General features: G+C 47.8%; 3 protein-coding genes across 3 annotated transcripts in view; 1 reads left to right on the forward strand and 2 right to left on the reverse strand.

Moving 5' to 3' along the window:
* The first annotated feature begins 4805 nt into the window (after positions 1–4805).
* On the forward strand, positions 4806–51553 carry LOC109444538 (serotransferrin). The gene is given in 24 exon segments (XM_074312859.1): positions 4806–4990; positions 6858–7030; positions 12432–12540; positions 13311–13487; positions 14208–14355; positions 15163–15218; positions 15761–15939; positions 16726–16903; positions 18186–18340; positions 19712–19802; positions 20392–20430; positions 21799–21954; positions 24105–24249; positions 25606–25670; positions 26770–26954; positions 28111–28316; positions 33591–33680; positions 33682–33836; positions 34433–34527; positions 35365–35442; positions 37987–38069; positions 43655–43791; positions 44966–45020; positions 50345–51553. Coding segments are annotated over 24 exon segments (3012 nt in total). The 5' UTR covers positions 4806–4947; the 3' UTR covers positions 50559–51553.
* A 3850-nt stretch (positions 51554–55403) lies between these two features.
* RAB6B (RAB6B, member RAS oncogene family) lies at positions 55404–111917 on the reverse strand. Its single transcript, XM_074312860.1, has 8 exons — positions 111461–111917; positions 87145–87203; positions 66743–66796; positions 66434–66539; positions 65630–65741; positions 64429–64522; positions 60499–60565; positions 55404–59962 (listed from the first exon to the last, which is right to left on the reverse strand). The coding sequence occupies exons 1-8, from the start codon at positions 111528–111530 to the stop codon at positions 59898–59900; spliced, it is 627 nt and encodes a 208-aa protein (XP_074168961.1). The 5' UTR covers positions 111531–111917; the 3' UTR covers positions 55404–59897.
* Positions 111918–124511: 12594 nt separating this feature from the next.
* SLCO2A1 (solute carrier organic anion transporter family member 2A1) overlaps positions 124512–143233 on the reverse strand; it is an 81363-nt gene continuing 62641 nt past the window's right edge. The window contains exons 5-14 of the mRNA XM_074312861.1: positions 142490–142588; positions 140920–141056; positions 139018–139096; positions 138305–138469; positions 137198–137387; positions 135371–135536; positions 132843–133006; positions 130101–130165; positions 127418–127541; positions 124512–126534 (exon numbers count right to left, since the gene is read on the reverse strand). Coding sequence (XP_074168962.1) covers positions 126414–126534; positions 127418–127541; positions 130101–130165; positions 132843–133006; positions 135371–135536; positions 137198–137387; positions 138305–138469; positions 139018–139096; positions 140920–141056; positions 142490–142588 — 1310 coding nt within the window. The 3' untranslated portion in view covers positions 124512–126413. The remainder of the gene's footprint in view (positions 126535–127417; positions 127542–130100; positions 130166–132842; positions 133007–135370; positions 135537–137197; positions 137388–138304; positions 138470–139017; positions 139097–140919; positions 141057–142489; positions 142589–143233) is intronic.

Here is a 143233-nt window from a genome sequence, read left to right on the forward strand (position 1 = left end):
GTAAGGTATAAATGGATGTTTATTGCATTATTTTTTCTACTTTTGTGTATGTTTGAAATTTTTCATGTATGCGAAAGAAGGAGGAGGAAGATGAGAAGAATCTGAAAGACCTTACACCATAGCTAGTCAATAATTTAATTTACTTAACGTGGAAGAATTGGAATGAGCAGAACTAGATTATACAAGTTGTAGTGGACATATATCTACAAATCCTTAAATATTTAGTGGACTGCATATAATTTTCATTCCATACTACTAGTCCAGTATCAAGTTATAGAAAGCACTTAGGTAATATTATTGATAATGAATACCTGAATTGAATGGACTGATAGTTGTATTATAGATCTTGATGCTCAGAGTTGGACAGACAAGGTTAGAAAAATCAAATACATTCTGTTTTTACCTTGGTATGCTACAAGTTACATAAGCAACCAAATGTCTATTTTAGGATTTTTGCATTTCCAGATCAACTTTAGAATTATATTGTTAATTCCCACCAAAAACAATAAAGCACTTGTTGGGAGTTAGATGGGGACTGCACTGAATCTATGTATTAATTTGGGGAGAATTGACATCTATATAATATTGGGTCTCCACTCTATGTTCTAGGTATAACCCTTCATTAACTTAAAGTTTCTTTAATTTCTCTCAATAATATTTTATAGTTTGGTGTGTAAAAATTTTAGACATCATTTGATAAAGTTATTCCTAGGCATTTGTTATTAAATATTATATTACTTTAAATGGCATTTTCATGGTCTTTTTCATTTTGTATATAGAAATACCATTGACTTTTGTATATTTACCTTGTATCCAGAAATATTGCCTAACACCTTTTTAATACTTAATAGTTTCTTTAGAATTTTATATATGTTCAGTCATATCATCCATGAAAATGAATGTTTCATTTTTCCTTTTCAATCCTTTTATATACACACACACAAACACACACACACACATGTATCTCCAAAAAAATGTATACACATTTTAAGAAAGGAAAAAACTGTATTAAAATTATGCTGATAGTAACCACTTTGAGCAACTCTTGTAATTGCAGAAGTCAAACATGACGTGTATTCATCTTTTGTTATTGGTATATATTGAGTATTACAATTTTAATACAGTTTTTTCATTTCTTAAAGTGTATATGCATTTTTTTTTTTTTTGGTACCGTGTGTGTGTGTGTGTGTGTGTGTGTGTGTGTGAATTTTTTTGAACCTGCCTGGACTGGCAAGGACTGCAAGTAAAAATGTTGACTAGAAATGATAATTGTAGACATTCAGATTTTTTTCTTGCTCTCAAAGGGAAAAAGATTTTATTCGCCATTCCATCACTTAGTATGATTTATATATAAAACATTTATATATGTTTGTATATATGTACACACACATATATGTGCATACTCTTTATCAGATTAAGCAAGTTTCCTAGGACAGGTTTGCTAAGAGGTTTTAAAACAAATGGATGTTGAATTTTACCAAATGCTGTTCCTATATTGACTGATATAGTCATAATTTTTTCCTTTATTCTGTTAATGTGATTAATTACACTGGTTGATTTTTCAAATGATAACTTGCATTCCTGGAATAAATCCAACTTGGTAATTATTTGTGTACCCTTTAGATATTGCTGGATTCAATTTGCTAATATTTTGCTTAGGATTTTTGCATCTATGTTCATAAAAGGTATTGTTTTTTTCATCTTTTTCATGATATCTTGATGGTTTTTGCTTTCAAACTGTAGTTAGTGGCTTCAAACAATTGGTTAGGGAGTGCTCCTTCTTTTTCTGTTCCCTGGGTTAGTATGTGTAAGATTGTCTAATTCTTCTTAAATGTCTGGGAGAATTCATCAATGAAGCTATCTGGCTCTGGACTATTCTTCATGAAAAGGATAGTTTTATGGATCCCCTGGGAAAAGAATGGAAACTTTGAGAATCTTTCATTGTCCAGGGACTTCTGAAGGGTAAGACGGAGAGAGTAGTGGTTGTATGTGGCGTTTCAAATTACGTGACATTTTCCTAAAAGGACCTTGCCCTTGCTTCCCACTATCTCGCCCTGAACCAGCAGGTCTGTGAGATAACGGGTCTGTGAGCATATGAGTCTATGACCCAGACTCAGGTCTTTCAGAGAAGCCCTGTTGTTGGGCAGAGTACAGTGAGTGGGAGGTGGAGGAGGGATTGGTTTAAGCAGACAGAGGCTCTTTGTTTGCTCTGTTTCTTTGTAAATGAGGCAACATTTGGAAAAAACAAATATTGGTTCAGAGAACTAATACCTTTCTGCCCATCTTCTTTAGGTCAGCTACCCAACCCCCCTGCACGTACACACAAGTTCAGCTCTTTCTACAGGAGGGCCAATCTCATTGAAATTTAAGTTTCATTCAGTTCGTTATAGAAGATTTGAGTCATGAGTTGGATTGTTTTGTAACCAGAAAATCTCTCATATTCATTCTCTTTCTCTCTTTCCTTCTTCCTTTTCTCCCTTCCTTCCTACCTCTCTCCCCTCCTCTTCTGTATGAATAAAGAGAAGCTCAATACAAGAAGGAAGGCAGCTGTGGTCTAGAGAAGGCTGGGACACTTAGGAGATTTGAGTTCAGATTCCAGAGCTCTGTGAATGAGGAGCTGTCATTTTACTATAGTGTCCATATCTGAAAAATGGGGGTACTGATCTTACCTCCTAAGGCAGTTTGTCAAAATCACAAGACCTAAGCTTGGAGAATGGAAGGGCTGCAAACATGATAGTTTCTTTCCATCTGAGCATAAACCTGTGTGTGCCTGAGGTTCTGCAGTTGGTCTGTAGTCAGACCTCTCCCAGATGGACCAGCCCCTCTGCAGACCAAAACCTAGGGCTGTGTGTCTGTGGAGAAATGGTGGAGCTGCAAGTGCCCTGTCTGTCTCTCTCTCTCAGATGAGCCCCTGGGCCTGTGTTGTCCCTGTTTTCTAGAAGAGGGAGTGTCCCTGGTGAATGGGTATATACTCTGGAACCAGACTGCCTGATTTTGCATCTGATTCACCGGCTGACTTTGGACAAGTTATTAACCTCTCAGGTTCTCAGTTTCCTCATCTCATCTTTGAAATGGGGATTCTAATGCACCCATCACAGAGGGTTAGCGTCCAGTGAAACTCTCAGTGAGGGTTAGCCATTATTAAGTGTTAAAAGAGGGGCGATGAGTTTCCTGACTCCAGAGCGCCTCTGGTGTAGAGTTAAACACCATAAGGCACAAATGTCACAGGCCATCAAGGACACAAAACACTGTCATGTTAACCTTTACCTCCACACCCACCCCCCACACACTCATTACAGACGTGGGCATAGCCATACAGGGTCCTACACACTCGGACACCCCACAGCCAGCCTCACCCCTGCCTCTGAGCTTTGACAGACAGTGCTCTGTTCCTGTCCTTCTCCTGAGCAAGAATTAGGGCCCTGGGTTCCCGGCCATGTGAGTAGAGTATGTGGGACTCCTGTCGTCCGTATTTCATCTGGCCTTTCTTCAGATCCCATGGGCTCTGCACGTCCTCCCCTGCACCTGTCTTGGACTTGGGCTCAGAGGGTTCCACTGAGGCAGGGCATATGGTTGGCTGGTCTGGAGAGGGCTCAGCCTGGCCAGATAGTGTTCCCTGTGAGTGACTCAGGCTAGGCGGTGGGCCTGTCCCCGGAGGAGCTGCCTCAGGAAAGGCTCACTGTGTGAGTGCAGCAGGGGCCCAGGGAGGAGAGGCAGGGTCCTTGGCCTCCCACGGCCTCCAGGAAGCTCCCCTGAGTGTGGATTAGCTCAACATTTGGCAACTCTTCTTCCTACTTCCAGGCTGACCCTGCAAGCTCACTGCAGGGCGTACGGAGGGCATCGGCTGAATGTGGGCATGCCTGCTCTGCAGAGCCCTCTCCCGCCAGCCCTGCACCTTAGTTTCGCCCGCCATCTTCATCTCTGCGCCTGAAGGTTCCCATGTGAAGCCTGACCCCCTCTCCTCAATGCCTTTCAATCCTGAGAGGAATAGAAATTTATAAGTGAGTTTAAGAAGTTTATATTATAGTTTAAAATATATTAGTTAAGATATATTAGTTTAAAAAGTACATAGAATGTACAACCTCATAAGGTTGTGCTGAGAAGGATGTGCAATCAAACTGGTTTGGAGACGGCTTAGCTGGAAGGAGCCAGGGATGACCCAGGGCGTTGGGATCAGGCCACGTCCTCCCCTGCGCCCCTTTCTTTGTGATCATGTGTCACTTTGTTTTGAGTCTCACAGTGTCTTGACCACATTCGTGGGCAGCTTCTCGTGGGAGAGAATTTGTCTCCCCTGTAACTCTGTCCCTAGGCCAAGGTGTCCAGCAAGCCCCATGAAGGGAAGGAGGGTTTCCAGTCCAGGAGCCAGAGCTTAGCAGGGCACATGGGGAGAGAGCAGCTCCTCAGGGCCCCGGGCCTGTAAGGGCGCTGAGCCTGTCCTCTTTGACTTCAGGCCAGCTTTATAATTCCTTGATGCCCTGTTTCAGGAAGGTCATTCTCCAGTTCCAGTCTGGATTGGGGTGGGGGTTTTCTTCCCTCTTCCATCTGTGGAATGAGCACGTAGGACTGGTGTACGACCAGCTGTGCCATGCAGGGATTCAGGAGCACAGCCACCCCCACCCCTACCCTCTGCAGTTCCGTTCCTGGCACAGAGGGAGTGCACATTAACAAGGGATTGCTTTTTCTTTAATTTCCTTCCAATCAGCATTTTTGTGTGCTGGATTCCATCCACGGGTCTGTCGCAGAGCTCAGGAAATGAGGTGATCGGCGGGGGCGAGGAATGAAAGGGGAGGGATGAAGGGTGATTGAGCAAGCGGGCTGCGCAAACACAGGAGGTCAAAGATTGTGCTTGGCCCACTCGGCGGGAGATAAAAGGGGCACGGGACGCAGAGAGGCAGCGCAGAAGCCGGTGGGTCTGTGCTCGCTGCTCCACACCGCAGACCCGCGAAGATGAGGCTCGCCGTCCGCGCCCTGCTGGCCTGCGCGGTCCTGGGTGAGTGTGGCGAGCGGAAACCCGCCGAGTCGTCAGCCCGGGCGCCCCTTGCACCCCACACCCCGCCATAGCTCGTCCTGGGCTCCGCTTTGGTCTGGGAGCACCGGAGCCTTTCCTTAGCTCCTCCCTGCAGCCCTCCTGCACCGGCTTTAGCGCAAGCAGACACAGCTCTGTGCCAGCGTGAACCTGCTCGTCGGGCCTGTGCCTCTGCCACTTTTTCATGCTCTTCTCGCTTCTTCCTCCTCGTTGTCCAGTAAATCTTGCAGTGGAATACGATACATTAGAGCGCCCCCATCACGGTTTATCAAATCCCTTTGCCCAGACTGGTTAGCCTGGCACTGAAGGCCTCCCGGGACCTGATCTCCTGCCCTTGGCAGTGGGATGTCCCACGGGAGGCCGTGCTGCTGATGCTGTCCTTGCTAATGAGGCAGCGCTGCCGAGGCGTTTGGAGCGTGGGCTGTGAAGCCAGACTCCTTGGGTCCTCACCTGTGAGAAGGGGAGTAGAGCCCTGCCTGGGAGGGTCCTGTGAGGGTAACTGAGGCCATAGGTCCCTGCGTGGGGCCTGTCACTGGATGGCCTCTCCCACTCGCATCACCGCCTGAGATTGTTGAGCCTCCTTTGTCCTCTAACTGTTGCCTGCCACTCACGGTGCATTTGGTGCACCTTTCGAGACATCTACATTTAGTCATTTGTCTCTCTTGAAAAAGTTTACCCTTAAGAGACGGTCCCACATTGTTTGCCTTTGCCCCGTCCCCACCTTCCACCCCCCACACTTCGCAGGGCTGTGCAACCTAAATGCCTAGAGACAAATTCCTGCCTTTGGGACCCCGGGAGGGGCTGTGCCGGGAAGCTCTGCCGCTGACTCCTGAGGTCTCCTGTGATTTCCTGGGACAGAGGTGGGATAAGGGGTGGTTGGGGCGGTAAGCTCCCTGTGGCCCTCTTTATGCATCCTGGGGCACTGGTGCCCTCCCCCTCTTCTGCTCTGTGCTTTGTGGACATGCATCGTATTACCTGAGTCAGCCCTCTACTGTTGATCCACAGAGAGTGGACAGAAGAGGGCTTTGGAGACAGTGCCACAGCTCACATGATGGGGACAACACATCTGCAACCACATGGATTTTAGTAGCTACAGACACGGGGGGCTCCAGCTTCTTCTACTGGCAGCCCACAAGACTGGCGAGAATTGAGGGCCATTGGAAACAGAGAGATCCATTGAATATATGGAGTTTCTAGTTATTCCTGCAACAGAGGACGACAGATGAGTGTCACAGGCAAATTCATTATCTCATCATTCACTTACCCCTATCTACTGGCCAAGCAGATGTAAATCACTCAGAATGCCATCTTCTTTTGTTCCCTGGGCAGAGACCAAAGTTTGGAGACCAGTTTCTAGGCCCGTCTTGGCCACTAATAGTCTGGTGGACACTCGGTAAAGCACAGTTTCCTCCTCTTAAAAATGGGCATTCCTACTTTGCTGGTTTCCCCAAGTTGTGGTAGTGAGCCAATGCCTTCAAATGACTGAAAATGCCCTGTCACCTCGATGAGGCTTATGTTCCACTGCAACCCCATGATGGGGAGGGAAGGAGGCACGGAGAACACAGAGGAGCAGATTGTGGTCTCCAGTTGAGAGCCAAAGGTCAAGCTGGCATCCCTCAGGCCAGTACAGCGTGGCGAATGGGAAATTAGGTGGTCATTAGGTTTCCCTTCTCCTGTTCCCAGTCTCAGAATGCAGTGGAACGTGTACCCTTCGTTGTTCACAGACAGGAGTGGGAGGAGGACAGGACAGAGGGGGTAGAGCCTTCAAGTCCCTTCAGAGGTGCTGCTGCCACTTCCACTGGCACAGGAACCTCTGGCCTTTCTCCCCTAGGGCTGTGTCTGGCTGTCCCCGACAAAACGGTGAGATGGTGCACCATCTCAAATCAGGAGGCCAACAAGTGCTCCAGTTTCCGTGACAGTATGAAAAAAGTCCTTCCTGAGACGGGCCCTCTTGTTACCTGTGTGAAGAAAACCTCCTCCCTTGAGTGCATCAAGGCCATCATGGTAAGTCGCTGCTGCCTGAAGGAGAGTGGAAGGCGTCCATACTTTCTCATGGTCCTGGTGCTGGACCAATTCTGTACTCACATGTAGGAGGCTGGTGTGTGGGCAGTCAGCCCCACTGATAGTATCATCACTGTAGAAATGGAAGTAGCAGCGATCATCTTTAACAAGTCTTAAAGCAAAATCCAATGCATTCTGAAAGGTGACAGCTTTGAGGTATTATGTTCTCTGAATGCAAGAAACAAAAATGGCTGTTTGCATCAAAGTAGTCTTACCCCATTGTTTTGTAAGTTCCTCATACACCCTGGGAAGTAGCTGCATGACACTCACAGGGATGAGAACTAACAGTGTCATGATTGCAGATGACGGCTTGTCCTTTGTTCTTAGACTTTCCCAAATCCTCTTCACTCCTTCACCATTGTTCCTGCTCATTTGAACGTGTGTCAGACCCTGTGCTGGGCAGTGGGGCTGCAGTGGTGAATCTCAACACATGGTCTTTACTCTTGAGGAGCTTACAGTCTAGTTAGGAGAGAAGAAAAACGTGCCAACAAGTAGACATGTAATTCCAAATTGTGTGAAGTACAGTGAGGGGGAAAAGTAGAATGTTCTGACAGACTTTCAGAGGAAACTTGCTTTGACCTGGGTTTCAGGGACAATCTCCCTGAGAGAGAACAATGAAGCTGAGACCCCAGGGATGAGCATGGGTAAGGATGCCAAGAGCCTTGGGTAGAATATTCTAGGAAGTACACAACAGCGTGTGCAAAGGGCCCGAGACAGAGGAGAGCAAGCAGGAGACTGGAAGGAGCGATGAGGTGGGAGAGGTAGACTCGGCCAGAAGGAGCCTCAGGGAATCACTGATTTGGTATAAACAACTGGTCTGTTCTGTTTCTTTCTTTCAAATTGGACCTCAATTCTTATCGTGGCTTAATTGTAACCTTTGAATTATGACACATGTTCAGCTTTGATCTATGCATACCCCTTTATTTTTAAATATGTTAAAATACAAAATAATACTATCCATGACCCACCACAGGTTCTCTAAACTTCGTCACTGCCAATAGCTTACTTCTAGGACTACTGTGTGGCAGCATTGGATTCTATGGGAATGGCACCACTTGGGGGGCTGTTACCCACTGGCCCTACTTACAGTGACCTATGTGTTTCCCCAGAGAATCCTAAGAATTATTGCATTATTTCAGTTTTAAGACTTATGTAGGTATGTGTGAATGATTGCATAGTTTTGCTTCTTAAAAAATTTGTAAAGATAACATTACTCTGTGTTGCCTTCTCATATTGCTTTTTCCTCCTCAATATTATGCTAGGATTCACCCATGTTGTTGAATGTAGCTATTGTTCATTTATTTTCAGAGCTCTACAATAATCCATTATGTTAGTATACCACAATTTATTTGTTCTTTTCCCATCATTAACATTCGGGTTGTTTTCAGTTTTTGTTATTGTAATCAGGACTTGAGGAATACTTTTATACAAATCTCCAGGGATACAAATATTAAAAGTTTCTCTTGAATTTATATGTAGGGGCAGACTTGCTGAGCCATGGGATATGTCAGTATTTGATTTTTAAGACAATGCCAAATGTATTGATTTGTAAGCAAACCCAATGTGGTTATTTCAATTTCTACTTCCACTAGCAGGATATGGGAGAATAATCCATATCATTGTTAGTGAATTTAATATTTTATGATTATGATATAATCTCTACCGCTCGTAGTGCTTTTTGACTAAACTTTGCTTTTCTGGTATTAACATACTACATCAACTTTCTTTTGGTTAGTAATCTTCTCCTGTAATTTTTCCACTCCTTTATTTTCAACTTTCTATAAATCTATGTTTCAGGTGTGACTTTTAAAAACTATATTTCTGGATTTTGCTTATTAATGCAATCTGACAATCTCATTTGTTTTATATGGTAAATTAGACTATTAATAATTATTGTTGTTATGGATAAATTTGGACTTATTTCTACCATATTACCTTTTCATTTTCTCTTTGTTCTGTGTTCCCCAATTTCTGAATTTTTGAAATTTGAGAGTGTATATATGTGTTCATTTGCATTGTTTTCCCTTTATTCCACTGTCTCCCATTGGTTGCGAATTTAAACACTTTATTTATATTCTTTAATGATTTGTCTTAAATTTTTACTATATACTTTTAGCTTACCAAAGTGTTATAGTAAAATAATGCTGACCCCCACCCCCTTGCCAAATAATAAAAGTACTCTGGAATTACCTCTTCCCTGTTTAGATATTATTATTTAATATTTATGTCTATCTTTTTTTATGTGTCTATCTTTTTAACCCCATAATGTAGATACTTTATGTATCTGTAGACACTATATAATAACATAAATATATTTATATGTATATGTGTGTGTGTGTCTGTGTCTATGTATATGTGTGTATGTACATACTCAGAGAGAGAGAGAGAAAGAGACAGAGAGAGATGGGGAGAGAGAGAAATATTTGGATTTACCTACATTTTCCCCATTTAATCTGTTCACCATTTGTTCTCATATTTCAGACCATCTTTCTGGGATATGTTTACTTCTTAAAATATGTCCTTTTGATGATCCTTTAGAGTGAATCTCTTGGTGTTAAACTCTCCCAGTTCCTTGCTTGTTTGTTTTCGCTGCAAATGCTTTACTCTCTCCTTTATCCTTGAGTGGTAATTTTGCTGAATGTATCATTCTAGTTTGATGTTTTCACAGTGTTTAAAATATTATGCCACTGCCTCCTGACTTCCATTGTAGCCAGTGAGAAGTCTGGTGCTGTCCTGTCATTCTTTCAATCACCTTCTCTCTGGCTAATTTTGAGATTTCATTTCCTTGGTCTATGATGTTGCACAGATTCACTATGATATTTCCAGTTGTAGAAATCCTGGTACCTATTCTGCTTAGGGTATATTGGATCTGTGGAGTCATGTTTTTCTTCAGTTCTGGATAATTTGAAGCCATTATCTCTTAAATACTGCCTTTTCTTCAGTCTTTCCATTTTTTCTTTGAAATTCTAGGATTCCGGATGACTTTTAAAAATCTATCCTCCATATCATTTAATCCTTCTTTTATGATTTCTATCATCTGCGCTTCTCTTTGGCAGCATCCAGGATAAATTCTTCAGATACAGCTCCTAGTTCACTAATTCTCTCTTTAACCACGTCTAATCACTCGTTGGCCATGATTTACTTTTGGATTTCAAATTTATATTTTTGTTTCTAGAAGTACCAGTTAATTTTTTCCTTTTTATCCCGCTACTTTCTTTTTCTATGCTTATGCCTATGATTGTAGCCTTCACTTTGTACATAAAACAAAATACTTCATAGGTAGCTCTCCTCCATTGCATCTGACAGTTCCAACCTCCACATCTCTTGAGGGCCCACGTCTGTTGTTGCTGTTGATCCCCACCGTTGTGGCTTACCTTCCTCTGGGTTTGCTTATCTGCACCTGGGAGGTAATGCTTGATTGTAATCTTCCCCTTCCCTACTGGTTTAGGTTCCCTTCAGAATCCCTGCTTCTCCTGTGGACCCCATGAGTGAGGTCTTCACTTCTTGGTTCCTGAGCCCCTGTAGTTCCAGTGATTCCTGCCCAGAATCCTGGTGTCTTGGCTAAGAAAGCCCTAACCTCACTGCCCTGGGAAATATTCTTGTTTCTTTGCTTTTTCTTCCTACCCTACAGTGTGTGGGGTGGGTGTGGAGAGTCTCTGGAGGTTTCACATACCTCTTGTGATACGAAGAAAGCCTCAAAGATTGTACACTTCAAAATTGTTCAATGGTAAATTTTATGTTATTTATTTTATTATAATAAAACAACCCCAACATTAAAAATAAAAGTTTCAGGTAGACAAATATATAGTTTGGCTTACATTATTATTTTATTTCACTTAGAAATACTGTTGTCTTACTACTTACCTGTAACGTGACATAGGTCATGGAGTTTTAGCTTCTGCCTTATAATTTAATTAACAAGAACTATTCATACAGTACTGGTAAGAGCTTCTAGAAAAATGATTAATTAATTAATTAATTTTTAAATTGGGGAATATTGGGGAACAGTGTGTTTCTCCAGGGCCCATCAGCTCCAAGTTGTTGTCCTTCAATCTAGTTTTGGAGGGTGCAGCTCAGTTCCAAGTTCAGTTGCCATTTTCAATTTTTACTTGCAGGGGGCACAGCCCACCATCCCATGTGAGAATTGAAACGGCAACCTAGTTGTTAAGAGCGCGAGCTCTAACTAACTGAGCCAATTGGCCGCCCCACTGGAAAAATTATTTTGATCAAAGATAGTTGGGGAAAAAGGCAATAGAAATATATTAGTAAGTGTTTATATTAAAAAACAGTGCTTCTCACTTTAAGAAAATATAAATTCTAGACCCAGTGGGAATGCACCTACAATATATCAAGTGAACTATTATTTTAAAGATGAGATTTAGTCAAAGCAGAAACTAAAATAATAATAGCAACAACATGCAGTGGGTAACAGTGTAATGTAAGAAATACACCCATAGTGCCTGGATTTAAACCCCAGCTCCATGACTTACTAGCTATGTGGGCTGAGGAAGTGAGGTGAACTTTCTATGTCTCTATTTTTCAATGTGCAAATGCAGCTGATTAAGACAGTGGTGAGCTATGCCATATCTGAGTAGTTAAGATTAAATGAATAATGAGCCATAAAGGATGTAATAATCGTTCAACACTTAATTCAGAATAAAGCAAGAAGTTAAACCCAAAGAAACCCCAAACCCGTGAATGAAAGACTCCTGCAGCTATATAGACCCAGGGTAGGAGGAAAGGTACTGAGTAGTGAATCAGAGTGGAGAAGAGTGTTGTCAAAGCTCCACTCCCCCATAAGGATGGCTTCACAGTGGTGCCTGAGAAAGACCTCAGCTGAAGGCTCAAGGTAAAGAGGTCACCAAACAAAAGCTCTTGGGTTCTCAATGTAAACACGTGGAAGAGCACGTCCCGGCAGGCGGACCTGAGTGGTTGACGGCAACCCCCTTCCAGAGCCTGTAGTGCGTGGGCTGTGCACCCAGTCTGGGGTGGGGAGGGCAGCTTTGCCCCATGAGTCCTGCCAGGGGAAGCCTCCGTAACTCAGGTTGATCCTAGAAGACCACACATAGGTTTCTGGGTCAAGAACCAGACATTTCACTAGGGAGAAGAAAAAGAATCCATTCCTTCCTCTGTGCAGGAGGAACAGGAATCTATATTGTGACCAATCCCCTCACAGGGAGGTCAAGTCAACTGAAGCTCATGGTGTGGTGTGTGGTCTGGCCAAGTTGAGGGATTTTCTGGTCCCAGATCCAAGAAGCCCCCCCAGTCACCCCCCACTCATCCCGGCTTAGAGGTGCCTTCTTAAAGTGAGGGCTTCATTAGCGTCTGGTCTGTTCCCTTTCAGGCAAACGAAGCCGATGCTGTGACGTTGGACGCAGGTTTGGTGTTTGAGGCTGGCCTGGCTCCCTACAACCTGAAGCCTGTAGTGGCAGAGAACTATGGGACAAAAGAAAGTAAGTTCTCACGGGCCCAGAAGAGGGTTTGCGGCCCTTGTTCTCTCCTGGGGGATGCAGAGTCTTGTCTTGTTTAGGCAGGTAATGGAGATTAGATAGTGCTGAGCGTTCCCCATTGGGGAGTCAGTGGGGAATGAGTGGCCCTAAGGGCCACCTCAAAGGCCTCTGGGGCTTTGGGCTGATTGAGGACTGGTGCTCCTGACACTGACCTTCTGAGCCAGGAAATGTGCTCTCTGAAGAATCAGAGCAAGCTGTGTGCAGCCTGACCCGAACCATTGTGGTCGGAGCTTATAGAGACGTCTTCCTAGAACCACAGATGGCACACACAGAGGAGAGCACACTGGAGCACACACTCAGAGCCCCAAAAGCCTGTGTCTCTTGTGACAGTAAACTGACTGTTCCTGGGCCCATGTCAGGGAACAGGAAGTACTCAGAGCGAGTCAGAAATGTGGCCTTTATGCTCCAGCTCCATCTCCTGGTGGCTTTGGTTGGGAGGTACAGGCAGACACCCTGCAGGGCCAAGGAGCAGAATGCATTTCCGGCTCATGTGCACACGGCCCTCTTCTCCCTGTGATTGCCTGGAGGGTTGTCACAAATGGCCCCTCTGTGGTTCCTTCTTTCCCTGTGAGCCTGAGAAAGGGATTCTGATCCCGCCCTCTTTACAGGACATGCTGTGTGTCCTTTAGGTCCCCTTCCCTCGTCAGGAGTGATGAGCAGAGTTTCCCTGTGGCCCAGGTTGAGCATCATCCATTTGCTCTGTGTCTTTGCAGATCCCGAAAACCGCTATTATGCCGTTGCCTTGGTGAAGAAGGGCAGCAACTTCCAGCTGAACCAGCTCCAAGGCAAGAAGTCCTGCCACACAGGCCTTCACAGATCCTCTGGCTGGAACATCCCCATCGGCACACTTTACTGGCAATTGCCTGAGCCACGTGAACCTCTTGAGAAAGGTAAGCGGGCAGGAGGGCGAGTGTCTTCAGGCAGATGTCCCTTCTTTAGATGCCCACACAAGCCACACGGCTGTCACTCAGACATGGTCAGGTGACCGTGTGTGATGACTCTTGGGGTGGAGGTAGGAGTTACCCAGCTTTAAACTTGTCGGGTCTGCTGCACAGCAGCCCTTGGGAGGTGTCAGCTGTCTTCTCTCAGCTCCCAACCCCCTAGCAGGGGCTCCTGAGGAGTGGGGCGAGGTCATCAGGCGTGACAGAGGCTCAGCAGGGCCAAGATGGCTGGGCCCTGTTGCCCCCTCCCTGGGGTGCTTTCCTCTCTGTGGCTGATGTGTTTCCCAATCTGCTGGGGCTTTCTCTGGTGGCCACCCACTGGCCCTGAGCTTGGCCTGCCCCTCTCCAGGCAGGTGTCCCATCTCCCAGGCATGGCTTCCAGGGGAGAACTCTCTCTGAGCTGTTCCAGGCTGTCAATGCAGGGAGGGGAGCTGACAGCAACCTGCGACAGGCATTGGTTGGTGGGGATGATGGTGGAAGGATAGAAGTTAACACGTGCCTTTTTGGAATCCCTTGATCTTAAAGGGGGGCCACACATACGGGCAGGCGGGGACTGGCCTCTGGTCTGTTCTGGTCACTCCCTGTGCACCCTTGAGCCGGGGCAGAAGCCATTCTTGCCTCTGGCCAGGCTGTCTCATGCTGTGTGTTCCCTGTCTCTGTGCTGAGCAGCAGTGGCCAACTTCTTCGCGGGCAGCTGTGTCCCATGTGCAGATCAGACGGCCTTCCCCAAACTGTGTCAACTGTGTGCGGGTAAAGGAACAGACAAGTGTGCCTGCTCTGCCCAGGAACCATACTTTGGCCCCGCCGGTGCCATCAAGTGAGTGAGACTGGCCGCTGCTCCACGGCAGCCAAAGCGTTCAATGTCCTCAGGCCAGGAATCCCTCCCTGAGTCACAGCAGAGCCCATCATACAACAGGGGTGTTCAGGAGGCCTAGTCCCCTCACAGTGACTCAGTGATTCTGCTTGGACTCCCTAGGCCAGTCAGTGCCTCTTCCCTCATGTGACATCGATAACGAAACCCCTCTCCTGGGGACCCTCTGTCTCCCCAGAGCCCTTGAACCTGGTCAGTGTGTCCTCTCCCTGTATTGGGCAGAGCCCAAAGGGACAGGCTTCCCTAATGTCCAAGCCGTTCTTCAGTGATAGACCCTCTGCTCTCTATTGCAGCAGTGTCACCTGCTCGCAATGACCTCTCTCCTGCCTCCCCCGTGACCTTGGTGTGAATGGCTCATTTGGCTCATTTCTCGCTTCTTGCTTTTCCTTGGTTATATCCTAAAGTTTCACAGCCAGCTAGGTGCACCTTTCTTCCCTCAGGAGATACTATGCCCTTATCATGCATTTCAGAAGTTTTGTAATTCTTCTCTGTACTAAAACATCTTCCAGGCCGTTGTCCTGCTTTAAGGCACACGGCAGGGGACCTCTAGGTCCTGTGAGTTCACCCCCCATTCCCACTCCCCCCGGTGGTACCCCGGATATCAGTGTCACATGGTGCTTCCTGTGCTGTGGGCTGTACTGGCCTCCACTGGACTGTCCCCTTGTCCCAGAGCTGGACAGTGTGACCAGACCCTCAGGCTTGAGGAGAAGGGCCTGTCCTGCAGGAACTCTCCTAATGTGTCTCTGCTCACAGGTGTCTGCAGGATGATGCTGGGGACGTGGCCTTTGTCAAGCACCCAGCGGTACTGGGTAAGTGACAGAAGAATGTGCAGATCCCCTCCCAGGAGTGGGCCTTCTCTTTACCTGCCCCCTTTTCATGCTCAGTAGTCAGACATGAGCACAGTGTGTTCCTCCTTTCTCATTGCTTGGGTTCCTACCTGTGCACAGCTTTGTGCCTGTGGGGTCCCACCCGGATTCCTGGGCCTCTTTGCATCATTCGTTCTCCTGGATACAGGGACTCTTCCTCCTGGTCAGGGTTGCCATAGCAAGGGATTTAGGGTAGGTCTGGCCAACCTTCACCTGTAGTTGGCCTGCTGAGATGAGACCAATTGCGGGGTGTCGGGCAGTCACCTCTGCACTGGGTATCAGAAACTTCCTTGCCTGTAACTGGCTGTGGGAACTTGAGCAAGTCAGTTTCCTCATGTTCACTGGCCCTCAATGTTCACTGCAGGCATCTCAGCTCACATACTTTATGATTCAATGGGACTGCAAGGGATTGGGGCGTGGCGGGGGGCGGTACCACAGCTGATGGCTCTGCCTGCAGTAGGTTTATGTGGGATTTCTTCCCCCAGAGAGCCTGCCACACCAGGCTGACAGGGACCAGTATGAGCTGCTCTGCAAGGACAACACCCGGAAGCCGGTGGACAAATATGAGGAGTGCCACCTGTCCAGCGTCCCTTCCAATGCTGTGGTGGCCCGAAGTGTGGGTGGCAAGGAGGACCTGATCTGGGAGCTTCTCAGCCAGGCCCAGGTACCAAATCCACCATCCTCCCTCCTGCTTAGTAGTCCTTGCTTAGATTTGGGGGCATTTTCTTTCATTCCCTTATTGCCACTGTAGAACTTTCTATCTTCAGGACATAGTGGGAACCATGCCACACATCATCCATTTGTCTAAAAGCACCCAGCAAGGACTCTTCTCAAGAGTGACACAGAGCCTAGTCCCGCATTATTGTCTGCGGACCCCTACATTTTGGGCCGATGACATGAAGATGCTGTTTATTGCTCTATTCCATTTCTTTCCACCTAAATCATTCCTTCTAGGACAAGGGAAAACACCCCCTCCCCAATGAGGCCTTCCATGACCTCCCCAAAAGGAAACTATCTCTCTCCTAATGTCCCTCAGTCTGAGCAAGGGAGTCGCGTGCACACCGGCTTTACTTCTGTAGAGCAGGAGAATGCCAAAACCGAGCCAACTGTCTGTCATCCAGCCCTCCCATCCATCCATTAAGAGTTTAAGTGGCAACCACACAGTGCTGCCTCTGATGGAGATGCTTCTCTTACACTCAGTGAGCCGTCAATGCAGCCAGGAAGATAGGCACAGAAACACGTCCAGGGAAATAGGGTGTGGCATATCCCCCAGAGGGCTGTGAGTGGAAAAGGTGATGGGGAGGAAAGAGCAGGTCTGACTCCCCTCTTTCCTGGCATCCTGAAAATTTCATGGTTTCACTTAGTTTTCTGGGCTTTTTGGTTTTCTTCAGTCCCATTTCACAGCCTACCTTGTCAATGTAGCCATTCTCTATTGTTTTGCTATAAACAGGAACATTATGGCACAGAAAAATCTACAGACTTCCAGCTCTTCAGCTCTTCTCATGGCAAGGACCTGCTGTTTAGGGACTCTGCCCACGGGTTTTTGAAGATTCCCTCTAACATTGACTCCTGGATGTACCTGGGATATGAGTATGTCACTGCTATCAGGAATCTTAGGGAAGAGACACGTAAGTTCTTGGGAAGGATCAGGTGACCTTGGGAGTATGGAAACCTGCTGAGGGCAGAAGCTTGGAGAACTGGTTAGGGAAGGGACCAGTGATAGAGTCTGTCCAGGTACTAAACGCCAGCCCTGACGTTCCCTTATCTGCCCTACCTGTGCTGCCTCGTGTTGGACTGATGCTAAATGGCCTTCGTCATCATGAGATGTCACCAAAGGGCATTAAATGAAATTCATGCTTAAAATGACTTGGATTGATACCAGCATTATTTCCCTGTATAAATTATGGTGCCCCACCTGCTTTGTGAAGCCAATTAGCCTAACACAAAGTAAGTCAGAGAGAACAAAATTGTTTCAAACTTGCACATCTGTAGCCCGTATTATGACCAACATTTGGTATAGTGCAGCTGGAGCTCTATACAGGCCCACCCTGGCCCTGAGTTTCCTCGGGTCATTGGAGGTTAGTTTGATCATTCATTCCTTCAACAGACATTTATCAATTATCTAGCCAGCAACTGTGCTGGGTGCTAGGTATACAAAGGTGAGACAAACGTAGATTCTGCTATCATGAAACTTTCTCACTAGTGAAGAAGACAAATGTTCAATGAATAGTCATTCTACTGAAGGTTCAATAAAAATAAGAGATTTATTTGGAAGAAGGCAAAAAAAAAAAAAAGAAAAGAAAAAACAGAACAAAATATCATGGCCTTAGGAGAGCATGACAACAAAGAAAACCAGGTCTTGAGGTGGAGGTAAGGTTTCCCTGAGGAAGTGACTCTCTCGCTGACCCTGAAAGTTAAGTAGGTGTCCATTTATTCAGCAGACATTTATTGTGCTAACCACGAGCCATGCACCACCCTGAACAATGAGGGTGCTGTGGAGAAAAAGACAGTCCGGGTTCTTGCCCTGGCCAAGCTTATGTTCTCCTACAGGGAACAGACCATAAACCATGAGCAAATAAATAAGAACAGCTCAACTGGCTGAGTGTATTTCAAAAAGAAGAGGAAGAAAAACGAGCCTGAAGTGATGGCGAGTGCCCAGGGTTTGGGAGGATGATGGCTTCTCAGAAGAAACCATTTGAAGCTAAATCTAAATGATAAGTCAACTTATCATTTAGATTTAGCTTCAAATGGTTTCTTTCTAAGAGACTGTTATTGGCTTTTCTTTCTAAGATGATTGATTCCTTGAATGGGATCTGTTTGTGTATTGCTGGCAAACCCCAGCATTTTCATGAAGACAGCAGTCAACTTCTGGTGCCCCATCGGAACCCCATTCTCTTTCTTATGCCCTAGGCCAGGATACCTCAAAGGATGTGTGCAAGAAGGTGAAGTGGTGTGCAATAGGTCACCATGAGAGGGGCAAGTGCGATGAGTGGAGCGTAAACAGTGGAGGGAAAATAGAGTGCGAATCAGCAGAGACCACTGAAGACTGCATTGCCAAGATCATGGTATGTCACTCCTGCCTCCACAGGGCAGTGGCCCTGCCACTGCTGCCTGCCTGTCCCTAAGGCTGAGTGGGTATTCCTGGGAAAGATATGAAAACCCAGGTTCACAAGAACCTTGCCCTCCCTGTGGGAGCCCAGCCCCACGGGAGTTTCAGTACTTTGGAGCTTGTAGATCTGATGGGCTCCTTAGAGCTCCATGTCCTCCTGGTATTAGCACGTGGTAGAGGGCACTCTGAGCAGTGTCTGCTTAGGGAGACTGGACCACCGTGTGGGTGTCTGAGACCCACTGAGTGTCTGCGGCCCATGGTGTGCCATGACGAGTGTGGTAGGGTCATGTTGATGGTGCAAGCAAGGAGAAGTTTACTTTTGTTCATCTAAAGAGTATTCCATGTTTGCTTTCAGTTGTTTGAAAATCTTGAACCATATAAAGAAGAAAACAAGTAGTAGTTATAATCTCGGAAAATTCTGTTAATTGGATCATATCATATAGACAGCTTGCTAGTTCACGCCCCCCCCCCCAGCTTTTTTTACCTGATATCTAGTGAACCTTTTCCTGTGTCAAAATCAGTTTTAGAAAACCTGATCTTTTAAAGTTGTAATCTAGTCCATAGTGTGGCTGTGATGCAATTTGTTTTAACCATTTATCCATACCATCTATTACATCATTTAGTCTGTCTCTATCATTTTGCTATTATGAAGCATACTTGCATGTTTATACCGACATACATTTTGCCCATTATTTGTCCACATATCTGATTAGTCCTTTAGGGTGTACTTCCAGAAATATATTGCCAGACCCAATGGAAAGCTTGGCAAGCTTGTTGAATTTAAGCATCTCTGTAATTAAGATCTTAATAAATCTGAGAACTAGAGCATTTGAATACATTTTGTTTATTGAACATATCGTCTGCACCACACACTGAAATAGCACTCAACCCCCTACGTGGACACAATTTCAGGGCTGGATGCCCCACCAGGAGGCGTTCTACCCACAGCCACAGCCTCCGGTTCCTGACTCCACTGGGCCATTTTACAAATGAGAATTCTTGGTGTCAGAAAGGCGTTGTGAGGATGTCTCTGGGACAGTGTGTCCTACGAGAGGACAGGTGGACTGAATGTGGGTCTTAGCTCCTGAAGAAACTAAGCAAGGTGCCCAGAGCTGATCATGATGATGTGGGTGAAAATGAACCTACATTTTATTTTTTATGCTGGGTGTGCCTGACTGATCCTTTGGGGATCCAGAACTAGCACTGGCTGTCTCCCTGGTCCTTCGTGACCTGTGCTGGGAATGCTGCTTAGAGGAAACATCTGGAAGGGCAGATGGGACAGGAAATGGCCTCTTTTCATCTGCTGTGATGTGCTGTGTCTTTGCAGAAAGGAGAAGCTGATGCCATGAGCTTGGATGGAGGGTTTATCTACATAGCGGGCAAGTGTGGTCTGGTGCCTGTCCTGGCAGAGAACTACAGTAAGTGGAGGGGATGCCTCTCAGTTTTATTTCCTCTGGGCCATGGAGGGAGGACAGGGGAACATCATAGCTTGATTCACACAACATCAGCCATAAAGCTCTTGCTGACCGAGCACCACCTTCCCAGACTCTGGGCTCCCGCACCTCTAATCCCACAGTCGTCCTGAAGGATAGCTCTCCTATCATACCTTCCACCAGGAGAAACGGAGTCTTCACACTGCGAAGTTCCAGCTAAAAGTGACCTCAATGCAGAGGACAGTTGGGATTCTCAGCTGGGATTCCTGGCAGGTGTTTGTGTATCCAAAACACACACTTCTATTGCCCTGGTGCAAGAATTCAAGTATAGTTGGCAGGGGTCACTGTGGCCACAGGACAGACAGAACAGGAAACTTGACATTCACAATTTTGGGCTAAATCCCAGAGGCCAGTGAGTTAAAGTGAATTTGCATAATCAAGACAGCCTGGACTTTTGGAGAATAGATGATACGTAGTTTTCCTGGATTTTTTAGTCTGATCTGCAACATGGAAAAGGCATGAATTTCAACCTATAAATGAGTATTTAGTGACTTCTTCATTTTCTCTTCTCCAGAAATTCATGGCGCTGAGTGTACGAACACACCGGAGAAAGGTGAGTTGGGATTGGTAACCTCATGAGTATAAGATAAATTCCCATTGCTTTTGGAAAAGGGGAAGGTACATTTAAATTCAAATCAAAAGTAGATAAGGCCATGGAAGACATCAATTTTAAGAATGCAAAAAAATCATGGAAAGATAGTAATTGGTAATTATGGTTACTCTTTTATGCTTGCCATGACTTGTACAAAGGATTTCTCATTTAATCCTATAAGATAGGACTTTTCATTCTCTAAGGATGCGTTAGAGGACCAATGGCTGAGAGACTTCACAAGTTGTCTAGACTCCAATATCCAGCAAGCAAATCCACACCCTCCCCACCACTCCTGACTGCCTCACATGACATTAGGCTTGCAGTTTTAGATAAGAGTTAGCACCAGCCAAGGAGCCTTGCGTATTTGTGCCAGGCAGGGCAGAGGAGAGAGGCTTACACAGATGTGAGGAGCACGAAGTTACCCAGCCTCCCAGCCAGGGCTGGGACCCCGAACCCAGGCCAACCTGGCTCTTGCCCAGGGTTCTGGCTGAGGTGGATCTGGAAAGATGGGGTAGGAGCAAGTCAGGAAGTCTTACACCATGGTGAGCATTGGGCCCCAGAGCCCCTATGCTCAGGCCACTCCAGGTCATTTTCCAGCCACTAGGGTACAAGTCTGTCCTCGTGACTTCCCCTGATTACAACCTCCCAGCCTTTCCCCCTCACTCTAGGAGCCAAGCTCAGTAGCAGAACATAGAAAGGCCTATTCTTATTCCATGGATACTATGACTTCTCTGCTTTCTATTGTAAATAGTTTATTGAGTTAATTAAATTAGGAAGTTGAAATCATGGGTTGATAGTCCATTCCCAATTTTAAGGATCAGCAACTATTTGCTGCTGAAGATGACAGATGACTTGTTTCCAGTTTGCCTATTTATTTTGGTGCAAACCTGTATTTTCCTTATTACAAACTATCTGGCCAGAATATTCCCTGTAATTTGTCAGTCATTTACTACTCTTTCCTAATAAGTGTCAATGTATAAAATGTTGGAGTTACACGTCCTCTTCAGTATCTATTCCTCTGAAATTCCACAGTAGCGAGTGAGCTGCTGGTTTCTAACGTCAGTAACTTTATGCGTTTGGGAGGGTCAGGCAGCGGCCATTGCTCTGGGGATAATGTACCCTTATGATTTTGTTTTCAGATTAATCTCCACCTGACACAGTGACTTGTACCTCACTTCACTCAATTATTGGGAAAGGCCCTTTCAAAGACAGAAGGAATGATTCCTAATAATTTTGCGTCCATAGGGAGATGGCAGGCTTTGATGGCAGACAGACACACTGGACGGCCTACAAGTGTTAATACACCCTTCTCTGGGGTTTTCCTTGTAGGATATTTTGCTGTGGCCGTGGTGAAGAAATCGGATAAGGACCTCAACTGGAATGCTCTGGGGGGCAAGAAGTCCTGTCACACTGCAGTAGACAGAACTGCTGGCTGGAACATCCCCATGGGCCTGCTCTACAGCAGGATCAACCACTGTCAATTCGGTAAGCGGCTCTGGGAGGGCACTGGGGTCAAGGCCAGCCAGGAAGAGGTACACCGGGAAGAGAGTGGTGTGCCACAAAAGGCGATGGCGCTGGGTCTACAGTAGTTAAAAGTTGATTCCACTGAACCTCAAGGAACTACCTAAACGTGCTGGTAGGTCTGCGAGCTGAATCAGAATGTTCTTTTCAGTTGCACATACGTGATGGCTTACTTTTCTCTCTCATGAAAAAGAGGAGAGGTGAGCAGTTCATGCTGATATGGTCATTAGAAACCCAGGCTCCTTCGCTCGTTATGCTCCACCATTCTGAGCATGAGGCCTCCATGTTTAAGGTCACCCATGGTTGCCTCACGTCCATAACCCAGGAAGCCTCAAGAAGCAGTGAGAGCAACTTACACGTGTGAGTCACCTGCTGTGAACTTCTTAAAGAAGCCATCCGGAAAATCTAACCCGATTACTTTAAGTAACTTCTCATTGCTCAGAACTTACGCACATAGTCACACTTAGTTGTAAAACAAGCTGGAAAATATCATCTTTTATTTAGGCATGTTTCTGCCCAACTAAAACTGGATGTTTATTTTAAAAGTTAGAAATAGAACTACCATATGATCTAGTAATTCCACTTCTGCATATTTATCCAAAGAAAACAAAAACATTAACTCAAGAAGATATATGCACCCTTATGTTCACTGCAGCATTATTTACAATAGCCAACACATGGAGATAACCTAAGTATCCATCGATGGATGAATGGATAAAGAAAATGTGAGATCCACACACAAACACACACACACACACACACACACACACACACACACACACCCGAGCTCATTGATACAGAGAACACATTGGTGGTTGCCAGAGGTCAGGGGTGGGGTTGGACGACATGAGTAAAGGAGGTCAAAAGGTACAAACTTCCAGTAATAAAATAAATAAGCCATGAGGATGTAATTTACAGCATGGTGACAATAGTTAATAATGTTGTGTTGCTATCTGAAAGTTGCTAAGAGAAATCTTAAAGTTCTCATCACAAGGAAAAACTTTTTATGACTGTACAGTGACAGATATTAACTAGACTTACTGTGATCATTTCACAATATATTTGCAATTATTATGTTATACACTGCAAACTAATATAATGTTAAATGTCAATTACATATCGATAAAATAATTAATGGAGAAAACAATTTTAAAAACTAGATCTTTGTTACCAAGGGACAGGGGGCAATGGCCATTGGGTCAGCTGCTACAATCCCTGCCATAGGGCTTTCTAGGCAATGTGAGTGTGCGGATCCTCGGGTCTCTTTAAGGCCTTGGCAGTGTCACTGAGTGACTGCCCAGCTCCTAGGCCCCTTCCAAGGAGTGGAAATCCATATATTCTCCGTCCTCGGAATATTTCAGGTATGAGCTTAGTTACACCCCCTAAAAACCTGTGTAAGTTCACCCCAGACAAATGTTTTTTATACATTATTTACATCAACTTCTTGAGTACGTCCTCTCTGCCACCTCCAAATATGTGCAATTGATTTAAAAGGAGAGGCCTCTTAAAAATAGGTATGAAGCTGATGAGTCCTGTGTGTGGGGACTGGAGATGAGATCACACTTCTGCACCAGGGTGTTCTATGACACCAATGTGACAGGAAGCAAGGAGTGGCTGGAGTGACACTCCGAAGTTCTGGTTCCCAACTAGTAAGGGCACCACCTCTACTCTCCTGAGTCTCCTGGCAGTTTCACGGCCATGAAAGAACACCTGAGCTATGACTAAAATTCCCCAGCCCTTTTCTGAGCTTGGAGTTCTAAGTTCTGTTAAAGCCTCTTCTAATAAATGGCAGGGAAAGGTGACATCTGAAAATAGGTGGCACAAGCTCAGGGAGTGAGACCTTCCATTTTATCCCATTCATGTCAACTTTTATGTCATTTCCATCTCTTCTCTTTCGATAAGTGAGGACACTATCAGGGTGCCCATGGAATCCCCTCCACTTGAATTGTGGTGGTCACTAACTTCTCTTCCCAGTCTTAATTAAGTTTGCTTTTAGAGTCTACAGCCTGGCAGTTCCAGAGTTATTGGCACAATGAATATGTTCTACCTGTCTTGGGCCATACACACTTGTTATGAGTTAGATGAAGCTGACTTCCTCCTGTCCTTCTGCACAGATAAACTTTTCAGTGAAGGCTGTGCCCCTGGATACGACCGAAGCTCCAGTCTCTGTGCTCTGTGCATTGGCTCGGCCAGTGGTCCAGGAAAGGAGTGTGAGCCCAACAACAATGAGAGATACTATGGCTACACGGGGGCTTTCAGGTAACTCTTACAACCTTGCTATGAATAGATTAATACCCTCAGCTCTGACAAGATTCCTTTTTAGGAACTAAGGTGAGATTCTTATGTTTCTAGCTTGTTAGTCCTACATGTACCAGGGTGCCACTTTTAGCGACCATATGTAGAACCTGTGCGAAGGGGCATCTAAGCCCCTCCAGGACACTGTCTCCAGATCTGGTTGTCATAGACAGCAAAGATTGGCAGTATGATGCAAATTAAAAGGTCTCAACTGAGGGTGATTTGCCCCCCAGGGGACATATGGCAGTGTCTGTAGACGTTTTTGATTATCTTATCAAATGGGGTTGGGGTGGGTCGGGAAAGGTGCTACTGGCATCTAATTGGTAGAGGCTGCTAAACATCCTGCATGCATAGGGCAGCACCCTACAACTAAGAGTGATCTGGCTCAGAGGAACCCTGCTACAGCTGAACATAGGAGTCAGGGGTCTGGCTCATGCTCTTCCAAGCACCTCTGGGGAACCTACCACCATACTCACCTGGAAATACACAGACATACTCTATGTTCTCAACTACAATTCTCATGGAGTGTTTTATCATTTTTTTTTTTTTAAATTGGTGAACAGTGTGTTTCTCCACGTCCCATTAGCTCCAAGTCGTTGTCCTTCAATCTAGTTGTGGAGGGCACAGCTCACTGGCCCATGTGGGAATCGAACTGGCAACCCTGTTGTTCAGGGCTCATGCTCTAACCAACTGAGCCATCCAGCTGCCCCATAGTTATAGAGATATCTGTGCACCTTATGACCTTAATACTATCCTTTCTGATTCAGGCCTGTGTTACTTAATAGTTCACGAATCATCAGCTGCACACTGATGGTAGTATTGTAATTGAACTTCTCAGTAGTGAAGGAAAAAGCAAAGGTTATCCCGTTTTGCCAGTTAGAACAACCATGTGAGTTAGAGTAAGTACAATTTATAGTCCACATAGTTCCAGTTTTACAAAGTAGAGTGTGAGTAAGGAATCACCTTCCTGGAAAACTACCTTCCGATATCTGTGTTGATGCTAAGAAAATAATGTAGCTGTCTCTGTTGGAGAAACTGTAGCAGCGTTTAAGATTTAGTGTGTGGAACTGAGACTGTATAACTACAAAGCAAATTGGGGATTTCATTTTCTTTTTATTACTTACATTAGTAATATTTAAGATTAGGGATAATAGATTAGTGATAATCTATTATTGGTAATAAGAGGAGATTAGTGATAGCATGGGAGTCACAAATGCCGATATTAGATGGCTAGCCCTAGATCTATAAGGCAGCCCTCCGGAGTGACAGATGTGTCTCACTGACTTCCTTTCTTCTCTTTCCTTGTCTGGCCCTCTGCAGGTGCCTGGTTGAGAAAGGAGACGTGGCCTTTGTGAAAGACCAGACTGTCTTTCAGAACACTGGGGGTACGTAAAATGTTACTCTGTGCCCTGAATTTTTGCCTTTTGTATGTGTGCTATTTTCCCCTCTAATCAGATTGCGTCTTGCAGAGGGCTGAGAACATAGTATTGAATAAATGCTTAAGTTACTGAGTAGAACAAATGAGTTTGGAGAGAACGATGATGGATTTCATTTGGAAGGTATTGAGTGGGAGGGACTGGTAAGAAAGAAAAAGATAAATGTTAGAAGGTGAGCGAAGATGTGTGCAGTTACTAGTAGGGGAGAGGCAGGCAATTTGGAGTTTTCTATTAAAACTAAAAGTGTACATTTGGGGAGTGTAGGAAAAGAAGTATTTTAACTTTATATATAAATAACATTTTATGATTGTGAATTCCTGTATTAGTTGTTCAATTAAATGAAGAAAATTAGATGAAAATTAAATTAAGAAAAAGATTACAATGCAGCAGTTTAGGACAAACGTAAAAAGTGGGTAAACATGTTGGAGAACTCCTCTGGAGGAAGGAGCCCAAACCCTGAGAATGGGTGAGATTTTCTTCTTCAGAGGGAATACAGAGCAGATGAGGCAAGGGGCTGAGAATAGGATACGGACCTGTACGTACAGAGGAACGTGCACATTTTCATGCAGAACCAGTGTGAGGGAGTCAGACTTCACATACTGCTGCAGTTTCCAAAGGGCTTTGGGGGGCAAGTTCTTTTACTTTTTGGTACAAGAAGATATAGCACAGAGATTGTTAACCAGTTGAGGGTAACGTTCTTCCTACGCTGAAGCAAGAGGTCCAAATGCTTTGGAATTTAGTAGAAATGAAGATCATTTTGAATAGTACCCACAGAATATAGTTCACTCTTCCATGGCTGGGTGGAGTGGGTTGGAAGGGGTGTCACTAGGAATTCCTGGTAAGTCGCTTCCTCTCCACGTCACTGTGACTCATGTGTGTACTTCTGCTGGCCACTGGATCCAGGCCCTGCACACGCCAGTGGGCCAGTCACATCCCTCACTGAGGGTGCCTTGACCAAAGAACCCTGAAGCTTGGGCTGAGAATCTCTATCTCCAGGAAAGAACCCTGGAAGTTGGCCTAAGGTAAAAAACCCTTCTTCTGTCCCCAGGAAAGAACACTGATGATTGGGCTAAGAATCTGAAAGAGGAAGACTTTGAGCTGCTGTGCACTGATGGCACCAGGAAGTCTGTGTCCCAGGCTGAAACATGCCACCTCGCCCGAGCCCCAAATCATGGTGTGGTCTCAAGGGAAGATAAGGCAGCTTGTGTTCGTCAGATGTTACTTAACCAGCAGGTACGGACCAGCCAGGGCCTCCCACCCTTTCTTTCTGTGTGGGTTATTTGGGGGGAGTTCACTGCTAAGTGCAGCCCAGCATTCTCTTTCTGGAAACTAGGATTAAGAGAGTATAGATTGTGGAACTGAGTTTCCCAGGCCTGGCTCTGCTTTCATCTCCTGGTCACTGGAGATTAGTCTCCATCTGATCTGCATGTCCTCAGGTCCGAGCCTCTGCCTTTCTGCTTGTCCTTGACCTTGCTCTGTGGTACCCTCATTTTCCCAATGTCTGCATTTTTTTAAATGGAGGAGACTAATTCTGATTCCCAGCCCTCCTTGATATGCATCATGAAATGCAGATCTGTATTTCCCTTGCTTAAACAGGCTAAGAACCATTCCAACATCCAGAAAAACCCAAGACTCCTACCCTCAAGGAGCTTATCCTCTGGGGAAAGCAACCAACCCAGGCCCAGCCTTAGTAGGACAAGGGATTGCCTCAGTATTCTAATTCTAAAGACTCCTCTACCCACAAACATCACCTTCCCCTGAGTGACAGCTTCCTGCCTATTGATTACCATTAATTTTCTTTTTTAAAAATTAAGACAGCATATCTTTGTGAATCCTCTCAAGGTAAATGATAATAATAATTAGGATTTAATGAAGCTTTCCTAGGTACTAAGTGGAATGCTGAACTTTCTGTAATCATCATTTCACTTATAACCTTAGGAAGCCTGGAGTAATCAAGCCTCTTGCCCAAGACTGGATCAAAGATGTAGTCAAACATGAACTTGTAACAACTACCTGTACCTTCCCTCACTGGGTGGCTCACGTTTAATATCTTGTTTAACAATAACACTTGGATTTCTGTCCTTGTATTTCCTGGAAGCAGCCCCCAAGGCCATGGCCAAGGAAGTGGGAAAGAGAGATCAGAAGTCAGGAGTGGGTGGGAGGGACTTCCCAGAGGAGGGCCATTTCATGGGGCCTCATGAAAGCATGGAGCCAGGGCCCCAAATGAGTGATTGACAGGTGCAGGAGGTGGAAAGACTCCTGAGGCATCCTCTGTAGCTTCCCTTTCTTCCCGAAGCTGGTTCTCAGCTTTTAGCTTCCTCCTTCCCATCCACGTGTTCCCAGCTGCTCACTGCCACAGGTCCTCATGCACTTTCTATCCATTTGACAGGAGGAATTTGGAAAAAATGGAACTGTCTGCTTGGGCGAATTTTGTATGTTCCAATCTAAAACCAAGGACCTTCTGTTCAGGGATGATACAAAATGCCTGGCCACTCTTCAGGACAAAACTACGTATGAATCCTACTTAGGAGCAGAGTATGTCACGGCTGTGGCAAACCTGAAACAATGCTCAACTTCGAGTGAGTACGAGGAACAGCATGGGGGAATCTGCAAAGCAAACTCAGGCAGGCTTCTGGGTGGTGGGTACAAAAGTAGACGTAGGCTGTAGCCCTCAGGAGATGACCCACGGGCAAGATGAAAGACTGAGGGGACATCGTAACCCCAGCATGTATGAAAGGCTACTTGTTTGGGCAGATGGTAAAGAGGACACAAGTTCAGGGCACTGAAGTAGTAAACTGCCTGCCTGGGTGTGCAGAATTCCATGTTATTACTCAGCAAAGGAAGAGTTTTTCACTAAACTCCTGTTTTATACAGAGCCGCATTGTCCCATACGGTAGCCTCTAGCTACATATGGCTATTTAAATTTAAATAATTAAAATGAAACCAAATGAAAAATTTAGTTCCTCGGTCACACCAGCCACAATTCAATACTTCACAGCTACATGTGGCTCTGTATAGGTGAGCAAAGAGAACCTTTCCATTATCGCAGAAAGTTCTTGAACACAGCACTGCTCCTGAGAGCTTGAACAATGGTAAGTTCTGGAAACTATAAAGTTGCCATCCAAGCTACTCATCTAGAACATCACTTTTCTAAGAATTAAAATACAGTCAAACACACCTTTGCACTGTATCTATGTTGGACGTCATTTAATCACTTGAAGTCCTTTGGAAGATAAGGGAGAATAACATGTGGTTATAGAGTGACTATTCTTTAACTTTCGTGTGCATGGCCCTTGAAATGCTGATACTCAGGCCCTGGGGATACTGAGTCAGCAAGTGTGTGGCCCATCAGGTTTTTATGCATCGTAACAGCTGCCCCACATAATTCTAATGTAAGGAATGCGCTTGCCCACAGCCACTGTTGTGAGCACCCAGGTTACATTTCCCTAACGTAAGTCCTCCAAGAGGGGAAAAAGTCTGGTTGTGCTATTTTCTGCTCCATCCCCAGCCTCTTCATGGAAACTGGCAGGTACCAGGTGCTTAGTGCATCTTGCAAAGGTAGTTCCTCACCTGCCTGAAGAGGTCAGAGAGGACAGTCCTTCCGGGCTCCTTGAAGCCACGTGGACTCAGATGTGGGTGCCCCTCCTATAAGACACGAGGTGGGGATGATACAGGGCAGGGAAATCATGTCACCATCCTTGGCATGGGACACTTCCTGGGGTAGGCACAGAAGCTGAGCCGGCAAGAGGAGAGGCCACTGGGACAATGGCTGGTCCACCCACCAGAAGAGCAGGGCTATGGGCTGAATGCTTTTGTATCAGGTTTAACTGTTCATTCACTCAACATAAAATAAGTATAGGTAGGTTTTGACTGTCCTACCCTTCTGCTCTGCCCCCACAGAACTCCTGGAAGTCTGTACTTTCCTCGGCATTTAAAATTCTAGAAGGGGTCGACCACCAGATGGAGATGGGAGCTCACGTGACCCATAAGCTGCCCCTGGTCTCGCTGGCCTAAGTGGTTTGGCTGCCTTCATAGTTCGATGTTACCACCTATGCAGGAAATAAAATACAAATTATTGGTTTTATCTTTTAAAAGCGTCATTCTTTCCTAAATGTTTGTCCTGGAAGGGTTTCTTTTATACTATCTGACTAAATACACATGCAATTGAGGCCTTCCTTCAGAGCTCAAGATTCACCCAATCCTTCCCACAGCTTTGGTTGTGGTGCCGAAGCCACCCTCCTGGGTGCAGTCCAAGTAGGAATTCTTTCACAAAAGGGTCTGCATGGTCATTATAATAAAATCAAGTGTATATCGTTGTGTGTGAGTGTGTGTGTGTGTGTGTGTGTGTGTGTGTGTGTGTGTGTGTGTGTTGCTAGGAAAGGGGCAGGAAGGAGGATGCAGAGTGAGTCATTGAGATGGAGTGTTCAAGGGAGTACAGAAAACGAATATAAAATATTTATATGTTTTAAAAATATTGTTAATGAATTTCATCAGGTCCTGATTCTAACTAGTTGGAAAAATGAACCCCTGGAACATCTTGCTAAAACTCATCCCTTGACCCTGATTCCATAGCCGTCATTGCCCTGTCTCCTCACCTTCTCAGTCGAGCTCCTGAAAGGTGGAGGCTCCCTCTTACCATGCCTCAGTTATCATTATTGGCTGTACATATAGAAATCAGTCTTCTCCTCCACTTATTTCACTGCAGTGATGGTGACTAAGTTCACCACGCACCTGCCAACTGTGAAAACCAACTGTAGTTCGTTCATTCCTGAGTCAAGTTACTACACTCGATACAGTGGACCACTCACTCTTCACTGGAACTCTGCCCAACTTCTCTGTCATGGCAGCTCTCTGCTTTGGTTCCTCTTCTCTGTGCCTTTGTGGGCTCACTGTGGGCTCATGCTGCCAGCCCTGAAGTTGTAAGAATATCTTCCTGGGGTTCTTCTCTTGACCCCGCACTCTTCTCACTTTCCAGGCTCTCTCTAAGTAACGTGAACAACTCCTTGGTATCTTCATCTATATGTATCATTGTGACCCCTGCCTCCAGCAGCCCCCACTCATACCTCCTCCTATCTATGGATCTATACTGGAGAGTTCTCACAGCAACCAGAAGTCCAACACATCAAAAACGGAGGTGGTCATCCTGCCGCTTCCCTCTCCTGCTTCCTTCATCCAACTGTTGTTTCCATATATTTCACATCAGCCAAAGTCATGGTCTTCTACTCTCAGAGGCACCATAAAGCAATGAGTCAAATTTCACATCACTTTTTTCCCTCACTCCATGTCCAATGTCAGCAAGTTCTGTTGATTTTGCCTTTTAAATAATTCTCCAGTTTGCCCCTTTATTTGCTAACTCTTAGCACAGCTGCAATTTACACTTAGGGCAGAGCTGCAGACGGGGGTTTCTGGACACAACCATCCACAGCTCTCGTAACTTTCTAGTGTCCAAGGAAACAGGACCCTGGGTCCACTTCTGTGCAGGATCTGATGTTGACCTTTTTACACAGAGCCCTACTTTGCTTTGAGCCTATCAACACTCTGCCTTATTTAATATTCACCTCAACTCCACCCTTACCCCAAATTCTATAACTTTTCCTTTGTTTGGTGAGATGCTCCATGGGGTGTGGTCTGTCTTATTGCAATGAATCAACAAACCTAATTTTGTGAGCAATGTACCGAACACTTGCCATGAGCCAGACACTACTCTAGAAACTGCAAACACAACAGTGCATGCTATAGTCTCTTAAAATAATTCTGTATATGTTTATTTATTCCTCCCTCTAGACTGCCTTCTTGTACAGAGAAACATATGTATAGAGAAATGTCTGAAATAATGTTTACCAGATACTATAAGCATAAAAATTGAGGTGATTTGTGGCTTGCTTCTTTGCTTGAGTTTTTAATATAATAAACATGTCTTATTTTAATTATTTAAAAAAAAAAAAAAAAACTCCTCTAAATATATATATATTTTTTCAAAGAAACAGTTAAAGAGAAGCCAGAGCAGAGGAATCACATGATTGGTGTCTCTGAGTCTGAGACAGGTTCCTTTGTGCGTTGGAACTATTGGGAACAGGAGAGGAGGGAAACACGAGTCTGGTGAATGAGATATTTTAATGAATGGAAAAGAAGGAAATATTGTCTCACTAAGTTTGTTTTGTTGTAATTCTCCGTGTGCTATTTGAATCAAGGAGCAGAGTACTTGCAGGAAGCAGCAGTCTGTATCTGTGTGTCCTTCCTGTGTGATTCATCCCAGCAGAGCTCCTGGAAACCTGTTGTGTCCACTAGGTGGAGACAGGAGAGGACAGGAAGCAGCTGATCCCATACTCTCCTGCTCGCTTTCCTGAGAATGGCAGCAGCACCTTCTGACTTGAGTGTGGAAGGTGTGCACATTTCTTCTTCCTTCTTAATACCCTTTCTCCTTCTCACTCTTCAATGCTCACCATGATTTTAATGACCATACACTAACATAGGACTCCCAAATGAAAACCTAGCACCTATTGCTGAAACTTTACATTTGTTTCCGGTATCACCTACTTGATATAAGATTTTTAATTTCCCCAAGGCAGCTGAAACTCAATATATGCGTATACAAAAGAGGGGCAATTTTCAGTCTGGCTGTGTCCGCAGCTCCAAAGTCTCTCCAACCGAGTCTTGCAATTTACTTTCCCAGTAACCGACACCATCTGCTTCAGATGCAGTTTTGATAATTCTCCTCCTTAACTCAGCATGTTCAATTAATTACCACATCCTATGTACTTTCCTTCTAAACATCTCTCAAATCTCTGCCCACCTTTCCATACCTACCTCTGTCCCTGGGTCAGACCCTGTGCATCTTTTGCCAAAACACTGCAAAAGCCCCCAGCTGGTCACCCTGCCTACAGTTTTTTTCTCCCTCAAATGACAGTTCTCCATTGACATGCCAATCATCTATGTCACCTCCAACTGAAACTTCTTGTTGCTCTGTATAAAGTCTAGGTTCCTCAGCATAGCACACAGTGCCTTCAGGTCTGGGTCCTGCCAACCTTTCTTGTTTCATCTCCTGCCACTTCAGCTGAAATGACACCTGCTTAGTGACAGAGACTGCAAACTGGTAGCCCTGAGGCAGACCACTTCTGGCTCGCTAAAGTGTTTTATTTGGGCTCCACGTTTTTTAATGTTTCCCATTACTTGCTGAAATTTGAAAAGTGGAAAATTCCCCATTAAAACCTGCCTTTATGGCTTCCCTTGAAAAGCTGGAAGAACTGACCACCTGGGTCCCACATACCTGCCTGGCAGAGTTGTGGCTGCCCTTTTGGGTAGGAATGACAGCTGCAGTTTTCAAAAGCCCGATTTTCATGGCTGCTTCCATTAACGTAGACCTTTTAGGTGCAGCCCTGGATTGACAGTGTAGGGACACTGAATTGCTCACTTTTGTACAGAGCACCCTTTCTCCTTGAACGCCGGAGAGGAGCTCATCTTTCATAGCTCAGTTCCGGTCACTTTGTTCCAGGAGCTTTGCTCTGACTCCATGATGAACTAAGTGTCCCTTTCTGTATTCCCATATCGCACCGTACATCGTCTGTCACATCCCATGCCACATTATATTCAGATTAAATGTTTGTGTAATGCTTGAATTCCTCACAAGGCTCACCTCACAAAGGGAACGACTGGATATCCTCAGTGATTTCTTGAGCCATTCATTTTATTCATTCTGTCAACAACCATGAAGAGGGTGGCGACATTTGACTCATATCTTAAAGGATAAGGGTGTCGCTCATGAAATACCTGCGGCTGCCATCTCGTTTCGGAGGAGCGACGTCCGTGAGAAATACAACTCCCATCAGGACCTTCGGGATCGCGGCCCTCGAAGGAGGAAATACAGCTTAGGAACTACCACTCCCGTGATGCTCCGCTTCAGACGTCGGCGCAGAGCCTAGAGACACGTTGCTTTTGCGGCGCTGGAGACCACGCATCTCAGCATGGCTTCCGCGGACTCCCGGCGAATGGGGAATGGTGGCGGCGTCGGGGGAGCCTTCCAGCCCTACCTCGACTCCTTGCGGCAGGAGCTGCAGCAGAGCGACCCGACGCTGCTGTCAGTCGTGGTGGCGCTTCTCGCGGTGCTGCTGACGCTGGGTAAAGAGGCAGCGGGTGCCGGGCGGGAGAGTCCGGGCTGGGACTGGGAGGATGTGGGAAGAAGGCACCTGGGGGGCGTTTAGGGAGGGAGACTCACTCCTTATGCCACCCTGCCCTCTGCTTGAAGCAGCGGGAGCAGCGCTGCGTTAAAACGGATCCCCCGCGACCCCCGGAGTGATGGTCCTTGGGGCACGGGTTACTCTTCTTCATCGGCCCTTTTTACCTGAGTGCGTGGTTCCCCCCACCCCCCCAGCCCCCATTGCTTTTACTACCAAGACACACAGGGTCTCTGCTTCAAGTTTGAGAGTCCTGTGTTTGCGAGCTCGGCGCTGGGGATAGAGAGTTAATAAAACAAGATTGCACTTGAGTCCACAGTGAGGGTAGTTAGTAGGTGCAGACGGGAAAGTTGACCGTGGTTGGCACTCAGTGGGGTCCCTAACAACAATAACGACTATAGTGATGGCAATAACAGTAACAGTAAGTTCCAGGTGATTGAGCTGTTCAGTGGTAGACTTCAGTTAATTTCCCCACCCAGCCATACAGTCATATTATTGATAATCAACGCGTAATTCGGGTTGTTTTTCTCTATTCCACAGTGTTCTGGAAGTTCATCCGGAGCAGAAGGAGCAGTCAAAGAGCTGTTCTGCTTGTTGGCCTTTGTGACTCCGGGAAAACATTACTCTTTGTCAGAGTAAATGCTTTGATTTACATCTCTCTTAAACTTGATAGGAAATTTTAGGGCATCCCATTTTTCCTGTGAAGCCACGGTTTATTTTGGAAAAGAAGCGGAGGCTGACAAATTTGGGGGTTAATTCTTGAGTCACCTGGGAGGACAAAAAGACTTGAAAACTCATACGTTGGAATTCTGTGACCATTTCTATCTTCTTGCACTGGGCAGATACTGATATTTAGTCCTTATCCCATTTAAGGACTTTACGTAACTACTTTCATGCCCTGGCCAAGAATGGCAGAACAACTGAAGAGAGAGAAGACAGTAACCTGTATATGGTATATAATTCATTGTATAATCTCTCCTGAGAGCTTGTCAAAGAAACTTTTTCAGAGGATGATTCTTTGACATATTGAGTTATTTAGGCTTCTTTTCCCTATTTATTTTTAATCTATTTAGTGTTTTTAACTGGTTTTTCTTTGCTGTGAAGAGTAGCAGAGGTTTTCTCATTATTATTCCTTTTGAGAGTATAAATTATTTCCCTTCCACTAAAGAAATAATAATCTTGAATCATTTTTAATGATTAAAAATGTTTATGAAGCGTTAGTAAATTTGGCCACTAAACATTAGAAACTATTATTTGAAAATAATAGTGTTTTTGTCCCCATCTCTTCATTGGGAAGAGGGGAATGAAGTTTGCAATTCATTAGATTTTTCTACGAGTAAAAGGCAAAAAATCAATATGTGCTTTTCAACTAGGGGAGTTAGAACAAAAGTGCTCTCAAGATTTGCTATTTAGGTGTTTACTCTGATCTCCCCCATATTATTATTGTTCCCTTTTTTTTTTTTTTTTTACAGTTGTTAACGGGCCTTTACAGAGACACTCAGACTTCCATCACTGATAGCTCTGCTGTGTACAGAGTCAACAATACCAGGGTAAGGGATTCCTAGAATGTTGGGAGTCTGACAATTTTACTTTACTTGGATGTGTCAGGAAAATACATTTCTAGGATAAATTATTCTAAGGGTGGGTGTGGCTTATTTTAAATATAGACCATGTGTCAAATTCTGTTCTTCACCATCCAAGCAACGAATTTCATCATGCCCTCCCCTGCTTTGTTGTACCTCATGTACACTGATGTTACATCACATTTTATTGGTTTTTGTGTCTGTGTCTTCTTTACAACTTTACCTTGAGTTCTTAAGGGTGAGCATTAAGCCTTTTGCTTTTCATTCATGTTTTGAATATGTAATACATGTATATAGGACAAAAATTCAAAAAGTTAAAAAGGATATTTGGTGAAAAGTAATTTTACCTTTCTTGTCCCTACTATCTGGTCTTCTCCTTAACAGGTAATAACTTCCCATTTTCCTGTGTACTCTTCCAGGTTGTCTACGTATTAGTATACATGAACATATCTGTATAGCCTTTAATTTTTTTCTTTTAACACTCTGTTCTGACCATTGTTTGATTGATTGATTGATTTTTGAATTTAGCAATATGACTGATACATGGGTTGATTTTTGTTTTCTCTCCCTCATTTGTACATGCTTGATTTATGAGCTGCACAGTATTCCATTGTGTGGCTGCACCGTACAATTAATGTCTTATTTAATAAGAACCTTATTAACAGACATTTAGTTTGTAATAATCTTTTGCTTTTACAAACAGTGTTGTAGTGGATAGCTTAAAGAGTATACATGTGACTATCAAAAATACCAACAAGGAATCATGAGAGGACTTTTTACATACCTTTGTAGCTCCAGAATGTCGATAATGACTGCCAAACCAATTTTAATGCTTAATGAGTATTCGGTGAGTGAATGGAGAGATGTCTGGGTGGCTGGTTGATGAGATAGGTGTATAGATGGATGAATTAGAATGGTGTTCTTAGAGACCTTGTCCCCTTTTTGTGTCCCCCTACTTTTCTGGTGCCTCTAGAATTAAACATTGCAAGCAAAAATAAAGAGACATCATTTAAATGTCTTAGAGATATTTTTGCTTTTTTCAGTAATGACAGTCTTTCCAGCCCAGTCCTTTTTTAAACTCTCAAGGATTCAGATTTTGAAATTTCAGGGACGGGAGATCTCTAATACTTGGGGCACTTGTACCAGATTTTTTAAGTGGGGTATTCCAGGGTATGCCTTAGACCTGTGCTTTCCGGTAGAGTTGCCACTGGCCACATGTGACTATTAAACACTTGAAATGTGACTAGTCCAAATTGAGGGGTGCTGTAAGTGTAAAATATACACTAGCTCATGAAGAGTTGAAATGAAAAAAAGAATGTAAAATATCAATGATGTCTTGATTTTTTTTTTATTACGTTAAAATGGTAATACTTTAGTTACTCAATATATTGGATTAAAAACTTTTAAAAGTACTTTTTACCTATTTCTTTTTGCTTTTTTTAATGTGGCTTTCAGAAAACTTAACGTTATATATGTGAGACTTGTATATTTCTATTGAATATGTAGAACATTCCTCCCTTCTTTTTTTTACTTCTCTCACCTCCCCATGTTTTATATCTTCTCTCTCTCTCTCTCTCTCTCTCTCTCTCTCTCTCTCGATAGTAATATATCTTCTAGATTGTTTATAGTGTGTGATGTAGTGCTAAATATAAAATGTGGTAGTGGCTCCCAAACGGAGGTGGCTCCCAAACTTTTTTAAAAAGGATAATACGCATTTTATATTTACCCATAAAAGACTTCACAGACTAAGTGATAGGTCATAATGCGTCCAGCTGTAATTATGTTAAATCCATGCATGATGCTGACCTCCTTCTGCTGAACAGTGGTTAAGGCTGGCTGTGGATAAAGGAGAACATCTGCGAAACGATCCAGGGGTCTGACTTAAGTGGGTGCTTAAAGAGTCTGTTCAGTAGGGGCATAACCCCTCCTTGTATCAATGATGTCATATGGATCAAGAATTGACAGAAAATACTGACAGAGTTGGAATAAATGATGTGTCTCGTAGACAAATACTTACAATTAAATTACAGTGGAAATGTAAAAGAATGTTTTGTTACAAAGATTGGGGATCCCTATAATGGTAAATGCTATATGATAACATATAGGTTCTTATATTATTTAGTTTGTGAATATTTATTACTGTTTTCACATGTTTTGGCTTTTATTAACATTGGTGTAGTTCCCCGGCCTCAGATGGACCACAGGGTCCATTTTCTCATGTACCCTCAGAACATTTATCAAAGTTGTAATTTTACATTGTGTTGCTCTTTCTGATTATAAGCCCTGTCAGAGCCAGGACCCTGTCTGTTTTTGTTCGCTGTTCCTTGACTGATGATTTATAAATAGAAGATACTTGGGGACATTTGTTTGATTCATTAATTATGAGTGAACATTTTTTTGAGTAATTAATTGGCCACTCTTCGGTTATCTGAAATTGGATAAGAAAGGTTTATATTGTGAAAGTGAATCAGGACTGAAGCATTAATTTAATGTTATTGCTGCCGTCCTTAGGGTACTAGCCTAACCTTGATTGACCTCCCTGGCCATGAGAGCTTGAGACTTCAGTTCTTAGAGCGGTTTAAGGCTTCAGCAAGGTAAGTAGGAAGTGGGACGGGCTTGTCTGAAATCTGTATATTAAGGCCCCCATGTTTGCTGTGGAGGTGTTCGGGAGGCAGACGGATATCCTAGGGTGGAAAAGCATGGACCCTGGGCTCAGCCGTTTCTGGGTTGCAAGCCCACCCTCACTAGGATTTTATGAGGATTATATGAGAGAATGTTGGAAGTGTTTCTCAGTGTTCAGAAAGTGCTAAACCTTGTCATGTAATTCTTTAGTATTCTTCTAATGTTACTGACTCTTATTTTCTAAAATTCTTGTGCTGCTGCAGTTTAAAATGCTTTATTTTTGTTTAGTCTCTAACCCTGATAAGAACTTACGAGGAAAATCAATATATCCCATTTCATGGATTTTTAAAATACATTTTGTATCTATGAAATTGGAATGCTACTCACAGTTGATGGTGTTGTAGTTTAATTGGCAGTATTTTCTCTTTCTTAGTTGTATTTGAAACAATGTCTTTTATTTGATGGAATCTTAGGTTTGATGGGATGAGGTTGTTTCTTATTTTTTGAAGATGTATGGACTTACACTTTGTTGTTGCTTCCTTGCCCACAAGAGGGTGATGATGAACAATCTAGTACGGATGAGACTGTTGTGATTTAAAAAGAACAAAACAATTTTTTAGGGAAGTTTTAGGTTCATAGCAAACCATGAACAGAAGGGACAGAGATTTCCCGTGTACCCCAGCCCCCATGCATGTGTAGGCTCCCCTATTGTCAACATCTTCCACCGAATTCATTTATATAATTGATGAACCTGTATTGATGCATCAGAATCTCTATTTTACATTTGGATTCACTCTTGGTGTGTAAATTCTACGAATTTGAACACACGTATAATGACATGTATCCACCATTCTAGTATCATGCAGAGTAGTTTCACTGCCCTAAAAATCCTCTGTGCTCCACCAATTCATCCCTCTCTCTCCTCTAACCCCTGACAAGCACTCATATTTCTACTGTCTCCATAGTTTTGCTTTTTCCAGAATGTCATAGTTGGAATCATGCAGTATGTAGCCTTTTCAGGTTGGCTTCTTTCCCTTCCCAATATGCATCCAAGTTACTTTTATGTCTTTTCATTGCTTGATAGCTCATTTCTTTTTAGTGCTAATGTGCCATTGTCTGGATGTATCACAGTTTATTCATTTACCTACTGAAGGAGATCTTGGTTGCTTCCAAGTTTTTGCAATTTTGAAGCTGCTATAAACATCCATGTGCAGGTTTTTGTATGGACATAGATTTGGGGTAAATATCAAGGAGCACCACTGTGGAATCATACGGTAAAAGTATTGTGCAAAGTTGCCAAACTGTCTTCCAAAATGGTTGTACCATTTTGCGTTCACGTCAGTAATGAATGAGAGTTCCTGTTGCTCCGCATTTTCACAAGCATTTAGTGTTGTCAGTGTTCTGGATTTTAATAGGTATATAGTGCCATCTGATTGTTTTAATTTGCATTTCCCTGATGACATAATGTGGAGCATCTTTTCAGATAATCATTTGCTATCTATTTTGTTTGAGGTGTCTGTAAAGATCTTTGACCCATATTTTAATTGGGTCGTTTATCTTCTTAGTGTTGAGTTTTAAAAGTTCTTTATATATTTTGGATAACAGTCCTTTATCAGATACAACTTTTACAAGTATTTTCTCCCAGTCTGTGGCTTGTCTTCTTCTCTTGACAGTGACTTTTATAGAGCAGACATTTTTATCTTTAATGAAGTCCAGTTTATTCTTTTCATTATTGTGTCTTTGGTGTTGTATCTAAAACTCATTGCTTAACATCATCTAGATTTTCACTAAGATCATCTAGATTTTGTCCTGTGTTATTTCCTTGGAGTTTTATAATATTGTAGTTTACATTTAAGTATGTGATCAATTTTGAGTTAATTGTGTGAAAGGTGTAAGGTCTGTATCTAGATTCTTTTTTTTTTTTTTTTTTTGCGTGTAGATATCTACTTATTCCAGCACCATTTGTTGAAAAGACTATTTTTCTTCCATTGTGTTGCCTTTGTTCTTTTGTCAAAGATCATTTGACTATGGGGGTCTCTTTCAGGACTCTTGTCTGCTGTATTGACCTGTTCTTTCTTTAATACCACGCTGTCTTGATTAGACAGTGTCAGCCCTCTGACTTTGTTCTTCAATATTGTGTTGGCTATTCTGGGTCTTTTGCCTCTTTATGTAAACTTTAGAATCCATTTGTCAATATTCACAAAATAAATTGCTGAAATTTTGGTTGGGATTGCATTGAATATGTAGATCGAGTTGGGAAGAACTGACATGTTGACACTATTTAGTCTTCTTATCCATGAATGTGGAATATCTCTCTGTTTACCTAGTTCTACTTTGATTTTGTTAATCAGAGTTTTGTAGTTTTCCTTACATAGAGCTTGTACATATTTTCTTAGATTTATACCAAAGTTTCATTTTTTTGGATGCTAACTAAGGTAAATGGTATTGTGTTTTTAATAGCAAATTCCATTGTTCATTCTTAATATTTGAGAATGCAAATGACTTTGGTATTAACCTTGTATCCTTTCATGTGCCAACAAAAACATTTTTGTTTCTTCCTTCTTTATATATGTTTTATTTCCTTTTTTTATCTTAATGGATTAGCTAGGAATTCCAGTACAATATTCCAAAAGCATTGGTGAGAGGGGACATCCTTGCTTTGTTCTTTGTCTTAGAGGGAAAATGTCAAATGTCTCACCATTAAATACGATATCAGCTATATGTGTTTTGTAGATATTCTTTATCAAGTTGAGGAAGTGCCCTGCTATTCCTAGTTTACTGAAAGTATTTTTATCGTGAATGGATATTAGATTTTGTCAAATGCTTTTTGTGTCTATTGATATGATCATATGGTTTTTCTTTTTTAGTGTATTGATGTGATTGATTACATTAATTGATTTTAGAATGTTGAACCAGCCTTGCATACCTGAGATAACTCCTACTTGGTTATTGTGATACTGTAATTTATAATAAGAAATATATAGTTGATCTTCCTGTTTCTGGCACAGAGCGCCTAAAATCTTTGGAATTTCCTAAGTATGAGAGCAATAAAGGTCTTTTATTGTGTTAATGAACTGACTTTTGGAAAGCACCTACAGATGGGGTCTTGTTGCCAGGAGAACCAACTTTCCAGTCCCATCCTGAGAGGAGAGAGGCTAAAGTTCAAATCAATCGCCTTGGCCAATGATTTAATCAGCCATGCCTAAGTAATTATGCCTCCATAAACACCCAAAGGGTGGGGTTTAGAGAGGTCCCAGGTTGGGGAAGCAGGATACTTCCACATGCCACCATGTAGGACCCAAACTCCATGGCAACAGAAGGTCCTTTGTTCAGGACCTTGTCCTATGTATCTCTTCATCTGGCTGTTGATTTGTATCCTTTAATATCCTTTGTAATAAACCAGTAATTTAATGAGTAAATGGGTTTACTGAGTTCTGTGAGCCACTCAAACAAATTAATTGAATCCAAGGAACAGGTCATGGGAACCTCTGATTTACAGCCTGTCAGAAATACAGGTAACAACCTGGGCTTGGGACTGGCGACTGAGGTCTGCTCTAGCCAATTGATCGAACCCAAGGAGGGAGTTGTGGGAACTTCCCATCTGTGGCCAGTCAGTCAGAAGCACAGGTAATAACCTGGGCTTGTGAATTCACATCTGAAGTGGAGGGCAGTCTTGTGGGACTGAGCCCTTAACCTGGGGAATCTTAGGCTATCTTCAGGTAGATAGTGTCAGAATAGAGTTGAATTGTAGGACACCCAGCTGGTGTCAGGAATACTGCTTGGTGATGGTGGGAACCCATTGGAATTGGGTCCAGAACCTATTAGTTGTGGTTTATAATTCTTTTCATACATTTTTGGGTTTGATTTGTTAACATTTTATTGAGTATTTTTACATCTGAGTTCATGAGAGGTATTTGCCTATAGTTTTATTTTCTTTCAGTGTCTTTGGTTTTGGTATTAGAGAAATGCTAACCTATAGAATGAGTTAGAAAATATTCCTTTTGCTTTTATTTTCTGAAAGAGATTGTAGAGAATTTGTATGTTTTATTTCAAAAAATTTGTTTAGTTGACATCTAACAATGTATAAACTTCCTTAAATGATTGATAGACTTTACCAATGAACCTATGTGTACCTAGTGCTTTCTGTTTTAGAAGGTTTTTAATTATTGATTTAGTTTCTTTAATAGATTTAGGCCTATTCAGATTGTGTATTTCTTGTGTGAGTTTTGGCAGATTGTGTCTTTCAAGGAATTAGACCATTTCACCTAGGTTATCAAATTTGTCAGCATAGAAGCATGGTATTTATTACCCTTTTAATGTCCGTGGGATCTGTAGTGATATGTCTTTTCATTCCTGATATCAGTAATTCATGTCCTCTCTCTTTTTTTCTGTAGCTAGCCTGACTAGAAGTTTATCAATTGTATTGATCTTTTCAAAGAACCATCTTTTGGTTTTGTTGATGTTCTCATTGATTTCCAGTTTTCAATTTCATTGATTTCTGCTCTTTTATTATTTCTTTCCTCCTGCTTACTTTAGATTTAATTTGTTCTTAATTTTTCCAGTTTCCCAAGGTAGAAGCTTAGATTATTTATTTTTAGGTCTGTCTGCTTTTCTGATATATGCATTCAATGCTGTAAATTTCACAGGGTATAGAATTCTATTGTTGGGATTTTTCTCTTAACACTTTAAATATTTCACTGTTCTTGCTTGCATGGTTTCTAGGAAAAGGTGGATGTAATTCTTATTTTTCTCTATAAATCAGAGTTTTTCTTTACCTGACTTTTTTGTTTTTTTTCCCTTTATCTTTGATTTTCTGTAGTTTGAAAATATGTCTAGGTGTAGTTCTTTTGGTATGAACCCTGCTTGGTGTTCTCTGAGCTTCCTGTGGTTTCTGTGGATCTGTAATTTGGTGCCTGACATTAATTTGGGGGAAATTCCTAGTCATTATTGTTTCAAATACTTCTGTTCTCCTAAAATTCCCATTACATATATGTTACATCTTTTGTAGTTGCTCCACAGTTTCTTAGATGTTCCTCACCCTTGGTGCAGCCAACAACGGTGGGTTCAACCAACCACCAATTGAAAAGAAAGTTATGTTGTTACTGATGTGTAACAACATACTGACTGTGTTAGGCCTATGATGGTTGTATCTGTACTGAACATGTACAAACTTTTTTCTTGTCATTTTCCCCTAAAAAATACAGTGTAACAACTCTTTACATGGCATTTACACTGTACTGGGTATTACAAGTAATCTAGAGATGATTTCAAGTACACGAGAGGGTGTGCATATGTGTAGGTTATATGCAGATACTGTACCATTTTATCTAAGGGACTTGGACATCCGAGGAGTTTAGTGTCTGGCACAGGTGGCGGGGTCCTGGGACCAATCCCTTGTAGATACCAAGTGACGACTGTGTATGTGATTCCCTATGCATGTGAGTCTGTTCTGTATTATTCATTAGGATTGAATTGGACAAAATTAAGGATATAGTTTTTCAATATAATGTTGCACTATGGCGTGCTCACATGCCTGTTTTTCTCTTTCCCCCTCCAGGGCTGTTGTGTTTGTTGTGGATAGTGCAGCCTTCCAGCGAGAGGTGAAAGATGTGGCTGAGTTTCTGTATCAAGTCCTCGTTGACAGCATGGGTCTGAAAAACTCCCCAGCATTCTTAATTGCCTGCAATAAGCAAGGTAACACCATGGGTTTTTTTGCCCCTAGTAACAGATTTTTCTGGGATTGCAAATAAGAATTAACATAGTTATCTACAATTGTTATTATTTAGGATGAGAGACAACTGCTAATGAATTATAAATTGAAGGATTTTTAAATCTGAAAATACATATGCCTGCATTTTCATTAGTCTTCTTACCAGGCTGTTCTAAGAAATGACAAAGGAGTGACTGTTATTAATTTTTCTTTGCTACAGTGTTGTTTTTTTAATTATAAATCATGTTCCTTTACCTAGTTAAGTTCATCAGATTGACAATATGTCATACCAGATAAACAGTTGTGGAGGAACCGATAGAGTCTCTCAAACAAATATATCAACCAGCACATTTCGTTAAGGGGAGCTTGCTTGCACATGTTCTTTTTCTTTAACCTCATAGCCATTAAAAACTTTTAATCACATCCAATGAAACTAGGCTTCAGTTCCATTACCTCTAAAATAAGATAGATTAGTTGATCTTTACAGGCCTCTTTCAGATCTAAGATTCTGATTCTGTGAAAAGCCCAGCATATTTCTCAGAAGTGATCAGGTAATATCTCTAACAATGCCTAATCAGGAATTGGTCTTAGGGGCATGACCTGACCTTCTCTTTATTCCTTCTATTCAGTGTAAGAAGAGGGGATGATGATATTTATTTGGCTTCTGCTGTGTGTCAACCCAGCGCTTGTTTCTTACCAGTGTGTACTTGATGGTAATCTTAGTATCAGCTGGAAATATACTTAGGGTACTTTTATATGACAGGTAGAATATTTTGATTGGAGTGAAGGCTCTTGTTACAGTCACAAAGCTGGTAGGTTTTCTTTTTGTTACACTGGCTGGACTTACATATATGTTAATTTAAAAGTATATGTTAATATGTTACGTATATGTTAATTTAATGGAAAACTTTTATGAAAGAGCTAGTCAATTTTATAGTCACCAGCTTAATATATTTATAAGCATTACTGTAAGAAAACCCATACATGCAAATATAAAACTTACTTTGGTAATGAAGCTACTAGTGATAAAAAGCTCTTTTAAAACAGTGGGGGGAAAAACTTACTGGTTTAAATAGGAATTTTCCATATGTGCAAGAAGTCTTAGGAAAAGACCTTTTCTGGTTTAAAATACAACAATGTCTTTATTTTTTTTTACAGACATTACAATGGCAAAATCAGCAAAGTTAATTCAGCAGCAGCTTGAGAAAGAACTGTAAGTATGAATTAAGTCCTATTGAAGTCCTATTGGTTAATTCTGTATCTTAACACTTAGGAAATATGAATTATACTGCCTGAGGTCTTTGGTTGTGTACGACTATCACAATTAGCCTGAAGATTAGTGTGAAATATTCTTGTTAAATAAATGAAAAAATAATTAATGGAATTATAAAAAGCATTAATGGAGTATTTATAAATATTTTAAATTTTTGTGGAAAGATGATCTGAGGTTTATTGAGACTAAGCTCAATTTATTTCCCCCCTGTTTCTAGTTTCTTTGTAGTAGATGACAAAGGTTTTAGAAACTAAAAAATTTGAAAGCCATGGAAATTTTTGTTGTCAGAATAAGAAAGAAACACTTTGGGAGAATATAAAAATCTGTGATACTATTTTATAGCTTATTGTTTTCAAGCTACGTGGCAATATTACTTAGCTTGATTTTCCTGTTCAAAATTTTATAAATTAAGCTAAATAAGCTTTTGAATTTTAAGGAATCTAGCATGTCTTTGTGTCCTGCCAATTTATGAGAGCTAGCTAACAGCTTATTTATGTAGGCGATACCATCCAGTATTATAATAAACAAGTTGATGTTTTCTTATTGCTGTTGTGTAAGGACTTTTTTATTAAAAGATCTGATGAGGAAAAACTGTATAAATTCAACTTTTAGCACATTTTTTCCCACTATCATTGACCTACTCTTGTATTCATTTAACAAGCATCTGTACTTCATCTAGTGTATGCCACACCCTGCACTCAGGATGCAGCTATAGAAAGAAATGTCACGTAGTTTCTGTACTCAGGAGCTTAGAGTCTAGTAGAATATGGTTTGCTTCAGGGGTTCATGAACTCCTGCTCCAGGTCTGCAAGCAGAGTCATGTAAACATTTTTAAAGGGCAGGTAAAAAAAATAAAAGTAGAAAAATATGTGCAGATATTAAATGTCATCCACATAAATATTTAATTTATGACTCTTTACAGAAAAAGTTTACCAGCCTTGGTCTCTGGTTTATCATTTTCTGTGGCTTCTTTTTTTTCTTTTAATTGAGAATGATACATTTAATTCAACATGTTTTAAATTTTCAATATATAAATAGAAGAATAAAGTAAGCCACTTAATCAGATTTATCAAAGACATCATGCCTTCAAATTAAATATCAAAGAAAAAATGTAAACTCCTTTATTGAAGTATATAAAAAGCTGTATATATTTAAAGTACACAGCTCAGTGCATTTTGGGATAAGTGTACACCTGCAGAAGCATCACCACCAAGGCCATAAAAATCTCCATTACTTTGCAAAGTTTCCCTCTGCCCCCTTTAAATTTGTGTATGTGTGTTTCATACTTAACATAAGTATGAACACTTAACATAAGATCTACCCTATTAGCGAACTTTAAGTATACAGTGTAGTATTGTTAGCTATAGACTGTGCTGTGTAGTAGATCTCTAGCACTTATTTATTCACATAACTAAATCTTTATACCCTTTGACCATAATCTCCCCATTGCACCCTCCCTACTGCCTCTGGTAGCCACCATTCTATTCTTTGCTTCTGTGTGTTTGACCGTTTTAGGTTGCACATATGAGTGTGATCATACAGTTTTTGTCTTACTGTGTCTGTTACTTCAGTTAGCATAGTGTCCTTTGGATCCATCCATGTCGCAAATGGCAGGATTTCCTTTTTTTCCAGGGTTGAATAATATTCTGTTGTATATACGTCTCATATTTTCTTTATCCATTCATCCTTCAGTGGACATTTAGGTTACTTCCGTATCTTGGCTTTGTGAATAATGCTGCAGTGAACATGGGAGTGCAGGTACCTCGTCAAGATCCTGATTTCAATTCCTTTGGATAAATACCGTGTTTCCCCGAAAATAAGACCAAGCTGGACAATCAGCTCTAATGCATCTTTTGGAGCAAAAATTAATAGAAGACCCAGTCTTATATACGTGTGTGTGTGTGTGTGTGTGTGTGTATAATATTTTATTATAAGACCCGGTCTTATGTAAGACTATATTATATTATATATTTTACATATATATATAGTATATATAGTATTTTACTATAAGACCGGGTCTTATATTAATTTTTGCTCCAAAGGACGCATTAGAGCTGATTGTCCGGCTAAGTCTTATTTTCAGGGAAACACAGTACCCAGAAGTGGAATTGCTGAGTCATATGGTGGTAGTTCTATTTGTACTTTTTAGCCGTAGTTTTTTCTAATACTTTTGTCTTAAGCTTTTATGCTAGAGTTAAAAGTGATTTATACATCACCATTACAGTATTAGAGTATTCTGAATTTGAGCATATTCTTACTGTAATAGTTTTATACTTTCATATGTTTTGTGTTGTTAATTAGCATCCTTTCATTTCACCTTGAAGAACTCCCTTAAGAATTTCTTTTAAGGCTGGTATAGTGGTGATGAACTCCTTCAACTTTGTGTGTCTAGGAAAGTTTTTAATTTCTCCTTCATATCTGAAGGTCAGTTTGCTGGGTATAGTATCCTTGGTTGGAAGTTTTTTTTCTTTCAGCACTGAATATATCGTCCCACTCTCTACTGGCCTGCAAGGGTCTGATAAAAAATCCACTTTTAGTCAGTGGGGTTTCCCTTTGTGACTATTGGCTTTTTTGCCTTGCTGCTTTCAAAATTCTCTCTTTGACTTCTGTGAGTTTTATTATAATGTGTCCCTGTGAAGCTCTCTTTAATCTATTTGGAGTTCTTTGGGCTCAATGCATCTGCATGTCCATTGCCCTCTCCAGCTTTGGGGCTTTTCTGCCATTATTTCTTTAAATAAGCTCTTGGCTTCTTTGTCTTTCTCTGCTCCTTCTGGGACTCCCATAATGATGTCCCATAAGTTATGTAGATTTTCTTCACTCTTCTTTCTTTTTGATCTGCTCTGTGGGTAATTTCAAATTATCTGTCTTCAAGCTCTCTGATTCTTTCTTCTTCTTGATCAACTCTGCTGTTGAAGCTCTGAATTTTTCACGTTAGTCATTGTGTTCTTCAGCTCCAGAATTTTTTATGATTTCTATCTTTCTGTTGAACTTCTCGTTTTGTTCATATATTGTTCCCCTTATTTTGTTGAGTTGTCACTCTGTGTTCTTTTATAGCTCACTGAACTTTCAGACGATTATTTTGAAGACGATTACTTTGTCAGGCAGTTTGTAGAGCTCCATTTCTTCAGGGTTGGTTATTGGTACTTTATTTTGTTCCTTTGATAGTGTCATATTTCCCTGATGAGTCGTGATCTTTGTGTCCCTGCAATGGTGTTTGCACATTTGTAAAAGCAAGTACTTATACTTTTTACAGACTGGCTTTGCCAGAGAAAGCCCTTCTGTAGTCACTCTGGCCAGAGATTCAGGGTTGGCTTGCTTCTGGAGGCCTTTGGAGGCTGGCCTGGCTCCTGCGTGCGTCCATGGGCTGGTCAGCCTACTGCCTGGATTCATGACAGTTGGCCTGGCACCAGTTTCCACTTGGGTCGGCCTATAGTCTGAATCTGTCATGTCTGGCCAGGCGCCTGGGTCCAAAGGAGGGGCCTGCGGGCCATGGGCTGGCCCGATGCTGGGTTCTGTAGTGCAGTAGGTGCTCACTCAGTCTCCTTCCCCCACGTGGAGTGTATCTCTCCATGCTACATTATGCAAGCTTGCAGGCGAAGTAACGTTGGTAGTGTGAAACTGTCCTTCCTACCCTCTTCAATGCATTTTTTTTTATTTCTGTGCTGCACTCAGGTGCTATAATCTCTGACCTGGATTCCTTAGCTTCTGTGAAGGTATTTTCCTGCATGGATGATTATTCAGATTGATGTTTTGTGAGAGGACTTGTGCTGGAAACTCCTGTTCTGCCATCTTGCTGATGGCACTCTGTCAGTGTTTGCTCTCGTTCTGAAATTATCATCTCGTCCCATACTCTTGATGCTCGCTCTCTTGAGACTACATATTGATTGTCATTGGGCTAAGGGCATTGAAACAATTAGATGATTTGTTTTTTCTAAAAATTCAGTTGCAATTGTTGGAAATTATCTTTGGGGAAAAAGCAATCATATTAATCTGTGTATTTTTATTAAGCAGTATAGTCTACTTCCTATGTTTAAAATACGTTTTCCTTAGCCCGTTTGCTTTTCATTCTAAAGAGCCATAGACAAACAATACAGAAGGAAATGCTGTATTGTAAGGCACTGAAGTAAAATTTTAAAAAGTTGTAAGAGTTAGTATTGTTAAATTAGGAGTCTAATTTTGTTTTACTCTTGTGTTAGTGAGACTTCGGCCCTAACAGCTTTGAAGCATTTCATAGTCTTCTGAATAACAAGGTTTATATATCTACATGGCCTTATGGCAAGAGCTGAATACATATAATGTTTGGCTTTCCTCTCTTTTTTTAATTATAAAATATCTTACATATAAATGAATATATAGACACATATATTGAGTTTGAAGAATACTAAAATGAATGCCCATGAACCTACCACCTTACTTAGGTGCTTCTTCCCAAAAGCTTTTCCCTCTTTCCCTCAGGAGGTAAGTAATATCTTAATTTTGTATTATTTGTTTTATAAAATACTTTTTCCATATATGTGTATGTCTTTGTAAACAAGGTATTGTTTACATTGTTTTTCATATGGATTCTTTGCTAATTTTCATGCAATGTTACAGCACCAAGAAATGCTTTATTTTGTAAGAAAGCAGATTGGCAGCATGTCGTATATATTCCTCTGCTTCTGGACAGTGAAAGGGATGAGAGAAGTAGACGAGCCTTGTTTATGCACTCTTTATTAAGGCCAGCAGGTGGCGGTACGGTGATTTAAACTGAGATGGTTTTTGTGGTTCAGTACCGTAGGCTGGAGAATAGTAATTGGGCCCAGATTGGAGATGAGAATCTGGAGTTTGTGGATTTCTCAGTTCTATATCCAAATAGACTCTAGATACCTATAAATACCCTATCTACCTACCCTTAACTTTCAGAAACTTAAGTTTTTATAATATTTATGGCATGTATTTAAAAATACATACTTAGGAGTAGCATCATGCAGATCCTAATGGAGGGGGTGCTAGGCTGAAAGAAGGTTGGTGTGACCCGTTACGAGCTGCTGTCATCTAGCCTTGTAAGGTTGGACCCCCATCTCTCTCTTCTGTCCAAGAGCATGATCTGTAAATGTAAAGGATTATTCAACAGTTGTTATAGCATAAATGATAGTTTTAAGATTAAGTATTTAAATGAGTGCTGAAATACTTAGGAAGGAGTTTGATATCCTAAAGCCCTTTAATTGTGATCCTCAAATTGTATCCCTTTTTGCTTCCTGACTCATTTTCCTTTTGCCCTCCAGCAACACTTTACGAGTCACCCGTTCTGCTGCCCCCAGCACGCTGGACAGTTCCAGCCCTGCCCCTGCTCTGCTGGGAAAGAAAGGCAAAGAATTTGAATTCTCACAGTTACCCCTCAAAGTGGAGTTCCTGGAGTGCAGTGCCAAGGGCGGACGAGGGGACACTAGCTCTGCGGACATCCAGGACGTGGAGAAATGGCTGGCTAAAATCGCCTGAGGGGCAGCTCCAGCGCAAGACGGGAACGTGTATGGGGTGACTGGCAGTTTTGGAAAAGGTTGTAGCTAGAAACATTTCTTTGTTCTGGAAACAAATTATTGTTAAATTCAGCTTGGAATTTTTTGTTTAAGTTCAGTTCCCCTTGTTTCTTTCAAACTAGGTGCTTTTATTTCATTTGTGTGCCTTCCCTTTGTTAAAGTGAGTGTGATGTCCCTTTAGTGTCTGCTTGCTGTCGGGTTGAGGTCTTTGTGACCCGAAGAAGTGGACTCCACATAGAGAAGATATTATCAAGAGAACATGGTTATCATCTGAAAAGTTTTCTCATCTTGTGCTTTGGTCCCTTTTTCCTGGAAACCAACCTGTCTGTGTATGAAACCAGTTGATTTCCAGTTGCCCTTGAGGTTCATGGACAGTCTGCCATCTAGTCCTGTGACTTCTCAGATGTGCAGGTACAGTTACACTATGTCTCGCAACATGTGACGACGGGGAGAAAACATCAAGGCGGTGCTGACAGTGAGCCTGTGCTTCATCAGCTCGGTGACGTGTCCCCACTCCGGCCTCATAGCAGTGAAGTTTCAAAAACATGTCCTGAACCCTGGAGTCATTCCCGGATGATAGGCCTGTACGTCCTGAGTCCCCTCACGCCAGGGGCCTAGTGCGTCCTAGTGGTTTCCCCTGACGGGGGGGTATGTGGACGTGTAGAGGCTGTTCTGTTTTTCTGGGCAGCCGAGGGCTCTGAGCTGTCTTCATGTACTGTTTGCTCAGCTCCTATTTCGTACTCTTAGCTAGAATGCTGTGGAACAAATGCAAAAAGAGAAAAGTTCTCTGTAGATTTTTAAAGTGCATATTCACTGATGGTTTAAAAAAAAAAAAAAAGTCGGCCTTTTCAAAGTGATGTTCTTCGCTGTCTTCTTAAATGTATGGCTTTTTTATGGCTTTTATAAATTATTAATACATTTCTTGGTAAATAAAACAACATATGTGGCTTAAAGCAAGTAAGTAGAATGGTTTCGTGAGTACAAATGGGAGTGTGTCTTAGGACTCTGGCCTAACTCTTACGTTTCCAGGGCTAAAGATTGCAATGTACACAGGAACAAACTATCCATACTTCACACACCCAGGGATAAGCCGAACTGAAGCTTAAAAGGAGACGAGGGTGGTTGTGGATAAGTGAGAAGCTAACGCCAGAACAGTGTGGGAAGAGCCGTACAGGAGAGGTGCAGGGTGCCCTGGGGCGTGCAGCCAGAGCACCTCACCTGGCCTTGATGGCTCAGGGAGAGTCGAAGAATAAAAGCATGGAGCTGATGACGTCCCAGTGAGGACGGTCTCCACGTACACTACAGCCCAAGCCTCTGCCTGCTGTCACCCACTCTAGCTCTGAATGAGAACTCCAGCTCCCCTCCTGCCCCTGCGCCCAAACCCTGTGTCCTGCACCTGCTACTGGTGTGTGAAATAAATGCAGGCTGAAACAGAGAAGACTTGAGACCTTAACCCTGGCAGAGTTCTTATTCGAAAGCCTTGTTGCTATGAGTGTTCTTACTGTCCTTTGGACTTAGTTCTTGCCCTTTTGTTACCCGCCAAGTAGTAATTCAAGGAAGTGGGTAAGAACATTGATTCAGAAATCAAAAAGGAATGTGATGAACGTGATGTGTTCACACAATCATAGTAGGTCCTCATGTGAGTAAAAATCAATGGCTTGATACTTCCGTTAAGAGGCATGGGTTCTCAGCTTTTTTTGTGGCTGTTTTTTTGTGGCTGTTTTTTTTCTGGTTAAAGTGTTTTACTTTATTAGGGGAAGCAATACACCAAAAAAATGACTGAAGAAGGGGAGCGGGGTTGAATCTTATTCAAGGCCTAAAGATGATCATCTGAAAAAGGAAAGTTATGTCTCAGATAGTGGATCTCAGATATTAGCATCAGAATTCTCTGCGATGCTGGTTAAACAGCTGATCTGAGAGCCCTGCTCCTGAACAAGCAGTTTGACAGCAGATGGCCTGGTCTCAGGAGCCGGCATGCTTAACGTGCCCTTTACAGGAACGCAGGGCTCCTGGGAGCACCCTCAGAAGGGACTGGCCTGGGCTGTGCCTTTAGTGTGTTTTGGTCTTAGGTGCTTTGGGTCACGAGCCCTGTTTAGCTTTTCTAACAGAGTAAAGTAAGCAGGCAGGTTAGCGAGTCTCTCCTGGGCCTTTTATCCTGCTTCCTACGCCTGTGCCAGTCATTTCATCCACGTGGGTTCGGGCCGGGGTAAGGTCATGGGGACTAGTCCTTGGGAGCTGGGAAGGGGTTCTGATGGGAGATCCAATGTGTTCTTTACTCGGGTGGTATCCCCTTGTGGTCCTGAAGCCATTTAGCCAAAGTAGGCCCGTTTCTTGACGAGATGAGGGGCAAGTGTGGCCAGAGTGAAAAGAGGGGTGTCAGGTCCTGAGGACTGGCAGACGAGGCCCGATTGTGTGTCCTAGACGAGACCGTCGTGGCTCGAAACACCTCCTCGAGAACAGGGTCTGAGCCGCTGCGTGTGCATGCGCCCTGAGATCCACTCCCAGGACAGCTGCCATCTCGTGGGAATGATCATTCCTTGCTAAGGGAGAGGCGCAGGCCACAGTGAGACGCAGCTGCGGTGAGCCCTGGGTGCTCCACTGGCAAACACTGCCCGCTTCTGGGATGGAGTCTTCCACGGGGCGTGGCGCACACCCACGGACAGGGCTCTAGGCCCTGGCTGCACGGTTCTTTATTCCGGCTCTTCTTTCAAGCCCCTTTCCTGAGGGTTCTGCAGCCTTGGTACCCCCGCCAGTTTGTGGGGGTGCTGGTTCCTGATCAACAGCTGCCATTGGTGGGGAGGACCTGGCGTTTGCCACTGACCTTCCCAGGGCCTCCGTCCCAGCACCTTTTGGGTCCTGCTTCGTGGGAGGCACTGGCCATGGTCCGCTGACTTGAAATCACCTCAGCCAGAACAATGTGCTGCTTTTTTTTTTTTTTTTTGGAAGGTTTGAGTTTAGCACAGATTTATCGAAGCCACAGGTGGTTGATGCCCATTCTCAGCTGAAGGATATTCTCAATTAAGATGCTTACCTCCTCTATTTCAGCCCTTCATATACTTTTATTTACAAGATGATTACTACACCTGGCTTTCTGTGCCAGGAAGTGATCCCACTTTTCAATGATAAAGCCCTACATGGTTGATGATTCAAAAGACTTCAAAAGACCCTTGTATATAGTGTTTGTTCATTCAGAAAACACCAAATACTGTGCCAGGAATACTAAACACGCACAATTCCTGCTTCTCGAGGCACACGGTCCCATTCTGAGGTGAAAAACATGTACTCTTTCAGTGTGGCACCCTGCTCTTCCCTCAGCATGATCTCCATCACGACTGCGCTGGACCTCTGAGCACCGTGTGGGCTCCAAGGTGAACCCCCTCAGTGCTGCCCTCACCTTCGCCCTTGCTATCCTTGAGTTCCTGGGTGGCTCAAGGAACCATACCGCCCCAATAGGGCTGCCACTTCTTCCCACGGCCTGTGTCTCAGCACCTCCTGGGGTTCGTGTTTCCCTGGGGTCCTGTTAGTGTGAGGCACTGGTGTGGTGTTAAGATCATTTTGTTTCAACTGAAATAGGCCTTTAAAAAAATTAGAGGTTAGCATAGGATTATCAAAGCTCCTTTCTGCACGTAATCACTGGTCGGCAAAACACAGCTGTAGTAATAAGGAAAATGAGCTTGAGCCCCATCCCTTGATCCATGCAGGCCCTTAGGCAGGATGTCCACAGCTGCATTCTTCACTCACATCTGGGGCATCCCAATGGTGCCTCCGTCATCTGGCCAGGGAAGGAAGGGGCCGCTGGACAGTGGTGTGTGTAACACCACTCAGATGATTCTCCCTCTGCTGTCTGAAGTCACGGTGCCCCAAATACCGTAATCATGGAACTTTATGGCTCCCCTTACATTCTTGGAATTTACTCTGGCTTTCATCTGGTCCATACAAGCATTTGTGCTCTAGCTCCCAGGCCGCTGTACCTCCTCTGCCTCACATTTTACATCTGGCAGGCAGAAAAGTGAGTGGGCTGGGACAGCTATTTCCTGTCCCTCCTAATCAGAGATGGCTTCCTTGAGGTGGCAGATTGGAGGGTGTTCCAGAAACTTCAGAACCTTTAAAGGGGAAAGATAATTAGTGAAGTTGAACTTGGAGATGAATGAGACCTGGTGAACTTGGCTAACTCCGCAGCCCCAGGACACCTAGCGTTCGCAGGCCAGGGCAATTCTGTGCCTGGTCATGGCCTTTGTGTCCTCTTTGGATTGGTCCCACAATGCTCCTGGCCTTCAGGGCATCTTTCGGTCTGGAGAGGACTGAGACCTGAAGGGGGCCTCGTAGAAATGTTCTCTAATGGGTGTGGCGTGAAGTTGGACACGGTATGTGGCAGCTTGGTGCCACCTAAAAGGTTGATTATGGTTCACCTTAAATTCTTGCCTTTAAATGGTTTCCCGGAAATCACCAGGAGGAAGAGATCGAGTCCTTGAACCCACCCATTACCACCCCCAGCCCTGGCAAACGGAGAGCAGGGATGACAGGAGATCACACCCCGAGTCTCAGTGCTGCCTGGAATTTCCCTTTCCATCAGCTTTTGGGGCAGAATGAAGAGTATGGAAATCAGTATGTCCTACTTTTGCCCCTTCTGAGTTGGTGGAGAACCCAGGTAAGGAGGAGGAAGCAGCAGAGGGCTTTGGGTACTGGGCATAACACCCTGACATAGGAGGGTCTTCATGGAACATGCACTTGAAGAAATGTTTTCGCACCTCTCCCCGCCCCCGCTCCCATATATAATTGCACCACTTAGAGACATTAGACAGGAAGCTTTGTGTTGAGAATTAGGACAGTTTATTGTTTGATCAACATGCTGAGTCTTCCACATTTTACACAGTTCTATGTAAAGTCAATGTGGCCATTTATGCTTACTGAGCCAGTGAGAGATGGAAATGCCAACCTCTGTGCTCCTCGTGGCCAGTCACTTTATAGGGATGAGTGAGGGGAACTGGGGACAAGTTGACACATACCACGCGATCGGGGCTGGCCTTCGATGTATGGAGGCTTCCCACCAGAAGGAAACATCCAAACCCCACTGTAAGGATAAACCTCACCCTGACTGCAGTCACCCACACAAGTCTGGTGTCTGGGGAGTTTACACATTGAGAACCCAAGGCTTTGGAACACGTTCATTTCAAACAAAAATTCAAAGGGTGCCCTGGTCTGTGGGTGCCCACAACAATCGGCGTGGACTTGGGGGCTGGCCCTTCTTTGCCGTGGAGGAGCCTGAAATATACGTGGATTGTTTTTCTCTTTCTGGCTCACTCAGACACGCCGGACGGAATCTCATGTCCTAACTAGAGTACAGAGGGTCTGGAGCACCCACACACAGCAGCCCTTTACGTGCAAGTGCGTGGTCACCTGTGTACACACAGGTCGGCGATGCATGAAGATGGAGACATCTTGTTTCCGACCACTTCCAACTTGCTGGCTGACCATAAGCAAGTCACCCTTCTGGCTTGGTTTTCCTGGCTTTGAAACAGGAAGGGTTATGAGACCTCCGCCTCACACCGCTGGAGCCAGGTATTAATGCCTCACATTCTCGGGGGAGAGGTAGTTTGGAAACTAGTGAGCACACAGCCCTGCTTGGTTGATGCAAACAGACTTCTGTTTAGCTGCCCCACACGTGGCTCAGACACACCTCCCAATCCTGGGCTACCTGTTTTCATATCCTGACATCCTCACCTGCCTTCCACCATCTGAAGGAATGACGCTGCTCTGCCTGCAGGACACCGAAGCCAGCGGTGCCATTATCGTCACACCTGGTACTTGAGGGCAAGGGCTCCCGGCACTGGCTGGCCTCCAAGAGGATGGAGACCTTGCACTCAAGATGTGTCTGCACCTGAGCTACTACCTTTCAATCCTTGTTTCTGTTGCCTGACACGTGACCTGATCTGGCCACTGTTCCTCGGACCTGGGAACATTACAGAATGTTGGAGGATGCTGACAGGAGTAAAGTGGTGACAGGGACAGTAGGGAAGCCTCTGACGGAAGGAAACTTGCTTATAATCACCAAGCATGCTCCCCTGGGACTACACAACTGTACTTCTAACACTCAAGATGCTTTCGTCACACTTTCATTCTGGCACGTTGTGCGCATTTGTAAATATACTCTCGGCTTTTCCCATCTTACGCTCCATTTTTCAGATGCCTGCGAAACAGCAGCTTTACTGACAAATTCTCTTTGACATCCCCCAACAGAAAAAGAGGGCCTGTAAAAGATGACCTTGCTCATCTCCCAGGTCAGGGCTAGTCTTTTGGGAGAGGGACTGAACTACTGGCTCAATTGAGATCATTTCCTGAAAGGATTCCTCCACTTGGCTTTGTACTAGCCCATCTGGATTCGGCAAAAATGTAACAGTCACTGCGGATGCCGAGGCAACCTCATGACTTCTTCTTCAAGGGAACTTGATCATTTTATTATTGAACCTTAACCCTCTGAGTCAAGATCCTACCTACAAACAAGACACCAGTGATCGCACCTGCTGACAACGAGAACCAAAGAACCAATGCACTTCTGTGCAACAGATCTGGCTGCCCAACAGATGCCAGGAAATGAGGGGTGGAGATCGGGCCGTGGAATGGCATGGCACCACAACGATGGGAGGACAAGATGAGGCAACTGCCTTCATTTTCAGAGGCCCACGGGGCTGGGGAGAGCCTGGACTCAAAAAGAGAGAATGTTGTGTGTGTGCAAGGAAAGGCAGGACTCACCGAGGCCACATCAAGCCAAACAATATCTACGGTGTCTCTTACTGCTCCTCTTGGTGCCTTGGATATGTGTACAAGTGGGAAGGGAACTGAGTTTCTACTTTTTTTTTTTTTTTTTTACAGGAATGTTTTAAGAAAAGCTACTCTTTAGTACCAAGAAAGTAAAAATCCACCGTATACTCATTCACTGAGACCCAGGGCAGATCTCTGCAAATGGGGCTGTCCCAGAGGCCACAAGCAATGGCCCTCACTGCCACCCAGGCTGGATGCTATCACATGGACTCCTATAAATTCTCACGAGGTAAGCACTCTTCCCACAAGCACCACTTGGGGGTGTGCCATGGTGGGGGGCGCTGGCCCACGTAGCATGCACACCCGTGCATATAAATACATAGAGGGAGAAATGGTGCACTATTCCCGTGGGCTAATTTTGCCTGTAGTGTAACACAGCTATGTAATTATTTTATTGATGGCAAGACAATCACAAGTTTTTTTGACAATATTAAGTACTTCTTATTTCAACACGTTGCAGTACTTTTGAATTTCCAAAACTAATCACAATGCAAGTTCCAACTTTAGAGCAGGAAAAACGAGAATATACGCTGAGCACGTACGTGTACCTCTGTAAGAATGTGTGTGTGTGGAAGGTGTATACACAAGTCTATTTCTATATATAAGTATGTACACACATATAAAAACTAAACACATGACATCGGAATTACGTTCGTACATTGGTCTTTGCCTTTTGGAAGGGGAGCTCCGTGGGAATCCTGCTTCCTCTTTTCTTCACCTGAAGATAAATTTCTCTTTAAAGATCAGCTCTGACATACAGCCTCCTTAGCTGAAAGTGTGTCACAGGCCCACTGGACACATATCAGCGAGTCATGCCAGGTTTCGCTGCCATTTTGGATTCGTTTCTGAGAAGTTCCAGAATTCACTGCAATAAGTTTTTGAGCGCTGCTCTGTGGAGGAATTCACCCCCCTCCCACACCCCAGAAGGTCATTTAGCTCACCTGTGACAGGCCCAATAGCAGCCTGGAAGAATCAAAGCCAGCTTGGAGGGCAGGTTTTACTGTTTTTGGCCAGAGTCGCTGCTGTCTATTGCCTGGCTCTGCGCAGGCTCAGGGTCAGCGAGTGGGTGTATTTGGAGCATGGGCCCACTGGCTTACACCCCTTAGTGAGGAGACAGCTCTCTTCACAGCTTTTACATGTCCTCAGACTTAGCCCTTCTCAGAAACGAGTCAAAAATGGCAAGGATGGCTCTCTCTGGGCAACCTTCTGGAGACCCTGCCTCACCCTTACCTTCAGGCAACCAGAATGCTGCTACAATATCCCCAAAGGGATGTGCACAAAGATTTCAACGACACTGTGCCAGTGGGGCAAAAACTCATCAAGACGTCAGCTTTTCCAGAACAGCACTCAGCAGTGTTAGCAGCTGAGGATGTGAGAGCATGCATCTTCAGGGGGTGGTTCTGCCGACAACCCTCCCTCCCCCAATCACAAGTGCACTGACACTGTGTGATACAGGCTCCAGCTTCCCTGACCTGACGTCCAAGGAGGAAGGTTTCAGGGGCACACACTGAGTTTCTTTTTGTCCTTTCCTTAGATTCATCCTGAATATGTGTACTGAACACTGGGCGGGTTGGTTAAAACATTTTCAGAGGTACACACGGTGCCCCAAGTCTATAAGCAACACATCGACACTGCCCACGGCTGCCGACAGCACCCCATCCTTCCTTCCAATGACCTCTTGCTCTGCCAATCACTGGACGGACTACAGAGAACACAAGGTTGCCCGTGGCAAGTGCCCTCACCCCCCTCAAGGTTTTTCAAGGAGCGGAAGGGGGCGGCAGGAGTTCCAGTGGGACCTGCTGTTGGGCTCCCTGCCGTCCACAAGGCCGTAATTTCAGCTTCGGGCCATGGCTGATGTCCCACTCTGGCCACGGAAGGACAGAGTCACAGCTGCCTCTTCAGAGGCTGTTTTGTTCAATCAGTGTTTGATTTCACCAGGTAGGGCCTGTTTGGTGGGGCCTGGTTGGTCTGGGCCAGATGGCCCAGGATTAAAGCCTAATTAAGTCGCCCAGTAAATGTTTTTGTTTATTGGGCTGGGGTGGGAGGAGGGCAGAGGTGATGGACAGTTCAAAGAGGACAGGAAGGAGGCGGTGTGTGGAAAAGGTTCTCTATAAGTTTACAAATATACAAAAACAAAAAAGGACATCTTTCAAATAAAAATGGCTACATTTTTATCTGGCAAAAAGTTGTATACACATGATTTAAATTTTTTTAAATTTTTAACAGTTTTTGGCAATCTTAATAAAGTACAATATATTACAACCAAACCAAAAAATAGTTGTTTAAGTAACAGCTGTTAAGAGTGACGTGATCCCCGATGCCCAGCCTCCCTCCCCACCCCACCCTACTCCTAGAGACAGAGAGAAAAGAAAAATCCTCCCATCTTGATAAGCTCATTTCCCACCCCCCTTTAGGAAGCTAACCAATAGGAAGCAACACAACAAGCGAGTAGTGTCAGAGGAAGCCGGCAGGTCAGGCTGCATTAGCAGGAGCAGCCGCCCTCGCTGGCTGGAGGTTCCTGGGGTTTGTCCAGCTTGATGTCAATCACTGTAGGGGGCTGGGCTAAGGAAGACAACTCTCCCAGAAAAGCTGCCACCCTGGATCACGCCCCTGTGCACCCGTCAGCTGCCCTGCGCAGTCCCTCTGTCCCTTTGCAAATACACAGGGACTTGGCTCTTTGGCCTGGGGAGAAAGGATGAGAGTCACCAGCTCCCACCCCTCCTCTTCTTCCCTGGCCCTCCCACACCCCCTTGGACCCATGAGATACAAACTGACATTCGCTGTAAAGAAGGGCAGCGTTACTATTTCTCACTCCCTGCACCACATCGGCACCGTATATCCCTCTGGTAGCCCCACACTGTGTGGGAAGGAGCAGCTTGCATGGTCCCAGCTGGACAGGCCGTCAAGACCTTGCAGTTCAGCTTCTTTCCTGTACAGAGTCCCCCACACCACACCTGTCAGTCGGGAAGGCCGCGCTGGAGAGGCCAGTGTCCATCACTGTTTTAAAGTACTAAGTGAATAACTAGATGGATAAATGGCTTCTCCGGGGCATTTTTCACTCACTTATCAAAGGAAAAGGATACTCCCTTCTTTGCTTTTCTCCTGGACATTCTCCATTCCAGGCAGAGCCGATGCCACACGTCGGAAGAGCTGGAGAAAGGGGGAGATGCAGCATGAGCCCCTGCCCCGTTTTTGCCATCCTGCTCCTGCTGTCTCTCTCCTCTATCGGCTTCTTGTTCTGACCTTGGCCTTTACTGGCCTGTCTGGCCCACTGACTACATCCTGGAGGACAGGGGCTGCACTAACGTCTCTCCCTCACCCCCAGCGCCTCTCACAGCACTGGGACTCACTGGTGTCTTACCCAGCAGGCTAGCCAGGAGCTGAGGAGGTCACCGGAGCTGAGCATGGCCCATGGTGACCACAAGTGACCTACCCCAGTGCAGAAAATGATCTAGACCTCCGGAGACAAGCCCTTAGGCTGGCTTCTGCCCCACTGCCCACGTAGGTACCAGGTGTAGGGAACCGACTTTCCAACTGCCCTTGACTCAAATGACCCTCTCCTCAGGGGACAGTCCTACAAGTCTGTGGGCACTGAGGCTGCTGGGCGCTGGGAGTCGGCCACAGTCACAGCAGAGAGAGACTTTTCTGAGAGAACTGACGCAGGAGTGTGAACATAATGTGGGTTTGTTTAGGTGTGGGTGTGAGGGTGATGTGTATACTACGTGTAGAGGTATCGGGGGGAGTATGTGTGCTGTGGATGCGTCTGTGTGTGTGAATTTGTGTGTGGGGGGAATGTGAGTGTGTGTGTGGTGAGGATGTGCACGTGTGGAGTTTGTGTGTGTAAATGCACGGGGAAAACTGTGTGGTGTGTGTGTGTGTGTGCGCGTGCGTGTGCGCACGCGCGCTGCAACAGGAGGGGCAGGGATGTCAGGCAGGGTGCTCGCAGATATGGAACCTAGGAGGTGACGAGAAGTACGAAGCAGAAGCACAAAGGCACCAGAAGGCTGTGAACGCTCCCTTCTCCGCGGAAACACCAAGTGCAGGAACTCAGTGCACTCTGGGCTTCTGACTTCTCTGCGTGACTCTCTGAGGACAGAGTGAGTCTTATTCATGGTCTCTGTGGGGACAGAGCCAGGAGAGCAGTTTCCAGGCTCTCGGCCTCACGTGGAAAGGTGCTGGCTCAGGTAGTAGATGGCCATCAGCTGTTACCGGTTAGCCATTAGCCCCTGATATAACTGCCATGGCTAAGGTAGCAAGCACGGACTGCAGTTAGCACGGCGGATTGCAGTTAGTAAGTGAGGTTGGTTAGCAGAAAAGTGGACGGTGGGTTGCGGATCATGTGGCTCCTGCTTCCTGTGTCTCCAACCCAGCTGCCAGAGAGAATATAGTGGTATGACTCCCCTACCCATGGCTCCGTGAGTGTTCCTTTTTGGCCTCACCATGTCCTGCGTTCTTATGGGGGGAGCGGGACCAGAGACCCCGCATGACACCCTGCATGACAGTCTCACCCAGAGCCCAGCCGTCTCAGAGCACCGAGGCTGGGTGAGGGGCCTATGGGAGCACCCAGGGCCAAAGGCAGTGAGGGTCCGAGTGGGCAAGTGCTGGTGGGCCCAGCAGGGTGTGGGGTGCAGTGGGCAGGCTGCAGAGGGGGCTCTGGGGTGGGGCAGTGTCATGCAGGGTGTCATGCAGGGTCTCTGGTCCCGCTTCCCACATAAGAACGCAGGACCATGGTGAGGCCAAAAAGGAACACCCATGGAGCCATAGGTAGGGGAGTCATACCACTATAGTCTCGCTGGAGGCTGGGTTAGAGACACAGGAAGCAGGAGCCACACGATCTGCAACCTGCCGTCCGCTTCTCTGCCAACCAACCCCTTGCTAACTGCAATCCGCCATGCTAACTGCAATCCGCGCTTCCTAGCTCAGCCACTAGCTTCTGCTAGCGTAGCCACGGCAGTTATATTAGTGGCCAATGGCTCACTGGTTACAGCTGACGGCCAACTAGCCACAGCTGATGGCCATCCAATCACAGTTGATGGCCATTTACTACCCGAGTGAGCACCTTTCCACGTGAGGGTGAGAGCCTGGAAACTGTTCTCCTGGCTCTGTCCCCACAGGCAGGCAGAAGCGGGCTGGGTGCAGAGGACCCGGGCCACCCGAGCTTTCCTTCGTGGCCTTGCCCCAGGCAGCCCTACTCTACCTGTCTGTCAAAATCGTCACAGCTTCTGCCAACGGCCAAACTGCCAGTTAGAAGGCAGCTCTTGTGGGTCTCAGAGCAGATATGATCATATTTAGAGTCCAGGAGGCTGCAGTGCATGGAGACTCCTCTGAGCCACACAGGGTTTCAACTGACCCCATTTAACTCCTTCTCAAACCATCACCTGGTTTCCAGAGCACTGTAGGAAGGGAGGCATCAGTTTCTCCCTGACCCTGACCACCGGCACTGAGGTTACCAGCTCTCTACTTCCCAGCGCCTCCCTCCCCCCGCCCCAAAGACTTTCCATCAGGGTCTAAAAGAGCAGCAGCCCAGTGTCTCCTGCATGCCTCCGGGGATGGGTAGCTCCCTCCTCCAGGAGACTGCACAGCAGCCCCAACCTTACACCGAAGGAGGCTGAGAAGGGGATGGGAGTGAACAGAGCCATGTTGCTGGGGTGGGAGGCTGAGTCCTGAGAGCTTTGGGGCCCCCACTCTGTCTCTTCCCATGCCTCTGCCACCTTCCCCACCACCACTGGCCCTGTCCACGGGGTGGGGTGGGGGGGGGAATCATCACTGCATCCAGGCCAACCGCTGCATGGGCAGCTTGTCTAGTGTTCCCGGGCACTGTTGGGGGAGGGGGTGATACCCTGTGCAGAAGTGATACCCCAGTCAAGACATGCTCCTCACTCAGCGTCCCCTCCCCATCCCACGGGGACCCCTCCTGCCGCACCTTTGCTTATGCTATTCCCTTTGTCTGCAACTCCCTCCCTTGTCACCTCTCAAAGTCCTCTCCTGGAAGGCAGGGCTCCTACCCTTTTGTGAAACACAGACCCCTCTGGCAGTCTGGTGACATCTATGGACTACTTCTAAGTTATGTGACATCAATTACACAGGAGCATAAAGAAAACCATTTAGTATTGAAAATAGACTTCTAAAGTCTTTAAAGATACAAACTGGTGATGTAGTAGCATTTCTGTTTCCCCATGAACTTGTTAAGTAGCAAGAGCTGGCAGTGTGTCTAATAACCACTGTGATACTGACGTAGTGACACCTGTCAAGTTCAAGATACTGCAACACTGTAAGGTGATAAGAACACAGCTGCGATCTTTATGTGATAAAGCCACAGGTGCTGCTGCTGGTACGGAGTCTTGTTGTCTACATTCATTGCTGAAGGTAACGCTAAAAAGCAGTTAGATGTTACTGAAGATAAAGCTGTGGGTTTTCCAACCCAAGTCCACTGACCTGCTGAATTCCATCCATGGACTCCTTGGGGGTCTGTGGACCCAGGAGAAGACCCCTGCTCTGAGGCTCAGCACTAAGCCTGCCCCTCTATTGCTCCTCTGACATGTTGGGTTCGCCAGGCCTCTCCCCTCTGAGAGCGCCAGTGTACCACGGGTAGGCTCCTTTCTCTAAGCCTGCCTGGCCCTCCACCTGAGCACCTGCTGAGCACAAGGCATGACCCCTGCACCCCCATCCCGTCATGCAAGATGCTAGAGAAACAAGGCTTCTCTCAGCCACCTGGAAGTTAGTGGCTGGACACTCAGGGAATGCTACAGGGGCCACGGTGCATGGTGGCCAATGGTGATTATTCTCCAGACAGCCCTTGAAGGCCAGTTCCTCCCCTCTCACATGCGTTACCAGCTCTGGATGTAAGCTTGTTCCCTGTTAGGTAGGTTTATGGGGACTCTGGTTGGCTGCCCCAACCTAGTCACTAGCCCATTGGGACAAGGTAGGGCCGAGCCCATGGCTGACCACGTTGGAAGCCACACGTGGGCCCCGTGGCCAAGCTGGGCCGGGGACCAGCACCAGGTGCATCCTACCTGCTTCACATTGTAGCCGGTCTTTGCACTGGTCTCAATGAACATGACGCTCAGTTCTTTGGCGCGCTGCTCCCCCTCCTCGATGGTTATCTGCCTGAAGATGAATGGAGGGGGAAATCAGTGCAGTAGAGAAGCAGCCCTTGGTAGACGAGGTGGGAGCAGCCCAGCAGGGCAGCGGAGCCAACCAAGCCCCGCAGTCAGCCCTGAGGACAGGCTCTGATCTCAGGGCTCCTCCAGCATGAAGGGTCACGGGGCACAGCAGGACACCAGCCCCTTCCCTACTCCTTCCATGCTACTTCCCAGTGAGGGAGCAGGCCCTCTGTCTATGGCAGATGGGGGGGCTGTCTTATACCCACCTTTCCCAATAGTCACCACTGCCAGAGCCTAGGTTTGTAAGATGCTTTGAGCCACATACCGCCTCTCTGAGGGGTAACCTCAGTCCCATTTTCCCAATGAGGACACTGAGGTTAAAAGTGACTGCCCCAAGGTCACAGAGCTACTTAGTGAAGGCTGGGCTTTAAGCCCATGTTCTTCACTTCAAGGACAGGATTCTAATGAAGTAGGCTCTAATTCACATTATTCCTTAATGGCCAGAGTACATTTCAGGAAGCCCACAGTCGATGGCCTGTTGCTTTATCTGACCAAGTTGGGTCCCCTGAGATAAGCAGACAAATGTATGTACACAGCACCTAAGCGACCCCTGTGCCCTGGAGCAGCCTCTTCAGAGGAAGCATCACACCTCGACAGCAATGGACCAGGAAATTCTGAGGTTAATCCCTGGGGACCAGGACCTTCACACCCACAGCCACACCAGCAAGGATGTTTCATGGAAGCAGAGATACAAAGTGCAAGCAGATGACGGTGGGAACCCTAGGGACTGCTGTGTCTGCAGCTGTGCCGCGGCTATGGCCAGGTCCCAGGCCATGCACTGCTGGGCCGAGCCAGACGCACAGGGCTCCATACAGACCACGCAGAGAGCACTGCCCCTGCAGCAGTGCAAGGTGGGGATTCAGAGAGGAGACACCCATGGGCAGGGGTCTACCAGGGGCTTTCAAAGCCTCTAGCACCCGCAGGGACCTTTCCCAAATGCCTGGGGACGGGTCAGACAGGGTGCTTACGACCCACGCATCCCAGAACTCCTTGCCCGGGAGGAGCTGCAGAGGCACGGAGGGGGGCCCGGCCTGCCAGCGCCGGCACCTACCTCTTGTCAGCCAGGTCCGTCTTGTTGCCCACCAGCATGATGATGACATCGCTGCCCCTCTCCGTCCTGACATCATCAATCCACTTAGAGGTCTGCTGGAAGGAGTTGAGGTCTGCAGGTGGAAAGTGGGGATAAAACTGGGAGTGAGATGCAGCTCCTGGCAGGAGAAGATAAAGGAGGGTCAGGGTGTGAGACCAGGAGCAGGAGGGCAGGCGCACAGGCCACACAGACTAGTCCGTCTGGGCCTTCCACAGAAGGTACACATGTGTTTGTGGAGCTGCTGTCCTGGGGCCCTGGAGAGCCCCTTGCATTGCTGAACCACCCTCTGGGGAGAGAATTTACCCCATCTGGAAGCTGACTGTGTCATGATTTTCTATGTGGCTTTAGGGGCCCACCTGAGAGTTAGACCTGACTTTGGAGGCTCAGAGTAGAGTGAAAAATGGGCACACTGGACTTGGCTGAGCTTGGAAACAGTGGAGGGGGCCACAGCATCCCCTAGGGGAGGAGGGCCCTACAGAGCAGACTCTCACCAAGGGGAGGTCAAGGGGGCTCAGGAAAGGCCAGAGGGGTTTCTGAAAAGAACTCTCAGGTCTACAAGTAAGAGGAGGGGAGAGGCAGCCTCAGGAGCAGACAAAAGCCAGGGGAGGCAAGGCTGTTTCAGGGCAGCTGCCTTCTTGCATTCAGACATAAGCATCCACGTGTGTGCACATATGCACACACATGCACACACGATGCACACACACAAGGGATGCAGCCTGGCCAGGGCTCCCCTCAGGCCCTGGAGCCCCCGGGACCCACACTCACTTGTGATGTCGTACACTACCACGGCCACCGTGGAGTCCCGGATGTAGCTGGGGATCAGGCTGCGGAACCTCTCCTGGCCCGCTGTGTCCCAGAGCTGCAGTCGCACCTGTGGCAGGGAGGGCGAGGGGTCAGCAGGGGCCGTGGGGTCCTCATGGTGGGGGTGGGAGCTGGGGGAGGGCCTGGCTCTGTGATGCTGGCACTGCCAGCTCTGGGGCAGGCATGAGGTCTCAGGGGTGCCCCGCTAAGGTTCCAGGTGATAAGCCCAAAGGAGCCCCCGCTGACTCCCCAGTTCTAAAGTCAAGCACTCACCGTACGATCCTCTAAGTACATGGTTTTTGACAGGAAGTCAATGCCGATGGTTGCCTGTTAGAGAAAAGTACAGAAAGGTCAAAACTAAAAAGTCTCAGGCAAAGGGGCAAAAACTCAATGATCCAGGCCATGACAGCCAGCAAAAGGGGGGGTACTGATGCCAAAGCCAGGGTGGCTCCTGCTCTGCTGTCCCTGCCCACCCCTCACTGTTTAGGACACACTAAACAGTGAGTCCTCCCTCTCAGAGGAAGTGAGTTTGAGCTAAATAAGGATGAGCTAAATAAGGATGAGGAGAGGGTTTTTAGGGAGTGATATAAAAGTGCTTTGGGAAAGGGACGAGAGAGCCTGGTGAGAAGGCTCCCCCAGGAACCGGCCACTGGAATGTGAATCTCCTGCCCCCCTCACTTAGGGCCTGGAGCAGCAGGAGCTGGGTGGTCTCCTTGCTTGGCCCCTCCTGCCTCCATCCTGCACATCCTGCCCCCCTTGGCCCTGAACTCCAGCACCAGGTGGGTAGGGGCGGAGCAGGAAGCACAGCAGCTGGCTGCTGTGTGGGGGCAGAGAGCAACTGGCTTTCCTCAGGGCTGCAAAACACCCAGAGCAGCATCCCACTGGGAAAGCCCAGGGGCTCTTTTCTACCCAAACCAACACACTGGGAGCCAGTGGTCCCTAGCAGCCCTACGCAGTGCCTGTGCACCCTCTGTTGTGGCAGAGGCAGCTGTGTGGGGGTGGGATGGAGCAGGGGGTATAGTTGGCCTTGTGGTCAGATGGCCAGGACCTACCGCTCACTTGCTGTGTGGCCTTGGGCAGATCACCCACCCTCTCTGGGTGTTATATGCACCCAATGTCTGTGACAGGAGCTAAGATACTGTCAGTATGAAATGGAGTCATTGCTATGCAATTGAAAATAATGAAGATGCAGGTACAGCCAATGTCCAGGGTTCTGGTTAAGAACAGTGCGGTACATCCACGTAATAAGAATCCTTGGCAGTCATTAAAAATCATGTCCTTGAAAAAACATTTAACGATTTGGGTGAATGATCATCAAGTGAAAAAAAACACACAGGTTATAAAACGTCATGTATAGTGTGATCCCAATTGGATTAATTGAAGTAGAGCTATAAGGAGTTTTCCTATTTTCTTAGACACTGAAGAGAAGGGAACACACTGAAGCCTTAACAGTGCCAGTGTCTGGGTGATTTTTTTTGCTTTCTTCGTCATACTTTTCTCTTTTTTCTGTATTTCCTGCGATGAACATATAATAGTTCTAGAAGCAGAAATAAAGTATTTTGAAACAAAAATAACATTTAAAAATAAGCTTAATTGCATGGAAGACTGTGCTGTTAACTTCTGACTACAAAAACCACAACCAAGGGAAGCCCAAGGAATGAAAAACCCATGTCTGCAGGCCCTGGGCTGACTGCACGTACATTCACAGCCAGGCCCATTCCACAAAGGAGGTGAAGTGGCTGCATCCTCCTGGAAGCTTTAATGCAAAGATACCAAGTGTCAAGGAATCATACAATTCTAGAATGTGGCAGCTAAACGAACATCTTAGACACAACCCAGTCCCTTACTCTGGAGTTGAAAGGACAGACCAGGAAACTTACAGCACATGCCTAGTGTGATGTCACCGATCAGGGGCAGAGCTGGGAGAATCAGCACTAAAATCCTGGCATCATTTGGGATCTTTCCACCTCAGCTTTGCACACCTCTCCTGCATGGCGTAGTCACTGGGGAACAAGTCTGGAATTGACGAGTGGCTTGTGGACTGAGCCTTGTTCCTTAGTAGTCACATGACATCCATTTATTGGTGTATGTTAGAACAATAATCCTTGCCTTCTGATACCCATAAGGAGAAACATGCAGAACAGGTAAATATCTCTCAACTTATCAGTGCTTAATGGGCTCCCAGGGAGTGCCAGGCTCCTGCAAAGTGACCCTTGAGTTAAAAGACAGGTGCATTAGCTCCTGGTGGCAGGAACTTCTGGCTGTTCCCCAATATGTAGTTTCCCTTTCTACAGTAATAGGACTCCGAATGCAAAGGTGGACTCATGGCTGCTTCACATAAGAACTACATTTCCCGGGCCGGCCCGGTGGCTCAGGTGGTTGGAGCGTCGTGCTCCTAACCCGAAGGCTGCCAGCTCGATTCCCACATGGACCAGTGAGCTGCGCCCTCTACAGCTAAGAGTGTGAACAACAGCTCTCCCTGGAGCTGGGCTGCTGTGAGCAGCTGGAGGGCTGTGTGAGCTGTCGCCAGCTGCTGAGTGCTGCTGTGGGCTACCGTGTGCTGCCATGAGTGGCTGGTGGCCAGCATGAGCTGCTGTGTGCTGCCATGGGTGGCCAGCAGCCAGCGTGAGCTACTTGCTGTGTGCTGCCATGGGCTACCGTGTGCTGCCATGAGTGGCCAGTGGCCAGCGTGAGTGGCAGGCAGCCGGCATGAGTGGCCAGCAGCCAGCATGAGCTGCCGTGTGCTGCCGTGGGCTATCATGTGCTACCATGAGTGGCTGGGGGCCAGCGTGAGTGGCCAGCAGCCATTGTGAGCGGCCAGTAGCTGGCAAGAGCTGCCGTGAGCTGCTGTGAGCAGCCAACTGACGGCTGGCAACCGACTGCCTCAGCCTGGGGAAGCACAAAGCTCATAATACCAGCATGGGCCAGGTTGCTGTGTCCTACACAATTAGATTGAGAAACAATGGCTTGAACCGGAGTGGGCGGGGAGGCGGAAGAAATGGGTGGGGGGGGGAGAAGAACTACATTTCCCAGCTTCCTTTGCAGCCTGGTCAAAGAAGGCCAATGGGACGTGAAGGTGATCTTCTGGGATGGGTCCTTCATGGGTGGGGTGGGAGGAATGTACTCACAACTACCTTCTTTCCCTGTCCCACTGCTTGGAATGAAGACAGGTAGCTGAAAGAATCCAACTTCCTACTTCTCCAGCTCTCTCCCACCTTTATGCCCACTTTCATGCTTCTTTTACATCAGAGAAATATCTGGTTCCTTGATCACCCAGTCTCTCAGGCCGTTCTGGCCACACTCTCCGCCCAGTCAGACCACTGAGCCACTGTAGACCTTCCCACAGCTGTATAGACTGGTACCAAAGCACAAGCATTGTGTCTGGGCCATCAGCTCTGCTCAAAGACGTTTTCCTAAGTTTTCCTTCCAGTAATGGCTGAGTAGCTTGAATCAAACTAACCATCCCCAGATGATTACTATAAACTCTGGACAAATACAAGAAATAACAATTTTCAAGCACTGAAAAGTCATCAAAATAAGGTAAAAAAATGGAGGGGTTACAATCTCTGAAGGAAGGGAAGAGAACTGAGATCCTACATTTAACCAATTTTTCCGAGGTAACTTCTTAGTCCCACCAAGTTAGCAAGACTTATTAAACGCCTCAGGTGTTCCACTGGAACTCCAGAAAGGCCAGCTTTGGGAGAACGAACATCATTTAAGGACTTGAGGGTTACACCAGAGGAACAAAGGAAAAACCAAGAGACCTATCTTCAAGTTTAAACAAGGTAAGTAACCATTCCAAAAAAAATTAGCTGCTCATAATTTAATTGCCTATTAAAATAAAACTCAACACTCATCAGAGAAAGGTAACAGAATCCAAGAATCTCTACAACTTATTATTCACAATATCTACTACACAATAAAAAAGATTAGACATGTAAAGAAGCAGGAAATCCAAGCCATAATTAAGAGAAAAACAATAGCAATAGACCACTATATGGCTCAAATACTGGATTAGTAGACAGGAATTTAAAATACCTCATATAAATGTATTAAAATATAAAGGAAAAGATGAATATGATGGGTGAATTTCAAGAGATATAAGGAAACTCTAAAAAAAAAAAGGAAATTCTAACACTAAAAAAAATACAATATCTGAAATAAAAATACATTGGATTTGAATAACAGCAGAGGACACTGCAGAGGAAAGGTCAGTGAATTTGAAAACAGGCCAAACGAAATTGTTCAAACTGAAGCATAGAGAGAAAAAAGATACAACAAAAAATGAACACAGAATTAAGAACTTCTAGGACATAATCAAGTGGTCTGATATACATGCAATTAGGCTCTCATAAAAAGAGTAGAAACAGATTCAGCAACAAATTCTTTTGAAAAAATAATAGCCAAAAAGATTCCCAATTTGTTTAGAAACATCAAAACAGTTCCAAGAAGCTCAGTGAATCTAAAACAGGATAAATACAAAGAAACCCACACCTAAGCACGTCATAGTCAAATTGCTAAAAACCAAAGAGAAAGAGAAAGCCTTAATGGCAGCCAGAAATAGAAAACACTTATATACAAGGGAACAATGACAAGAATGATAGTTGATTTCTCATCAGAAACAATGTAGGACAGAAGACCATGGAACAACATCTTTAAAGTTCCAAAAGCAACAACAACCATCATATCAACCTAGAATTCTATATAGCCAGTGAAAATTTCCTTCAACAATGAAGGCAAAACAAAAACATTTTCAGATAATTTGTCACCAGTGGGCCCTCATTACAGGAAATGCTTTAAGCTGAAGGAAAATTTTACAGATGGAAATTTGAATCTTTTTTTTACCCCTTTCTTCCATATAACACCCCCACTCTCCACACCCTGTTCAAGCTGTTGTTTCTCAGTCTAGTTGTGGAGGACACAGCTTCCTGGCCCAAGCTGGTATTATGAGCCTTGTGCTACCCCCCCCACCCCCAAACCCATAGTTTCCACTTCCTCCCCCTCCCACCAGGGAGGTCTGGTTTCTGCCCTGTCCACTGAAGCTCTGCTTGCTATGGTCGCCAGCAGCCATTTCATCTCCAAAGTATAAGGACACTCTACAGGCCAGACTCTGCTTGATGCGCGTGACTATGTTGACTACCCTTCTTCCTTGACACTCTTTCTTCCTTTGTATTTTTTTTTTAAAATTAAAGCTTATTGGGGTGACAGTTGTTAGTAAAGTTACATAGATTTCACGTGTACAATTCTGTATTACATCGTCTATAAATCCCATTGTGTGTTCACCACCCAGAGTCAGTTCTCCTTCCATCACCATATATTTGATCCCCTTTACCCTCATCTACCACCCCCCTCCCCACTTACCCTCTGCTTCCTTTGCTTTTCATGACACTACTTGTTTCTGGCTTCCCTGCCTCGCTAACTGTTATTCCTTATTGGTCTCTTGTAGGGTCCTCTTTCTTTCTCTGTCCCTAAAATGTTGGTGTTCCCTACTGTTTTGTGTCAGGGGACTTCCTTTACTCTCACAGCTTCAAACAGGACGCACTGATGGCTTCCCCATCTACATCCCAGGCCTCCCTCTGTCCTGAGTCCCAGATCCAGGTACCCAGCTGCTCACTCGACACTTCCATCTACTTGTCCCCTAGACATCTCACTAAATATATAAATCCCACACAGAGCCCATTATCTCCCTCCAAACTTGCTTCTTCTATTTTCCCTATCTCGAAGAGTGGCACCTCCACCACCCTAGGTGCCCAAGCCTCTGCAAGCCCTCCCACGTCCCTCCTCTTCACTTGCTCTCTAATCCACTCCCTCACATCAAATGAATCGCTCAGCCGATTACTTTTTACCTGTCCACGTCTCTCCATCCCCAGCACCACTGCTCCAGTTCAGACCAGCAATCTCATTTACCTGAATACCCTAAACAGCTTCCTGACTGGTCTCTCTGCCCTCAGGCTCTCCCTTGAGAGTCAACCTGTCATACAGCACCAGGGTTAACTTTCTAAAACATAAATCTAACACTAGCACCCCTCCTGCCCCTAGGAAACAGTCCAAACACTTCAGCTTGGCCTACAAAGCTGTTCAGGGCCTGCCCCTCGCTTCCTATGGCCTGATTTCCCCTTGCCCAGCTTGCACTTTACACTTTAATGATAATACTCTGGTCAGGACTCCACAAATACAAGCCATTTTTTTGTCTGTGCCTTTTACAATGCTGTCCTCTTCCCTGGAATGTTCTTTCACACGGTTAACACCTATTCAGAGTTCAAGATTCAGCTCCTTTGCAAGTCAGTTTTTGAGCCCTCCTGTTAGTTTCTCTTCTAAACTGGGACGATCTCACCCTGGTCAGTGATTCATGTAGTTCATGGACCACTTGCTTCAGAATCCCATCAGGAACTTGTGAAAATGCAGATTCCTGACAGACAGAATCACAATCTCTGGGGTGTCATCTGGGAATCAGAATTCCAGACAAGCAGTCAGATACGACTCTGAGCTCCTGCTGTCATCAGTCTGAGGAAGCCCTAGCAGCCAGGAAGAGGGGCAGATTGCCTGCCAGGGCTGAGAGACAGAGGGAGACACCCATGCACACAGAAGGCGATATTCACGGATGACGACACCAAGGCTCATGCAGGACCAAGGTCATACAGTGGTGTGGGCAGGGGCAGGGTTTGAACCCAAAGTCCCTGCTCCTGACTACTGAGCTGTACTCCGCTTCCTGAGGCCCATTCACTTCTGAAGCTGCCACTGTGGCCTGAAATTGTTATTAAGCTTCACGGGGGTCACATCCTGTCTGGCCCCTATTGTCAGAATCTTCTGGTCATTAGCTGTATCATTGCTCAGCAGAGTCCACTTAAGAGGGAGTTCATTTGCATTTTAACAACAGAAGTCAGCTCTCTAAGAACACAACAGAAACAAGAACTTTTAAGACAGCCTTGGCTGGGCCTTGATTACCAGAACATTTCCAACTCCCTGGCATCATCTATCTTTCCAGACACAAGGCACAGCAGTTGTCCCCACACTGCAACCAGCTGGCGCCCACTTCTCTCAGATAGGCCAGGTCTGCAGGGAAAAGATGGGCATGGTCTTCCCTGGGCAGGTCCGTTCTGGCAAACAGTAATCAATACTCATTCACTTATTCATTCTTGAGTGCTTACTATGTGTTAGAGAGCAGAACGAGCCCTGGTCCCTGCCTCTATGGAGTTGTTCCCTCCCCTGGAATGCTCTTCCACCTGGTGAACACCATTCAGAGATCAAAATTCAGCCCTGAACTTGCAACCTTGTGGAGGAGCTAAGATTAGCACACAGAGATGTGGGCCATGACAGATGGAAAGGACTAGTGTGGTTAGAGGGGCTCTAAGACGAGCAGGAGCTTGCTTCTGATTGATTTCTTGAGGGAAGGGTAGAACAACTATGCAAGTCCTTTTGTGAATACTAACTTTCCAGCGGGTGAAGACGGGGGAGTAGTGGAGGATGGGAGATGTGGGGAGAAAATCCCAGAAGGAGGGATTGTTAGAGTTCTGATTTCTGTAATCAGAAGTTCCTACCAGACCAACCTTCTTGCAGATTATTATAAACTCCGAACAAAATTATAATAACCAACTATCTGAAGGCACCAGAAAGTGACCAAAGAGCGGGTAGAATCTGGAGGGAAGTCAACACTTAAAAGAGGCTCTTGTTTTTATGACTGTTTACTCATCTGAGGGCAGCCCCTGCTGGAGCTGAGGGGTGGCTGGAACTTGGCAAGCAACCCAGTCTTACTGGTTGATAAATGAGAGGGCAGACTGCAAAGCTACCACAGAAGCCAGAAAGTGTGGAAAATCCTGGAAATGAGAAAGCCATAGAGAGGTCACTGTAAATTCTGTATATAAATGCTGCCCAAATCTCTGACTGATCTAAGCAGACCCCAAGCATCCTACTTAAGACTGAAAACAAAACAAACAAACAAATCTGAATGGAACTTTAAGTTGCTGCCTACCATAGGGAAGAGAATTGAGAACTTGGGTCTGACCAATATTCTTCCAAAGGAATGAACAGAAATCCACAGTCTTAACCACAATGTGTAAGAGCTAACTCAAAATTACTAGACATATGAGAAAAAAAAGAGAATAACTGGAGACCAACTCTGAGGTGACATAGATGTTGAAAGTGGCGAGTAATTTTTTTTTTTAAAGATTTTATTGGGGAAGGGGAACAGGACTTTATTTGGGAACAGTGCATACTTCCAGGACTTTTTTTTCCAAATCAAGTTGTTGTGCTTTTAATCTTAGTTGTGGAGGGTGCCATTCAGCTTCAAGTTGTTGTCCTTTCAGTCTTAGTTGTGGAGGGTGCAGCTCAGCTCCAGGTCCAGTTGCCGCTGCACTTGCTAGTTGCAGGGGGTGCAGCCCACCATCCCTTGTGGGAGTCAAACTGGCAACCTTGAGGTTGAGAGGATGCTCTCCAACCAACTGAGCCATCTGGGAGCTCAGTGGCAGCTCAGCTCAAGATACCGTGTTCAATCTTAGCTGCTGGGGGCGGAGCCCACCATCCCTTGTGGGACTCAAGGAATCAAACAGGCAACCTTGTGGTTGAGAACCCAGGAACCGGCAGCCTTTGGAGTTAGGAGCTCCAACCGCCTGAGCCACCGGGCCAGCCAACAAGCGAGTATTTTTTAAAAACTAATAATATAGGGGCAGCTGGATAACTCAGTTGGTTAGAGTGCGAGCTCTCAACAACAAGGTTGCTGGTTCAATTCCCGCATAGGATGGTGCACTGCACCCCCAGGAACTAAAGATTGAAAATGGCTACTGGACTTGGAGCTGAGCTGCACCCTCCACAACTAGATTGAAGGACAACGACTTGGAGCTGATGGGCCCTTGGAAAAACACACTGTTCCCTGATATTCCCCAATTTAAAAAAAGGGTTAATATAATTATGCTTAAAAATATAAAGAAAAATATGCTCATAGTGAAGGTACAGATTTTAAAATCCCAACAGAGAAAGACAAACTATTAAGAACCAAATATAAATTTAGAACTGAAAAATACAATACCTGAAAATTTCCCCCCCTTTCTTCTGCCTCCCTCCCCACTCCGTTTCAAGCCACTGTTTCCCAGTTTAGTCATGTAGGACACAGCTTCCTGGCCCATACTGGTATTATGAGCCTTGTGCTCCTCCAACTGAGGCAGTCGGTCGCCAGTCGTCAGTTGACCGCTCACAGCAGCTCACGGCAGCTCTCGCTGGCTGCCAGACACTCACGCTGGCTGCTGGCCACTCATGGCAGCACACGGTAGCCCACGACAGCCTGCGGCAGCACACAGCAGCCCATGCAGTTCACGCCAACCTCCGGCTGCTCACATCAGCCCACCTCCAGAGAGAGCTGTTGTTCACAATCTTAGCTGTAGAGGGCGCAGCTCACTGGCTCAGGTGGCAATCAAACTAGGGGCCTTTGGTGTTAAGATTGCGGCGCTCCAACCACCTGAGCCACCGTGCCGGCCAATACCTAAAATTTTTAAATTAATGATGGACTTAACAGCAGATAGATAACAGATGAAACAGTCAGTGAAGTTGAAAACAGATCAATAGACATTATCCACAAGGGTAATATGGGGACACCAAACAAAAAGAACAACTAGCTACCCAGGTAGGCTACACCCTCCTACAAAAGACTCCAGAAACCTTGGTGATTGATTTCCTGTGACCTGCCAGACCTACACTCCCTTTCAAAGGTCAGCACGGGCCACACAGATGTGTGAGTATGTACTGATGAGAACATGGATATGAGTGTGTGTGAGTAGACACATGGATGAGTGGAGATACACCCACGTGCATGCAACTATATATTTATTTGCATATATAAGTATGTGTATGGGGGTATGTGTGGATAGCTTATGCTTCTATGGGCATGAGTGTGGGGTGGGGAGGAAGTCACTTCTGCTCTGAAGGTAAAGCCCAGATCTATGATATGCCCATAGCCCTGGTGATGCCAGAAGGCTGGGGTGACCAGGAAACTTCATAGGTCCTTAGAGAAAGGGGAGGGGAACAGATTTCTTCCAGCAAATGTAGGCTTCTTGTCAATGCCTCCTAGGGCAGACCATGGCCACCCAGAGGATCTGGCATGCAGCTAGCAGAGTTCCCCACCCAAATGGACCTGAGTGCGGTCATGTGCCCAGAAGGCCCCAGTCTGTTTTCAGTGACCTCTGCCAGTGCTTTGGCAGGGTCTGAACGCCGTGTGCTGGGCTTGGAAGAACATGAGATTGGGAGCATCACGGAAAAATGACAGCCTCTCTGGCCCTCAGCTTCTCATCTCGAAAACGGGGACAATCCATTTCCATCAAGGATTGTTGGATCACATGAGTTGGACTACGTGAAGGTACTTGGTACAAACAAAATAAGGACTGACCGACTGACTGAGGGATTTCCAAGAGAAGCTGTAGAAAGCCACCCCATGGGAGACACTCTAACAATGCTTCTCAGTTTGGTTATGTGAAACACAGTCCCATGAAGTGATCTAAAGGATAAAAATTAACTATGATCAAGTGTTTCTAGGAAAGGTTGCATATTCTAGCCCCTACTGTAGAGCCATAAAGTACACTGGCATAGGAAAGGCTCTAAGAAGTCCTGCACTGAAGAAACATGAACAATTTCATGTAACCCAATGTTTCCTAAACTTTCTGTTCTTGTAATTCCTATTAACATCCTAGTAAATTAGTGTTCCCGGAGCTTCAGGAAAGGCTGACCCTCAAAGAGGTAGGTTCTAAAGGAGACCACATCACTCTTCCAGCTTGCCTTGGAATCTTGGTCAAAACATTCATTGTCTGTATTTCATTTCCTCTTATGAGGTATGGGGTAATTTATTCTTGCTGGTAACTATGCCACAGGTGTGTAAAGAGGATGTCACGACAACATGAGCAGCAGGCTTAACTTTGGGGGCTCTCCTGCCAATCCACGATCCCCACACCCTCCCACCTCCCTTGGCTGTGCTGCATGAGCCTCTATGCTGCCCAATGCCCCTCCGAGGAGGCTGAGCTGCACACACTCTGCTGTGATTACATCATCCCAAACCTGGCAATGCTTATGTATTCCTTTAATATCATCACGCTTGCAAACTGTGCTGCTTATGAAAAATGGCAGGCACTTTATTTTATACAAAACACGAGGAACTTAACGAGCACAGATTTCATAGCCACATCCACATTTATCTTCTCGGAAGGTGGTATTAAACAGTGTCAACAAGGGCTCAGACACAGTGCAGAATGACGGTACATTACATGCTTCCCTCAGCACAAAAGCTTCCATTGGCCCAGCGAATCCCCAAGGACAGAGATGTTCCCTAGGGCACTTGTTGAAATCTTCTTTGCTATGAGCATTAATTAGGAAATATATTTTGCATCCACATTCTGACAAGACACAGTAATAAAGTCTGCAGTGGAAATATGCATGGTAATTTACAAAAACTGACTCAAGACTCTCTTCAAGGAAGAGGAATCACGAAAAGAAGTGTATGTGTATCTTCTTTTAGCCTTGGCCAGGCCTTGGCCCATGGCTGGGGAAGCAGCCATAAGAGGCAGAAAGCAGCTGGGCTTGAAAAGCCCTTGACAATGAAGTTGCTGTTTGTGCTCGGCACCAACTATCAGATGAGACTATCAGGGTAAAGTCATGCAAATTAACATGCAAATGAGGCTGGCAAAACGTAAGGATTCAGACTGGCAAGTAGGTGCTGTGGGGGAAGGAGACAGTGGCCTCTGGAAGACAAGCTGGGAAGCATCTGATCTTGCCAGCAGCTTTGTGCTCTGGGGGAGGGGATGGGAGCTCGGGAGACCACAGTACAGGCCCCTGGCGTCTTTCTGACACCTCAGCTTCAAAGTCTCAGCGGACAGTGGCTTGTGCTAGTCAACACCCAATTAAATATTTATTGATTGCTCTTTGTTTCCTAACTGTAGTCTGAAACATCAACCAAACCTTCCAACTTTAAATAAGGGGTTAAATTTCATCAAAATCAGTCCGTCCCTTCAAAAGCCACAGAGATGCCCATGGATATGTGGCCTGAAGCTCCCTGAGAGGTCTTCTGAAGGGTCACATATGGATCCAAGTACACAAGCCCTCTCCGTAACAATTAGGGAGAAAGATGCTCCGCGAGGTAGATTTTTGAGGGTGTCTAAGAGTTACCTAAATGTAACCTATGAAGTGAATTAGGAAGGATTACTAAAACCTGGGGCAGAGAATTACATCATGGGTCCACTTAATTTAGGAAATGTAGCAGGTGCGACTGGGGTACTCCCTTGCTTGCCTAGAGACGGTAAAAGGAAAATTCTGCTTTCCTAGCCTCTCCAGAGGCTCAGGGTGATGGTGTTACCCAATTCTGGTCAAGAAGACCTAAGTCACCATCTGCTGGAGGGAGAGGGCATTCTAGGGAAGCTCTTGGTTTTCTTTTCCTGCCTTGGATGCAGACATGATGTCTGAAGCAACACCAACCAGCCAGCAGGATGACGAAAACCCACACAGCAAGAAGGCTGCACAGAGTGACAAGAGACTGGGGGGCCGTCGACGGCATCACTGCACAGCTGTGCCACCTCAAGTTCCACCATGACTTCTTGCACCTGGGAAAGCAAAACCTTTCTTTGTTTAAGCCACCATTAGTCAGCTTTCTGTACTAGAAGGGGACCATATTCTTAATTTGTATGTGCTGGTCAAAAGAGAGGGAGAGAAGGGCAGAGGGAAGGAGGGAGGAAAAGAAAATACGTTAGAGCAAGTCTGCCTTCAGTCCTGGACCAGGTCAATGCCCACAAATGCCTGGGGGGGGGGCACCAGGAGGACCAGTGGTACCTCAGTGGGTCTCTGAGGACAGGATCATTTCACCTCAGATTTTTTATTTCATTTTTTGTATTGGGTAATGGTGTGTTTCTCCAGGACCCATCAGCTCCAAGTCAAGTCATTGTCCTTCAGTTTAGTTGTGGAGGGCACAGCTCAGGTCCAAGTCTAGTTGCCATTTTCAATCTAGTTGCGGGGGGCGCAGCCCACCATCCCATGCTGGAATTGAACTGGCAACAACCTTGTTAAGAGCTCACGCTCTAACCAACTGAGCCATCCAGCCGCCCACAGGCCACTAGCAGCAGCTCATTGTCTTCAATCTAGTTGTGGAGGGCGCAGCTCACTGGCCCAAGTGGGAAGTGAACCAGGAACCCTGTTGTGGGGACAGAGCCCCAGAGAGCAGTTTCCAGGCTCTAGGCCTCACGTGGAGAGGTGCTGGCTCGGGTAGTAGGTGGCCATCAGCTGTAACCAGTTTGCCATTGGCCACTGTATATAACAGCCGTGGCTGAGCCAGCAAGCACGGATTGCAGCTAGCAAGTGGGTTGGCAGAGAAGCGGACGGCAGATTGCAAATCGTGCAGCTCCTGCTTCCTGTGTCTCCAACCCAGCCGCCAGCGAGAATATAGTGGTGTGACTCCCCTATCTATGGCTCCGTGGGTGTTCCTGTTTGGCTTCACCATATCCTGCGTTCTTGTGCGGGGAGCGGGACCAGAGACCCCACATGACACCTGTTTTTAAGAGCTTGTGCTCTAATGAACTGAGCCATCCAGCCGCTCCTCACCTCACATTTTGACCACAGAACCTAATGCTTGCAAACAACGGAACTCCACTGTATTAACATAATAAAATCATCCTGTTGCTAGAGTTAACAGAGGACTGGAGTCCAGCGTTCCGCCAGAAGTCCAGAACCATCTGTCACCGCTGCAAAGTACTGCTCAAGTGCACATGCAGGGGGTGGTGGGAGGCCCCCCGTCTCCCATGGCAACTCTGCTAGCAGGTTACTGTTAGCTTCACGTCATCATTATCAAGTTGGGTGTGGAGTTGTTTTTAGTTTTGTTTTGCTTTTGTAGACAGTGGATAGTCCTGCACTTGGCCAGGGTGTCTGGGCAGAAACCCAGGATGCACTCAGGCCTCCTGCTCTTCTGTACCCCACAGACCCACTCTGTTTGCTCACCCCTTCCACTGTTGTGTGTGTCTCTCTCCTCGGCCCAGGCCCCTCACTCACCTCCCACACAGCCCTGCATGACTGCTCAGTGATGCTCCTCTCCCCCCTGCCCTGCACTTCCACACACGGAGCTGTAGCCAGGTCTGTGCCTGCCCTGCCGACAACTGCCACCCCTGCCCGGGCCCACTCCTCCAAATCTGTGTCCTACAAACTCTGAAGTCTTTAATCCCATCAGTGCCCACCTTAGAAACCCGCAACAGCTCTCTGATTCCTGCCCACCAGGCTAAGCCGCTCCAAGCCTCCAGGGCCCTCTACAGTTCCAATCATCTGGGCCCCCTTACCCACTGGGCACAGCAGGCACAGGGCCTGGGGCCCACAGTACTTTCAGGGGCGCATGAAAATGTTTTTTAACTTTTTAAATTTTAATTTCTTTTAAAATCAAAAGAAAAAAATGAATGTAATAATAATGAATTTATAATAATGAATCCAGACTGAATTATATTCATCTTTATAACGACACAGTTGTAAAATATAATTTTAGTATGAGATATATATGTATACATATTTCTTTTTTCTTTCTTTCTTTTTTTTTTTTTTTTAATGAAGGAAGGAGCAAAGTGTCCATGAAGAAAACAATGGCTAAAGCCATAAAAGTCAAAATGCAGCCCTGCCCAATAATCCACCCACAGGCCCCACCATGACCCCTACTGCAAAGGCAGAGCCCCTGTCCTACCACACACATGGGTGTGCAGCACTGGCTCGTTACACCTTGGGCTTCCATGAATGCTTCTCCTTCAGCATGCAATCCTTCCTCCCAGTTGCATCAAATCCTCCCTGTCCTTTCCCACTCAGTTCCCTGCCCTCTCCTACAGAAAGCCTTCCATGCCCACTAGGACAGCCACCAATCCCTGCCTTGTCTGAAGCGTCACGCACCCAAGGGACCGCACCATTAGCACCTGATTCTCCTACTACTCTCCATGAGCTTCAAGCGCTAATGGGAATGGGAGGATGAGCAAGAAGGTACTTGGATGACAACAGCAGTGTCTGTTATGATGTGAGCCCCGAGACAGAACTCCAGGCGCGGCCCATGCTAACCCTGGGCAGGCATGTGAGGCCCACCCCCTCACCTTTACCAGTGCACCACCCAGGATCTGGCTCCTTACAGATCGTAGCCCACAACACACGCCCTAGCTGACAGACTGGCATGTATCGGGACGGGGGCAGCACCCTGTGCCCTGGGGCTAAGCGCCCAGCTGTCTTACCTGGTGCCCACGCAGCACACGATTTGGCTCCGCTGAGCCTCCTGCCTCTTGCTGATCAAATGCTCCAGGCTGTAGCCACGTCCATCACCCCTGCACCCCGTGCACTGACCTGTTGCCTCTCGTCTAACTGTATCTCTTCTTTAAGGTGGAGCAGTGAGCACCTCCCCTAACCCATCGGAGGGACCCTTCTCACCTGGTTGTCTCTCCACTGCTGTGAGCTGTGAGAGGAGGGCTCATTCATCTCCTTACAGTGGCCCACTGGCAAGAAAGTCCTTAATACCCTTAGCATCTTATTTCTGAAGTCCCCATGCCTCTCCTGTTCCTGGCCCGAGCAGGGACGGGGCCCAGAAGCCAGTGTCCATGAGTGTGTGGACGTGCGTCCAAGGACGATGTTCTGGCTTAACCCTTTCCCAGGTCCTGTTTCTTCACTGTCCCCACGTCAGGCCCACTAGCAAAGGTGATGTGGGGCATTTTAGGTGTAGGGCGTGGCTGCCTGAATCTGGCCCGACAAGCATGTAGCAGAACTTGCTACCCCAGAGTTCAGAGCATCAAACCCCACACGGGACAAAGTACGGCTCTCACACGCCATGCTCCCTCACAAATGCCCCTTCCTGCGCACCTGGGATGTGCTGCTGTGTGGCCCAGCTGGAGCTCAGCTTCTCTGAAAGGCTAACCCCACATTGCAGGGTTGAATCATCGGGGTGGAGACCGACACTGGTCTGGGGGCTGCAGAAGAACAGGATGAGTGGACCTACAGAGTCGATGAGCAGGCCTCAGTAAGCCTGTTGACTTTATTGAGTTAACTTACAATGTTACACAAAGAAATACCTGATCAGTTTTTAAAACCTTGTGAAAACAAAAAGACATGCTGCCGAGATATGCTCCTGGGGAAATGGCTTCCCCAGGTCAGATGCTGGGCCACCAGAAGGGCCTGGGAGCCCACAGGGGTCCATGCTGGGAGACAAGGTTGGGGGAGACCAGGCTGAGGCCCAGGTCAGAGAGCCTGGTCCCCAATGGGATCAAGACTTGGAGGGGCTAGGGCCCTATGGTAGAGTTAAAGACTGTTCCCCCAAAATTTCGTTCACCTGGGACCTCAGAATGTGACCTCATTTGAAAAAATGGTTTTTGTGGATATAATTAGTTAAGGATCTTAAAATGAAAAATCATCCTGGATTTAGATGGGCCCCTAAATCCAATGACTGGTATCCTTATAAGTAAAGGAGAGGACACACAGAGACACAGAGAGAAGAAGGTCATGTGAAGATGGTGGCAGACATTAGAGCATTGCAGTCCCAAGCCAAAGAGTCTGGAGACACGAGAAGCTGGAAGTGGCAAGGAAAGATTCTCTCCCAGAGCCTCTGGAAGGAATGTGGCTCTGCCACATCTTGACTCCTGACTTCTAGTCTCCAGGATTGTGAGAGAATAATTTGTTGTTTTACGCCACTCTGTTTGTGGTAATTTGCTATGGCAGCTCCAGGAAACCAATACAGACACAGGAGGTGAGAGAGGAAAGGCCCGGGGCAGAGCAGGCAGATTGTTGAGAGGTGAGAGCTTCTCAGGTAAGCCCCTGGCCTGGGAGGGCACTGGACACAGCCATCTGTTCCCTTCCCAAAGGCTCCATGGGGCCCTGGGAGTGCCTGGTGCAGGCAAAGCTCCAGTCCTCCAGAAACGCTCCTTCATGCTGGGAGCGGCTGGGTAAGCTCCAGCAGGCAGGGAACCTCTCCCAGGGGCAGCCCATTAGGCTGGTTTCCTGACTTATGCTGTGGTGGAAGGTCCTCATGGGTCCTCATGAGGGCGGGGGCGGTGGCTCCAGCCTTGACTATAAATCCATCTCAATCCCCTCTGAAATACAAAAAATGCTAATGCCTGGGCCAGCCTGTGACTCTCCGAGCCATACACCCAGTAGGTAATATTAATGCGCAGCCAAGACAGAGGACCCAGGCGGGACCCAAGGGAGACACACCCCAGAAGAGTACTGCTTCCAAATCCTCCCCTCCCTGCAGAGGCGTGAGACCACCCATTATGGCTCTAGTGCTGGTTTCAAAGAGGTGACGCAAGGACCAGGCCCGCAGGTGTGTTTCATTGGCCTATGGGAGGGGAAGGGAGGCTGGCCCACACAGAAGGTCAAGTATAATCACAGTGCAGGTACCAGAAGGTTTCTTCTACAGTACATTTTGAAAGTAATTTCTTAATTGAGGTTTTATACAAGAGAATTGTTGCAGACACGTATCTCACCAGGCTGTTTATCAGTCTTGATTTTTCACTTCTTCAAGTGAGTGGATTTAGATGGGGTGATGGGTGGGGTGGTGAGAGGCAGGGGAATTCATGTGTGAAGACGAGAAACAAGATGCCTTTGTGCAGAGGGGAGTGCCAGGCAGAAGGCAGAAGAACAGAAGAGCCCTCTCCTGAGGCCTGAAGGCTAACAAGGTGGCATCTTTCCAGGGCTGGTGAGGTGGAAAGGACCACTTCAGAGGTCTAACGCAGCTCTGCATGCCCAGGTCCTCATGGGTCCTCAAGCCAGCCCCTCGGGGCCTCAGGCATGTTCAGCCCCAGGCTGAGAGAGGACTTGCTCCACCCAGAATGAGGTTGAACCCCCTCTGCCCTCCATGCAAGCGAGGCTAAGGGCAGGGTCAGATTCTGTGGCCAGGTCATTTTCTCCGCCTGTCTCTCCCCACAAAGTAGGCACTTGATACCTGTATTCAGAATGAGTGAATGGAGGAGGGGGGCCAGAGACATAGCCAGAGGCACACGGCAAGGATGGGAGGGAGGGAGGGGTGACTCCATTCTGGGAACTGTCTGGGCAACTCAGCTAATGGGAGGCTAGGGGGCGGGGGTGTCCTGGGTTGTATTGGCTGATGGACCGGATGTTTGTGGGGTGGGGGGAGTAGTCACTGTGCTGGGGAACAATTAGGAGCATCCCCCAGAGCCTTCGGGGATCTTGTCTACTTCCCAAACGTCTCTTCCACCATTCTAAGACAAAATAAACAAAATAATATTTCCCCCTCTCCATCTCCAGAGAATTCATTAAAATAAGCCTGTGTATGCAGAGAATTATGGCCCAGGCCTCCCAGCCTAATTACCATTTTAAAGGGTATTGGGAAAGGAATTCTACCTGCAGTGGGGTGGACACCTGCTTCCCTCTGGGCTTTCTCCCTTTCTCACCACAACGCTGACATTGGGTCACTGTGGCCTTTTAGTCTGGTGGGGTCTAAGACCAAGGAAGACAATGCCACCCGCAGCCACTGTGGTACCAACAGGAACCTGACACCAGCTATGGCCAGGCCCTGTGCTGGGCCCCCAGGAGTCCTGGCCTTAGCCAGGCCCAGAGCCCACCCAGGAACCAGAGCACATAGGAGTTCCCATAGAGTGTGGAGGCAAATGAACCCCTAGGACAATGTGCACTAGGAGAGGGGGCTACGGGAGGAGGGCCGAGCATGGGGAGGGTCCCACTCACAGAGTAAACGTGGGCTCTGAGCTGTGATGAGGCAGATGAGTAAGAAGAGAAGGAAGGGCATTCCAGCAGAGGCGACACCATGAGACCAGGTATGGAGGCATGACTGTCACTGCGTGGGGAGCAGCAAGCAGGGAGACCGGCTGGACCACAGGATGTGGGACAAGCCGTGGGCAATGGGAGATGACACTGGAGATGAAAGTGGGCTGAGATTCTGCGAGACTCGAACGACCTGGAGAGGGGCTGATCCACGTCCCTGACGACCACTGCAAAGGCCCTAAGCTCACCTTTGCCACCCACCACTGCCAAGAGCACCAACCAGCCAAAGGTCTCACCGCGTTCAGTGGGACACCAGTAACAGGCATTATATGTATCCTGACATTCAACAACTTCAAATAATTGAAATAATATCCGTGAAATGCACGCGCACAGACACACACACACACACACACACACACACACACACACACACTCACAACATGAATACCGAGTCAGACTGCAGAACTGAAGCCTGTCAGGGCTCGCATCCGGAATGCAGGCTGATGTGGTAGAACTCCCCTCATGGGGAGGTGAGGCCTCTGGCAGGCCTGCAGACACGACCACAGGCATGGCTGAGATCACCATCCAAAAGCCGGCGTGCAGAGCTGTGCACAGCACTTGGGGCCCCTCTTCTGACCCTTGGGGCCCCTCATGTTCTGACCCTTCCGTCAATTCTTACTAAGTTCACTAGTTATCTGGCCTTTCACATGAGAGCAGAGGAAAAGCAGGGAATTTGAGGGAGGCAGAGAGAGGGGCTGTATTTGAGGCGAAGACGATGACTGATCCAGAGGGAGACAGACGTGTCTGACTAAAGAGCAGACAGAATGGTAATCAGCAGAGAGCTATACTCTGCCTCCTCTGTCAGTCCAGGAAGGCAGAGGGACTTCTTAACACAGCTGTCCCCAGGGTGTTCTATAAATATCTGTCCTCTGAGGACTTCATGACAAGAAGATTCCATGACCAAACACATCTGGGAGATGTTGCACACCACATCCCTCTTTCATCACAAAACCATACACTGACGTAGTGAGGGCCCCGAGAAGTCCTGCAGTAGTAGAAAAGTTGAGTTACCTTGTTCACCAATATTCCCCAAATCGATACAAATACTAAATCTTCCTCTCTGCCTTTTTTTCCTCAAATAATACCTACAAACATCCCGTGAAACTAGTATCTCACAGAATCCACTGGCTTAGAAAAATGCATTATTATGTGTCTCTTTCTTAAGGAAGAGCACGATCTCTTTTTTCTTAAAAACAGTTGAAATTATTATCTTTGGTGCCTTTTGCAAAACGCTATAGTTGCAGGGAAAATTCACTTCATTTGCACAGACTTCCCCACTCACCCAAGTGGTGCCAGGAAAGCGGAATGTCACTGACCCCCACGAGCTCAGCCTGTGGGCCACTGGGTGACTGCAGCCCACCTGAGAGCCAGGAGCCACAGGTCCATCTGTCCAGCCTCCTGCCCATGCAGATCAGCACAGACCCATCACATCAGCCTCTCCAGGGAAGGAAGTGCCTCAGCAACTCTGCGTGTGCATGTTACGTGTGTGTGTGTATAGGTGCATGCATGTGCATGAAGGTCCAACAACTATAACTGTGCTCAAGGAGGAAGTTCAAGGAGGGAGTTCTTTGACCTCCCTCATCTTGTGCCTTGTCCATCCTCCTCCACGTGACAAGCCCCCACGTAACCCAGTTGTTCAGACTTGCCCATGGGGAGCCAAAGGACACAGACTGAAACATGTCCTTCTTCTACCAGAAAATGTTTCCTTTACTGAGTTTGGGATCTTCAGAATGGCTCAGGGTCTTTTCTGGGCTGGGGCCAGTGCACAGATGGGAAAGCAAATGCCCTGGGCCCCGGGAAGGTCCCGCTCTCATCTCAGCATTACCAAGCCCCAGGGAAAGACCAGCATAGTCTCCAGGCAGCTGTCATGGCTGCAGACACCATGGGTGTGGGGGGGTGAGGGGCACCCAGGACCTCACCTGGTACGTGTTGTCAAAGCTGTCATACATGAACCGCGTGATCAGAGACGTCTTCCCAACTGTAAAACAATAAGAAGAGAGGGATTCAGCCATGGCGTCTGAGCTAGGCTCTTCTAAACACACTTCATGTGAAGAAAATACAATGAAACCAAAAAAAAGCCCCAAGGAAAAAATGAGATGCGAAAACAGAAGTGGGAGGCAGACTCCGGGAGAGTGACCCTGAGAGAGATGGCAAAGTCTCCACTGGGTGGGCTGCAGGGGAGCTCTTGCCAGGCAGCAAGGAGGAGCCGCCCCCCCTGCTCTGTGAATCCTCATCACCCATATTCAGGTCTTCCTCGACCCACAAGAGCCCAACTGAAGCAAGAGTCATATATGAAGAATCAGAGCAAGTAGGTATAAGATGGAAGCTTCTCCCACACCAACACACCTTCACCTGGAAACACTGCCTCGCCATTGGTCACAGGCTGGGATGGAGGCACGCTCTTTAGTTCCCATTCATTCAGCCTGGGGACTGGTGAGGAAGATGGCTTTCCAATGAACCAGGGGGCAGGGGAAGTAAATGGGTAAATGTCCAGTGTCTCTCATGGGCAGGACTGTTTTGTGTAGTATATGCCTTACTGTCCAGCTCCTTACAGGAGGTTTAGCATCCCTGGACCTCGCTGGGTAAATGCCAGCAGGATCCTGTCCTTGTGCCAACCCTCCCCCTTTGCAGATGCCCTCTAAGTGTCAATAACACCCCCAACTGAGAACCACTGCTATGGCTAAGAGAACCAGGAAGTCTCTTGGGAATCCCACAAGTGCTGCTAATTTCCCAAACTGCAGGGTTTGGCTTCTAACCTAACCCGAGCAGGTCCCCTGGGGCCTGGCAGTGGTGGAAATGCCTAGGGCAGCATTTCTATCTCTGGGAGGGGAGGAAGGGTGATAAAGGTCAGGCCCAGCATGGAGTCCTTCTCTACACTGTCCCACCCAGTCTCTGCCATGGCCCTGGGAGGCTCAAAAGGGACTGGCCCCCCTGAGTTTGGCTCAGAGTCCCTTCTGCTCTGGGCTACCAGAAACAGACAAGCCTGGGAGGGAAAGCAAAACAGCCAGTGCCTTAGAGTTCTCCATTCTGCCTGTCCCCAATTCTCGGATGGGACTGGTCTGATGGGGTGGCTGGTTACTGCCCGGATGGAGCAGGACAACCCGGGGGCTTCTCTGGGAAAGGTCCTTTCCCATTCTGCAGCCTCAGTAGTGCACCCTGTACCAGACAAGGGCAACCATCTCCTGACAGCCAACCTCTGTAAGGGAAAGACAACTGTCTTCTAGCCAGAAGGAACGTTGCATGGATTGTGCTTGGGGCTAATTTAGATGGCACCGTCTTTGACCCAGAATTGGTTAGCTGGATTCAAATCCTAGCTGGGGCAGTGTTCAGCTGCACCATTTTGAGGTGGCCACCACCCCTCTGGACCTCAATGCCTCTTTTAAAAATGGGTATAATACCATCAAAGACTTCACAGAGCAGTAGAAATTAAATGAGATAATGAAAGTCCCAAGCACAAAGGAAAGGTTTAACAGTGGAAGGAGGTAGCTGAGACAGTTTCCAAAATACCCGACAAAAAAATAAAAACTGAAAAACACCACCACTACTGGTGGTACCTGACCTTGCCCATCATCTGGCTATTCCTGACTTGTATCCTTTATAATAAAACTGGAATCTTAAGTGCAGCACAACGCTTTCCTGACTTTTATGAATTGGAATCTAAGAAGAGTCATGGGAACCCCTGGATATGTAGTCAGTCAGTTAGAAGTGTGGTGTCCTTGGGAACACCACTTGCAGCTACCATCTGAAGTGGGGGCCAGTCTCGTTGGGGACTGTGCCCTTAAACCTGGGGAGTCTGATGCCATCTCTGGGTAGGCAGTGCCAGCATAGACTGAAGTACACCCGCTAGTGTCAGAGTGGCCACCGTTCTAGAAGAATATCTCTGGGATAAGCAGTATGCACGAAAGGTCTCTTCTAATTTTCCCTGGAAACTGCCCTTTGAGCTCTGGATAGGCATTTAATCTGTAAAGTGTTGCTTTAAGTCTCCCCTTAAATTTTACGTGAAAGTGAGATGTAGGGGTCTCCCACACAGAAAGGTCTGGCTGGACACAGCTAAGGGGATCCCAGTTTAAAAAGACAAAAAAAAAAAAAAAAAAAAAGACAAAATCAAGGAGAGCCCAGTTTCCTCCTTTTCCAAGATAATGGAATGTTACCACCTCCTCGGGAAGAGAGGCACAGCGGCAGCCACTGGTAACGTACACTCCGCATCTGATACCTGGGGAAAGCGGCAAGCATCAGGGAGCAGGGTGGGGAGATGGCAGCAAGACACAGGTTCTTGTTTCTCAACAGGTTCTTCCCTGAGGCAAATGAAGTTGTGGGAGGAGACACAGTGAACTCACAAAAAGCCACTAAAAGAACAGGAGGTTCACTGAGTAGCTGAGAACTCAGAAATCCCTACAAGGGTTTCTCACGCCACATCACCCCTTCTTGAGACACCAGCCACTGGCAGTGGATTCGCACTGCCTCGCAGGATGGAAGGAGAAAATTCCAAGAAAACAAGTTGCTTCTTGGGGCTGTACAGGAGGAACTGGTAAGTGTGGGGTCTGGGCCACAGCCAATAGTTTCTGAACATTCCCACAATAACCATCAGAGGCAACACGTAGACGCTGTATTTACAGAGCATGTTCCAGGCACATGCCAGGGGCAGTGCCAGGCATGGATATGCATGAGTAAACAGAAGCGACAGGATAGGATACCTGCTGCCTGACGCTTGCAGGACTCTATGCTTGCAGCAACACTGTACTAAGCCCTGTTTAGTCCTCAACACTGAAGCGGGTAATCACGTCATCTCCATTTATACAAGAGGAGACGAGACCACAGGGACTTGCCCAGGGCCAGCGCCAAGTGGGGCGAAGATGAGGTGGCCTGACCAGGAACCGAGTTCCTATTCCCAACACTTCTTGGCATCGTTGAGTCAAACTTGGTTTCAGGATTCTGCCAGGTCGTGACTGCCACCACCGTGGATGTCACGGAATCCCCGGGAATAGCCCCCACCAAGCCGAGGCACCTTTTCCTTGAGACCAGCTGGAGGTAAGTGCTCCTCCCCACTCAGGTGGTGCTTGACCCAATCCGGAAGGTCAGAAATTGGGAACCGAGGTGGGCTCAGAAAGTAAGGGTGGGGGGGTTCGAACACTGGGGGCCCAGCACCCCAACTGAATCCTGGACTGCATGATGGCTCATTACTGATTGGTTGCAAAAGAGAGTAATTTCTTACTATTCCTCTAGGCTCGTTTTTCTTATTTCTTAGAGCAGAAGCCCTCCTCTTCCCTGCGTCAGAGCTTCCCCAAGACCACCCACTCCCCTTTCCTAGGCTGCCAGGAGAACATAACTCAGAGCCTGTCCGAACTTGTCAGCCTGGCCTCTCACACAGCTCGTCCTTCCCGGTGGTATACATCTGTACTCTTCATTGCAGGTGACGTTGCTGGTATGTTCTGTCCCAGCCCCCAATTTGAGCAAGTCTGACTGCAGGGCCTCCACCCTGACTCTCGGCCCCAAAGCCCCCGGGTGGACTCACCCGTGTGCAGGCGACGGACCAGTTCTCAGAGGAAAGCCTGGGCAACACTGTCCGACAGGAATGGCAGGAAAGGCTTCCTAGGGCCCCCAGAGCTTATTAAAAGGAGCCCCTTGCACACAGACGCCCAGGCTCTGCCCTGGCATCTCATAAACGAGTGGAGCTGGTAAAGGGGCTGCCCTGTGCCAAGCTCTTCTCCCTTCCATCGGGCTGCTGCCCTTTCCTCACCCTTTACCCCACCCTCAACAACGGCCCTGAGTATAAGGTGCTAGAACCTGGAAACAGTGAATATGCACAGCCCATCCACCTGGCCACTCTCTCAGTCTCCCCACAAAGAGTGGCAGAACAGCTGGAGCCATCACCTGACTGGGCACCACCACTGGCTATAACCTGAGAGGGGCAGTGGCATCAACCAGATCGGACAGGGGAGGTGTGGGAGGGGCAGGAGATGCTCCCCTGAGGCCCCTCCTGCCCTCCCACCAGCCCCTGCAGCCTCTGTCAGAGATGTCCTCCCCACACAGCTCTGTTCTCAAGGTCACACTGTCCCGCACGCCATCCAACAAGTCTGAGACACCACTGCAGCAAAGCAGAGCTTTTTCTGAAGGCAAAGATCCAGCTCCACTGGCAGGATTTTATTAAAATTAAGCAGCCAAATCATTATTAAGCTTTTTTTATCTCAGCTCATGGCTCAGCAATATTCCTGTAATCTTCTGGTAGTTTAGTTCCATGTGATTAAGCAGAGAGATGCATTTTTCCTTTCAACCAAATGAGGGTGAGAAAAATCTATTACTGAGTATTTACCAGGAACCTCTAGAAAGAAGCAATAGAAACTCTAACTCTTACCGGGCTTCTACTTAGTGCCATATAAGAAATTTGGTGCTTTATTTGGGGGTCTCTCATTTGACCTTCATCACAATTCAATGTCACAGAACTGGTAAGCAATGGAGCTGGCGTATGAACCCAGATCTGACGCCAAAGGCCATGCCGTCGTGCTGGTGTATAGAAGGGTCTGACAAGCAGCAAAGCAGGAGGTCACAAAAGTCAGAGACTCAGCAAGGGGCAGGGGCAGCTGACAAACTGTGGGAAAGTGGTGCAAGAACCGATATTCTAGGAAGGAACAGTGTGAGCAAATACACAGAGGCAGGGAGAGACAGAGCTTGTGAGAATTGACAGGAGGCAACAAGCCAGGTTGGGGAGGCAGGGGGTCACAAGCAAGTCCAGGAGCCACAAGGGACAAAGTTGGAGGCTTCTATATCTGTGCTTTGTCTCAAGGAAATGAGGGCAGACCAGGTGTGTGAGGAGAGGGCTAAGTGACAAACACTATTCAAGAAGTTCCACGTGGCCAGAGTTGATTGAAACCAAATCCATCTCTGGGGCCAGTTGTGGAGGGAGGGAAGGGGCAGGCAGGGAGAGGCAAGTCTACAGGGCCATGGTGCCACATCACGGAGCACGGATTCTCTCCCAAGGGTGGTGGGCGCTTCAGAAGGGCCTTAAGCAGAGGGGTGGTGGGAACAGACGTGGCAGTTCGTGATTTCCACGACGGCTCACAAAATAGTCCCCACACCACATGCTCTTTTTACAATGTACCACTGACACTATTCAGGGGTAAATCTGGGCAGGCCTGTGGATGTGGCAGAAATGGCATGGTGTATGACTCCCAAGGCTAGGTAGGAAAGGCAGCACCACTTTTGTCTGGAGTGCGTTTGTTCCCTCACACCCTGGAAACTATCCCTTCAACCGAGCCGCCATGCTGGGAGGAAAAAGCCCAAGGCAGCCTACAGGAGGGAGACCACAGAGACACACACGTGGCAAGAAAGAGGCCCCAAGCCAACAGCCAGCAGCCAGCAACAGACCTGAGGGTGAGCGAGCCTCCGATGACTCCAGCCACCAGCCTTCTAGTCGCAAGCGGATGCCGAGTGAACAGAGACACACTTTCCCGGGCAGGGCCTGCCCAAACGACAGATTCCTGAACCAAGTAAATATTCTCATTGTCTTCAGCCAGTAAGTGTGGGGGTGGTTTGTTACACAGCACTAGGTAATGAGAGCGACAAATCTGTGCTTTAGAAAGAAAACTTACACTTCTACAGGGATAATGGCCTACAGAGGACGGCCAGGAGCAGCAGTCCAGCAAGGGATGGCAGATTTTGGTTAAAGCAGAGGCAGTGGGGCTGGGAAGGACAGGAGAGCAGAGGACAGTGACAGTATCTAGTAACTGGTCAGATTTGGAGGAGAGCCCAGGACCCCTCCTTGTTACCTGGCTTTGTGACTAGCAGATGATGGAGCCATTCCTTGAGCCCAAAAACCTGGATGACAAGCAAACACCAAGTATTACCCTGGATTCAGGTCACCCATAAAAGCTTTCTTTCGAATTGTCAGACCGAAGCCCAAACACCAGCACTACATTCAGGAAAAAAAATCATGCAATGATTACTATTATAATAATTCAATCTCATGAGCCGAGCATCTGAGCTTATTTTCCGTTGCTGACATCACCATGAAACAGGTATTTTCTTACCCCAGTGGGAGCTGCTGGCCCAGGGGTCTTGCACACCCACGGGCTGTCCAGATGAGCTCAGTCCCACCCGCCCTGGAAATTCCACCAGCACAAGGTGGACTGAATGCTGGCCATTAACAGTCAGCTACCAGCACCCACCTGGACCTCACCCACCTTGGGGACCGACCACTCACTCCACCAGCCACCCCGGGATCTCAGTCCCCATCTCAGTGGCAGGTCTCAGGTAAAGAAGCATGTGTACATCTGGGCAGCGTCTAGGTAGCTGCAGAGGATGTAAGGCCTCTCTACCCACTCAATAAACACCCACTGGGGGCTTCTGTGTGCCTGGTAAATGCTGGTCCCAGAATCCACAGCGAGAGCAGGTGTCCCTCTGCCCTCCAGCAGCCCTCGTCCAGTGCTAGGGCTAGATTCAGGTGCAAATACCTGAGATGTGAGGCCACTTGGATGGGGACAACTGAGAGGCTGACAAAAAGGCAAGGTCCCTCTATGCTGGGGAACTGCAGCGGCCTCCTGAAGGAGGTGGCATTTGGATGGGTCTTAACTGGGCATCAGTGGACTGGTATTCCCAGGGGGAGGATTGGAAAGAGCCGGTGCTATGAGGCTGAGCTGCCCCCTGCATACAGCTGTCACTTATGCACGCTTCTCCACGGCTGCCACATGAAGTCAAACGCACCTAGGGCTTTGGGGTCAGTACTTATGAGGGCTCCTGGGCTTGGCTTGTGCCCGGGCCACAGCATGACAACTGAGTGGGCTGTGAGCTCCCAGATTCCTGCTCTGACACTGTCTCCCTCCATGAAGGAACCTTCTTCACCCTGTTATCGCCACGGCTAGTGTGGGTGTGGGTATGGGTAGAGATTGCTATGACGGCCTTAATGGAGCAGAATGTGAGGCAGAGCACAAGAAATTAGCTGGAGACTTTGTGGAGGGTCTGCCAGGACCTGGCAGCATGTGTACCACCCACAAGGTAGCCCCTCACCGAGCCAAGCCAGAAACTGGGCCCACAATCTGTTCTCAGCTACACGTTTGCATTAACCACCTACCACAGCTTCGGGTACCGCTGAACAGATAGTGGGGTCCCGCCTGGTCCTCCTCGGGGTCACAGAGCTGGGCCCAGAGTGGTAGGCAGGAAAGACATGGCAGAATGCACTGCCATTTCTAGGCCACCTCGGTAGGCTGTCCACCTCTTAGACACCTGTGTTTTTAGAGAACAGTCCCCATGCCTGGGAAAGGGTCCCGGCATACTTGGCCCGCAGCCTCCCTTAAGACAGCCCCAGGTCAGAGAACATCTGCAGTTGTGAGAGGCGGCCTTTGGGGCTGAAAAGGCAAATCTGTTCCCTAAGGCTCGGGTCAGCAGCCCAGTCCTAGAATGAGCTGGTTGATTCAGTTATCCCATCAGCTCAGCTTGCAGAACACAGGTGGGAAATGCTGTGTGAGGGTTGGGAAGTGCCTGCCTGGCCAGGGGCTCAGTTCTTGCCCTGCAGTTGGGAAGGAGGCCAGGCCATCCTGGCCCAGTGTTCCTGCTCTGCAGGGGCCTCGGGAGAGGACTCCCTCATGCCCTTGAAAGCCCGTGCCCACAAAGTCCCCTATTACCGGCCTAACTGTGGGGTAACCCCAGGCCCTGTAGTAAAAAGAACAGGAAGGGACACCAGCTACATCTATCTGCCTGATACGTGTTTTCTTTTGGTCCATTTTCACAAAACAGAAAACCTGGCCCCATCTGCCCTGCAAGATGGACAAGCGTGGGGGGCTGGGGGCCGGGCTCTCTGCTCCACACCCACGCTGCCACCCAATGCTCAGAAAGGTGGCTCCAGACCAGGGCTCTGCTAGCTCCTACCTGAGCCCTGAGAGCCCGACTAGCTCACTGTAGCCTAAATGAGGAAACGTGAAAAATCCCATTTCAAACTGTTCCCCAAAAGACTCAGACGGTAATTAAGAAATATGCAAAGTTCTTCATTGGACACTTTAATTAAGTGTGTTAATTCCCTCTGCCAGAGGATGCTTAGCCACCTGAGCCTCACTGAGGGACCCAGGGAAGACGGAACAGAGGAGGGAGGAGGGTAGGAAGGAGCGGGAGGGGGCGGGCAGGGCAGCGGTGGGCTGCTCTGGCCCAGGTCCGTCCTCCTGCTCCAGTTGGGAGGTTGACCCATTGCTGACCCTCTCACTTCCCCATTGTCCTTGACCTGTGCCATCTCCTCTGTCCAAGCCCAGTGACCCCAGGAAAGCCTGGCCCGAGTCAAGGCTGTGGGGTGTCACCTACGCACTTCCCTTACCTGAGAGAAAAGAGGAAGCCTGAGGTGCAGGAGGAAGTTCTAGCCGCTTATGTGCCCTTGGCTGGCTATGGACCTGGACCTGTCACAGCTCCCACTCAGCGTCTCAGCTTCCATCAGACTAAGAAGGAACAGGACGAGTGGGTCCTAAAGAATCCCATCAGCATAACAGTGCGTGCTTCAACCATGTAGAAAGGATGGGGAAAAGGAAAGGCAAAATAAAGTAAAGCAAGGACTCCAGGTGGGGAGTTTTCTTATTATCTGCGAGCCCACAAGGTACCGCCAAGGTGGTCAGTCCTGCACTCCATTCATTCCTCCTGAACGCCGCAACTCAGTCCTGTGGTTGCCCAGGACATGACGGCCTGCTGGGACTCCACGTGGCCAGCAGGGCTGGAACCTGGGAGGTGCAGTCTTAATCTCCCTTCCTGCGCTAATGCTCTGGCCCACTTCCTGCTTTTTTCCCCAGAGGTTCCACCTTTAGCAGAAAGAGGCACGTTCCAAGGAAACAGGCAGCTAGTGGGGCTGGGCTGGGAGAGGCTCCAGCCTCAAATGGCCACACCAGCACCTCTGGCTGCCACAGGGAAGGCGTGGCCACATCTCCTTTGGCCTGGTGGCGTGCTTTCATCTTTGCTTTTCTTCTTTTCCTCTTCAGCTTCCCTTCACTTTCTAAAGCCCCCAGACCCAGCTTGTGGTCTGGTCTTGGCCTCAGCCCCTCCCTCCCCCAGAACCCCATGAGCTGTTAGGACACTACAAATCATCCCTGCCCAGCCCACATCAGGAGTTTCTAAGAGAGTCCACACCTGACCTGAGATTTCCTCTTCTCCCCAGCCCAAAGTATATCCTTCCCAATCATTCTCTAATACGTATATTCATTGTCTGCACAAATCAGCTGAATAGCGAGCGTAGATTTCTCTTGTTTGCAGCTATGAATGCTGAGAGCTATACAACGCAAAGGAGAAGAAGTAAGCTAAAAAAGAGAAGCCTGAAGCAAAAGTTTGTTTACAGAAATACATCTAGTAACATCTTACTCAAGTCACTGAAGTCAGACTAAGAAATTGCCTGATCTCCCTGGCATTCAAAGCAAAAAAAATAAAAATAAAAATAAAAAATACATGACCAACTGTAAGCTTCACAATACTCATGAGATAAAACCAAACCAGTTGCTGAGCTTTTTATAAGAGTTGAATAGCAGAAAGTTCTTGAAAAGACTCTGGAGGCCACTTAAAGGGCAAATTTACATGTTTTATATAATCAACTGAATGTCCATCACTAATGAAAATCAAGGATGCCAGCCAGACCAGACCACCCCCACCCCCACCCGAGTCAATGTTCGCAGCCCAGACCCGGGCTCCCTACACATAAATGATTAAATGGAAAACCAACGGCCCAAGACTTCAGCTTCTTATCAAGATGGAGTGACAGGAACCAGATTTATCCTGTCACCTTAAAGAACCAAAAGACAGACAAAATATATGAAGTAATGATTTTCAAGACACTGGATATCAGGCACTGAAGTACAGTGAACTCTGAGAGGCATGAAACAAATGAAGTAAGCCTCATAATTGCCCCCAAAATATTGCTGTGAGAAACTTCCATGCCACAACATAGGGAGGGGGGAGCCAGGTGGAGCCTGGTGGGCTCCCTGAGTTGAGGACATAGAGCTGAGAGTCCAGAGAAAACAAGGCAGCCAGAGTTCACAAGACAGAGCATAAGAGAGGAGGGAGATGCCCACAGAGAGAACTCCAGACGTCTGCAAAGGGGCTCTCTCAAGTCTTCAGCTCAGGACTGATAAGAAAATGCGTGTAAGGAAACTACTTAAGACTGGCGAAAGAACCATCCAAATGGATTAAAGGAAACAGTGCCTGGCATCCATCTGGCATCCAGCAGGGCTTGGGAGGGTGCCTATTCCCACCTGTTTCTACCTGTTTCCAGAGGGGAAAGCCTCATCAATCTCAGGGAGTCCACCAGTCCAACAAAATTAACTATAATATATTGGATCACAGACCTAAAAAAAACATAGAAAAAAACAATCTTGCTCACTGGACAGAAACCATGCAAATCAGAAGAAAATGAAGTGACACCTTTGAAGTACTAAAAAGAAATATTGCCGACACAGAATTCTATGCAGCAAAAATCTTTCAAAAGTGAAGTAAAACAAAGGAAATCAATTTATTTAGGAGATAATTTATTCTAGCACACCTACAACACAACAAAGGGAGTTCTTTGGGCAGAAGGAGCAGGATACCTGTACACTCACACTAACATCCAAGGTGGTCAGGACATGAACTTAAAGTCCGACAGACCTGGATTTCCATCCCAGCTCTGCCACTTCTTTTCCTGTGTGACCTTGGGTTAGTGACTGTCCGCTGAGGCTCAGCTTCTCACACGGACAATGGGGGAGGAAGTGCTGACCTCACGGAAGTATTATGAATTCTCTGAGAACAGTAAAAAGTTAACGTTCTGGGTGACAGGCACATGGGAAGTCTTGCTACTATTCTTGAAGCTTTCTATAAGCCTAAAATTATATCAAAATAAAAAGTTAAAGGAAAAACCTGAAGCTGATCTTGTAAAGCATGCACACACGTGCACACATCCCTTTCTCGCACATGCCTGGCACATCCCGGAAACGGCTCGTTCTGAGTAGTTAACATTCTAGTCAACACGAAACGTTCCTAAGGAAGTAGAACATAACTGTACGTGGCATCAACTTAGTCTTCACAGAGAACCAGGACCCCTCTGGGCACTGCGGGACTGCTGTGGGCGCTTCTAACCATATCCCAGGAGATGGACAAGCCTGGACAGGTCAGCTCAGGGACAGAACCCAGGTGTAACCACCACGTGTGCCTGCACACTGAGATACACACGCGCACACATATACACATGCGCGCGCGCGCACGTACACACATAAACGCACACACACACATACACGCACACACACGCGCGCGCACACACACACACACACACACACACACTCACACATGAAGCAGGCACCAGAAGCCCTGGTGTGTGGGAACTCTCTAGATCCCCTGGCGTCTTAGCTATGAAACTGAGAGCCTTGCAAAGATGACAGCTTCACAGTTTCTTGAAAACAATCTTCCCCAAAGCAGCCTTCCCCAAAGCAGCCTTCCCCAAAGCAGCCTTCCCCAAAGCAGCCCCACCGATGGCGCGAGCCATCAAGAACTCTGGAGCGCATCTTGTCTAAGCCCCTCACTGAGCTGAGGTGATGGAAGAGGCCGACATGAGAAGAAAAGGGGCCACTTGCCCAGGATCACACAGCACCAAGGTTATGGCCAGACAGTTTCTCTCCTGGTGCACAGCCAAGAGCTCCACCTCAGAGGCTTCTCTGAGCCCAGAAGGTTTACCCAAGTGTGCCCAGGACAGGAAGACCTTGCCTCTTAAAGCCCCGGAAGAAACACACGACACGAGAAGTGCCAAGAAACAGCAGAGAATAAACCGTACCAAGGCGCAGAAGCTTGGCTTCGAGAAAGATCAAGATGAGGGTGGCCTCAGAATCCCAAATCATGGCAAGAAGGCACCTAGAGAATGTCTGATCCAGCCCTGCACGTGACAGGAAAAACCAGAAGCACAGAAAGTAGGAGGGTTTGCTCAAGGCTGCATGAAGAGAGAGCAGCAGCAGAGCGAGAACCAGGGCCCAGCTCCCAGAGGAGCCTGCTATGGGTGGCCCCAGCCAGCTGCTTCACAGGGGGCAGGTCACAGCTCCTCCTGGACACTCCAACTCCTTGTCTGCAAAATGAGGGCACCTCTAAGGCATCGCCTCCCTCGAAGATCTTCACCCCATCTGTACTAGTTATCTGTTGCTGTGTAACAAACATCACACATTTAGTGGCTTAAAACAACATCCATGACTGTCTCATAGTTTTCGTGGGGCATCAGTCCAGGCACGGCTTATCTGGGTCTCACAAGGCTGCAATCATGGTATCAACTGGGCTATGTTTCTTTCCGGAGCTCAAGGTCCTCATCCAAGCTCTCGTGGTTGCTGAAAGAATTTAGTTCCTGGTGGCTGGAGGACCGAGGTCCCCATTTTCTTAGGGGCTGCCAGCCGGGGCTGCTCTTATTTTCTAAAGGTCATCCACAGTTCTTTGCCACGTGACCCCTTGACAGCCCCTCTCACAACGTGGCAGCTCACTTTCTCAAGGCCAGCAATAGGAGTCTTCTAAAGGAACAATCATGGGAGGGACATCCCGTCACCTTTGCCATATCACATCGGCTAGAAGCAATTCTCAGGTTCCGTCTGCATTTAAGAGGAGGGGACCGTGCAAGGGTGTGACTTATTCGGGGTCACCTTACGTCATGTCCACCATACCACCTTACATTAACAAGTTCCTAAGAGAGGCCGCCTTTACTCTGGACTCAACCGCCACCTCCTGTCCTACAGAGGTGCAGTGGCTGGTCACCTGCAACAGAACTTCACCGGTGCCTGTGCCTTAAGACTGAAGCCACCAGCTGGCCTGGATGGGGGGCTGTGGGTGCTGTGTGTACGTCACTGTGTATTTCTGCACACTGCTCTGCCCACTTCTCCCACATCACACCCATTCCTCCCCCACGCGGAAGTCAATGGATGAGCCGACACTGCTCTCCAAACCAGAACGCTTGCTTAGAGCAACCCTTGTGCTGCACGATGGAGGCTGCCCAGTGGAGGCAGGAGGGGAGCTCTTCCAGCCCAACATCTGGGGTCCTGCCTCTTCTGATGCAGGTGGGAGAGAACCTGGGTGGATGGACTAGCAGCGGAACTTTTCAGGCCGGCATTGCACATTCTCATCTGGGCAGAAGCCTGCAGTGTTTTGGCTGGATGTGGGAGCGTGAAGGGGACTTAATGAATTAGAATTGGGGCAGAATTTCTGGATCTTGGTGCTACAAGTAGGGCTTGTTAATATCCTAAAAATAAGTGGCTAATTTGAGAGCAGCGTTTTTCTCCCTAAAAAGAAACCCTTCTCAGAGGTGCTCTCTACTCAGAGAACAGCAGAATCAAACAAAGATCTCCTGGGCCCGAGACCAGAGCCTACTCACAGCAGCCCAGCCTGGGAATTGCAGGGTCCCCATGGGGCAGAGCCAACTGGCCCTGGAGAGGGAGAGACAAAGCTGTCTGCTCACGGAAACCCGGTGCTGGCCGTCCTCACACAGTGGAGCTGTTCTCCCTCGCCCCCAGGAAGCAAGGGCCCTTCTCTCCACTCCTGCTCTGCCTGGCTGGAGAGCATCAAACCTACTTACAGCAACAGCCCAGATCCTCAGCTCGTCCTCCACGCAAATATAGAATTGGTCCCGTCACTCCTGTGCCCCAAATACGCGTCAATGCCTCCTCGGAACCTCCAGCCTTTAATTCCATTTGGTCAGAACCTTGGGATGGACAGCGCCACTGCCGAGAGCTGCAAACCACCCTGGCTTTTCCAACAAGCCCTGTGACTGGCTTGCCGAGGTCCGTCTGTGTCTGGTGGGAGCACCTCCCTCCTGTTTCAGTACTTCCCCAGCTCTTTCTCCCACTGTTCCTCTCCCTTCACTGGAGGGGGAAATCAACAAGAAACATTCGTTCTAAATGCTTCACTTTACCCTCTTCAGTCTGTGCAATGTTTACTCCCCGCTCAGCAACCGGGTCAGAACAGAACATTTTCTCTACCTCTCTCAGACTCGGCATGCCTCCCCCAGAAGGACCTGTCTCTGGTGGGAAGGCCACAGTCACTGCTCTCCAGTCCTGAACCAGGGATGGGTCTCTGGGTCCTGCATCTGCCCCAGGGGTGGGGGCAATGGGGGCACTGGAGACAGATTCACACCGGTCAAAGCTGAACGGAACTGTTTGTGGCCAGCTTCCCGGCCAGCAACTCCTGGCGGGGAGACACCTCTGCTGAGCATGGAACCGAGGGGACAGATCTCCTTCCCTGCCCTGACCTCACAGACAATTAACCTGGCACTGCTCAACGGGGCCGTGGGTGGTGACCGCAACATGCTGTGATTACTGGTGACACATAAGTGTGATATTCTCCACCCACCAGCCACATTGGCAAAGGATTACCCAGGTCAGTGACCTTCATGGGCACTGCCTGGACAGAAACAGGAGGGGCAGGGGGCAGGGGTCACCAGGGCTTTGGAGAGTGGGGTATCAGGCCTTGAGAACAGACTGCGAGCTGGCCCATGGACGGCACCAAGTGACCTGAATAGGCTGCTCACTCTGGGCTGGGCTCAGGATAGCAGCCTCTGCCTCCACTCCAGCTCCCTAGCTTGCACCTTTCGCTTTTTGTACAGCCAGCTTAAGCATGGGTTTCTGTCTCCAAGGCAGAGAGGGGAGGTCTCCCCTACACATCACTGCCTCCCTCAGTCCTCAGGGACCCCTGTGCTGGGGAGCTGGAAGCCGGCAGAGAACAGTAAGGAAATCTATGGGAGAAAGCAAAGGAAGTGAGTCAAGTGTCCCCAGGCAGAGGAGCCCAGCAAGGGAGGGAGGGATAGGAAGCTGCACAAAGGGCCAGGGGAGCTCACACATCCAAGAGCCAGAGGTGGAGGGAGTTCTCAGACTGAATGGTCAGAGGGACCAGTGGCAGGGAGAGCTACAGACCCAATGACCAGAGGGCTGGGGAGCTCATATACCTCATAAGCAACTTCTTGCTAGGTGGTACATCCTGCCCTGAGCCGGTCTAGAGGCAAAGCGCCTGCAAGGGCTGCCAGCAGTCCTGGAGTACCCCTTGGCAGGACAGAAACAGTCAGGGGACCCAGGGCATGGTGGAGGCAGAAAGGACAGAGGAGCTCAAGGTGGCCAATCTGAGTACATCTGAGTACGGTGTGGCTCTGTAGAGGACAAAAGCCCCTCCCCTACAACCCTTCATTGTTGCTGAGTCCTCACTCTACAGAGAAAGAATCAAGAAAACAGACATGCCCAGTGGGGCTGAACTTCAGAGCCAGAGGAAGCTTACTTAGGCTTACGCTTGTCACAAGCCCTCCTCTAAATTTTATCCTCAGAATGTTCCCAGCCTTGCCTGGTTTGGGCCACCTGGATCTCCTGCCTCCAATCGGGCCAAACCCCACCTTCATCTTCGAATCCATGACCATGGCCCTCCTCGGTTACCGCCCCCCACTGCCTGCAGGGAAGACCCAGAGTCCTCTGCCTCCTTCTCCAGGTTTGAATTCTTCTCCCGCCACACTCCCTGCACCTGCACCAGAGTCCAGCCACCTGGCACCACCCCCGATTCCCAAGAAGCCCCAAGCCCTTGGCAGCCCTCGGCCCTCACATAGCCTCGCGCTCTGCTGAGGTACCGTCCTGCCTGCCAGTGACTCCCTGGTCTCTGTGCACAAGCTCCTCTGGGAAGCCTTCCTGACAACCCCGGAGACCACACCTACAACCTCGCTTGTGTACTTAATATTCACACTGGCTGAGACTTACTACCTGCTTACCTTGCCAAGTGTTGTTCTACTCACAACACTGCAAAGCCTCTGCCCCTGCTGTTCCCCAGGCTGCACTCCTAGGAAGTAATAGAGCGATGAAAATGAGGTGAGCAGCTGTGGGGGCCCCACTGAGCAAAACGTACGCGGGCAGGGGGAGTCTGTCCCACTTCCTGCAGAAGTGGGAGGGGGGAAGGGAAACGCCAGCCAGGGGTCAGCAGTAACCACTCTGGGTCCTTCACTCTGTGTAAAAGGCTTCAGCTCTCACAGCCTCAAATTCTTCATCTATAGAACGGGAAACGCAGCTCTACCTGTCGGATCACACGGACGTGCGCCCGGCAGCTCACTACACAAAAATGACAGATCAATGAGTCTCAAAACCTCACACCCCTACCTATCCTCCCCTCATACATCTACAAAGGGGGGGTTGCTGCCACTATTTCATTAACAAAAGTACCTATCACCTGAGTGTTTACCATGTGTCATGTATTGATGTACTTGACCTTCGTGAAAGCCCAACAAGGTAAGGCTCACCCTCCTGGCTGATGAGGAAAGTGAGCACAGGGTGGTCCTGTTACATCCCAACCCCATCCAGACAGCGAGGGGCGGAGCTGGGCTGGAAGCGCAAGGGGAGTAAGAGATGGGATAGGAGCTGGGGCCACGGCAGCACGCCTGTTAGGTCTTGTGGGGACACTGCATACCCCTCGTCACCCTGGCCCTTTCCCAGTCCTTCCTGCTTACTACCCAGCACCTGGCTGCAGAAGGAAGTGTCCTGGAATAGGAGTGCCTGGGAGCGGTCACGTGTTCTGTTGTCCTCAACATAGAATAAAGGCCCGCCAGCAGGAAGGGCAGGACAGCTCCATCCCTACTGCCTGGCAACCTGAGCCAAACACATCATCAGACTGATTAGCCAGATGCCCTGGGGGCAGATGAGAGAGGGCTGGGCCCGGGGACAGGAGGTAGCAGGAGAGGACCATGCGCTGGGGCATGCTGGATGAAGCTCCGGGGAAACAGCTGGCAGACGCCCGGCTCCTGCAGTCCCTCTAACCTCTGGGCAGCAGTACCGTCTCTAGGCTGGGAGTGTTACCGGCTTGCCATGCTATTCTGGGCTGGCACTGAATTCCAGAACCAGAGTTAGAAACAACCGACTCCAGGGACACATCGAGAAAGCCAGAGATGGGATGGGGCTTATCTAACCACACAGCAGGCTGGTGACTGACGGGGACAGAATCAGGGTTTCCAGGGCTCTGATAGCTCCGGGCCTAGAGGGAGGACGAGGCCAGGGGAAGGCTTACCCCACGACAGGTGGAAACCGGTCACTTAGTTTGACTGGTTCCTCCCTTCCAGCATTTAGTTCTCAGCTAAAACCTGGATAGTGTCTTTCCTCCATGCGGTGGGCTAAGGGCTGACTTGGGAGGGCTTTAGCTGCCCCGACTCTCTACCAACACCCTTCAAATCACCCCAAATAAGCAGTTCATTCTGTGTAAGGATGGAGTGCCTGCTATGCAATCCAGAATTCCAGCTCCATCAGACTCCCACCCGGAGACCCAGCTTCCTTCCTAGAGCCCCGCTGGCCTCTCCCTGCTCGGGGCCCCAGCACCCCCACCAGCCTAGGGGAATCAGAGGCCTCTCTCTTCCCACCCACCTTATGCTGTGATCTGTTGGTTCCTCCTCAGCAAAGGGCTTGGCACACGTTCCCAGAGAAGCATTTATAACAGACCTCATGTCCATAAGGCCTCAGTGGTCTTCTGTCCCACCCTCCCCTCTCCCTGGCCTGGGCCTGTCTCAGAGGCAGGAGGCCCAACAGATCACCTTGTTTCTCACAGTGACCTGGGCTCAAACTTCAGTCCTGCCACACTAACAGGTCCCTGGGCATGACCAGCTCTCACTGATCCTCTGCCTCCTGACCTGCAAAATGGGGTGAATCCCACATTTATTGCAGGGTGCCCCGTGTCGAGGCTCGGGCATAGTGGGTGCTCCTAAATGCCATCTGAGGTTAACTGGAGGAAGGACACGGGAACCCAGGAGGGTCAGCTCCACTTTGTCAGGAAGGACAGACTCAGTGTGGACCCCTCTCCATCCACCCTCCTTCTGAGGCCCTAGAATGACGACCCTTCCTAGGCACAGACGTGACCGAGTCACTCCCCAGCTGGGGATCCTCCACCAGATCCCCATTTCCTGCAGAATAAAATGCCAGCTCATGACCAAGCCAGCTTCTGTGACATCCTCACCTCATTTCCAGGGGAAGCTGGGTGAGCCAGTTACCCCAATACTGGAAGCCCCTTTCTCTGGGGAAAGCCCACTAAGGCAATATGCCCCATCACTGTACGCCTTCTGCACTGTGTCTCCAGCACAGAAGACGTACAACTGAGGTCTTCCTCCCTCCCCCGCCCACTGTCCAGGCACCCGCTGGGGCTCCAGGTTGCCATTCTTTTCATGCATTTCCTGGAAGTAGCCTTTGCTGTAAAGGTTCTTTTCTGCACTCAGGGGCAAGGCATCATCTGCTTTCTCCTGGACTCCGGTATGTCCCCTGGGGATGTCACCACCTGGGAACAGGTGGTACCTGTCCCAGGACACATGGTTGAGTCAGCTGGACTTTGTTACCAAGAGACTAGGATAAATATTATTTTCTACTAAAAATAAGTCACTTTACTAAACTGAAAGTATTCATAGGAGTGAACGTTTACTTTTTAAAAGATCTCACTCATTTTACAGCAAGAGTTACGAAAATAATAAACGGAATTGGAAATGTCAAGCCCCAAGGTGCAGTGAAGAACCTCTCTCAAAGAGTCCTTAGAAGTTATGACTTTTCATCTTTTCCTTCCCTGTTCCAGGAAGCAGAGACTGGGCTACCATCTCGGTCCCCTCAGGGTTTAAGGCTCCAGGCCTTGCCTGGGGCCCCACCATTTCCCAGCAGCCTGTCTTTTTAGCTCTAACAAAAATCTGTCCATATCAGGGTGTGTCTGGCACTTCTCCCATCTTCTCTTCTCTGTGGTCACAAATGGAACAGGATGAAAGACGGACCGTGGAGAAAATGCCCAGCACAATTTGTCAGTTTCCACCCTGATGTTTATGAATTTTGCTGCTTGCTCTACCTAACCTTTTCTCACCTTGCTCAATGGTTCTGTCCAACAATTTTTCTAAATTACTTACACTGAGACCAACCCCGCACATTCAATGGTCCATTCACTTAGCAATAGTGGAAGACACAGGGTGGGGAGGACAGGGACAACTTGCAGTAGGGATGGGACAGAGATGGGACCACCTATAGACTTGCCCTGGGTGAGTTTGCAATGCCAGGGAAACACCTACAAAGATGAATATTCATGGGCTGATTTTAGGGATTTAGAAAGTAACACATGGACAATGAGGTTATTCTGTTTTATTTGAAAGGGATTCATTCTAATTTGGGGCCTGCACATAACGATCATCGGATCATGCAAAAGATGGTAATTACTATTACATGTGCACAATCAGAACACATTCTGACAGTTCTTTTTCTGGTTAGTTCTCTTGTCTCTGTCATCAGCACTGAGGGTGTCACTTTTTTCTTACACCACGTACAAGTTCTCATCTTGGTGTCCACCTGATGCTCTCCCTCACCTGGCACACACCTCGTTAAGCAAATGAAGCAAAGGTTCTGGGTCCATTTGCAACATCCGAGGCTCCCTCTCTCATTGCAGACACTGAGGACAGGAGAGAAATTGGGAGGAGAGAAGGCAAAGGGAAGAAGCTGAGGCACAGGGCAGCTTCATGATTCACCCCACGCCTCACAGTGAGCTCTGGGCAGCGTCAAGTTTGGATACGTCCCTTCCTTCCCCCCTCTGGTGGCCTCACTGCTTTCCTGTAGGTCTTGAGAGACCGTGGTGGAAATGGGAATTTCAGGTTCTGTGAGATGAACTGTGAGTTGTGCATGACCAAGGCTCAATGACCCAATCGTCTGTGAAAGAGTCTTAAGTGTTGCTGGTAAAAAAAATCTTCTGGGTTGAGAAAGCAGCAGGTGTCAGGATGAAGAACCCCATTTCCACGCTGCCTTGACTCACTTCGCTTTTAAAGTACTGATGGGCCATCAGCAAATCTCACACAGCGAGGATAATCTTATCATTTTCAAAAGGAGATAAGGAATGAGCACAAACCTCCCGAAGATGGGGAGGATGGACGAAAGATGAGTAAACCCTACTCTTCTTAAGGTGCTAAAATTTGCCTTTAAGAGGCTTAAAATTCAATTAGGGATTTTTGTACTTAAAAGAAAGAGTTAATAAACATTTAAAAATCCTGAGTCACCTAGACAACAGACAGATCACAGGGCAGCATGCTCAGGAAAAACCAAACACGGTGAGTGCCCAGGTGGGCTGGGGCACAGCAGAGCCAGCCAGTCTAGAGCTGGTGCAGAGAAGAAAACTTCTGGGATGGGCTCCAGGCACAACCACCAGGCCAGAGAAGGGCCCCTGTGTGGCCGTGGGTGGTGTGAGTGGCGGGAGGTGAGGCTGGGTCAGGCCATGGCAGGCAGGGTGAGCCCCCCAGGCAGTGGGGGGCCACGGAACTGGGAAGAATGGGAAGACATGCGGAAGCTGCCCTCATCCTGCTACTCCTCTATCCCACACACATTTTTTCTCCAGAGCAGGAAGAAGAACAGACAAAGTTCTCTGGAGAGGGCGGGCCCCATGCAAGACCTACTCCTTACACGCATCCCAAAGGAGTACCAGCCCGTTCCCTACAGAAGCATCTCTTCCTCTATGTGCTTCCAGAGTAGCTGTCACAGCTCTCACAACCCTTTACTGTAATTATATCCACAAATGTCTGTATTCCCCAGGGGACCATAAGTTCCATGAGGCAGAGATACACTCAAAGATCCGATTAAATAAATAAACGAATGATGGACAGAGGAAGGAAGAGACAGGGAAGCGGGGGAGGGTGAGAGGAGGGAGTGAACAAATGACTACAGGACCAAGTGGCCCCTGCACGCAGGGTCACCATGTTGTGCAACCCCAGGAACACGGTCCACATTGTGCACGACGTGGATGGTACCTATCGCAGCACAACTGCAAGGGGCCGGAGGTGTCCGGTCAGAGGGAGAAGCTGGCCTGCTGGCCTGAGCCTGGGAAAGCAGCCTGAACTTCTTATGTCCATCAGTCTTCCGGCTTTAGCTGCAGGAGTCTCAGGGAAGGAAGATCAGAAGAGGCCAGAGCACAGCAGATATACCCACATCCCCTCTCCTCACTACACACACCGAGATGCCCTGAAACCCTCAGAATGCCACTAGAATTTAGGAGGAAGATGTGTGTCCTGCAGGCCCAGTCTCCTTCCTTAGACACCTGCTAGTGCCTGTCTTCTTTGGATGCCACCAAGTGCCCCAGTCAGAACTGGTGTGCATCACCCCCTGCGTCCCCCACCACTGCCATGAGAACATGGGCATGACCAGCAGGCCCAGGGCGCCATCTGAGCACTAGCAGGATTGCACAGCCTTCCTACTGCAAGGAAACCCCTCATCCTGGGTCCACAGCACGCTCCCCACAATCCTATCCCTTGCCAGGCTGACACTGTCAGCCAGCCTGCATTTCATGGTCCAGGGGGCAGCAGTCATTCTGCTGCCAGGAGGGAGTGCTCTCTCAGGAGTGGCAGGTGTTCTCGCCAGAGTGGCTCCTCAAGGGCTTCTCACTTCAAACCAGGACCCGGGCATATTTGAAGGCCTGACGCTTCTCCTCATCATTGGATTCCAGGCCAGGTACTCCTTTCTGGAATCCAGCTGTCCAGGCACAGGAAATAAGAGAGGGCCTCGTCCTTTCAGGCCCTTCCCCTGGCCCCTTTCCATCAGGCTCAGCTCACGTAGGCAAGCCCAGATGCTCTAGAGGGCTCCATCAAACTCAGCTGGCCCACGTCCACTCCGTGCAGGTGAGGGACCTCCAAGGTCACACAGGGAGGGAGAGACAGGGTGGGGGTGAGGGCCAGGTCTCAGGGGCTCCCTCCACCATACACAGGCTGCACAGGATGCTGGCACAAAGGACCAACACATGCAAAACTGTGCAGGCAAGAAGGAAGCAGTGGCTGCGGTGGCAATTCCCCTGTCCCACCAAACTCAGAGAAGCACAAGTCCCTACCAAACTCAGGGACCCTGAAGGCTCTATAAAATCTAAGCTCAACAACCCACTGATGACACACCCTAGTGGGAGGAGGCTTTTCAAGGCCTAGGACTCCCTGTCAGGAGGGAACAGAGTGGTCAATAGCCAATCACACTGATGGCAGAGCCTTTCATCCCTAGTGACGAAGGATCAACAAAACCTGTTCCAAACCAACTAGCCCAGCGTTCCCCCCACATCACTCAACTCAGCCCCAAGCCTGGCCAGAAAGTGGCAACCCTCACCCCCTCTCAGGAAGGGTCCCCAATTCTGGACTTCCTCATTCACATCTTATTTTCCAAGGACATGTGGGTCACTGGGAAGAGGAGACGTGGGTTTTGCAGCCCCAGAAGTGTTAACAGCTCACAGTGGGACTCTTGGCCAGCCCTCCTGTCCCTGGGGCTCAGACTTCCCATCTAAACACGCCGGGGAGGTGGGGCCTCCATCTCTGAGGTCTAAGCTCTCATTTCTGTGATTTTAGAAGCAAAGGGGGTTTGCACGGCTCAGCAGGAGCCTCAGGCCATCGGGGACTCTGAAGGAACCCAGAGTTTTCACTCAAACTCACCACAGGCGTCCTCCTCATCCAAGCCCTGCCTCTTTACTGAAGCATGTTCAGACTCAGAATAAATACATTTGTTGAGAACCTACCAGGGTCCAGGCACCTTTGAGAGTCACTGGGGAAACACGAGGGGGTTCGAGAACTACCCACAAGTAATCATTTCACAGAGACATAAACTGAAGCTCAGCAAAGCCTCGAAATCTACTCAAGGCAACACACTAGGAATTCAACTCCCAGGCTGCCTGATCCCTGCAGAGTTCTCTCCCAGGGCTCCAGGCCTGGAGAGACCAGCACTGGGATGTAAAGACCCCCGAAATCCCTCGACGCATGGGGAAGAGTGAGCTCTGAAACTGGACTCTATTAAGATCACACTCAGAGTCCAGGACACAGGGCTGGCTGGCTGATTTGGTCTTGTTCTGAAATGCCCGGCTTCGCCCCAAGACCCATCACCATGTTAGGGCCTGACCACCTTCTGATACCCTTCTCTGCACTATCCATTCCAGGAGATGGGCAGCAGACAGGAGACGGCCATGTGAGCGCCACAACCCACATGTACACACACCACAATAGCACTGTGCCCTGAGCCAACCCACTTCTCCCAAGGTTGCCTGTGTCTTGGCCCCTTGTACAGAAAGGCGCCACACCCTCTGCACTGGACTGGTCTGCAGAGCTAGAGCTGGGAGACCTGCCCCAAGGGAATGCCTTCTCCCTGAGCAGCGGTGGGCAAGGCCCAGTTGTCTCCCTGCAGTCCCAGGGTGAGATGTCTCTGAAGGAATGCTCTGAGAAACATTCGTTCCTACAGGTGTCACAGGGGTCCATGCTCTTCAATCTGGTCTTCCCACCTTGGGATCAGCCTGGGTTTCAGATGTTTTCCCAGGGGAGGCTGCTAGCATCTGGGAAGCCACTTCTCTCCCCCTCCCCCCGCCCCTGGCGGGCTGCCACGATGACCTCCCCTCCCCCAAGAAGAGCCTAGCGCTGGGAGGTGGGGATGGGAAGAACCGCTGCCCACGTGCTCTAGGGAGGGGTGCTGGGAAGCGAAGCAGGGCGTGTCACCTGGTCCTTTCTCTGTCCAGCGCCAGGCTTCACGGTGGCCTCTTGGTGCGAGGCGCTCCTGTACCACCCCCCAAATCTGCCTCAACTAGGGTATCCTTGCTGTCATCATCCTGACCCCTGAGCCCCAACGAGGCTAACACATGCCGGTGAAGGGCAGCGGGTCTAGAACCTTCTGTGCCCAGGGAAGTAGCCCGGGTACATAAGACCGGGTATAAGAGCCCTGTTCCCCCCCACAGCCGGGATTCGCTCCTTCCAGAAAAGACAGGTGTCCGTCTTACCACCCCGCCCCCAACAGCGGCCGTCTGCCCCAGGACCTGGACGTGCCAGAAATTACGCATGGTTGCAGGCAGGGTCCGCAGGGAAACTCGCCGGTGCATTGGGGTGGGGGGCGGCCTGACACTGGCCACACCTTGTTCTCCAAAGAGGGGCGTCTGTCCTCCCCTCGACACCCGCCAGCGCCCCGCCACCTGCGCGGTCGCCCGCAGCCGGTGCCGCAGTGCGAGTGAGCCAGCGAGCCCGGCGCCTTCACGCCTCGGCCTGCGCCGCCGAGCGAGCCGCCGCCCTCCAACCTCCCCGACCCGCTGCACCTGCCCCCGCACCCCAGATCCCACCCGCACCCCCACCTCTGGCCCCAGAGCCTTCTCGGTCCTTACCCTTGGCACCTCCCCTCTCCAGCCCCGCTCGAGCCGGCCCCGACCTCCACATGCCCATCCCTCCTCTACCCCGGCATGGAGGGGCCTTTCTGAGCCAGGTCCGGGGGCCCCAAGGGGGTGGATGATTTGGCGAAGGGGGTCGACTAGGCGCCAAGCCAAGAGAATAAGCGAGGTACTTACCGCTCTGCTCCCCCAGAAACACCAACTTGAATTTTCTCAGTGGGTTCCCAAAATCTCCCCCTGCGGACATGGTGCTGGCAGCCGGGACCGGGAAAGGAGGAGGAGAAGCGAAGGAGCAGGGAGGGAGGAGGAGGGCAAGGGGAGGCGGCCGGCGGTGCGGGAGCCGGAGGGGGAAGGGCTGGCTGCGCGCGTCCCTGCCTCCCTAGCTGCGTCCCGGCCCCGGCCTGCGGCTGCGTGTCCGGCGGCGGCAGAGGAGGAGGAAAGGAGGAGGAGGAAGAAGGCTGGGCTGGGCTGGGCTGCCGCGGGCGGCGCTAGCTGCGGAGCGAGGATCGCGCTGTGGACGCCCGAGCGCTGCGCTGACAGAGCGGTGCGGGAGGAGCGGGGCGCAGGGACAGCGCGCGGGGCGGAGGAGCGCTCTCCGGAGTCGCGCCGCTCGCCCCCCTCCCGCCTCCCTCCTCCGCCGGCGCCTGCGCTCTGCGCGCTCCCCAGCCTCTGATGTCATGCGGGGCCCACGGCGCTGCGGGGCTGAGGGGCGTCTGTCCGCCCACCCGGAGGCCGCACCCGGACGGGAGAGAGCCGCCTCGCCATGCCTGGATCAGGCCCCGAATCGGGCCGTCTCTCGTTGCCCCTCTATGTCTGTCTTCCCCACTCTACCCCCTCCTTTGAATCCAGAAAAATGGCATTAAACTATCAGGGGACATTTGCTTCTGGTCTTTAAACCTGAATGCCACTCCTTTCCTCCCCCTCGCGCGACACTGATGCACAGCGCAGCCATCCGAGAGGACGGAAAGGAAAGGAGGTGTGTGCGAGTGAGGGAGGGAGGCACGGGAGGTGTGAGCCAGGGTGTCAGGGTGTGGTGGACCGTGCACGCGCGCGCGCGTGCGTGTGTGTGTGTGTGCGCGCGCAGAGGGCTCCACCGTCACCCCGTGTGGTCTCTGCCGTCCCCCCCACACACATACACACACACCCTCCAGGCCCAGATCGCTTCTCTGGGCGCCCATGTGGGGCCATGGGCGTTCCAGTAGACCTGGCCCGCAAGAGAGGAGGCACCAGTAATGGGCGCACCTACCTAATACCAACCGCTCCTATGGATCATTTTATCCTAAATTTGCTGCCCCATGGGAGAGAAGGAGCAATGAAGCCCCAAAGTCAGCATGGCCATCTCCAGGACAATGCCCTGGATTCCTTGACCCTGGGGCCACAGGATGGACAACACCACTCCTTGCCCTAACAATTAGTGTATCTGGGCAATGAGCTCCAGGAGGACAGGACAGTGACTTCTCATTGTCTCCAATTCACCTGACCCATTTAGGCGCACAGAGTAGTCCTGAGCCGGCAAGAACAAGGAGCAGATGCCAAGCGTCAGAAGCGCTCTCACACTCATCCTGTGGCATTCTGATTGTCTTAACCGAGGTTTTACAAAGCTGCCTATTACTGTCCTGCCACCATGTGGTCCCTTGTTTTGTTTTGTTTTGTTTGTTTTTTTTTGTTTTGTTTTAAGAGCTGTTCATTTTCACTGCGGTATAGTGTTCCATTGTGTGACTGTATCAGGCTATCCATCTATCGTAGAGGGACATTTCAGTAGTTTCCAGTGTTTGGTTATTACAGATATTAGTGTTATGAAAATTCTTATGCATGTTTTTTGGGTGAATATATGTGCCCAATGTATATGTATATTTCTTCATGATTGCTAAATCATGAAGTATGTATATTTTCAGATTTAGCAGATATTTCCACCTTTCCAAAGTAGTTGTACCAAGCACCAGTGGTGTACGATAGTTCCAATGTTTCTCATCCTTGTCTGCACTTAATATTGTCAGTCTTTTAATTTTAGATAATCTGGTGGTTTTGTAGTGATTTCTTATAGTAGTTTTAATTTGTATTTTTTGAAGCCTAGGGTGGTATCTTTCTCCACGGAGGATTTGCATTTTGCCATGCCAGGCACTAGGAAATCCTAGCAAACTATTATTTCCTTAATCCAGTTTCAGAGACTGAGCTGATTTGAAGCTGGACTGAAATCTTTGTGAGAGCAGGTCTACTTGCAGCCCAAACTTATTACCATGCTGCAATTTTTTGACTTCTCATCCCAACCTGAGGCATTTTCCTTTGATGAGTCCTAATCTCTTCATTTTTCACTCCATTCCTTTGAGATGGACTAAAACACTGGTCAGGCTCTCAGCTGACTTGCCCAGAATTAGCAAATGCTCCCAGGGCAGAAGCTGTACCTTTCTGGATTCCCATTTTCTCCAAGATCTAGGCCCACTACTTTGTTCTTTTTCCAATATCTTCAAGTATCTTTTTAAATAACTGACTAGTTTTTCCTGAGGTCCTGAATGAATTACCCATTCTTCTATCAGAAGAGGCACAGGGTTTATTTTTATTGCCTCTTGTTCCTTCTTCATTTTGTCAACATTCTCTCAGATCTTTGAATATATTTGTTATATTTATTTTACTCTTGATCTGTCTGTGGTATGCACTGTGTTCAGCTGGTTGTATATATTTTTATAGTGGTTTTACTCTTTAGGTCTCTACTGATTTTGCCTTGTAAGCTCGTTTTCCTGTGGTTATCAGCTGCCCGGTCTGATAATGGGTAAGGGATATGATGAACGTCTGTTTTTGTCCCTCCTAGTGATTATGAAGGAGAGTGGGGATGAGCCCCAGGATGGAGAGCCTCACGTACTCCAGAATTGCTACGCAATGTCCCTCTGCTTTCATTTCACAGAGGATTTTCTCTAGTCCAGGATTTCTCTTCAAATTCTTTGGAGAAAAAACAAAACGGCACTAAAAGAAGACCAGATCTTTAGAATGGTCAGTCACCATTCATGAGGAGATCAGCCATCGTCCTTGAAATGGCCATCTGCCACCCATGATGGTTTGGAGGAGAAGGAAGTAGAAGAGTAAATGCTGGGACTTTCTTTAGCTGGCATTAGTTTTTATCAGAATCTCGTCTCAGCATGGCTCTGATATTACTCTGAGCAGCCAAGCCAACACTGCTGATTTTTTTTTTCCTTCAGTGACAGAGGCCACCAGTCATCTTCCCTGGGAAATGTGGGAGAGAGGAATGAACAGAACTTAAAATCTCTCCACAACCCTTTTTTCCCCACCTCTATACCTGCCACCCTCACTTCAGACTGCTCCAAACTTCTCACCCCAGCTTTAGTCTCCTCAGGGATTACAGTTTTTATATTAGTTCCTCCATCTCGTTTCTGTCGTTTCTCTATCGTTGGGTTTTTTTGGAGGTAACGAGAAGACAGGGCTAATTCACTCACTTGTCAGGCACTATAGTATCTCTCTGTCTCCTTCTTCCCCTCCTTATCAGTGTTACTGTCTTCTTCCTTCTTCTTCCTTTTTTTCCCCTTTTTTTAACTCTAGGTTTGATTATAGTTTCCTTATCTTTACTTTGCAAATTACTATGCAAGAGACTCTTTAAACTTTATTTTTATTTCTATACTCTTTCCTCTTCATTTGTTTTGACTTGTATTTTTCATAAATAGCCTTGATTCAATCATTCTAGCTGGGAACCACTCACCTGAGTGGGAAACTGAGCTTCTGTCACTCAAGTTCTTACTGAGGTCCATTGAAGTGGAGCTTTTGGCGTGTTTAACCTACAATAGGGGTTGGGGATGTAAACGTTAAACTACTGTATGTGTAAATTGGCAAGTCACATTCAGTGCTGGCTGGATGGCTTGAGAGCTAAGCGGTGAGTGAATTGATGGAGGGTAAGGCCCATAATAAAAATATCAGGCCAACGATGGAAGAAGTCAAAAGGAGTTCAAATATGGGCAAAATTTCTGCCTTGTGATCTGAGGTTGTAATCTTTGCTGATGGATGTTCAATAAAGAGGGAATTGGTTACTGTAAGAAGCTTAGAAGTTTCAGTAATTGGGGAGACCGTTAACAGAGGGCTCTATGTTTAATAGGATACCATAAGACCAATAGACTCTGTAGCAAGAATTTTCATATGAGGGAGAGACAATTAGGATGTGAGCTCACAGACCTCCTATTGTGCTCATGGAAGGCTGTGGTGTTCTCCTGATAGTTGGGAAATGGAATGAGATTAGAAGAGAATGTTAGAAGGAGAACACTCCTTTATTGTATGGAAGGACTGGGTTTCAGAGTTATCAGTGATTGGGTAAATTGATAAACTGGTTGGATGACTAGATGAATAGAAAGGATAAAGCATCCATGGGAAATCGAATGTAATGGAAATAGAATGGATTTGTGAATGGGTGGCTTTGTGGGTGAGTAGATGGGTAGATGAATGTCTGGATAAGTAGATCTATCTATGTATGTGTCTATATATGGGTGGATGGATGTTGGTAAATAAATGTAGATGAATAGATAGATAGGTGAATGGAAGGATGAGGGGTGGATTGATAGATGGAATAGGTGGAATGTCTGGAGAGATGAATGGCTACATATATATGTATATAAGTTTACATCATGTGTGTAAATGGAATAATGAAGAAGTAAGTAGATGTTTGATGGATGGATGGGTGTAACAGTTGGTTAGATACAGAGCTGCCTAGGTGTGATGGATAATGAGCAAGTGTATAAGTGAATGAGGGTAATGGATATGGATAGATGACAACAGGGTGAGCTTGGAAATTAGCAGCCTCACTTTGCACATTAGCTGTGTGACATTGGATAAAATCTTTTAATTTCTCTAAACCTTGGGAAAATTTTAAAGATTCAAGAAAAAATAAGTCACAAGTTAGAGTGAAAAATTTAAGAGGAAATATTATTGAAAATAAGCACTTAAAGAAATAAATATCATGAGCTGGGAGGGGTAAAGGTCTTATTTGAAGTTAAATTTCTGTAAATCAAAATGAAGATTTCAGGAGTGGAGAAGCTGTGGTAAGATTTGGAAACATCTGAAATAATATAAAACATTTTACAAGTTACAGTTATAAACTAAAAAATAAATACTATTTATATAATAACATTAATATCATAATATGTGAAGATGTGGGGGAAGGTAAAGAAAGGTTCTGGATTTAATGTCTGCATCTTCCATATCAGGGAGTCAAATGATAGTGCCTAAATTGACGTATAGGAGGTAATAAAAGTGATTATTCTAATCTCAGTGTTTTTTCCTTCAAAATCTTTTTGTAATTACAGAAGGATCTTTAAAAAATACTCTCTTAAGGTGAAAAAACATTTATTTGAAATTGCATAATTTTTTCAGATTCCTTCGGATTTCTTTTTCAAGTTTTAAATACAAATGCAATTAAATGCAATAACATTACAAATAGCATATAAAAAAAAATCACATATTTATCAAAATATTTCAATATATCTATTTAGTCTTTCTAGAACACATGCATGAAAAGATGTCTAGAATGTCCTCTTAATATAGAGGCTAATTATTTATGAGCAGTGGCATTTGAATTTTTTTAGCCTCTATGAGTGCTTGAATAATTTATAATAAGTATGCATTCTTTTTATAAAACTCATACTGGTTTTCCTTCATATAAAAGAGAAAAATTTTCAAATTAATTCTCTGCTTAGTCTAATCTTGTCATCATTACTTTAAGTAGTTTATTTGCAAGAGTGCTGTCTAACCTTCCCCAGTTTAACTCTAGGCTTACTGTTAATTCTCTTTGGAATGTAACCCTTAACCTTGAGGCCATAAAAACTGCAATGCTTGTTTTATTCTGCATGTTTGTTCGAGAAAAAGTGTAATTATTAAGATGTTTGTTATAAAATTATGAATGTTCATCTAGAGTCGCAAACTTTGATTTATGGTAGGAAATTGAATTTGCTCACAGCGCTTTGACAAGTAATCCTTAACTATGTCCTGTCTGACCTTGTTATAATTAATCTGAGAGCATATAAACTAAGCAGAGTCTCTGGAGAATGACATTTAATAGTAAGTTTTCTTCCTTAAAAAATGTAAACGCAAGAATTTGTAGCATATTCATTTTAAAGTAAAACATAGAATCTCTTTCATGACAATTACAGAGTCATAGGGTGTGGTTGCCCAGCCTCCCCAGCTCGGAGCTTTATCTGGTGGGATGCTGGGAGCACAGCAAATTCCCCTGCCAGCTCAAAGCTAAGAGGGGGCTGATTTTTTAAAAATTTTATTGGGGAGTATTGGGGAACAGTGTGTTTCTCCAGAGCCCATCAGCTCCAAATCGTGGTCCTTTAATCCAGTTGTGGAGGGCGCAGCTCAGCTCCTGGTCCTTGCAATCTCACAGAAAGCTGGGTGAAGGAGTGTGATTTTTAAATGCTAAGATGTGTGTAAGCATATTAAATGTAGTTTCAAAATTCATGGATATAGGACTGGACTTTATAAAAAACCAAAAACTTTGTTCTTGAAATAGGTGGCTTGTGAATATAAAATGAAACTATGTATTAATGATTAAGTTTCCAGTTAACAAGTATTGTGCTGTGACAGGAGAGAACAAACATATGTGGATTTTGGGGGGTAAAAAGCTATTAATTAGAACACTTTAAGTTCCAGATGAATTTCACACAGTAAATATTAAAATGTTGTTACAATTTATGCTGAATGTTAAAACTGATAATCCTATTTTTTTCTCACGTAATTTGTTTTCTCCCCCATCAGACAGTGCAAACTGAGAAAGTGGGGGATAAGAGTACATTTTGTCTTTATTTTATAAAGTTAAGAAAAATAGACTTTTGATTGGAAGCCATCTTTGTCAAAAATAAGTTACAGGGCAGCTTTGCAACATAGTGATGTTGGCCCTCATTTAAAAATTATAAATATAAAGGTAAATTGGTAAAAGTTTTACAGCTGGTAATGCTTTCCATTTGAGGGCCCTTCGATACAACGACCATTTATTTAAAAAGATAGTATTAATGGCATGCTATTGTATACTATACCGTAAGTGCTGATTGTTACTCAAAAATTACTCAAAATCTGTAATTGAATAAACTTTAGGAAAATCAAATCTTAGGCATGGAATTTTACTTTAAGGATGTTTCTGTGTTTTATCCATAGGGTGATGGTCCAGTTACAGTAATGCCCAACTGAGATATATGCATAACATTTTGACACTGTCTACTGTGAACTGTAACACACAGAAGTAAATAAAGCATAACTGTACTGCTCAATGAATTATCATGAAACAATATACCCAGGAGTCCAAGAAGTAGAACATTTCTACAATCACAAAAGCCTCCCTCATGCCCTTCTCCGTTACTAAGCCTGCCTTTCTTCCACAATGTAATCACTTTTCTGATTTATAACAGGGCAGTTTAGTTTGCCTGGTTTTGGAATCCCTGAGTATGTATTCTGTAATGTTTTAGCTTTTCAGTCAATGAAATGTTTGCCAGATTCACCCATGATGCCGTGGTTCCTATAGTTCATTTATACTCATTGTTGTCTGGATTGCATATGCATGAGTGTGCTCCTCCTGTGTGTGTGTGGTGGTGTTTCCAGATTGGGGCTCTAACAAACAACACTGTTATGAAACATCTTGTACACATCTCTCAGTGTACATGTGCAATGTATTTATGCCTAGGGGTGGCATTTCTGGGTCAGATGGTATATATGTGTTTATTTTTAGCATAGAAAATGCCAATGTTTTCAAAAACGATGAAACGATCGCACCAGTTTATACTCCCACCTGCAATGTATGAGAGTTCCTATTGCTCCATACTCTTGCCAATACTATTATCAGTCTTTTTCACTTTAGCCATTCTGGTGGAAATGTAGTGGAATCATGTTATAGTTTTAAGTTTCATTTCCTTGATGACTAATGATATTAAGTACATTTTAATGTATTTGTTGGCCATCTGGATATACCCTCTTTTGTGAAGCATCTTTTCAAGCCTTTTGCCCATTTCTCTATTGGGTGTATCTTTTGTCTGTTGTGTAAGTTGGAAATCTGTTTTTCTTTTCTGTGCCTTGCTGTTTCATTCTTTTAATGGTGTTTTTGATGAAAAGAAGTATTTAATTTTAATGTAGTCAGATTTATCAATTTTTTTTTAATGCTTAGTGCTACTTGGACTCTAGTTAAGAGATCATTACTAGGGTTTTCCAATTTTGACTTTGGAAACAGTTTCTTATAAAGCTAAACATACACATACCCTATTAGCAATTTTTACTCCTAGGTATTTGCCCAAGAGAAAGGAAAACATGGGTCCACAAAAAGACTTGTGCACAAATGTTCATAGCAGTTTTATTCATGATAGAAAAGAAATGTAAACAACCTAAATGCCCAGGTGAATGCATAAACAAATAATGTTATATTCATCCAATACTACTCAGAAATAAAAAAGGAATGAGCTACTTATACATACAACCACACAAATGAATCTCAGAAACATTGTGCTAAACAAAAGGAGCTTGACACAAGAGTATGTATTGTATGATCCCATTTATATGAAATTCTAGAACAAGTAAAGTTAATCCGTAGTGAAATAAAGCATAGCGGTAGTTGCTTGCACAAAGAGGAAGGATGAAGTGGGGGGGTAATATTAACTGCAAAGGGGTATCAACAAATCTTCTGGGGGGTCATGGAAATGTTCTATATCTGGATTAAAATGGTGGTTGCATGGTTGTATACATTTGTCAAAATTCATCAAACAGTAAGTAGGCTTAAAATTAGCGCTTTTTATTATATGCAAATTATATGTCAATAAGTTGATTTCTTAAAAAGCTTATTTTCTGTTGTCTTCAAGTTTTTGGTCTAATCAACTAGAAGGCTGGAGTGCCATTGCATGAAATGGGAAAGTCAGTGAAAGGAGGTTTAGGGAAAAAGATAGGGAGCTCAGTTTGGACTTCATTGTTCAGGCCCAAATCAGTCACCTGGCAGTTACCACTGATTCCTCACATCTTCTACCGGCAATCAGTTATTATTTCAGCCAATCCCTGGTGGTTATTTCTCAAACACAGCCCTTTCCTCCTTCTCCGGAGTCCTCGTCCTGGACTGGTACTTTTCAACATTCACATGGATTTCTGGTGGCTTAGCCTGACTCTTTAAGGGTGTGTGTATGAAAATTCAAATATCTACATAGACTAAGGAGGTGACTTGGGGACAGTAGTAGCAACCCTAAGAGTACTGTGGCGGTGGCCTCTACCAGCTCCAATCCCTTGTCATCAGGCTAGAGTGCTGGCCCAGCGTTTTTTCAAGAGAAAACCTGAGATTCAAACTCTCACAGTGTTTGTAGCTTGTTTAAAAACATAAATGTCATGTGGGCCAATTAGAACCCATGTCCTGGGATCAGGGTCACACAGTTTGCTTTATAGCAAGGCTGGTGCAGAGTCCAGCTCTAGCACAGCCTCGTGCTAACCCCTGGCACCCTGGGCAGCACTCAGCCTGGCTGCCAGGAGGCTCTGTGTATCTGGGACACTCCTGCTACTCGCTGGTCCTGCCCTTGGCTCTGGACTAGCTGGAGCATCCAAGCTCTGATTTCTAGTACCAGTGCACCCCTCACAGTGGCCATAATGACAAGAAGGAGGCCTTCCTCCCAAGAGCTTACCTTTGCCAGCCAAGCTTCCTTTCTCAAGTACACATGCAGCTCCAGTATCCTTTTAAATCCGGAAATCCGGTTGCATCTTGCCTCTGTTAAAAGCCTCTCAGTGGCTCCACATTACCCACAGGCAGCACCCCAGTGACTAAAGTAGGTGTGCATGGTACACCCTCCCTATAGAGCCTACATCACACTACGCTCTGCCTTCATCAACTAGTAATTGTGTCAACTCCCTACCTCCTGTCCTCCAGGCAAACATACATCAAGCTTTTTCACCCAAGTCTTCACTCACCTGAGTCCCCTCTGCCCAGAATGCCTTCATTCTAAGGCTCCTGACTGATTAACAGGAGCCTTGATTGCGTCTTCCTTCAAGATTCAGCTGGAGTTCACCTCCTCTACTCCTGATCCCCAATTTCCTAAGGAACTGGACTTTATCACCTTGGTGATACCACCACGTGCCGCCATTTCCCCCTGCGTTGCCACGCACGCATCCATCTGTCTGCAGTTCTCCTTACGGCCACGGTCACCCTGTAATTGGTAAGCCAATGGCAACCACACAATTGGTGCGCTTTCTTGGTTATGTCTGTCTTCCTTCCCAAGTTGTGAATTCCAAGGGGGAAGGGGTTCGGTTTGACTTGTTTGCCCCCACAGGTCTAGTGCCCAGCACTTGCCCAGTGCCCGAGTCTGTGACAGGATGGCACTTGGACACGATAGACAGTGCTGGGGATACAGATACACGGTTATCTCTGATGACCACTCCTAACTCAAGGCCAGGCCCCAGGAGGTGCTCTGGGAACTGGAGTAAGGAGACTCCCTGAGCCCTCTGCAGCGAAGCAGTGGTGGCTGCCAGATGGTGACACTGTGGGGAAAGCTGTGACCGCATCTGAGTGAGAATGACCACACATGATGGGTCAGAGGGCGTAGGGGGAAGCCTTGGGTGCCCATGGGCACTCGTGGTGCTTCCTGGCATCTTTTTCTCTACTTTCCTTACTCTTTAATGTGTTTATTACATTTTCGTACTGTAACTAGAGATAAATAGACTTAATGGTGCTTTGTCATGGGCGAGGGAAAGAAGATCTTCTCAAGGCCATGTCCAGTGAGCAGACACCGGTGGGCTCACTCTGGTGGCCAGAGTAGGGGGATGCGGGGCGGGGGGGAGCGCCGCAGGACCGAGGGCTCCAGGCGGGAAAGCTGCGTTGTCGGAGGCGTGGGGCCAGGTGGCAGGGAGCTCCAGCACAGCGTGTGATCGGACGCAGAGCGGGTCTCCCCTTGGTCGGTTTGGCCTGCGGGCATGGTGCCTCCTGGGTCTCATGGCAGGATCCCTGCCGTGCGGGCGGCGCCCTCTGGTGGCCGACTGCCACTCCTCCGCCTGGCTCCCGCGGCCCCGCGAAGCATAGCTCTGAGAACTCAGCACAGGCGTTCCTCCACCTTCTAGGTGGAGATGAGAGAAAAGGAGCCAAGACCACGATCTGCTGTGCCTCAGGTTCCTGGTCTGTGAAATAGTACGATAATTGCATCTGACAGGGCTGTGGTGACGATTAAAGGTGCAAACTTTGGAAAGCACTCAGGACAGTGTCTCAGCGCGCAACACACCTGAGCTACTGAAGGGCTGTCGAAGCCCTTCTAGAATCTCCGTGTGTCTGGAGAGGCTGCTCTGGTCAAGGAGTCAGACAGGCACAGTGTGAAACCTATCTCTGGCCTTTCGCAGGGTGGACCCAAGGGAGAGCTGCTGCGTCATCCATACCTCCTGGGTCGTGAGGTATATAGAAGACCAAGATTTAAATAAACGTTCGTCCCTACCTGGGACTTCCGAGGTCCCTTTTGTGGAGTTGGCATCTATAAAAGGGGATGCCTGGTGTATGGTACATGGATGGACCACAGAGCCAATAGAAGGGGGTTAACAATACATTGAGGACCTGACTAGGTGCCCCTTTAAATTAGCTGCCCCACTGTGCCCTGAGACTGAGCCTTCTGACTCGCAGCTCCAAGCGTGGACTTCCAGTGCCCCAATGGGGGAAGAGAGGAGGAGGGATGAAAAGGAAGGGATAGAGAAGCTTCCACCCCACCTTGGGCTGGGTCAGCCTTGGAGCACTGGCCAAGAGGGAGGCTGCAAATGGGAGGTGCCTGCAATTATGTGAGGTGGGGGCTCTTGTGAGTGTGTAGGGAGGATAGAAAGGACTGCTCCCCGGGGGTATAGCATGGCTCACTTAGGGGTCCCTCCCAGTGTAGACTCCAGGAGAGGTCCCTGAGCTAGGAATACCTTCCTGGGATTGGTTGGCTAGGCGCTGAGGCCCTTCTCCTAGGCCCCGAATGGGAAAAGGTAAAGATAGATCTTTCTCCCAGGTATTTAGTTCCTGTGGTTGTAAAAGGTAGAATTTCTCTCCTGGATTCGCAAGGTTTCTCTCTCTCTCTCTCTCTCTCTCTCTCTCTCTCTCTCTCAACACAAACACACAGCCCCTGCCAATCTCCGGGAATTTGTAATATAATATTTTAATCTTAATTGATACTGAGTGGGTTCAGCTCCCAGCTTAACAGTATCTCTCCATCTTTGAGAGTGGTTGGGGAAAAAAATCACAATATGGCTTTGTTTCCTAAGCAAGAATTTGAGAACCCGTCAGCAGGTGGGGGTATTCCCTTGAAGGTCTGTCTGTGTACAGATCTCTCAGGGCCTTTTGTCCTAACAGCCTTTTCCTCTTTGTCCCTTTTCTCTACAACTCTCCTTTAACTCACAGTGCTATAGGGCTAAAGTAGCCCTGGTTAATGAACAGTTGTAATGATCTTGCTACTTGAAGAAGTAAGAAGGTGGGTAAATGAAATATTACCTGGTTCTTTCCCACCTTACATGGCCCTCCTGATTATAGCCACTCAGGAAATCAGACTTGTAGGCTCCCCTTCACCTTGTCATCCTCCATTTGCATTTGAGCTTGCCAAAGCCTTATTGAGTCTGTAAATTTCTCAGTGGCCTAAGCACATGTGGGTGTCCCTGAGGCTGTCCGACACTGACGACCCAGCACAGAGGGTTTGACAACCACCCACATTAGTCTCCAATGAGGTGCCAATTAAAATTGCCACTCCTGGGTCCCCCTCAGAAATAGACTCTGAGGCTGGGCGGAGGGGTTGGAAATCTGCATTTCAGTAACATCCTCTATGAGAGTGTAACACTCAAGGAATTTTGTTAAGCTTTGCTGTAGAAGTGAAACGAAGGTGACACCATTATACTCCCTGCTGGCAGTTGGGAGGACAGATTTGCTGTGGGAGTGTAGTTGGCTGCAACCAAGTGATCAATGATGATTATGATATGAATTCTGTTTTGTATCATGGACTTGGCTATTTGTGTCAAACCCCACTTCTAGATATAAACTCAAGAGCAGGGATCTGGCCTCCTGAGAGACCAGCACTATGGGCCTTTGACCTGCAGAACTTCACTGAAGAACAAGAAGTGCCTGCTGCCTGCTCTATACCAGGCTGATGGGGTGAGAGTTATATTATCTCCCATCCCCATGACCATAGGCCCCTGAGGCATGGCACCTCCTCTGGCCAGAAGGTGCAGGTCTATCTGCTCTCTGACAGAGATACACATGACAGTACAAATTCATGACCAACTTACATCAATAGTAAAATTATAATATATTAATAGCAGTATCATAACAGAATAAAGGCTTGGAGGGCAACCAATCTTCCAGAATCTGAAGGTTGGCATTCACTGTTCACGAGCTTAGCTGAAGGCAGTGCCTCCAGAATTTGGTTAAATTGCAGCAAGAGAGACCATGGTTAGTTGCAGGGAATCATTTTCCAAGCAGGGCTAAAACTGGCCCCTGAGGTTGCATGGAGCCTCCCTTCCTGAGAGATCTTCGGAAATAAGGCTGGTGGTTTTAGAAATAAGGCTGCTGTAACAGTGGCTTTCACAAAGACTTCATGGCAGTTTGGCTGCTGACATAAATTTTTTGGCTTACCACCATATGAGGCCTTTCCGGAGGTGGCTTCTGGTATGCTTCTGGAGGGAGCTTCCAAGAGGGGTGACACTCAAGAGATCCCATGGGGCAATGACCAGTACCTTGCTGCTCCAGAGGACATGATACAGCCAGGTCTCTGTCTGGCAAAGGGCCAGGGCCAGGGTCAGTCTGGTAGGACATGATGTCAAGATCCCATTGACAATCTCTGGGCCCTTGCTGTGCCTCCCCGGCCCCCTCCATTGCCCACCGAGCACACTCTGGGAGGAGGTGCTAGTGTAGATGGAAGGTGGGGAGGTGGGTCTCAGAGAAGCTCAGTAGAGAACCATGTACTAGCACTGCCTTGCACAAAGTCAGTCTGTAATAAATGTATTTGTAAATGAAAGGCCTCCTTTGCTGGCTTCTAACTCTGAACCTCTACCACACAGCTTCAGTGTCTCTCAATCCAGGCCCACAGAAGGCACCCACTTCTGGGCGCAGAGAGAAGAGGCTGAGAAAATGTTGATGAATTCAAGCATGTTTGAAACCAGGACAGTCAAACTTCTATTTTGTGGGCTGCAGCTCAGCATCCAGCTTGGTGACATTTGACCTTCCCTCGGCTTCCACAATTGCTTTGCTGACATTGGGATGCCTCTCTTTACTGGGCAGCATACAGGCTGAAGTCCAGACAGGGAACCACATATGAAGCCACCTCATCTGCCCCCAGGGAAAGTTGGGGAGGGTCTTCCCATCACTCTGAGATGAGGAGTCTTGTCCCACATTGTGGGGGTGGGAGGTTGGGCACGATGGTCATGTTACAGCTTTAGCCAGGTCTTCACCACAGTGTGGCTTTTTCAGTTTGAAATATACCACCAGAAAGATAGAGATAAAGATGCACAGACACATGTACAGAAGGGTCTAGAATTAATGTGAACAGCATTTGGATGACCCATCCCTGCTCTGGTGCCTGAGTGTGAGTAACTGACAGGGGATCAGCTGGCCATACTTCCCAACATGGCAGCTTCCAAACTGGCCTCTTGGGGCAGAAAGCCAGGATCTGAGAGGAGGGGAGCCAGCCCCTCTTGGGATTTATGCTGATGCTGAACCCAGATGCCGCGGTGGCTACTACAGCCAGGCTCCCCCACCCCCATCCTGATCGTGGCCATTAATAACAGCACCCCTTCCCTTCTTCCTCTGGGCAGATATCCCTTTTCTCTACCCACTTAGGAAACCACCCCCCACAGGGCTGGTAAGGGGCAGGGGCTGCCTCAGGGGGCATCCTTGCTGGAGGACTCAGCACTGAGGAAAGCCTGGGCATGTGGGGGCCCCTCCCAAGGGGGCAGGGAAGACCCGGACCTCCAGCTCTGTGTCCACTCAGCCCAGGGACTCAGTGGCCCTAAGGAACCCTGTGGAGGGGCCTTGGCCTTTGGAAGGAGGAAGGGAAGGCGATTGGTGATTGGAGTTGTCTTTCTTATTTAAAAAACAAAAGGAAAGGACGTGTTAACATTAGTAAATCGAGGCCGGTGGGGGAGGGGGGCAGGCCCATTCTCCAGCGGAGTGGCCCCGGGCCCCGGGGCGGGGTCAGATGAGGCCGGCAGCCTTCTCCTGCACATTGTACTCCTTGTTCTTCTTCACCCGCCAGCTGATGAAGAAGAGCAGCAGGGTGCCCAGAGCCTTGTAGCCCACCTGCAGGCCCAGGTACCTGTGAGGCAGGGGGACACAGGACTGGTGAGGGCGTGAGGAGGCCCAGGGGCTCGTGTCCTAGGGCCACGGCCACCAGGAAGAGCAGCATTATTCTCACAGCTGCCCGGGGAATATGTTGTCACCACTCAGGTAAGGACCTGTCACCACCCAGACAGGGAACACTTGCCTCATTCCTTTGACTCATTCACAAGGGCACAAGCCTCCCAGGAAGTACACAGGGACCAGGCATGGGACTCCTAATCCAGTGGTCCTCGTCCTTGCCCTGGCGCCCCCAGTGGCCAAAGGCAACACTGCAGCCAGAAGGAGAAGGGCACCTTCTCACTGCCCTCTTGGTCCAGCCCTCTCCTGGCCTTCTGTGCCACTCACATCATTCACAGCCCCCATCCAGCCCCCTCAAACCTACTTTCCCCGCTGTTTCTTGTCTGTGTGATGAGGGCAACAGGTGAGGTCGCTGGAAGGCGTGCAGAAGTCAGTGTCACTACAGCTAGGCTCAGACCCACTGAGGCAGGTTGGGCCAGCTTGCCCTTGACCTCTGCTAGGAGCCATGATGGGGCCACCTCTTTCGGAGCCGTGGGAGGCTGGCCTGGCATCATCATTCCACAGCCATGGCCTCTCCCTCGAACTTCAGCCATCCCCTTTCCCTTTGACCTACTTCTTTCTGGGGCTGTCCCTCTAAAGGGCCTGTGGGTACCGCCGACTGGGGCCATCTCAGGGCATTTCCGGGGTCTTGTTACGTGGATGGCTCTCTGTGAGCCCCGCACCCCTCCAGTCCTCTCCCTTGGAAGCCTGACAGCCCCCACAGCAGCCACCAGAGCAGAGGACTGCCCTTTGCTCAGACGTGGGGCCTGGCGTCCTTGATACATGGCATGCTGGGTCCTCACCTGTTTCGGAGAGCGTCATTGTCATAGTAGGCACAGGCCCCTCGCCTCCCTGAGCACTGATAGTTCCACCGGATGCAGGAATAGTCGATGGTGAGGCCGTAGAGGGCGGGAGATGGCAGCCACGCTGGCATTAGCGGGAAGAGAGTTCAGAGAGCTCACGTCACGTGGAGATGCAGGCAGAGGTGCCTGGCAGGGAGGGGAGCCAGGTCTCCCAGCACCCCTGCAGGGCACAGGTATGAGAACAGCTCTGCCCTGCCCCTGGGCATCACAGTGACTTTGGGAAGCAGAATAGCTTTCTGTGAAGCCTGAGTTCCCCTTTCACTGGAGCTTAGAGGAGAAAACAGACCTGAGCCATCCCTGCAGGGCACAGTGAGTCACAGAGATCACCTTGATGCCAGTGCACAGATGACATAGTTCCCACATTTGGGATTGGACCCAAGTGGAAATATGCTGACCTCCATTGCGTGGCAGGAGGGTCTTAGGGTGGGTCGGTGCCCTCATTTTAATGAGGAGGAAGATGCATTTGGTGAGCTCAACATCAAGTAGCTAAGAGGGGTCAGGGCTGGACTTTGAACCCTAATTTACCAAGGTTCGAATCCCATGTTCTGCCACTACACCAAGCTGCCCTGCTGCTCAGACAGCACCCCCAGAAGAACCCCAACACCCTGGCTGCTTAGAGCCTCTGCCCCAGATCCCCTGAGCTTCCTCGAAGCTGAGTGGTGAGACCTGGTCCAGCAGGGGCTATGCCTTAGCCTTGTTCAATATTCCAATGGCCCTTGGATTGTTAACTAGAGTCCTACACAGTGATTGGACTAGGGAGGGGTCCATCTGGTATCCGCACCCAGGCCAGGCCAGGCCAGGCCATCCCATTCGCAGAACCACTGTGCTGAGAACAGCCTCTCAGACTCTGTTCAAGGCCCTGTCAGAAGCTGCTTCCCCAGGAAAGGAAGAGGCCAGCTTCTGCTTGTGGCTCCACCCATAAGCAGGAACCTTCCAGAACCACCCTCTCTCCTCAGACCCTGCTCATTCCCTAGTCTCCAGGTGAACGGGAGATTGAAACTGACCATAAAGACTGACCTCCAATGATGTTCCCTAAATAGAAATGAAGTCCAGAAAAAATTTTAACCAAGTCCCAGTGGGTAATTCTAAACTTGTTGGGGTTTATAAATATGAAGTCCTTTTTCCTACCCCAGAGTGGAACTGCATTCTTGGAATAGATAAATGGAATCCCTCCATGCCTCAGTTTTCTAATGTGGCTCCACATTGAGTTATCTGAGCTCAAAAGAAAAAACAAAGGCAGCTGGTGCTTTGAGCAGTGGGAGGGCAGCCTTTCCAGGTGGCTGGGAGAGGCAGGGCAGGGTTCTTTGAGCCCTCCTCCCTGCTGGGTGGGTTTGGCGGAATGCAGGATTTCCTTCTCAGAGGAGGTTTCAGAGCAAGTCATATACGAGTTATAAATGAAAACAAGGAGCTGTGATGACGACAGCACCTCTGCCGCCAGGACACGATGGATCCCACTGCCTTGTGTCATCTGTGCTTGTAATTCAGACCCAGAGGAGCAAGGTCTGCATGGGCTCTACAGGGGCAAGAGGAGCAAGTGGCCCGAGGCCAAGAAATCCCATTGCAGCTGGTTCATTCTTTATCATCTGAACACCTCACCTCACCTCAGCTGGAGAGGGCCCTGCAAAGACTCCCGGGAGCTCAGCAGGCCCAGGAGGTCACATCACCAACACACCCCAGAATGGTAATGGAAGATGCCATAGGGCCAAATGTGGACCTGGCTCCTGGATAATGATGCACAGTGGGCTCGGTAGGAAGTTCAGCGTTTGAGGTCAGAAAGTACACCTCGATAGTAACTGAAGTCCCTTCACACTGCAATTGTCATACTCCCCACTGCAGTGCGCACCCACTAGGTCCTCCATAAACACGGCCTCAGTTAAATCCAGTCCCTTTACTTCATTTACCTGTCACTGCAAGGGTTTCCGTATTTGTGCCTTGTGTTTATCTAGTACTTAGATGTATCCAGAAGGGAATTTCCAGCATAAGCAGTCTGGCAAAGAGCCTGCAATGTGCCAGCTAGGCCCACTCATGTCCCCACTCCCAATCTATGCACCCAGGGAGGGCTGGCGTGCCCTGCTCTCTGCAGGCAGCTCGTCCTCCCATGGGCACTATTTGATCACATATGCACAGCTCCATTCCTCTGAAGGCTCTAGGCTGCTTGAGGACAGGTAGGGTGTGCTGTCACAGGGCCCCGCAAGCATGGGAAAACATTTGCTGAATGGTGATAGGAGGAGTGAATTTTGTAAAATGGGAGGGAAGCCAGGGCTGGGCTCAGCTGCCATTCTGGTTGGGACAGGGACGCATGGTTTTGTTCCTACAGTGAGTTCTTGGAGAGAGATTAAAAATACCTGCCTTCAATTCTCTATTAGGTATTCTCAGCTGTGCCTGCTTTTCATTTTTCTTACATAATTTAATTTGGAATTAACACCACAGGCGGAATCTTTTCTAAGCACAAGTAACGGGGAAATTGCCCATATAGGGTTTTGGCATTTGGGGTTGTGTTGATTGTGCAAAGGTTCTCTTTACAACAGAGATGAGAGAGGGCTTTCCCCATCCCTGCCCTGCATCCCACCACCCTCGATGTCCTGGCGTCACTCCTCAGGAAGGGGGTGCCTTTGATACTTACCCAGCAAGCGCATCAGCAAGAACTGTACCCCAATGGCAAATGACTTTTCTTCCTGGTTCACCACACTGAAAAGGAAAACAGGAACTCAGCAGCCGGAGGACTCGGAGTTGTGCCTTCCCTCAGTCAGGGGCAGCCAGCCTCAGTCAGACCTGCCCTCAAGCAGCTTGACGTGCCACCTGCCTGGTTGAATTCACCTCAGCCCAGGACTTCTGTCATTTATATCAGGTTCCCAAAGCATGATGGCTGAACCAGCAGCATCAGCATCCCCTGGGAACTTATCAGAAATGCAGAAGAAACGCAGACCCTACCTCAGACCTAAGGACAGATATGCTGGGGGTGGGGCCCATCTATGTCGTAAGAAGCCCTCCAGGAGATTCCAGTGCACACTCAAGTTTGAGGACCACTGGTCTCTGTGATTTTCAGAGCCCCTTTCAAGAGGCAGCGGGCTGAAGAGGCTGGGTGCGAAGAGAAGGAAACTCAAGGGTGTGTTTATAGCAGCAGGTCTGAACAACACCCATAGAGTGTTTTATAGTACTAAAAGGCAGCCCTGATGCAAAGTGTAATTAGGGCCCCTGGGCTGTAGGTGTCTGTGTGCAATTAAAAGAATCCACTACCTAGGGCTAGCTTTGTGGGCGTGCGACCTGTGCAGCCTCACAGGGCCCCACTCTCAGAAAGGCCCCGCGTTTCATTTAATGCTGTCCTGTGGCTGTCTTGAAATTCTTAACAGTTTTCGAGCCAGAGCCTGGCATTTTCCTTTTGCACTGGGTCCTGCAAATTATGCAGCCAGCCCTGCCCCTGCCCTTTTTCCTGCAAGAGGGGAGAAGTGTTTGGCTGAGGAAGGAGATTCAGAGAGAGAGAGAGGAGGGTCTATCTGCAGGTGGCATTGCCAGGCTCTGCCATCCCAGCGGAGCAAAGAGGGGGGACCTCCCCAAACACAAGGTGGGGAGCCAGAAGCTGGCCAGCAGAGGCACCGGCCTTCTCTGCGCTCTGAGCACACACACTCCGGGGTGGGTGCTTGTTGGGGAAAAGCACTTGGGGCTGAGGAGATAGCAAGGAAGGGAACCGGAAGTCAAGTGGGAAGAGGCCTTCTTCCGGTGTCTCTGAGGGGTGGCCTGGTGAGGGCAATGCTCACTGGGGTGTGACGGGGAAAGAGGCATCCACTGAGATCCCCCAATGGAAAGTGCCTCAAATCTCAATCTAATGGCTGCTCCCTTCGTGCCTCCAGGTCCCTCCAATGACCCAATCCATGATAGATGCTCCTGTCTTGTCCTTCTCTCCGGGCAGATTCCCTCGGTTCTCAACCAAATGGTACTTGGGTACCTCAGTTTGGCTTCTGATGGGGATCTTTAGCCCTGTCTGATTTCTGCTCCCTTCTACCTTGAATTAATGCTGGTTTTTGGCCAATTCTCCTTCCACCTTTTCAGCAAAACTTCACTCCCAGCCTGTATTCCCCTGCCTCGTTGGGGGCCAGGACTGATATAATCATGCCTGGGTTTCCTACCAAGTCATCTTTCAGCCTCACCTCCTTCAGACTAAATAGCATCCATTCTTTCATCTTTCCCAGTAGGATTTAGCTGTAATCCATTTGGGGAATCCTGGGGCCTCTTCTCCAGTTTCACTCCAACCACTGACCAGACTTGGAAGGGAGAGGTTTTCTAGAAAAAGCCATCCTGTGGTTTAAGTTATGCCTTTCCTCCACTATGTTCCCATCTCTGGGGCTTGACAGAAGTCCTCTGGGAGGTGATCTGACAGAGACTGCCCCCCGCCCCCCACAATGCTCACATACCCCACTCCATGAAATTTCTTTATCCTGTTTCCTTTTGCTGTCATGGCCACCCACAGGTCTTTCTCAGGGTCAGAGGGTCCGGCATGGTCCATCAGACTTGGGGTGCAAGAAGGGCACCCCACTCAAGGGCCTCAGCATGCACAGCATGAGGAGTGGTCAAGAAGAGGGTGACGATGGTGTGAGAGGGATGACACCCTGGGCTCTGAGCATGTCTGCACGTTTTTGTGGAGCACAGGGTATGCAAATCCTGTGTTTTTCCCTTTCTGCTTGTGATGGGTGAGGAAAGGAGGAAGGGAGGCAGCGGATGGGTTAGGTGAACTTGATTGAAATGTTGTTTTCTCCGCTTCAGAGGGTGAGGTGAAGGGAGGGTCATTCCCTGTCAAACCTTCAGAAGCACTTCAGGGATCCCTGTAATGGGACACCTCTCCTCCCTCCTGCCTTGGCCTGTCTCTCCCTTCTGACCTGAGAACTTAGTCCTGGCTCCTAGCGCACTGGGCTTTTCTCATTTTCATCCTTTCCCATAGCCCTCATTCTGCTTCTGGAACTTCCCTATTCTCTGTCCTCGATTTCGTGCATTCAACTGAGTTCTCCAGAACCTCTCAGTTCTTTTAGGATTTAAAAATAAGTAAATAAATCCACAGGCATTTCCACAGCATGGAGCCAGGCAGTCTGGTTTCATCACGTGGCTCTGCCCTCCTGGGCTAGTGGTCTCCCAAGTGCAGAATGGAGGTGCTAACAAGGCTGTGGAAGGGGGGATGCAGTGAGGTGCTCCACACAGAGCCTGGCATGGTGGGGGGGCAGCACTGTTGCATCAGGGTCATCTCCCCCTATCACCCAGGTGAGAATATTGCACCCTTGCATTCAAAGGACTCTGAGGACCAGAAAAGGAAGAAGAGATGAGAAGTGAGCAGCTGGGTGCAAAGCGAAGGGAAACGTGGGGAAGGAAGCGCACTCACCGCAGAACCATCATGTAGAGGGGGTTGTGGGAAATACAGGCGATGAGGGCCACGAAGGAGATGAGGAAGATGGAGGGGAGCAGGAAGTGGGCACAGGGGATGGGGCACGACCCTGTCTTGGCTGAAGCAGAGCTCCCGGTCACACAGCTGCAGTTCAAATAGACCTTGAAAAGGAGAGGGAGGAGAAAGGGGAAAACTGCGGTGATTACTTCATTTGCACACACTTCAAATGCCTGCGCCAGCTCTTGCCAGACAGTCCCTCAGGTTTCAAGCCCTCTGCCCTCTGAGTTCCCTGGGGAGCTGGGTGAGGCTGGATTTGGAGGCTGGAGAGGACATCAGTTGAGGGTTTCAAGGTGCCCTGTGGGCCCCTCTCTGACCAGTGTTTGGGCAATAGAAGCCATCTTCACTAAAAGCATTCATCCAGCGGGGGCTGGGCACCTCCAGCCCTTAGACCCACAGCAGGACATACAGGATTCCACTGCCAGTCAAGGACCACCCATCTTGGGACCAGGGGCTGGAAAAGCTGTCCTCTGGGCCAGGCCACCCAGCAGCAATGGTTTTGTGGGTTGTTGTTCTTGCTGTTTGTGTGTTTACTGCAGGGAGGGGAAGGAGGGTATACATACGAGTAGGAGACAACAGTGAAAACAATTGAATCCACTGAGCTTCCGGTCTGAGAGGAATCCCTCCTGTCTGTAAAGGCCTCTAGAGAAGGAGGTGCCTGTCTCAAGTCTGCAAGTCCATATGGCTCAATACTGCTGTACAGTATTGGTGGTCACTGCCACTGCCTGTGTCATGTGGTTTTCACCTTCCCTCTTGCAGTGTCTGATGGAGTAGCCTATGACCATTTAAGTGTCAAAGCAGTTATAAGGCCAGGATCAGAACAAATGAGCTAGTATGCTTCCTTCTACTAGACAGCAGGAACTATGCACCCTCTTTATTTTGGCTGCTAGGGAGCTCAGAAATAAGTTACATACAATATGGCTGCTACTTCCCTCAGTCTGGATTTTTTAAACACAGATTGTTTTCCCCTTATAATTTACTATTTTTTCTTGATATTATGATAATGGATGGTTCATGCTGTTTTTGGAAATTTGTCAAGATTTTTTTCTGAAAGTAGGTGAGTCAGAGATAAGTAAATACGCATAAAGATAAGAAAACCACAGAAGTCATCACATACGCCTTCGATTAGAAGGCAAGTGGAGACAGCATCTTGTCCAAGCTTCTTGTCTTCCCTTTGCCTGAGACCCACGCTCCTCTGCCCACAGAGTGGCTGTGGAAGCAGCCTTGCCCTGTCCTCTGAGAGGAGGATGGTAAGTGGGGGCTAGCCTGGCCCATGCCCTCCACACAATGCCCTTAAGGGAATGAGGTGTATTCCTCTCCTTAGGGGAACTACGCAGATTTCCCACTGCTCGTAGGAAAAAGAACACCCACCCAACTCCTAAACCTGGCTTGCCTGGCTGTGGTCCCTGTCCGCTCCCTGGCACAGCTGGGTGTGATAACCTTCCTCAGGGCCAATCCTGACCTCCTCTCTTCTCTCCTATGCCCAGCTCGTTCACTCCCTGGGGGCTGCGCTTGCCGTTCCTCTGGCTGGAATGCTTCACTCCCAGGTCTTCAGAGGGGTTTCTTCTGGTTGCTGAGTTCTAAGTCACCTCCTCAGGGAGGCCCCCAGGCAATCGCTGTCCATTAACTCTCTTGATGGCATGGGTTACTTCTTTCTAAAACTATCTTTTGCATGTATTTGATAGAACACAAACTCTACGAGGGCAGGGACCATGTCTGACGGGTTCGTCACTAAATGCTCAGCACCCATGGCTGTGCCAGATATCCACTAAGTATCTAGTAAATAACTGAACAAGAGACTCAAGTGGTTTGCTGCTGACTGATTCTAGAAGGTCAGGAGCCAGAGGGCCAATAGGACCTCAACAAGTTAGTATAGTAAACATGGGCTGCATGAGTGGAAGGCTGGTGGCTAGGAGGTACGTGACCTTGAACAGATGTGCCCCCAGGCTGAGAGAGGGTCCTGAGTCCTAGACTCAGATCTGTCCCTAAATAACCTCATGACTTCCAGCCAGTTGTGTGGCCACACCTGGGAGCTGAGGGGATGATCGTAATGCCCTTGATCACCACTTCCAGCTCTAACCTTCCAGCTTCACATCCTGGAGGACCCCCTGCCCTTGACGTATCTGGGCCTGTCCCTGTGGTGTTCCAGCACAGCCAGGATGCAGGACCCAAAGATGCCCATTAGGATCCATGAGGATAAGACTAGAAAGCCTCAACTGAAGGAGTGGTTGGGCTGGTCTCTTCTGCTAACCTCAGGAATGTGCATTTGTTGAACATCGGCCAGTCTTTAATTGACTTTGGACTGTAGGCATCTGGTCATGACCTTAGGGGAGGGGAAGGTGGAGAGACGGCAGGGGTGGTCCAGAGGCCAGGATTCGGGGCATGAGGATGGTGTGGGTGGCGCCCTGCCCATCTTGGAGCCTCAGAGTGCTCTGCGAGGGCACACACTGAGCGCCAGGACCCCTTACCCGTTGCTTGGAGGTGACAGAGCTGATATTGACGTGGCTGCAGCCGGCATGGCACGGGGAGAGGTACTCTACCCCATTGTCTCCACAGACCGGGTGGAAGATGGAATCCGGGCACGAGCAGTCCCTGCGGCAGGCGGGAGGCTGAGGATGTATAGAACTTGATGTGCTGCCAGCAAAACAGGAAACGTGGACTCAAACAAAGCAAGACCAAAGAAAAATCTCTGCAGCGCAGTGTGAGCTCCCGCCTGGTTAGTGTGCGGGTGCGTCTCTGTTTGTCTTGGGCCAATGCCACCATGGGATCTGAATTACGCCGCCTGGGGTGAGCGGGGAATTGGCTGCTGGTCAGTGCTCATGACACCTCTCTGTTTCTTCTGCCACTAGGAGCCCAAACCCACTAATTCCTAGTCAGCAAAGCCCCCACTGCAGGAGAGGTCAAGACAAACAACCAATCAGGACTCTCATAAGAGAGATGGCAGATGCTACACAGAAGTCACAAGCAATGTTTCCCTTCCCTTCTCTTCTGCCTGGGCTCGGGCTAAGAGATAGGCTGGGGTCCCTTGAGGCAATGTGGAGTCTAGAAGGCTCCTGTCTCTGGGTCTATGCATACATTGCCCAGATCCCTCCATCCCCTTGAGCTTCAACCAAGCGGATTTCACCGGCTGACCTCACCATTCCCACCATCCCCCATATCTGATATTGATCTTTTGTGAGAGGGTTGGAATAGGGTTGACAAACTACAGTCCAGAGCTTTGCTAAAATAATTATACTAATGATAGTTAACATTAACGGGGCATCTCCTACGTGCCAGGCACTGTGCCCAAGGGCTTTTCATGCACAGTCATCACAATAGCTCTGCAATGATTATGCCCCGTTTATGGATGAGAACATTGCAGATTAGATAAGTTAAGTAACTTTCCCCACCTAGTAAGAGCGGTGCCAGAACTGGAACCTCATCTGATGACAAAGCCCTGTGCTAAACTCCTAGCGAAAGCTACCAAAAGGCCCAAAGCCTTCCCAGCTTCTCTCAACCCATTGTCAGCCTGCAGAAGAACAATATAAACTGGGAATAGGTGTTCCCATCCCGAGCAACCCTCTCTTCCCAAGTACCCCTTCTCTCCATCACCCACCAAAGACAGAAGTGGTTATTTTAGAGAGAAAACACCACGGCTGTAAGGTACTGCAACTCCAAATGTTGTAACCTCATTAGGCAAAATTTAAAAGAAAAGGTGGTTGAAAGGTAGCACCCAGAAAAAAATTAAATGCTCCCTGCTCAGCATCCTCCCCTCACAGGCCTCTAAAGCTCTTCCTGAACATAAAACCAGACTTAAAACTTAGAACCCTGTTGCTTTATGCAAACCGACAGGTATACTTTCCCTGCCCTCTTCCTCACCTGACCTAATTTTTCAAGTCTGCCATCACTTTCATTGTTCTTTTCCAGATCTTCTCGAGTCTCCTTCTCTCATCTTTCTTCAGCAGCTCAATGAGACTCTGTAATTCTAGTTGGCATGGAGCTGATGCTAAACATAGCTTATTTCCTGGTTTGTGAGGGTCACAGCTCCACAGATTCATCCTGAAACCAAACTAATTCGTCTTTGGGGCTACTTGAAAAATAGAACCATCATCCTGATTGCTCGTGGCCCACTAAGACCCTCTGATTTCTTCTCATAATGAAGCATGCTATTCAAGACCTGATTTTCTAAGTTGCCACATAAGAGATTAGTGAAAAGGAGAGAAGAGAGTTGAGGAAGGAGACAGGAAGACATGTGAGAGCCAGATCCAGGCTCTGGCCTTAGCAAAGGGTATCTTCTTACCCCTCATTCCCATTACCTGGGTGGGTAGACCTCTGCCACAGCTGGGGTGGGGCATCCCATGAAGAAGAGAGGGGCACAGAGGATCATAGAGATGGTGATGATGCTGGCAGCCACCCGGGGAATGGTTTGTAGAGAGAAAACAAAACGCTTCATGAGGATTCCTCCAAACAGCATCCCCAAGGCCGCAGCGGGGAGGTTCACAGCACCTGTAGAGAGACAGGCTGGTCTGTGTGCACAGGACTGGGGTGTGTGTGTGGGCCCAGATACAGAACTGGCTTCCTGGGAATACTTGATATGTTTCATTGCAATAGTAGTATCTGACATTAACTGAACATGTACTGGTTTCCAGGCACATTTACAGAGTTCTCTGTAGAGCACTGCCCTGCCTGTGCAAAGAATAAAGAAAGAAACGGGGTCCTTGCAAGTAGAGGTATGTGGGTTGACTGTGCATTTATTAAGCACCTTCATTACCTAGCCCCTCATTGCATCCTTACTGTGACCACACTGGGTTAGCAAGACACTGGTGGTGCCCTCTGCCTCATGTGCTGGTCTGAGGCTGAAGCTAGAAGGGGTAGGGTCACAGCCAACGGCCACATAAGAGGTCAGAGGTCATGCCCTGACCACCTTGCCACATCCATGTGGTCAAGCTCCCCTGTGGATTGGGCCCAGTGATTCACTCGGGTACTTAGTGAGACCACATCAGTACTTCTCAACCTCAGTGGCAAAAACCCTGATGCTGGGCCCTACTCTGCTTTCACTGATGGAGGGTGGGGCCTGGGCATCTGTATTTTTCAGAGCTCTCCAAGGGAGCCTAAAGTGCAGCTAGGGTTGAGAATCACCGGGTCACATACTCCTTACCTAAGCAAACGTATTCAAGTCCTTGAGAAGGAGGAACAAAGCCAGGAGGTATTTTACCTAACTCCAAATTCAATCCTCTCTCTTTCCTCTGTTGCCCCTGACTGGAATGATAGAAGCCCCAGAAATCTGCCAAGAACATTCTAGATTGACAACCAGGAAAAAGGTCCTCAAAATTCTCTCTCCTGGGCAAGTCCTCCTCTGGCTCCCGTCTGTCTTGAGTCTGGCCTCGCCCATCCCCAGCTCCTGCAGTGCCCTCAGGACTCACCGATAAGGAAGTTGGCATAGGCCGCGGAGGCGCCATACTGCTTCTCCAGGAACTTATTGAGAAAGGTGGAGAGGCCGGCAATGACGGAGGAGAAGGTGCACTGGGCCAGGACCACCAGCATGAAGAGTGGGTTCATCAGGAGCCTCAGGAAGATGCGGGGAAACCCTGCAAACACACCGCTGTCAGGGGCCAGGCCTTCAAGGGTCACCACGGGCTACTGTGAGACTGGCCACTGCCCTTCCTCCTCCTTCCAGGCAGAGCTCTTCTCTTCCTCAGGGCAGAATCTGAGGTGCCAAGGTGTTCAGTGGCCAGTCCAGAGGCACATAGCCACTCGGACCCCTACTCAATCTGCTCATGGGCTAAATAAAATGAGAGTGTGCCTGGAAGAAATCAGGTGGAGGCCGGCTAGAAATAAGACTAACAGTGGGAACATTCTCCTCACATGACAGCCACCTCCACATGAAGGGAAGAGAGAAAAGAATATGGGGGCCAGACTATGAGGGTGGGGTCCACTCTGCTTGAACGTGGGTCTTCTGGAACCCACAAAGAAGCAGTCACCAGGACCCCTGGCAGAACCTCTCCTGAGAGATGAGCCAATTATAGACCACATGCTTTTACTGCCCCTTGCCACACACAGTACCACCTGGGCTTGGGTACCCCCTGAGACACCCCGCCAAGCCAGCCCATCCAGGGCTTTGATTTAAGTCAGTTACGTTTAATGAAATCCACCAGGGAGCCTCTTGGCTTGACCTCCTTCATCTTCCTCGCCTCGTCCTCTATGGCAGGAGACCTCTGGAGGCAGCAAAGGAAGTGCGTGTTAATGCCCGTGCTCTCTGCAGCCACCCCTCCTGGGCTCTTGACCCTTCTAGCCTCAGTGGCTCAGGGCTGGGCAGCAGTGAGCTGCCCCAGCTGTGAGTGGGAGAGCATCCAGAGAATGCTCTCTTGAAGCGAACCCCACTTGCATGTCAGTGAGCCCAGTGCTTTGGCTGCTTACTAGAATGCAATGCAATTCTAGTAATGCAATTCCCATCACACCTCTGGGCATATGATTTCGTATCTAACTTTCCCATGACTGATGCCAAAAGGTGTCTGACTAGATATCATCCCTTGCCTGTCTGGCATGGCGACATTTCTTCCCTGTCCTCAGATTCCAGGGGCTGCTGGCTTCCAGGACACTTGTAGTCTAGAATGATCTCTGTTTCCAGCTCTCTCTTTCTAGTTCCTCTATGGAGTCTCTGCTTCCTTCTGGGCCCAGAGTTGAGTCCTGCTCAAGGCTCTGTCCTGGCCCTTTGCCCACACTTTCTCTGCACAACACCTCAGTGAACGCGCCTACCTCTTCTGAACTTGGCAGCTGCAGCCCTGAACCACACGCAGAGGCAAGGCCCCTGAGCTCTGCCACTTAGGATCCTCCAGGGGAACGCATCACCGGGCACAGGAGCTCCCATTCATCGAGCGCTTACTCCATGGTGGGCGCTGTGCCTAGCATTCCACGTGTATTGTCCCATTCCTCACAACCTTCTTCTGAGATACATACTCTATCTCCAGTATTTTAAGGTAGAGGAAACTTAGGAACAAGGAAACTTGCCTAAGATCACCAGCTAGTTTATAAGTAGCAGAGCTGGATTCAAATGTTTGACCCCAAAACCACCATGATGTGCTGTGAACCTCTGAATTTTTTCCCCAAGACAAGCGCAGACCCTCCTACCCATGTCCCTCCTCCCACAGCTGGACCTAGCTCTCATACACCTCATTGCCCCACATCTAGCTCTGCCTCTGGCTCAAACCCTTGGTGCTAACTGTAGCCCCACTTCTTCTCCAATCCAGCTCACAGCTGAGTCCTTCTCTAAGAACACCTCCTCCAAGAATGTCTATCGCTGCCCTTGCCTCAGCTGTCACAGCGATTGCCCTGGCCCCCAGCGGCATCCCCCATCCCTACCCTGTCCTCTTCAGATTCCCAGCCTTCCTTCCTTACTGATTCCCCAACCTCAATCCAGCTGCCATATTGCCACCTGAGTGGTCACCCCATCACTCAGTGCCCCAGAAATCCATGGGATCAGAACAAAGTGTAGATCCATCAGCCTAATATCAAAACCCCCACCCAGACTTCTTTTCCCTGTTTTTCCTTCTCAGGCTTCCTTGATTTCTTTCCCCAACAGACATGACTGGAAGATGCGTGGAAGGTCAGTCTGCTCCAAGTATGCTCCACTCTCTGCCCGCCCTCACAGTCTTCAGCGCTAGGAAGACCTTCTTACTCAGTCCTTCAGGCTCTGACATGATGGGCCCCCTAAAATGCAAAAGTCAACTGTGCCATGTCACATATTTGGCTTTTATTGCATCTTCACTCTTCATCTCAACTTAAATGAACTCAGTGTTTCCTGAACTACATTCCCTGGATGCTGACATGGGAATAGCACACTGATGAGATACCATCTTTTGGAAATTCACCATCACTCTCACCTCCCAAAGCCTCTGAGAAGTCCTGAGTCATGAGTTTTATTTAAATTTCACCTAGAATTTGCTGAACTTGTTGCAGCTTCTCAGCTCTCTTTATTTTCTACCTTCACCTCCCTTTCTTAAACTCCTAAAGGTAGAGTCACAGGGTCTCAGAACCTTACCTCCACTCCTTTGGACATTGTGCGAGGAAAGAAGAAAAAGGGGAAAGAGGTGAGAACCAAGAAGGCCGAGGAAACGATCAGGCCCAGCCACCAGGCTCCAATCCAGCGGGGGTCTTCGGGGCTCAAGTTAACTAAGGCTGAAGAGGAAGCAAAGGACAGAGTGTGTTTCAGATGAATGTATGATCTCACCTTACTGGAAAGAGACCCTCTGATCAGAGGGACTTTCTCCCCACAATGAAGAAGAGGTAAAGCTATGAGCTAGGATCTTGGTCAAGACCACATTCCCTATCTAGGCCATGCTGGTCTGCCCAGAGGACGGAGACCACTGTGAATGAAACAGAGCATCAGAGAATCCCCAGGCTGAAGACATCAGAAACTTGGCCTCACCTTCTTTTATTCCCAACCCTTGGTAATGTCTCTTTCAAAGCTTACCATGGGCCAAACACTAGATCATGTGTTTATGTCTATTGTCCTGCTGGGTTCTCCAAGCAAGTCTACAAGGTAGGAGCTAAGTCCACCCACCTCCAACCAATCCAAAAATTGAGGCTCAGAGAGGTCAACCTTGCCTTGTCCAAGGTTAAGGCTAGTAAGTACCATTTTATTGGTCAGTTTCCTGCCTATGTCTTCCTGGTGTCCAAATCTGTGCTCTTAACCACTGACTGCTACTGCCTCCCAACTGCATCGATCCCTAAGAAAGGAGCCCTCATGATCCTTACAAGCCCAAGGAAACAACCATCAACAGAATGGGCTGCCTGGCCCCCAAAGGTGATGCTTTTTCCTGGCACGTTTCCCATTTGCATCTAAGAATCTGCCATTGTGTTTCTCTTTGTAAAGAAACTATATGGGCATAGAGGGAGGGAGAAGGTAGCAGAATAGCCTCAGCCAAACAATGACAGGCATCCATGGGCACTGTCCCTCGTGGATTGGGAGTTGAGCAATGAAGAGCCAGGAGCCAACACAGAAAGTACTAGCAAAAGGGCAAAGATGGCCTGACCCTGGCTTTGCCCTTTTGTTTGAAGTATAGGCAGATGACACTGTACAGATGACATCATGTTTGATCGTCCCAGGGACAGGAGTCTGTGGGCTCTGGCAGCATGGTCAGGTTTAATGACTGCCCATAAGCTTTGTGAGACGGGCAGGCTCTGAGCTACGTGCTGGGCACTGGTAGGGGTGCTATTCCTCAGTGTCTGGCTCAGACCTGCCTTTCAGCCACAACTTCTGGCTGGTGGGAATGATTTTTAATACTACCACCAAGACGGGAAGCTGTGGTGGCAACACCTGAGGCCTTGCCCTAGGTCTCAAGGTTTCCTGTTGCAAACTTCTTCAGGGCAGAAAGTGTGTTTTCTTGTGCAGCGTACCTCTCACAGCTTTCAGCATGGGCCCTGGTGAGAGGAGGTGCGTGGTGTGTGCTCCTGGCTGTCCAAGGCACTGTAGGAGTGAGCGCACGAGTGAGAGAGGTGGGAGTGAGTATTTGCCGTTGAAGCTTCCTTCTCTGCCCTGATTGGCTGGGAGCTGGGGGAGGCTGCTTTGTGGAACTGGCAATGGGAGGGGTGTACTCGCACTCACTTACCTGTGTCCACTCTGCCGTAGTCCACAAAGATCTGTAGCATGACAGAGCCCAGTAGGTACCCGAAAGCTGGTCCAAATACGGAGATGGCAAATAAAATGGCTGGAAAGGGGAGCAGGGAAAGGAGGCTGAGGGGGATGGAGAGGGTGTGGCAGCCCCTGGCTCTTTCCCTAGCTGAGGGGTTCCTGAGATGTCACTCCCATCTATCTCCTGACCCTGATAAATCCATACCTATGGCATTTCCCATGGACAAGACCAGAACCACTAAAGACACTAAGATGTGCAGAACCAAAGCTGTTTCTCCTCCAGCCAGCTGCCAGAGAGATCTGCTTGCCAGAAGGGAAACAGCCTCCCTGGCATTTAAAGATGCCAGACCAGGGATGTGCTGGGGGGGGGGAAGCTCCGTGCAGGGGCAATGTTGGCAGCCCTGGCAAGAGCTTGTGAGGCCAGAGCTAGTGGGTGTGGTCTGTCTGGTCTGGGATATGGACCCTGAGGGTGCTCCATGTGGCTTGTTATAAAGGATTTGGGCCGTCAGATAGTCATCTGCTATCTACTTTGCCTGTGCCTTTTTGAGACCAAGCTATTCCTAAGTGGAAGGCTCAGGAAGACATCTGTGGCCCGGCCTATGCCTGGAGGACTAGACAGCACCAGTAGCTACTGCAGGTCAAGGGGCTCCCCCGTGCCCTGCACAGCACTAAGTGGTTACATCCGTGACCTCATGTAATCCCCCAGCTCCCCAGCACACAG

This window comes from Rhinolophus sinicus, linkage group LG10 (genome assembly GCF_036562045.2).
Source record: "Rhinolophus sinicus isolate RSC01 linkage group LG10, ASM3656204v1, whole genome shotgun sequence".
Lineage (NCBI taxonomy): Eukaryota > Metazoa > Chordata > Mammalia > Chiroptera > Rhinolophidae > Rhinolophus > Rhinolophus sinicus.

What these genes read in the sequence shown, in the direction of transcription:
- RAB6B (XM_074312860.1), bottom strand. Translation starts at nt 111,530, where the DNA reads ATGTCCGCAGGGGGAGATTTTGGGAACCCACTGAGAAAATTCAAGTTG. An exon ending in GCTTTGACAACACGTACCAG is followed by an intron (nt 66,797 to 87,144) that starts GTGAGGTCCTGG and finishes TTTCTCTAACAG; the next exon opens with GCAACCATCGGCATTGACTT. An exon ending in CCGGCTACAATGTGAAGCAG is followed by an intron (nt 60,566 to 64,428) that starts GTAGGATGCACC and finishes CCCTTTCTCCAG; the next exon opens with CTCTTCCGACGTGTGGCATC.